The sequence below is a fragment of the Cyclopterus lumpus genome, chromosome 19 (genome assembly GCF_009769545.1).
Source record: "Cyclopterus lumpus isolate fCycLum1 chromosome 19, fCycLum1.pri, whole genome shotgun sequence".
In the NCBI taxonomy this organism is placed as follows: domain Eukaryota; kingdom Metazoa; phylum Chordata; class Actinopteri; order Perciformes; family Cyclopteridae; genus Cyclopterus; species Cyclopterus lumpus.
In genome coordinates this window covers 6,748,949-6,893,127 of record NC_046984.1, presented here as the reverse complement: position 1 = coordinate 6,893,127, position 144,179 = coordinate 6,748,949, and the positions used below count along the sequence as shown (strand labels likewise).

Here is a 144,179-nt window from a genome sequence, read left to right as displayed (position 1 = left end):
CAAATAGTCTCTGCATTGAGTCAAATCCAGATATGTGTCTTTCTTCAGGATAGAAGTTCATAGCTGACTCATGACCACTTTCATATTATATTTTTCCCCATTAGCAATGAGCAGTTTTCTAATAAGATTTAAACTTCACTCACAGTGGGTATTCACATCTTCAGTTATTAACCTGAGCTGTCAGATATATTTCCCAAGTCAATTTTTTCGCTTTTTGAGTTAAGTGAAGAAGTTATACAAAGACTATACAACGTACGCCAGCTGGAATAATTCAGCTAACCAGTTTTATTTGAAGAAAAAATCCACCCAGCGATACTCTTGCTGTTATGATCAATCCATTCCAGGAGTTATTCTGTGATGAAGTGCTGTAATACACTTTACGGTGCGCCAATTTCCCCACAGCCTTTCTTATCTGCTTCTACTGAAGTTAGAGATTTCACCACCTTTCCCAGAATCACTTTCAACAGCAAATCTGAACTTGTTGTATTGAAGCGGCCGAAGCAGCAGCGGCGGGTGATAAGAGCAAAGGAGCATATTTTTCAGTCAAGAAAACGTAGGTTGCACTTGCTATTCAAAATGCAGACCGGGCTGTGGCTAGCACTGCTTCCTGTTGCTGCCCAACTTTAGTCTTCCAACAAGTTGCCGCATTCACCTGGTGTCCAAATCAATCCTCATTAAGAGTGCCAAATGAAAAAGTCAAGGAGGCTCTGCTCCTGCCGATTGAGGACACTGTTGATGAAGAAGTTGGCAGCTCTGTTTCTTGGATCGAGGATTTTTTAACCGTAGGATGGTTAAGTGTCTGCAAGAAGAGAAAGGCATCTGACAAGTATGAGGCCTTAATACCAAAAGCTGCCTTGTACCATCGAAACTCTAAATGAATCACTCACCTTTAGCAAGCACTTTGGTTTACGACCAAATACCTGCAGAACCTCAGCTGTGTTTTGTGTTTAGTGCTTATTAGCAAACGTTAGCACTAACACGCTAAGCTCAGATGGCCAGTATGGTAAACATAACACCTACGTTGTCACTGTGGGCGTGTCCGCATGCTACCGTGTCTGCGTGCCTCGTCACCTACCTTGGCCTAATCCACGGGAGTAGGAAGAACCGTACAACAAATCCTGGCCAGAAATGCTAAACTACATCACCTAAACCTGGTGGATGTTTTTCTTTTCAGCGTGACTGCCGGGGTTCTTACTTCGCCTGCAGCTCCTGTAGTCGCTTCATCTTTAAGAAGGCCTTTAATTGCCACCCCCCCCCCCCACATCATGGACATGGCCATCAGAAAACAGAGCCGTCCCCCACCAGCGCTCCCCTCCACTCCGAGCTAATTAATGATGCTCCTTATAGGATGTCCTGGTCAGACCAGGCAAAGAGCTGCTCAGCCTCCGCTGACAACTCTCCCTCCCTCCCTCCCCTACACCCATCCATCCCAGCATCCTCAGCACTCTCCGTCTCCTCTGCGCCCAACCGCGTGATTTAATTTGTTTGGTAATATCAGGATTGGCATGTTCAGCCCAGCTTCACTCCAAAGTGAAATTGGACAAGGGCATTGGAGCCTCACCATGTAAAACCGCCTCACCTTGACAGCTGCTTGAGTGGGCAGCGGATTGCAGTCGAGTGGAGAGGGGAGGGGTGGGGTGGGGGGTGGGGGTACCTGAGAGGAAGGCAGACACCATTTCACTTCTCTCTTTTCCACAGGGGAGTTTTGTGTCAGAGAAGGGAGCCAGCTTGGAAGACGGAAGCTGTTTAAAGCGGAGACAAAGCACCTGGTGCTACCGGGGACCCAACTGCTCCACAACAACATGCTGGAGCGCGTCCAATCTGTCCAATCAGCGCCCAGGGACAATCTGGCGAGATAGCTCGTCGTGGTGCGTGTGATGGATCTCGTTGTAATTTGTCAAATTTATTTTGTCAACTCAGATCTTCAAACTCTACTTTTGATGGTCAAGATCACAGATATGTGCACAGGAGAGCTGCTTATTTTCTATGTCCAGATTTTCCCAGTCCTCCCAAAATCCATCTCGCTATTTATTGGCAAACCTTGTGCTTTGTGGTACTCTCTTTGTAGTGCTCAACAAGTATGTTTTGTAGCCTCATTTCTCGGAATAAAGATTTTAAAGCCAAATTAAAAAAAAATATTGCAGTGGGATTGTTCATCAGTATTACAAAATACATATATAGAATACATATATTATTTCTCTTGCCGAGATAGATGAGAAGATCCATATCACTCTCATGTCTGTGAAGTAGCATATTAAGCTGGAGCCAGGAGGCAAAGAGCTTAAAGACTGGAAGCAATGGGAAACAATGCTCGTCAGTTCTCATCAGGTCGGCTCTCTCTGAGTGTCAGAAATATGCCTTTCATGACACAACACATAGAAATATAAAAAGGAAAGTGGGGAAATCTACTTTTGGATAGCCACTGTTTCAGACCCACTAGAAAAGGTAAACAAGTCATTTTAGCGCTGCGGCTAGCTAGCTAGTCGTTTTATGATTTTCTGAGTATAGTTTTTCTGAGTAAAAGTGGCATTTCAGATGTATCACTTGCACGTTCATGCCGAAAACGTTGATATGAGGAGAGCTGAACTTGTAGACTGAACACATTTCACATGAACAGCTCACTGCATTTACCTACTGAGCGAGGGCACGCCTGAGCAACTAAACCTACACAACTGAATTCATGGCAAAGGGGAATTGTACCGCATTACGTCACCCTGACAGCATTATCATTTTGCATTGGTGCCAGACTTTGATGCCGTAAGTTCTATTAAACTCTTTATTGTTAACGGCGCATGCCACTATAGTGATCTATAGTGCGTTCCACTATAAACCATCATATCTGTGTTGTTTCTCCTTTAACTGAAACATTTTTCCACGCAATTAAAGAACAAACACATTCTGTAATGTTGACTGATTTTCTTTTTGATCTAAATGTGGGTGTTTGTTTTCCTTGTTATTGGTCTTCACAACAGATCGATGCAAAACGGGGCATGTCCTACCTATCATCGCTGACCAGGCTGTAATTATAACCAAATCAATACAATAATGGCTCTGATTACAACTGGTTGGACTCAGTGATATGACCTGTCAGAGTTAGGTAAATATAGAAGTTGACCCATTGCTAGAATAACTGCCATTTGCGTCATTGATTTACGTCATAGTCATCTGGCCTGTATTATGAGCTTGCATACGCATAAGTCAGGACAGCGATTAAGCTAGAGAGGCTGTACAATTTGTTATTAATCACCAATCCCTCAATACCAGTATACTCACGTTAACAGTTTTATCTTCAAATTAATGCAGGACGTTTCAACAGCGATATGGATGACTAACGTTAGGAATTCTAATTTAGTTTCCTAACAAACAAAAGCAACAGGTACAGGTATAAAGGTCCAGATTTATAGAGGCATAACATTAGGACTTTTGGCAACTGGCGCTACCTCCTGACAATAACAGTGAGAGCTGGCTAACGTTAGCCTTCTTGAATATTATTAAATGACATTAACAATTTGACGGTTGGTTAGTTATTGATAACAAACATGCTCTATTTCAATCAAATGTATGGCGAATACTACCCGCTTGGCACCAATGTGAGTTTAATGATGAAATGACCCTTTGTTCTTTTATATGTTCCTTGGGATTGACTAACATTGCATCTGTAAAGCTGTCCACATTACTAATTGTTGTATAATGCCCTTTTTATAGTGTATTCGATATGATAGGTAATATTTGCATATTTATTCTTATTATGTGCTTACCTGCACCAATCACAGCCTGGCATTACGAATCAAGATTTAGAGAGTAACTGCATTCTCAAACATGCTTTTAAAGCTGTAAACTAAGCGATACGAGTCTACTGTGATGCAAAACATCAATGCTGGTGTTAATATTGACATTTCTTTTCAAATATATTGAAACATTTATTTCACGAGTCGAAAATGGCTCAACACGCCATCTACTGTTTTAAACCTGAACCTTGCAGTCCATTGCTATGTCCTGAAATGCAGCTAAAAATAGGATGTTTATGCCCACTGAGCAACTTCTCATACATCCTGCACACCATCCTCCTCAGCCCCTTGCCAGCATTTTTTTAAAAGCATGTTTCAAAAGGATGCAGCGGGTGGAGTTATGCCCAGACGGAGGTTTGAAGTCACATTTCCTCACCACACACTCCCACATCAATTATTTTCTTAGTACTACGTTAGCTAGTGGAAAGACCCCTTGGTCACTACCTGATGATGTGTGGCATAATCATGCTTTTTCCCCTATTTTTTTTATTAATGTGGATTCTTGAGAACATTTACCCCTGTCCAATTATTTAGTATTTTATCTAACCGTGTGGCAGTACCTCCCAGGAAGTAGTCTTGCGTCAATTCAGGACATTTTCAGGACAGGGGGGAGCATTTCTCCTTTCTTGATAACATTAAAAGTAAAGATGGGCTTTGCTGTCGGCTTCCTGACTCGCTGAGCTGAGAGGGCGAGCGGTGGAGAGAGAACATGCTGTACTGTGAATGCAGAAGAAAAGAAAAAAAGCTTTTGAGAAATATTTTTCTCAATATGTGTACCCTGCAAAAATCTTTCTCAATATGGTGCAGTGACTATAGCACTGTCACCTCCCAGCGAGAGGGGCCCAGGTTTGATCCCAAGACATGCAGCTCAGGTTAATTGGAGACTCGTAGGTGTGAATGTGAGGGTGAATGGTTGTCTGTCTCTATCTGTGTGTCCTGCGATAAACTGGCGACCTGTCCAACGTGTCAGCTGGGATCGGCCTCCGCAACCCTAAATAGAATAAGTGGTTTGGATAATGGAATGAAACGGTCAAGCGGGTGACCGGCCACCAGCTCATCCAGGCCCCGCTTCAATCTTTTGTGCTAAACTCAACTCGCTGAACATAGTAGATTGTTTGAGGTCATATCAAAACAGTTGCAGCGCATTTACATCGGAGTTCGGTGGCACTGATGTTATTTTATTTCAGCAGTCAGAATTGACAGTGTCTAAATGAACCAAATGAAAACAGTAGATTACAAAACACCAAGTAATTAAATTAACTTCACAGTTTATTTAATAATGAATTCATGTTCCATCTATTTCGGTGTTTGAGTGGCAGTTACATTTCTTATTTCACTGCGACCGCACGACTGAATTATAGTGAGCGATACCCACCACCGTTGACTATTATCCATGTACAGCAACTCTCCTGGAAAAAAGATTCAAGAGAAGAGTGCGGAGGCCGAGAGCAGAAGCTGTGTATGTGTCTGGAGTGACAGCTCAACAACCCGGCAGACAGACAAGACAACCAGTGAACCTTATTACATGTATATATGGAAAGTCCGGGGTCCGTGTCTCTGCTTCTCCACTGTAACTCAAACAGTAAAAGAGCGAGGACCAGAAATATGCTGAGGCAGCGAGGGGGAGATGGTAATTTGATTAGTTTTCTCAAAACTTTCATGCAAGGCAGAAGAAGATGGCCGTCATTTGTGACTGTGTCACTCTGTCAAGGCCTGCGTTGATCCTGATAAGTCGTGGCGGCTTGACGGACAGTGATGAAGAGCAGGAAAAATGCGAGTCCCTGAGTGTTTAGCTGACTCTGCTGCTTCAGAGCTTCGGATCAGCCGGAGAAAGAATCCAAGCTAATAGGATTCAATAAAGTCTCGTTGCAATTGATCATTCTGTAGTTTAAGAAAGTTGAGGCTCACACACACACACACACACACACACACACATCACGTCAAACAAAGTGAGATGGCCTAGATAGGTAGATGGGGAGACAGGCTGGGTGTTAGAGGGAGCAGAAAGGAGAAGGGATCTGAGGCCAGATTCATTTCCACCTCCAGTGGAGGGAGACCACCTATTTAGCCCGTCTGCGAGAGGCCAGGCCACAGGGGCGATAACAGATCACAGCCCATCAGCCGCCGGAGCTCAAATCTAACTGATGGCGTTGAGAAGAGAGCTCACGACTGCATTTCGCGAACTTACGACTTCAATTTCCATATCAATAAGCTTGTCTGCGTTAGCGCATTTCAAGTGCTAGTTTCCATTAATCCACGGCAATACAAAAAAACAGTCATGAATTTAACGGTGTGGGTTGTGTGATGTCCAAAGATATGTTTTTCACTCATATTGCCAGCATATAACTTTGTGTCACCGAACGCAGCAAGTTGCTCCTACGGACTGATCTTCCTCTCCCGTGTAGTGAGTGAACGAAGGGAGGAGGAGCCCCACTCTCCTCGTCTTCCCACCTCATTACCCACACCTGCATAGGACCGCGGGGGATCCTAATTTAAGTCACTCGTTAGCACCGTACTAATGCGTTCTGACAGCAACAAGAGAGGGGGACGGAGGGAAGGTGAAAGAGAAAGATCGGAGGAGCATGAGGGCGAGGGAGGGAGAAGGTGGAGAGAACAAGGCTCAGAGACAGAGAGCCAAGGGGAGGTGAAGCGTCTGTGTGTTACAAGACCTATTCTTATTTCTTGCTTTGATTTCCATAAAACGAGCATCATCCTAAATCATCCGGGCCCTCCGCTGTTGTCCCCGTATGCATAAACCATTAGATTCCCTCGCTAATGCACATAAACTAATGAACACAATATCGTTCTGCACTACTGTACGCCGCAGCACAACAGGAAATCAAATAAACGCCTGTTTACCAAATAAGTTCTTCTGTGTCAGGTCTGCCGCCGGTTGATTGTGTGTTTTGCAGCAGATGCGGCTGCTCGGTAGATACAAACAGCACAACACATCAGCATGCTGGGTAATGGATCGGAAGGAATTATCGAGGGAGTCGGGAGATTTGACTTCTGAGAGTGAAGCGTGGTGATTTTACACCTCCAATTGGTTTTGGAACAAGGTCGGAAAGATTTTTGAGCGAAAGCCAATCCCTTTGTGAAGTAGAAGGATATATCCTCCATTACATGACGATTTCAAGAAACAATGTTGGAGCACAAATCTCATTTTGCTGCCCCCCAGTGAAACGTTTTACAAGATTTCCATATTAGGCCAGTTATATTTAGTAATTGAAAGTCAATGGGTGTCTCTTCCACTAGACTGATGATTCATATCAGGGGGAAAATGGGGTTTGTAGGTCTTAAACAAATGGGGCAGAGATCAATTTAGCAACAAAAGAACATAAAACAGTCTTAAAGCGGGCTGAGAAGCTTGAATTTTATGTTTTTTTAATTTTCATAGCGGCAATACAGGAAGTCCCCTACTTACGATATTCTATAACATGGCCACGATGTAAAGTGGTAAGCGCTATCGACTGCTAGTAGCTGCCCCGTACAGTCTCGCCATCTTTGACTGTCACGTTTATTTTTGATTTTCTTTGCAAAAGCCCGACGGTTGAGGGTTGATTGCTCACCGTGACACGAGCTCCGGTCCGGCTGCTCTTTGTGGATGCAGTCGGTGGCAGACTTCAGTATTTTGTTGGATGGAGAGTTTAAAGACTTGACGTGTTTTCATCTTGTCACAAACACAGTTGCATTCTCTTCCTGCTGGAGTTAGGACTTCATGGTTAATGACTAGGGCTGCACCGAAGAGTTCGAAGCTTCATTCACAACGTTGAAGCCCAAATTATTATTATTAATTACTTAGAGAAATATTGTGTTTAATAGTCCATCTGTGTGTTGGCTGGAGTGGTAGTGGGACTAGCAGCTTCAAAATAACTTATAACAACACAGCTGCTCCCCTTACTAATAACTATAAACCAAACAACTCAATATACACTGACAGACGTATTAGTTGTTCCCTAAATCCCTTTCACTCCACTGTTGAGAAGGGGCAGGCCTTTAACAATACACTGGGTAACAGCCCTCTGACCAGTAAACAATTAGTATTGTTTCATTCATCAGACTACTCTATGGCATCGACTGCAGTGGACGAGGACGGGCGGCTGCAAGACAAACAGCAGAAAACATTTCTGCTTGTTGGCCAAATGAGGGTTTTATTGAATTTGATCCCTAGAAAGAGGATAAAGAGGGAGACTGAATGTAAAGCTAAATATCTTTCTGTTGTGGCGGACAGGTGAGGACTGTTATCGTGGCCAACAGTCACCGTTGATATCTTGTTATATCGCCCCAAGCCTCGTAGAGACCAAACGAATGTCTGAAAAGGTCCGAGGCTGAACCCGCTGCCAGGATGTAGCAGGCGTCTTAGGTCAACGGCGTTTCCAGGATGCCCATTATTTCTACACATAACCTTCAAAAAGTCTGACGTTTGTGTCTGAAGGCTCAGTGTCAGTTTGAGGGACAGCCGTGAATCCCTCTAAAACTGGAGACAACAAACAGAATAAGACAGAAGGATCAGCAGGTGCATCTTGATGAATATGAGAAAATGTTCCACACCCACTTTTTAGTCCTGACCTGGTGTATAATTCTGCTTCGGCATCCGCGCTGAGAGGCAGAGAAAGAGACACGATAGAGAAGCGCTGGGAAAGAGGAGAGCTGATGACGATACGCTTCACGCTGGCATTTGTAGATCAAAAGAGACCTTCTGACTTTAAAGGCACTGGAAGATGAGTGTGAGAAGAAAGATAGGGAATAATAAGAAAGTGACAGAATTAATGGACCTGCAGAAGAAATTACGCTTGTTATTGTTGATAGTAAAATCTAAAAGGTAACAAAAAGTTCTTTGTTCAAAATTAGTCTCTTTTATAATACCTCTTATACGGGAGGATTATTAAGGTATGAGCATCAGGAGCTTCAGGGGATATGTTCGTTCTAGACTTGGCGGACGAACGTGGACACCAAAATCAAATTTCTTAATATATTCAACAGGAGACTATGTGCAACCGAAAATTAAATGAGCTCGCAGTTTAAAACCAATGGGGTCAGCCTTGTGTTCCCAGGGTCCATTGTTTTTGTTATCAACTATCATTGTAAGAAATTGATACGGGTTATCTTTACAGTTCAATTAGCAAACTGCAGGGAGAAGGACTTTTAAAATGCATTTTTAATAGTAAAATATGTTCAGCTACTTTGGAGATATGAATGTCTAAAGAAAAAAACAAGAAAAACCTTTTGCCGGCAAATTTGAGGCCATGCATTTCAAGAAGCTGTCGGGGAGTGATTTCAATTATTTACTGAGAGAAATATACGTTGCTGGGAACATGAAACCCTTGAAAGGTCTTGTTAATGTGACATGGGGATTTTAAACTGACCATGGGAACATATATACTGTGGGTGAATTTGGTGGCTATGTTTTTATGGTTAAGTTGGTCAACAGAAAAGTCTAACGGTTATATATATATATATATATATATATATATATATATATATATATATATATATATATATATATATATATATATATATATGTGTATACACTGTCAGCACAAAATGAAAATAAAGCTGCCATTGCCATTGCTTTTATACTAACAATTGATGACATGGTTTTGTTTAATGTAAAAGGGATTGCTATTGGTGAGGACCTTACAGAGAATTATTACCCGACTCAGCAGTTCACCTCAGCTCTACGAAGCATTTGAACATCTTTGTTCTCATTGTTTTGGGAGACGAGAGAAGAGCATTTTGCAGGTAAAGCGGAAGATATTTCAGGAGTTAGTGGAGACAAAAACAGAAATACAAAAATAAATATATATATATATCAAATTTGAGGGTATTTTGTCTAAAATGAACATCAGAAGCATCCATAAAAACGTGTTATAAGTGGGTAATCTTAGAATGTTAACTTTTCCTCAAAACACCCACATTACTAGAAATATTACCAAGGACATGACCTCAATGGCCGCTCCATCCCTGATTAATTCTCCTTTTCTTGAAACCTGTATGGGGACATTTTGAACCGTCATTTGAGACATGAAAAGGAACATTTCAAGCGGACTCAGAGGAGGAATACAGTTACATTTATATTGGCAACTTGAAATGAGATTGCTGACCCAATGAACCAAGTACAAACCTCCCTGGTGCAGCGAAACACAGACTCATTTTAGAGTCGGACGTCCAGGATTTGACCCTCATCTCTCCCTGAATGCATATCCAGCAGGTGCAACCGGCAGCTGGTTTCATGTGATAATCGCTGCTTTCAAATCATCCGTGATTATTATTACACCAAAAGAAGCAGCAGCGGCAGATCACATATTTTACCTTTATGTGATATTTTCTGTACAGTTTAAAATTTGAATACACAAACTTTTGAATGATTATGTTCTGACTGGTATATATATGTTTAATGCAGATGTTTTTGTCTTAATTAAATTAGCAGATGAGATCAATATGAATATGCAATTAATATTTCCTCTTGGCCTAACTGTATATTTGCATGCTGGAATTGCAGCCCCACCGTTCAGAAATGTAACAACCGAACGCTGAATAATCCTTGATTGAAAATAATATTGGGAAGCCTGGAGCACAAAGATATGAGTTTTAATTTGGTTTGCTGATGCATTTTGAGGGATAAACAAATAGATAGCAGCGTGATTTTAGACAGGCACAGATGGATTTCCTGGTTATTTTTTCACGGTTGGCTGTTTGCGTAGCATGTAGTACCACACTGGTAATGAGATTTTTAAGGTGAAGTAATATTCAAATACTGCACTGGTAGCTAAAGAAAGCCAATGTGAAGAGAATATTCAGAAATACATGTATTAGTTACAGTTCTGATGGTTAAAGTTAAGCAACCTGCAGAATATTAATAGGTGTTTGTCAATTGACTTTTAGGTATAACGGTGATCGTCCATTTATGTAAACAAAGCACAGAGAAGCTTGAATTACAACACAGAGGGAGACTACAATTCAATGGCTTTAGTACAACAGACTACAATTCAATGGCTTTAGTACAACAGACTACAATTCAATGGCTTTAGTACAACAGACTACAATTCAATGGCTTCAGTACAACAGACTACAATTCAATGGCTTCAGTACAACAGACTACAATTCAATGGCTTTAGTACAACAGACTACAATTCAATGGCTTTAGTACAACAGACTACAATTCAATGGCTTTAGTACAACAGACTACAATTCAATGGCTTCAGTACAACAGACTACAATTCAATGGCTTTAGTACAACAGACTACAATTCAATGGCTTTAGTACAACAGACTACAATTCAATGGCTTCAGTACAACAGACTACAATTCAATGGCTTCAGTACAACAGACTACAATTCAATGGCTTTAGTACAACAGACTACAATTCAATGGCTTTAGTACAACAGACTACAATTCAATGGCTTTAGTACAACAGACTACAATTCAATGGCTTCAGTACAACAGACTACAATTCAATGGCTTCAGTACAACAGACTACAATTCAATGGCTTTAGTACAACAGACTACAATTCAATGGCTTCAGTACAACAGACTACAATTCAATGGCACCCCAAACTACAGCCTCCACAATCACTTGAGCAGTCTATAAAACATTAAAACGTTACTTGATTACTGTAAGGTTTAAAAGTATTTTAAGTTAGGTGTTCCATACTGTCCTTTAAGTGTTGAGTTTATTGCAATTTTTGTTCTTGCTTGAAACTAGTGCTCACTTCATTGTGCACCAGTTGGGGTCCAGCAATTCAAAACAATAAAACCATAACCCTTTTTTATATCTCTGTCCCATCAAACAAAACAACTGAAATGTCTTCAGAATACATTCTTGTGTATGTCTCGCCCTAAGATCCAGAGTGTTGGCCTTCCTGAGCTTCAGCATATCCGTACTCAGGTGGACAAACACACACCTTTACAAATGAATGAATGATGACGTGGGCAACAACAAGTGCAGATGACGTGCGATCACACACCCGAGCAATCTCAACCCTGACTGGGAACCCCGCTGAGGCAATTGTCGGTAACATTATATTTACATCTAGGCGAGTTTATACATGTATGTGTCAATGCATTCAGAAGAAGCTAACTCAAATATTTATTCTCCTTAGTTTGCAGTCGAAGTGAGAAAATTGACTGGCAGGCGTCGCACGATTACAAGCGTGAAGTACCTGGCGAAGGTAGGATGTCTCTTTTGGAAAACAGGCTTTTATGACTTGAACGTCAGAACGCACAAACAAGTTCTCACTGTTTTGTTTTATTCTGATCCTCCACAAGGCGTCTCATAAATGATCTGGGGAAGATGCCGAGGCTGATAGTAGTGAACCGGGCCAATTTCATGGATTGCCCCACCAAGATGCTGCCGGTGGATGCGGCTGAAAGGATAACTCGGAGCCAAATTCTGCAGCATCCGTACTTGGCAATGAGTCACCTTGGCATAGTAGACACGACCCTCAGTAAGCGTGTGCTTGGATGCTGTGCGGAATATCTCCGCGCTGATGTAGTTGAAGTTGTTTGACTCAGCGATTGGTTGTTTTTCACTGTGAAATCGTTGATGAGGAAGAGGTCCCAAATAACAGGAAGAGGGTCAATTAAGAGGGGACCTCAGCACATAATATCAATAATAATAATAGTACACAATAATAATATAATACATAATAATAATACACAATAATACTAGTATACATATATACGTATGTGTTTTTAAACAGATTTATATTCTGTATGTTAACTTCTGATGACATAACTTTAAAATAAAAGTGTGTAATACACTAGTTTTTAATTAATTCTTGAATTTTTCGCATAATGTCATTAATCGCTGTTAATCACAGAAAAATCATGCGATTAATCGATACATTTTTTTCATCTTTGCCCAGCACTAATAATAATACTATTATACATAATAATAATAATAATAATAATAATAATACACAATAATAGAATACATAATAGTAATGAGGAAGAGGTTGTCCCAAATAAGAGGGTCGATGAAGAGGAGACCTCTGCACATTATAATAATAATATTATACATAATAATAATAATAATAATATTATGATTATGATTAGTATATGGATTATAATCCACCAGCCTGATGTCTCCGCCCTTGGATCCTTACCGGAACGCGGTACGTCGCTCCTGGACCGGGGGAAGGTGTTGGAGAGGCGGCGACCTGAATCACCTGGTCCACTTCCAAATCTACCCAACAATAGTTGAATATGAAGTTTTTTTCCCTCAGTTTTTCTCTGCCACTTTGATTAACTTGATTCATTAATTTGTTATTCTTGTTTTTTTACAATAAAAAAGTAAATATCATGTGTTGCTTTCTGGTCAGAACTTCCCGTAATAATCTACGTGTACATGCTCCAAACACAACTCAAAAAATAACTAAAAGATTGAGAAAATATCATAATCATAAATCGTAATAAATGAACTCTCACGGCACTTTCTGGACCTAGCGATCCAGCGAACTTGTGTATCACTTCACCGTCCATAACACAACTGGCGACTTTTTATCACGCTCTCATGGCGCGATACCAGAAGGAGGGGAGTGTGTGACGTAACAGTGAAGGTGATGCTTTGGTCTGATCAGTAAACACCTTGTTTATAAAAGAAACAGAATTGAGTGGAAAGAGGTTTAATTTTTTTTAAATGTAATATTTTTATTTTTTACACCCCAATACAGTAGATGGCGGACCAGGAGTGTCTCTTGTTTAATAGAGCCCTCATTATGTTGTTGAGCCTAAATTCTGGTTAATGCGTTTTGTAGACCTTAACACAATTATGTTGAACTTATTTATTCTGATTTGTCACTTTGTTTTGATTTTCTTCACCATCATAACACTTGTAGATATTATTGGGTGAATAAAATCCGTATTTTTTCCACCTTTACCTGCCCTCCCAGTTCTATGCGTACCCTGGTCATACACATTGAGTAGTCCTCATTTTAGAGGAGTTTTCATTTGTAGTGTTGACAGTTTGAATATATGAACAATATTTTTCATGTCTAGTGTTGACAGTTTGAATATATGAACAATATGCAGGCTAAGCCAGTAGATTCCAAACCTTTTCACGTCAAGGACCCTGAAACTGACACAAATACGGTTTTGTTGCAGGGCTGATAGAATTTTTGCTTTTCGATGTTTTAGTACAGTAACTGTATGAACCCTGTGACTAACGTGCTGTCATTATGTTACTTATGGATGAAACTATAGTGAAAATAGATGATTCTCCCCACTCAAGGACCTCTGGCTGTCCCTGGATCCGCTTTGAGAACCACAGGGATGAGCAGCCAAACTGATCTTACATTTGTTTTACCGTACTTATTTGACCATATACCTCTAGGTTACAATACCAAAACAATCATGTTTCTTTATTTCCACGTCTTCATTAGCTGGTGAGGGGGATCATATTTTTTTATATTCAGTCTTTTGGCACCGTATCACGTAAATAAGTATCCATAAGGTGCATATTTCAGACACCCTTCACCCTTTGTCAGCCCGAGATAGTATTTGCTTCATAACTTTGGACTTCAAAAACAACGCTGTGCAGTAGAGTTAATGTCATTTTGATATTATGCTGAGCTTCTGAATCTACATTTGTCCTGTGTTCAGGCACATCCATAGTCAATGACATGAGCCATATTCCGCTTTGTCCTTGTCCAGCGTACCAGAGTGTGTTTCCAGCTTGTTGACCTCTGCCACTGCTTAGAAAGCGCTTTCCAGCTATTACACTAATTTGTTTCGGGGCTCCTGCAGTCCTGCCAGAGGAGCAGTGAAAGGCTTTCAGAGTACAGTGTACCTTCACAGTAGGGTTGTAATTAGCACAGATTGAAGCGCTGTGCCTTCGCTACCCCTCTGCACCGTGACAGATGCCTTGAATGATAAACACTGCGTGCCACCATGTTAGGATGCATTTGCAGTAACATTTTTAATTCTGAATCAACATGAGATATGACGTGTGCTGACATTTGGTTTAATGGAAGCATAGTACAGTGTGAGTGGGATGATGGAACCTTTTCATTTAACCTCCAAATGTGTGTGTTGTTTTTTTTATTCAATTCAACTGAGGTGCAATTTAAAAGGTTTCACTCCTTGACCTTCAGCTCCTGTAATAGTGTCAGTATCTCAATAAGAGGGATTTTAACACATGCTGGGAGATTAAATGGGTTTCATTGTGTGTGTGTGTGTGTGTGTGTGTGTGTGTGTGTGTGTGTGTGTGTGTGTGTGTTCAAGAACTTTCCGGTAAGGTGGGTCAATGTCAGTGTATCACTGGGAATAGCCGCGCTATCTACCTGCCGTTTCTGTTCCACTTGACACAAGGGACGGTTGTCAAATGAATCAAAGTTTAAGGGCCTCCGCCACAACAAATAACCCCATTACCTTTGCGGGAGGATTGAGAGAGGACTCCCATGGAGTTGTCCCTCTTAATAATTAAAAACACTGATGCCGTTGTCACTTTTCATGAATCAAATTTACCAGTGTGGAGGATCCGTGTGCACGCGTCAGTTTGCGCTTTCATGTTTGTGTGCGTGCGTGCGCACCCGAGGGCTGTGAATCACACTGGAAATGACTTACAACGTGACCTCAGCGGTTGGATGAATTATTTTTGATAAGCTGCTGACAACTGATGGCAGCAGGTATAACCTCACCTGGTTTCTTGTGCTGAGTGTACGAAACTAAACTCGATGTTACACTCGATAGATTTGCATCTGTAAAATAAATGTCAGTGGCTAAAAGATAATTTGTTTTTACCATTTTTTATGCTAATGTTGCACAGTACCAAAGAAGTGAGAGAACACTAATAGAATTAGAAAAAAACACGATATTTATAGAAAGTAATTGGCTGGCCACTCCACAAGCAATTCAGTTAATGAATGGCTGCTGTGTGTGTGTGTGTGTGTGTGTGTGTGTGTGTGTGTGTCATGTGTGAGTCACTAAAAGAGCCATACACTACCTTCCTTAGGGCAGTAAGCGTTATCATGAAGGACAGAGAGGTGACGTACTGTTACACTGACACGTGTGTCTTTGAGGCTCCATGTGTGTGTGAGTGACTTTGTGTGGCAACCGGCGCATCTGTGTCCACACTCGTCTACACACTCATGCATGTGTGAGTGTGCATGTGTGCAATCGCATCCGGCCTCTCGCAGCGGGAGCCCACGGGACCTCGGTGATAAAGTGTTGACAACCTGCAGTAATTACTGATGTGTGCTGCGATAGCTTCAGCCACCATGTCCGAGGAGGAGAGATAAAGCAGGAGATGTTTTTTTGTTGTTGTTTCTTTAAATCTCCCAGTTTGTCATATCTTGTAAAGAGCTTGTGCCGTTTGATCGTCGCAGAAATTTGCTTCGACAAATTAATACCGGCCTCTGTTTGTTCCGGAGAGCAGTTCTGGTTTGAGGAAAGAAATCGAACCCTTTCCGTGGCCGTGACATTTTTTTACTTTGCTTTCCAATTTTCTCTTCTTCTGTGAGTCACAGTCCTTTGACAGAGTTATAATGGTGCTGAGATGAAAATAGATGAAAATAATGAATTCACTGTATACGTTCTCAAACGAGGCTCTGCAGCTACAGTGTGCCTGATGACATTTAGATAGTATTTGTGTTTCTCTGTGGGTGACCTGTGTCGAAGAGCAAATCTTCTCTTTTCATCTCGCTGAATCTCTAATTGCAGTGCAGTGAATCATGTTATTTCCTGCTATTGATATCTTCCCACCGACTCAAGCTCATTCAATTGCAGAAAGAGAAGGAAATTGGTAAAGTGTGTGACGGATGGTTAGGATGTGACGCCTTTCTTGTAGCATCTGTTTGTATCATCATCCTGCATGTTATCACGTTATTCATTTATTTATTTTAAACATGGCTATTTCGTCACAGTCATCGTGGTAGCAAGCTAGCACACAGGAAAATTATCCCCTCACAGGAAAAAAAAAAAAAACACTTTGGAGAATGAGGCACTTCTAATGTAGTCCAGACACGAATGGGTTAATTGTGAAGTGCACTCACACTTCTCTAATGTGACGGGAGGCCGGGCTGCTGTGTGTCTTGCTGTGTGCCAGGACAAGGTGATCTCCGAAGGCACCTCCAGCCATTTTGGACCCCAGGGCCTGCTTGTATTTTCTTTTAGAACTTCATTTTGATGTGTTAAAATCAACCCCCAGAGATGCAACCACACGCCATGCACCATTTCAACTAGATGAATGGTAGTCAAGTTGAAGGTTTTAAATGGCAGTAAGCTACCTCTCCTAAATATTCATTCTCCCTTTAGCTCTGTTTTGGTCTCCACCTTTGCAGCTCTGAAGGGAAACATCGATCTCTTTGCCTGATGAATGCGTCACTGTTTACCTCGCTCACTGAGCTCTGTAGGATATGAATGGGCCTCAAGTGACTTGTTGATCACGTTGCTCACAGTGTGAACATATGGCAACATGTTCCACAACTGAGAGAAGCATGTTGTGTCAACATAATCATATTTGCAAAGGTCACTTTGTTTCTACATTTGTTTTGTTGCACAGATATCACAGCGATGCAGTGACTGACAGGGATAAGAGGAAGTACGTTATTTACGTTGCAATCACTATCAATACAAATCGTCTACTGCTCCATTCAAAACATCTTTAATAGTTCAAGCTGTGCGTCAGTTCTGCCACCAAATCAATGGCTCAATTTAACAATTGACACCCAGTCGTGTAATTAATTAACAAATCACACTAAAGGCATCAAAGCAGACTTCTGTTTGGATTTTAAAGTGATCATTACATTTAATCAATTTAGAACAGCCTAGAAAGCATCGTCAGTGTCGTCTGTCGTGGGCTACATGGTTGTTATTGTTACTCCTCGGTTCTGGCGCACAACTGGAGGTGTCATTAGTCCCGCCCCTGGTACTGGGTGGCTAATAGTGGGTGTCCGTCCCCCCCCACCCCCCCCCCGTTGCGCTTATTGGTCGATTACTTTTTATAAACGGGAAACCACTGTTGCATGTCAGCTTGCAAGAGGAATCTATCAACTCGAACTCGGTGGAGTGGGCGGATGCAAAGGTCTGGACCCAGGCAAAAAACAGTGTTGCATAAACAGCTAGAAATATAAACAACTTCAACAGATTCTGGATTCCCGGGGTCATTTCGGAAGGGAGGCGTGAGATGAACTCACTGCCCATTAGCCCCGGAGACCCCAAATTAAACAAAAATGAAGCAATGCGTGATTGCTTTTACCAAGCGAAACAACGCCCACAGTTTTTTGACTGCATGCCAACTCCATTGTGGTTCCAGTTGGTAGCGTAACCTCCTTCACCTCGCAGAGACTCCTTTCCTAAGGCAATGGAAAGGTTAATGTTGTCTCTGGCCTCCACTTGACATTGCACATTTCCCCCGCACTTCATCCACTTCCTGCTCGGCTACTTCACGGCCGAGCTGTTTACAAAACCGACACTGCTGATGCAGGATATCTGTGGACTGAGACTTCTTAAAACGTCCTCTCAGGTGAACATCAGCTCCGAGAGCGCCGAGTCGATAAATAAATCCTTGTGGAGGAGGTGCCTCAGATTTTGTGGGGGAAAAACAAACTCCTCAAGAAAGGCAGAATGTCTTTGCTGTGTGAGATGTGTGTTTTAATGGCATCGTCCGTTTGGACAGAGCTGCTCTTTTCCCTTGCCATGTGCAACTGGCTCTGCACGAACACGTAAGGGCTGTTTGAATGTGGTGAGTCTCAAGGTTTTCTATTCCTCAGTGAACATCGGCATTAGCCAAACAAACTTTTTTTACATTTTTTTACATTTATTTAACCTTTATTTAGACAGGATCTTCATCATGTGTCCTCCTGTTGTTGTTTGGCTGTTTGTGAAGGTGTCACATGGGGCTCCGGGAAGTTGTGATGGGTATTTTCTCCTAATTTGTTTGACATTTCAGAGACTGTATGACTGATGGATTAATCGGAAAGCAATCAGATTAATAGAAAATTAAAAATGATAGTTAGTTGCAGCCCTTTATCACCTCTGTACCTTCTTATCAGAATGATTAAGTACCGTAAGGTAAAATAACAGAGTGTTATAATTGCCTCATATATGTCCTAATCAGTGTGAACAAATTAACATACGCCCAGAGATAGAAAGGTTTTCTAAATCAGTGTTTTCATTCAGCAATTTTTCTGATTTCCCTCACATGCTATAATTAGTTTATTTTGTTCATTTTGCTTGATTGCATTGGGGTATTGACTTTTAATCTTTGTCTATTGTTTACCAAACATGAATTTATAACTATGATAAACTCAGGGGAAGAGCGGAACTCTAATCTTTCAACCAATGAGTGTGCTGGACGGATTATTGGTGATATCAGGCACGAGTACACATGTTCTGTTGCACTAAATGTGTTCACATGTGGACTCTGCTGCCACCGTTGGAGGCACTTATACTTCCTGTACGACTTTATACTCGGGTGTGCAGACGGAGAGCAGGGATTTGAATGCTGACAGTGTGTCCTCTTTCTTTCTGATGCTACAACTGCTACAGCTGTGAACTGAGCCGTGATACAGCCCCTAATTAGATGCAATGGTTTAATTAGATCAACAAGCCACAGGCAGTCGGTCACTCCGACCGACTCCTAATGAACCAAAAAGCATTTGTAGTGAAAAGAAACCCCGTGCTGTGTGTGAACTGTCACTTGGTTGTGTGAATGGGTGGAAAAAAGGGAAGTCTTTTTTTTTCTTTTTTCTGTCTAGCAGCATGTTGCCAAAAGCTGATAATTGAGACACTGCCGATGAAAACACAAAAGAAGTGTCCGATTTGTGATCAGCAATTGTCCTGCAGATTATTCAGACCGGTGGAAGAATGCAGACACCTACATGACTCAATACAGTCAGCGCATGTGTCGCAGAGCGTCCTTCGCTTTGAAGGGGGTCTATTAGAATAAATCCCATTATCAATATGCTGAGGCAGTTTTTACCTCACAGAGAAAGAAAAAGTGAGCGTGAGGAAAGAACAATGAATGACAAAGAAGTGACGGGTGGACGAGGAGAGCGAGCGAGATGTAAAATGGTGTCTGACAGAGATGAGAAACAAAAGAAGGAGGGGCAGAAGGGTGAGGAGATATGATAATAGATTCACTACAGAGCCAAACCAATTTCCATTCTTAACCTCATCCAGACCAGCTGATGATTAAGAACACAGACGGGGTCACCTTGCTCCTGCTCTCCTTTCTCCATCCCAAATTAGAGACACTTATGGATTCATGACACGCATACAGTGGATGGAGTCTCTCTAAATTAAATGCAGATATATAATTCTGGATGGTCAGAGTTAATACGTGTGACTGACCAAGATAGCATATGAGTGTATATGAGAGTGCTCGAGCTTGATCTATTTCTGTGCTGCATGTGGAAGTAGGTTAGAGGTTAGACGTGCAGAGTTATACTCGGAAGACTTAAGTTTGGTTCAAGAGGTGTTGAGCTTCACCTGCAGGTGACCCTAGAGCTCAGGGTTATTATATTATTATAAGTGGCACTCTATAAATATTCAGTATTCAATTCCAAAAAGTAAGAGACAGATTGTTTCAAAGAATAGTTTGACATTGTGGGAAATACACTTGTTCATTGTCTTGCTGAGATAGATGAGAAGATCGATACCGTTGTCTTATGTCTGTGATGGTGATCGCTACCATCAGCAGCTGCTTGGCTTAGCTTAGCACAAACAAAGTGACCTGTAACATGATCTGTTCAAATGACACCTACCGACACTTCTGAAGCTCCCAGAATAACACGTTTCATTTCATTTGTCATTAATCTGTATAAATACAATAATTTGTGCTTTGGCATTGGGGTTCATGGGCTGTGTAATTTCCTGGAAGTCACTTGGCCAAGCCAAGGAATAGTCTGGCACATAATCCCTCAACATCATCTTTACACTATTTTGGTAGGTTTTTGTACATTACACAAACAACATATAGCTTGGTTAACTTTAGAGGGGCTGGTACGCTGATTGTATTACCTTTGGAGAGAGCCAGGCGGTTGCTCTTTCCCCCTGTGTTCAGTCTTAGTTCTTAGCAAATATATCATATATAAATATATATAAAACTATATTATAGGTACACTCTGAATCTGAATTGATCCTTTCTGCCTGTCTTGTTGGCGTATGGGTCCAATCCTGCAGTTCCTGAGTTGTGACATGAAGTTTGAAATTCTGAAGGTGGTGCTGTTTTCTTTGTCTTTTTTTCTCTGGCTATGCAAAGGTTCCACTTCTTCCTGTGATCGCTCCACTTGTGCTGCTTTGAAAACGCCATGTGCACCACCCAATGTTGAACTCCTTGAGCAGCTATACTTCTTGCATCACTCCAGGGCCTTGTTACAACAGTGTAGAAGCAGGATTTAGTTATTTTAAAGACACTAACATTCAAAGTTAATCTTATAGTAAAATCTCACCCAGCTCTGATCTGAGAGAGGTCTGCGTTGCAACCAACAGATTCCTCCCTTCTTTCATTTGTCCCCCCGCTGACATCCTTTTCTTCTGTGAGCTCATTTATCCCATTGGAGTGTAGCCTGATGTAATTGACTCCAAAGTAGAGCTGAAATTGTTCACAGTAGCACCATCATTTCCAGCATTATAGCATGAAAATGGCACAGAAAGTCTTCTTCGTTTTGTCTTCTTTCTTTTTGAGTCATTGCGTTAATTAACATTGCAGTGGGCTTGACATCATAATATGAGCTCATTCCGACTCAGAGGAATATTTTATACACAGTTGTATAACCATATTAACTATAGCCTTCTGTAAAATAATCATATAATAGGAATCTGCTATTCAGCTTTTATGACAGTAATAATAACTCATTTTTACCACACAATATTATTTTTAGCCATTAGGGAACGTTATATTATGTGTTATCTCTAATATTTTAATTAGCTGAGAACATTCAAACATTCCCTATAATGATGGAAAACATGTATAGGAAAGTGCATAGGAAAAAATAATTACCAACATAATCAGTGAGGCCTACTAGCAGCTAATTACTGTTCTCACTGACCTTGTTCACACGTACTCACACAGAGGTAAACCCTCGGACCGTACGCTGATGCATCATTTTTAAATATATCTAAATTCCACAAGACTTTTTTTTGCTGCAGTAAAAAGAAGCCGTGATCTAATGAGTTTGGATCACAAAAAAACACTATGAGTTAACATAAACTATGAGGATCGGAGAGAAACAGAGACTGAAGTGCCAGTAATCTCTTGGATTATGTTCCCGATTACAGCGTTGATGACTGTATCCATGTATCCCGGAGTCCCGTGCACACACACCACCTCTAGATCTTATTTTCCTTCACCTGAAGGGCACACATGACATGATTTCCATTAGAAAACAGCACGTTACATCCTTCCTCCAGCATCCAATCTTCTCGCGGGTGGCTGTGCAAGCTAACAGGTTAATAGGTTCAGTGGTAACCCTGTGGTAAATTGGTTGCTCTGCAGTGGTTAAGGGAGTAATCAAAGTGCCTGATTGCAGCCCACTCACCTGTCCTGATCCCCGGGGTCGCACCATCAAAGTGGCCGGTCACACCGCTTCTGCTGCTGCCGGCCAGGCAAGCAGATGGCTAATTGAACGGGTCGTGCCTTTCAGAAGGGAGATATATAAAAAAAAAAGAAGCAGAGTGAGGGAAGGACAACGAAAAGAAGGAAGGAAGAACACACGGTCAGAAGCGAAAATGTGTAAAAAGGTAAATATTTAGGAAATTCTGAATAGTTTTGCATTTTGGTAAGACATGATTAATCTTGTTTCTTCAATCTGTTCAAAACTAAATACAAAAATGACAATTATTCCCTCGCCATAGCTGTTTAGGGTAGCTTAGCTTAGCATAAAGACTTGAAACAGGGGGCTCTGCCTGTTGCTGTATTACAGGGGTGCTTTGCGTGAATATCGTCTCCTAAAGTTTCGAGAAGTTAAACAGAGGACACTTTTTAAAATGATGTACAGAAGAAAAGAGGCAGGCTGTCAGGCTATTCAGTCAACATGACCTATATCAACCTTTTGCAACACACCAGCAAAACACTGTTTGAATAACCACTGCTTTCCTTTCGCCCAACATGACCCCTGGACCGTGGGCCTGAATATTTATGGGGACGACATGCAGGGGAAGAAGCTCTGCTGCACATTATCCCAGTGAGAAATATATGTGCTATTCCCTCTTGCTGCAACAAATGCTTTACAATGTATTTTTGACCTAATACAAAAAACAATAATAATAATAATGCACCACATACAATTTATTCCCCCGCCGAGAGAACCATTTTAGTGCTACCTGTGGCCAGTTTCCCTCGCTCTGATTATTACAGTGGCACTGAGCTTCTCACCTTGATTGTTCATTCATATCGACAGTAAACTTGAAGTAGTAAATAACTTTGGTTCGAGGGATAGAGAGTTTGAAATAAATGATTTGTTGTGACTCACATGGTATATGCGGTGGGCCGTTCTGTCAGGTGCAAACTGTACTTCGCTTCGCACGGTTTCATTTTCAGCATTTGACGAGTGACGGCCGGGTTGTGTTCGTGATTTTTTTTCGAAAAAATAAAACCGCTGTCAATAATTCAGACTCTGTTGCTTGATGTGATTGTGTGTGAATCACTGACACAGGCAGACCGCTATTGACACAAGTAGGTGGGAAGAGAGACAGGTAGTCAAACGCTCTGGCACTCAGACAGACGGACAGGTAGTCTCACAGTTCAGCCTTCAGCTCCTAATTCAAATGGCCAGGTTTTCAGAAACAGGCAGATATTTTGGTAATACAATATGGATGCAGTCAGACAGGCAGTTCAGACAGGTGGTCAGTCAGATCAGCAGATATGCAGACAGACAGACGGACATACTGGCAGTTAGACCAGTAGGTAGGCTGCTGTGAATCCACTCCACTTTCAGTCGGTGCCGTTACTGCCCTACAAACACAGACAGCATGGCAGATTAGCCTCTCTCCACTGACCCGGAGCTCTGGACGAGCCAACGGAGCCACTGAGAATGAACGGGTCATTTAGCGTAGGTCCCTCTTTCCTGGAATGGAAACAACTGTGAACATTGGAGGATTGGTTTGTCTTGGTCGGGGGCGCAGGATCTGCTGATGAAATTGCAGCGACTGTCCAGTGAAGTTGAGCTTTTTATAGAATCTACATGAAGAGCTATGAGGTATATTTTGTACTTGCACGTGATTGCAATGTGAAGCGAGGGGCCGACTGTTTGGTGAAATTGACTGGAATGGTGGCGTTTCAGCCTCATTAGCCGACCGCTGCTCATTAATTCTGTTCGAATCAGTGTTGTGATGCCGAGTTGCTGGTGTGGTCATTATCCACGACCTTCTCCGAAACAACATTAGCGATCGGGCCGTCTTTAAATAGATCGCCTTTGTTACTTTCGTGCAGGAGGTGTGGAGGGAAATTGTGACATAACAGTAAGAGCAAAACATCAGTTTGTTGTATATCATTTATTAAAAATCCAACATGACCCCTGGTTGCAATGCATTGTGGTTGACTAAGACTACAGTGGATGGATAAACGGATATCTCTGTATTTTCTGTAATTAATTTGTATCTGCTGCTTCATGTAAAACCTGACTTCGATAGCAGAAGTGTTCTTATGCACAGGAAATATGTATGCATATATAATATACTGTATGTAAGTAAAATAGGTAGGCCTATTGCTATGTTAAACAGGTCGGACCATATACTTGATCAGAGTGGTATTTCACAAATTGCAAATCCCCAGCATTGGTTTAGTTCACATAATCCAGCATGAGAACTGCTGATGCTGAGACATATTTCTACATGTTTGTGTATAAATGTCATACCTACAATTATGTTTATTATTCTTTGACCCCTGTTAATTTTGGCAGTTATGTTACAGCTTGTGCTGCTGCAGTGAGAAGAACGTTGGAAGGGTTTTATATTCAAATGTAATGGATTTACAATCATTTTTAAAGTGAATGAAGTCAAACAAAATGTAATTTCAGTCTGATAGAACTTTGACAGGGATATGTTGAGTTATATGAAGAAAAGTACAACACTTCCCTTTTAAATTGTAAGTACACATTTTATTTGTATTTTTTATTTTGTGTTCAGTTCAATGTTTGATTCATTCAAGAATGTTGGAAATATTTTCCTTTCAAAAGCAATTTGTTCTATTTCAGCAATATGTTGAGAGCAGCAGAAAGGCCGACCTGAGTCCACATTAATATCTATTTATTTCACAATATTCAACAACGGTACCCCATATCTCATATCGGGCAGCCCTCATGTGACGTGTCTTTGTGAAAAGGTATATTATCAGACTAGGTTGGGACAATAGTCTGACTGCAGTATGCAACACAAGTTGTCTTACGTATTCTACTTTGGATCACTTTGAATCTGCATAGTTAGCACCGAGACTTTTAAATATATTCAAAACTCTACAAACTCTTGTCAGCTCCTTTTAAATTCTCCTCACGTACCTTCCTCTGCCAGCTTTTTTTTAAAAAAGGTATTTTGCCGGCTCACAGCCGCTAAATGACAGAAAGAGATTTATTCCAACTCCTGCTCAGGTCAAAAGCTTTGTTTTGCTTCCGGATGCAGTTTAATAATGCCCATAACGAGGACTGACAGAGAATTAATATGAATTAAAATAGACCAAAGAGTGGCTGCAAACTTGTCTTCATTAATAGGTAAGTGACAATATCATTTTTGTTGGGTACTCCTGCCAACAGGATAACCAACAATAAGCTCTGTATTGGCTGACGTCCTATGAGTTATTTCATTGTTTTTTAGCACAATTAGCTTTTGATTAAGCTTCATAAGAGGGTGTAGCCGATGGCAGGAAAGAGGAAGGGGGAAATAAAACTGCTCTAACAGGGTATTAGTCTCTAGGCTCTGTTGTCTTATTGTAGGGTCTGGGTTCTCGGGTGTGTATTAGGTTATATTAATTTGGAGAGTGGTATCTCTTGGGGGGGGGGCTCTCTTTAATGTGAACCATTTTTCATGTAGGCACTGCACTCCGTATCGATTAGTTCTCATAAATTGTGGAAGAGTATCGGGGTGATGGAGAGGCCTAAGAGCTGCCCTAAATAGGTTAATGCGAGAGCCAGAATGGAGCAGAGCAGCAATAAGAGCCTCGCCTCAGAGTGGCTCATTTGAAGGCACCGCGGAGACCATGAATAATCCCCTTATGAAATTAACTAAACGTGCAAGGAGCTCTTTATCCATGTCTGCCTTTGTCTCATACAAATACAGATATGTGCTCACTGCTGCCGAAAGGGTTTTCCCCTCTCAGAATATAATATTGCTGATTGGATGTTTTAGCATCAGTGTGAAAGGGAAAGAAATGCACAGAGTTGTAGTCTTTCAATTCCATGTTGGAAATGTGGCTTTAATCTAGGCTGCGTCCTAAATCACTCCCTTTTTTCACTCGCTATATTGTGCAGAAAATTAAGATTTTTGAATTTTTTGTTGTTGTTGCAATGAGGACACTAACATGGTAAGTAGGGACTGATTTCAAGGTATATTTGATATCTCACACTGAAATTCTGCAGCGTTACCATAGCAATAAGCAGATACCATGTCCCCTTTTTTTGCTTAGAGTGTGATTTTGAAACTGGAGAGCACTTACTTCCTCTCTCGAAGCTGCTCAGAGACATTACATGTCGTCACATAGAGCCCACTGAGCTCAAATTACTAAAACATACCCAACAATTTTCACAATATTATCATCCGGAGTCTGTACAGAGATGGCCTCTCCTCTTTGTGTTGGAGGAGCACATCTTTTTTGCCTACGTTTCTCGATCAATAAAAATCATGTGAGACTTATTTAACCTATTCTTTCACTGTATAGACTCCCTGTCTATTGTGGAGCAGAGAGGTGAAATATTTTAACGATCGCTTTCATCATTGAGGTGGTTTGGCATTTACCTATAGCCTACCAGTATTGGCACACAGGAAACGCCTCTAATATCTACTGCACACCTCTCTTCTACATCCTAACATGATACGGAGTAACTGACGCTGTTGAATTGAGCAGTCATTCACAGCAGTCAGATTTCAGCAGCAGTCTGGAATTGAGCTGTGAATGAAGCCGCAGATGCATGCATGTATGTTCTGTATGCTAACACACACAGTCAGTTGTGTGGACTTGATATCTCTCTTTCTGCAAAGCTGAATATATTCAAACAGTCATGTGTTCTGATCCCACAGATATTGACGTCTTTAGATCAAAACCATCGCACTGCCACCGCGATGTTAGTGTGGAGAGGACAGAAAGACAAACGGATGTGTTACTGTGTTTACAGTATATTAGAATTTAGGCCACACGTGTGTCTGTGCAGAATGTCTTACGTGTGTGTGTGTGTGTGTGTGTGTGTGTGTGTGTGTGTGTGTGTGTGTGAGTGTGTCCCATCTCATCCCGTGCATGGAAATAAGGTATGAGTTGTAACGGGCGAAGCAGGGAGCCACAGTCATCAGTCTTTGTTCAACGCTGATGTCCTGTTATATATCAGAGGCAAAGATGAATGCAGTTAATAGACTGTGACACAGCCATTAACTACAGCTGTAATAGAAGTGTAATGGAATCAAACAGCCATTTTCCCCCCTCAGCATAGGCAGGTGCAGGTAAATGTTTAAAGACCAGTTGCTGTTGAGACACCTGTCTCTTCCTCTCTCACTCTCGTTGTGTTTCTTTTATCTCATCTGGTCCTTTGTGAAGACCAACATTCACGTTCTTTTTCCTCCTCCTATCCCATGCATCAGCCCCACCCGCCCCGCCCCTTTTCAGTCCTCCGCAGCCGTCCTTGAAACCTCCATCAGCATCCTCACCAACATCACGATAAAAGTCCAGTTGTCCATTTTCCACCGCCAGACAGATCCTGTGATGTCTGCTTTTATCCCCTGTGTCTTGGGGATACAATGTGACATTGATCCACACACACACTCCCCCTCCATAACCCCATTTGTAACTCCTTGTATATTCCTGTATGAAATTACCGCATTGATCGGCAAAATTGTCATTTATGGTCGAGCTCTAGAGTTTCAGGAGATAATGGAAGGCTTGTTATCCACCAACGAGGACAGAAAATCGTTGGAAAACGGAGAGCAGAATGGAGAGTCATATCTGCACAATGATGATATCCAAGTATGAACAGTGCTCGGAGGATTCATTTAAAGCTTATATTTCATTTTAATTTCCCCCAAATCCTGTGAAAATAGTTTATTTAATTTTTTTTAGAAAAAGGGTGACTTGTAAAAGATTGTTCATTATTGTCATCTTATGCGTCACAACATACACTTTCCTTTTCTTTCCAGAGGAATATTGTTTGCATCCAGAGGGCGGTGAGAGGGTTCAGTTGCTGCTGTTTTTACAATTGTAATGCTCCTCGTCTCCTTTCTCCTCCTGCACACAACTGACTAGACCACCAATCACCATAGCAGACATGGAGGTAAAGAGAGATAGTTTGTGTTTGTGTGTGTGTGTGTATATACAGTATATATATATATATATATATATATATATATATATATATATATATAGTGTATCTTGAAGAAAACATTGTTTTTGCTCACATGTCTCCACGTTTAACGTGAGAATATCGTTGATAAATTGGAAATTGCATGAACATCAACAGTGTTTTAATTAGTACAGTGTTAGCGAAGATGCATTTGTTTGGGAAGTGCTGAGATAAACTTGGATTTTATTAAAAGAGTTGTGTGAGCGTTGTTTTTACACTTTCACATCGTCCCCATTTGCTTTAATTCATCAATAATGACCTTTGATCCTCTATTCAGCGTGGACGCATGCCAGAAAAACTAAGTTTTCCTCAAGACTGTTTCCAGAAAACATGAGGTGTGTAAGTGATAAACAAATGTTGTGGGTGAAGTATTCCTCTAGCGTGTATAGACATGCATTGTGTGTCTCCCTAAGGTCTAACGAATGTGTTAGATGCACTTAACTCCTCATAAAACATTTTGCAATGCCACATTTTTTTATAATTATAGACTACCCTCTGTTATGCTGCTAGTGGTAATAACTCCTCATTTGCCCATATAGGCATTTGTAAGGGAGACAATATGTGACAACATATCTTTAGGTGATACCGTATTAAAGTAGATGGAGCATCACAGATTTAGTCCATGTGATCCTTCTGTGGTGAAGAGCATCTAATCACATACACACATTTTTGACACACTCACCTTTTTAGACATTCTTCAGTTGTTCATTGTTGGCATGTGTCATTGGTCCTGTACTGGAAAATGAACTGACATACAGCACCTCACTGGGAAATGAGATATGTGACCTGTTGCTTAATTTCCTGCGTCTAAGCCCTTTACTTTCTTATCTGTATGTTTGTATTCCAACCATTATTCTGATCCATGTGCACTTCTAAAAAGAAAAAAACTCACTGAGATTGTTGTCATTTTTTTGACGTGTTCCCTATTTTCACACCTTTTTTCATCACACCAGTCGATTCTGACCAAATCATTGGCATGTGCCTGCTTATAGCCGGGCATGTCGGTGTGCACATATCTCCAGTACGGCACAAAATCAATCAGAAACCGCGTAAATACATCGACGTTAGCTCTGTAATGAGATATTCCTTTGACCATTGACCACTGCCCCGGCTCTTGTCAGCTCACGGATAAACTGATCAATATCGAAAAAATGAAACACTGTTGATATGCCACGTCGGCTGTCCCCCTTGGAGACGTGCTTTATGTAAAAATAACCACCGCTTTATATTCCGTATGTATCTCCTTACAATTTGAGAAGAAATGTGCTGAAAAGATCATATACTTACGGAATAGTGGAAAGTGTGACTTTTGCTGCGCCTTCGCTCTTGAAGGACAGTGTCGGATGTCAGGCTTGTGAAGCAGTTGATGAGATTTTTGTCAGAAACAACTTGCATTATGGGAGAATATTATCAGAGAACGTTCCAAAGTTATGCTTTAAAAGCAGCGCTTCAAAACAAAAGACAAAACCACTCCACAACCACAAAACTCTTGGAAAAGATTGTAATGCATGCTAACGGGGACATATTTCAGAAATGATTAAAGGTTAGTGAGCTACATTCTGTCCAGATGACAACAATCACGGAGGGATATGATTTTTTTTTTGTTCTTCTGCTCGGTGTTTGTCAGAGCTGTGTAGCTGCTGCGTCCTGATTAATCGGAACCACCTGTTTTCGCCCCGTCTGGGACCGGACAAACTGAGCGGTGCATCATTAGCTGGTCTGATTAGACCTGGATGGTTGCAGACGGCCTCCACGGGGCTTTGCACCTGCTCCTCCTGCCAGGTAAGAGTGCATCCTGACTTTCTCCTTCCTTTAGCTGGTCAGCTGACTGGTCCGTCCATCTTTAATTCCCTCTTGTAAACTTCAAATCATTTCACCTCTTTCTCTGAACGTGTGTATCTTCATGGGATGAAGGCAAAATACGCAACGTTTAGATTCAAACAAGACCAAAAAACTGAAGGCCGAGCGGCTCCACTGGAAGCTGACAGGTAAATCAAACTCAACATGTCCTTCCACCTACTGTCCCCCCCCCCAATCAGGTGTTACGAGTCATTGCTCTCCGAAGCACAATCCACCACTCTGGCTGCTTGTGTGGCCGCCTGCTCGGGATTTAGTGGACTTGTAAATGATGTCATCCGTGGCGCTCGCACATGCACACTCAAGGCCTCTGTCGTCTCTTGTGATGAAAAAGCCCTGTTAGTCAGACAGGTGGACAATTGCGGCGGCGAAAATGGCGGTTTGCTCACATTCTGCAAACAGTCACACACGGAAAAAACACACGGAAAAAAACACACGTGCGCTTTGACTCGGCCTCGTGCACACAGGTGGATCACGATGAAGATGTTTTTGTGTCAATTGTAGGCGGACAAACACAGGGTGAGAAATTGCAAGGACTCAGAAATGCCCTTCAGTGGAAAAGGCCACTTTATAATCGTAATTGTTTCAATCCCATTACAACAAGTCCATATTGAATGTATTACGCTGTAAGTATATACATCGGGTAAGTCACTTGAGCCTGCATAAACCGAGGCTACAGGGTACTTTTTTGATCAGAAAACAACTGAGTATGCAGTCTGAAGTGGTAGGAAATGTTGGCAACATGGCAGCAGAGGAAAGTGCCAATATCACAAAAACTACTAAGAATAAGCAACCAATACAGTTAAAAAAAAAAGGAAAAAGAGGAACCGTTACCTGCTTTTGTACCCAATGCAAACATGCATTAAATCATATTGTAAACAAATGCCTCCTTAAAACCTGTTGGCTTTGGTGCAAGAGAGGAGACATAATATAGAATGAAAAGCAAGCATGCGTGCACACACACACACACACACACACACACACACACACACATACACACACAGAAAGTAGCAGTGAGGCACGCAGGCTAACCTGTCTGTGTACTCTGTGAATGAGATGTAAATGTGCTTCTCACCTTGCCACCGCAAGATCCCGCTGTGATCAAAGTGTTTTTCAGGGCCACGACTGCTCTGCTCACAGTGAAAACCTGCTCTGAAGAATATCACTGCAGGTGGAGACACAGGCTTTTTAATTACATTGTTTATGTGTGTGCGTGTGTGTTTGTGTGTGTGTGTGTGTGTGTGTGTGTGTGCGTGTGTGTGTGTGTGTGTGTGTGTGTGTGTGTGTCTGTGTTGTACGCTGGCAGACACATGCCTGCATATGAATGTGTTTGTGCACGCAGCTTTTGTGCTCATAATTCGTGAGTTTTACATTCGAGCATTTCTTGCGCAGTGCACGCGGGCTTGATCCTGTGAGCGTGTGCACACGTTAGCCGGCTAAAGTGTGACTGTAGCCCAAAGGTATCTCAAAGAGCCAGGTGGATCTCCTAGAAGAATCTTTTTGTAGCAGCAGCAGCCACAGCGCTCAGAGGCTCAGCCACCTGCTGTTTACACGACATTCCTGCAGACCATAAAGCATGTCATGTCGGTCTTTGTGTCAGCATATTTAACGACGTTTCAACCTCCTCAATATGAGGGCTTCTGGCCCCCGTTGACACATTGTGTAGTTCACCTTTGCGAGATCACTTGAGTGTGAAAGATTGTGTGAAGTATATCTGGGCGGCGATGGATATTAGCAACTTCATAAATGTTTTATGACACAGACACAACAAAAGTAAATGAAGACCACGGCTCAGAGGCAGCCCAGAGATGGAGAGAGAGGGGGGTGGGGGGTGGGGGGGTGGGGGGGGCGCCACAAAAGTCTACGGTGTCTTGAAGATAGTCAAACAATTTTCAAGACCAGCAACTTTCAAGTCTATAAAAATTGATCTGTTTGTCATGAGAGGAGACCCATTTGGGATTTCTCAAGCGTGAAGTCTTTGTGAAATGGGTGTATCAATCAGAAAAACAGAGAGACAGAGATTGAAAGATGATAGAGGGAAAGAAAGCGATGAGAGAGGATGGAAGAGCCAGGCGGAGAGAAAAAAGACTATCGCTTTAATTTAGTCATTGTTTCAGCTTTCCTAAATCCTTTCAATAAGAAAGGCAGTCTTCCAGCCGGCTCTCGCCTCCCAACCCCCCCCCCCCCCCCCCCCCCCCCCCCCCCCCCCCCTCCACCCTCTCTCTCTCTTTCTCTCTCTCTCTCTTTCTCTCTAGAGGAGCAGAATATGGCTTCACTGTACGAGCTGATATGAAAAGCAATCGGCTCCTGTTACATGTTCAAGTGTATGATATCTTGTATCGTCTACAACGCGGTGCTGCTGTTGGATAAATGCTTTATATATTCGACATGATTGGCCTGCAGCATCTGTTTGAATAAAACACATTGAATCTTCAGCGTAGTGCAGCTCAATAAGCATCTTCTCCTGCTTGCAGAGCTGCCAGAAAACATTATTCATTATTATTATTAGTGTCCACCAACATTTGGGCTCCATTTGTTTGTGTGTACAGAAGTCACAGAAGCATATATAAGTATTCTGGGTTGATGATAAGAAACCCAACAAATTGTCCTCGGTTTTTAAATGATCTTTGAGTTCACGCAGAATTAATTCAATTCAATTCAATTCAGTTTATTTTGTATAGCCCAAAATCACAAATTAGCCTCAGCGGGCTTTACAATCTGTACACATACGACATCCCTGTCCCAGGACCTCACATCCGATCAGGAAAAACTCAAATTAAATAACAGCTTTGGTTTCTGAAAGTTCATAGAAAAAAAACAGCATCCTCCAAACTCTTTAAATGCAGCACATTGCTCTCATTTGAGCCACACGAACACATGTGTGAGCACGTTGCGAAAACGCCGACACAGATATGTGCACATATTTGTTTTCTACCTAATTGCAGAGATTACAAAGTCGTTTCTGTTGTGGAAATTAAAAAACGATTATGCCTACTGTTATTATGATGGCCCACTGGCAGTTGCAGCCGGCAGCAAAGTTTATAGAAAATTTGAAGATACGAGGCAAACTAAAAAGTTGCACTGCACCGACTGCTTTTGTTTCAGCTTGTTTGTAACAAATTCGCAATCAGCCAAGCTAGCGGAGCTTATCAATACTTTTAGGTGCATATAAATCAAACTTCTGGCTGGTCTGTGTGTACATGTAGAATGAATAAAAGGCCTTTTTATTATGTCTTCCAACTCTTAAGTTCCAATAAATATAGTGTTTGCCTCTTTTTTGTATAGTGTTTTATGCATCCATTACTAACTGTCAAGTCAAGTTCATTTGTTTTGCAAACAATCACAGGTTCATCTAAGATGTTCTGCATCATGTTTCCTGTTCCTCTTAAGAAAGGATGGGATGACTCTGGTTTGGCATGAAGATAATTACCAATCAGTCGGAAGAGCTGAACTGGGAGCAATGTCAACACACCAGAAGAAGTTGCTGTGAACCTGCTCTATTATGTCTAAAAAGAACAATCATCACTCTGAATGTCTGTCACGCTCCCTGAAGGTCGTGAATGTGTTTTCAGGACCAGTCGTATGACGGCCGAGTCCTGCGGCATGTCCAACATTCAGTCTGTAACAACACATCCTTCATCGAAGCAGACAATGTGCTGCAGTGGAGACGTAATGGCGTGCCGTAACCACACTCTCCAGTCATTATGGTCCCAGAGAGCATGTTGATGTTCACAAGACCTGAGAAATCTTTATCGAAAATGGGTTCAACAATTATGAGCAACTGGGAAACTTGACCTTGAAAGGTATTCTAATCATATTTAGGACTTGGAACTGTTGTTATAAGACATCATGACCACCATATACCACTATTACAATTATTGTTGACAACATAACTAATTTCCTGGAGCAGAAGTGATCGATCTATTCAGTCAAATTGAACTGAATTAAAATATATGCAATCTGCAAAGCAATATACAACTTGGTTTTATTGTAATATACCGTGCTAATGGGTCATAATGTGTGGAGTTTTGTTAAAATTGTACCATGGAAAACATAGTGAATGCTATTGTATTAAAGTATTGTAAAAAAAAAAAAAAGAGAGAGAAGAAAGCTTTGCTTATAGGAGAGAAAGGGAAATAAATGTGGATACATCTTTGTTAAAAAATATATAATATTCATAATTCATTCTAATTAAATGACACCCGATGAGACCCAATGTGTCACGTTTTTTACGGGCAGTGGCAGAGACTCGGCAGCAGAGGAAAATACAGGAGTCGAGGTGAGCTGAAAAAACTTTCTTTACTTGCAAAAGTCACACGAGGACGAGAAACTCAGGCTGGAAGGCGAGGAAACACACGGGAAGTACAAAAACGATCCGGCACCGAACAAGGAGTAGACAGACTAAATACACAGGGGAACTTATTTGCAATCATAAGGAGCAGGGGCTTTGTTCAGGAAAAACAAACAGAATGTAAAGAATAATGACTTATTGTAAAAAAAAAAAATACAGTAGAGTAAAGTTTTCTGGACGGGTTATGAAAAAAAAAGGAGGAAAATAATTATTCTGTTGATATTGGAAACGTTTTACCCAGATCTGAGAGACAATCATGATTTGAGGGTCTGCTTTTGACCAGAAACCACTTGGCTTCCATGTCATTTAAACCTCAACCTACATGCACAAACATTTAAACATGGGATGGCCTCACCTCTACTGCAATGAGCTCGGTGCCATTGTGCTCCGGCCTCCCCGGAGGCGGAGCCAGACACATGCTTCTATACAAGAAGTATACTCCGTTAACATAACTGGTCTATTTGTGGGTACAGAGATAGACACTCAGTTGCAGGGTCAGTTGCAGGCCTGAAAAAGTGCACAGCTCAACCAGAAAAAGATCTCAGGGTGCAGAGTATGACCGGCTGCCGTGTCACTCTGAAATGTAGCCATTAAGTCGGATTTTAGAAGTAAGAGCGGCAGCTAAAAGCCCTAAAAGCTGTGAGTGCTTGTGGTCAGCGGCGCTCCTCCACCATAACATGAGCTGAAATGAAGCATGATCTCGCTCCCCCTCAGCCACCACCATCATCACACACACCATCAGCACCTGCAGCTCTGCTCCTCTTCCTCCATTTGTCATCAGCCTGGGAGAACACAGACAGAGAGAGAAAGAGAGAGAGAGAGAGAGAGAGGGAGAGGGAGAGAGAGTACCTGAAAATGAGTGTGGCGGTAGAGATATAATTGCTTTCTTGTCTTTTTCGGTTCCCTCCCAAAAGAAGAGAAGGCATAGCTGTGAGTGACTGGGGTTATCTACTCCACACTATCTGCTGAAGAAGCACATTAATGAATAGTGCATTAAAAGTTTGAGTCAATGCTGCACAAAAAAACACACACACTATCCTGAAACTACTGTAATTTAAAAACCACAATAGCCACTATGCAATCTTGAAAATGAAAAATAAAGGCCTTCGGGCATTGTGCATAGAATTTCGTTTTTATTCAAAGAAAGCAACGAAAAAGTAACATTCACCTATCTGTGGTTACGGCCTAATTGATTAATTTCACGGCTCCTCATTTATTTCAAGTACAGACTTTCCTTCTGAGGAACACAAGCAAATGTACATCCAGGTAGACGCAGAGATTTCTATGAGGAAACGAGGCAAATAATTTAAACAGGGCTGCAGTGATGATCCCGGTAAAATCAATAAAAAAATTGAAGACATGATACTAAATAAATATGCCGCGCTGTACAGTCCAATATGTTCTGCAACTTTAACCAAAACTGGTTGATTAGCTCTCTGAACTAAAAAAAAAACAATTACTGTAGCGTGAATGCTTGTTTAATTAGCCTTGTATGATCCATTACGTGGCTAATTGCCGTCCTATCAGGCCGAATAAAACACGCTATCACACTCAGGAGTCTGCATCATTGCGCCAGATGATATCATTTCCATGTGAATCATCTGGATAACGAAATGAGGAGTGACTGACTGGGGGACTGAGTGTAAGATGGAATAAAGAGGGAGTTCGGAGCTCAAATTCACACTTTTGAGCCGGTTTGACCAAGTAGCCATAGCAACGACCAGCAAGAAATGATCATAAGCTCCCCATGGAGCGTACGGGTCTCATCTGAAGAAAGATCTGCACTGCACAACTGAACAGTTCGGTTCATTTACCTTCGTGTGGACACAATCCAAAGTAACCTGCCGTCGAATCAGTTTACTTAACCAAAAAACAGCGTCCCCTCCTTAAGCCCTGCAGTCATTAACGGCCATGTTTGCTCCCCTTACAGCCCCGCCACAGCATATTCTCCTCATGAAATTGAAGCAAAGAAGGACCACGAGTAGATTTTCATATGGGCCGGCCCATGTGAAGGAGAAGAGACTGTCATTATGCTGTTCAGTGGAGCAGCAATATCTCTAGCTGCTCGGGGACATTGGGTGCCTGAGCGTGTAGCCGACCTGCCCTCCTGCCTGTCTGCCTGCCCGCCCGCCTCTAACTGACTGTCTGCACGTCCAACCTGTCTGTCTGCATGGTTGCATGTGTGTGCCTCTCCGCTTGTCAGATTAACTGTGTGTCTCTTGGTTGTTCTCTTGTGTGTAGTTGTGGGTTTACCTGTGTGTGTGTGTGCACGTGTGTGTTGGACCAGAGGCTCAAGCTGTACATCGGGGATCGGGCTCTCGGCTCCGAGGCAGCACGGCAGATAATAGGAGCTTCTCTGGTAGATTACTAGGCCTTGTTCTGTCCCCATCAGCCTCTCAGTGTCTCCTCTCCTCTCAGCTCCTGTTTTAAACCCAGCTGGTAAGGTTGTCACAGCAATTAAACTGACTCCCTCTCTGTCCCAGCGCCTGTCACCTTCTTTATTTTTCTCCCTTCCCCCCCCCCCTCATCTTCTCCTCCTCCTCCTCGTTTTCAAGTACTGTTTATAGAATGGCAAACGTTTCAGGAAGAGAGAAACTGGACATCAGCCACTCATCCTGGTACTTCTCCCCATTCCTTCCTTATCGTCCTCTCTCCCCTATCACACTATCCTTCTCCTTTATGTAAGACCCTGACAGATATCTGCATGGAGAGAGCTGCAGCTCACACTGACACAAATTATATCCAGACCAGTGATACATTTTGTGGCTCTGGAGGCTTGAAAAATGATCACTCCTTTTGAGGGTAATGTTTGTTTATCTGCTGCCTCTGCTTTGGGGAAGTAAGAGTACACTAACTCTACACACTAACAAGTGAAACTAGCAAAATAAGCATGTAATAAAAACGGAGCGTACGCTTCCTGCTAAGAACCAAAGAACAGACACACAAATGTACCAACCAGCTGGTGAACATATGGAGCCTTTACCAGCTCAAGAGCCAGATACTTTCCTCGAGAGTTGGTAGAGACCAAAACAGAGCTAAAAGGAGAGTGAATATCACACTGACATTCGTTTGGTGGCCAGAAACACAACCTCCAATCAAAATTGCTCTGTGTCTGCTGAATGCATACATAGCTAAGTGGTTGATAACAAGTTTGACATATGAACTTAAAAGGTATTATGGCTGGTTTCTATATACTGCCCCCATGTAGCGAAATATTTTGTCATGAAATTTTTTTTTGTCAAGGAACATCCCCAAGTAGACACAGATTGACACTCAAACGTCATGCAGTGTAACAGTCAAATGTAATAGCTGCGTGTCAGTCAATTAATAATTTACTCACTAAGGATACATTTACATACAATAGGCTAACTAATGTACATGCATATATATATATATATATGTATATGACAAATGAGCAAACAAAAGAACAATGTCAGGGCAAATTCATTGATGAAATGGTGGATCAACAAATCAGACCTGGCAATTTATTGTACTGTATATTAGAAACACTCAGTGAAATGAAGATGAACTAATTCAACATATTTTCTAGAGGCCTTTAAAAAGGTAATTGTTTATTCACCTTGGTTGAGCTATACATCTAAAATAAATGAATAAACAGAGTTAATGAAGTTACTTGTAATACAAATAATACAACAGGCTTGTATTAAAACAGACTTTAGTTCATAGTGAGTTTATTCTTCTTCCTCTCTCCCCAGTGCTAATCCAGGCTCAGTGGTCCTCTTCTTGACAGCCAATGAAATCAAGCTTGGCACCCACAGCCCAACATTATTAGCAGACGCACAAGAAACTCTGCCTTTGCCTGCTGGGTCTGTCTCTCCCTCCATCTTACTCTCACTCGGCTCACTCGGGCCACAATTCCTTCTGACAGGTTTCTAGCCTCAGTGTGTGTGTGTGTGTGTGTGTGTTTGTGGAGGAGGGTCTGGGCATCATGTGTGCCTTGATACTCACACTATAGAGCAGCACTTTTGCTAATTGCAGCTATTAGGCCTCCAGAGACCGTCTCAGAGTGTAGCACGGTGAAAGAGGAGAGCGCAGTGAGATTAATGAGACATTGTATAACTTGTGTTGGAACAATGAGAGAGTGACGTTAAATATGCAGTCGAGGGGCACTTGGAGCAGATATGTTCCTCATGACCCTCGTCCGAAGTATTACTCAAAGTTTTTTGAATGCCAATGATTAATGGTATTGTTTAGCTGATTCGGTCTTTGTCCTGGAGATGGCTCAGAGGCTGCAGTAACTGTCTCCTAAAAATGTTGGTACAGCTTAGGAATATACAGCATATATATATATATATATATATATATATATATATATATATATATATATATATATATATATATATATATATGAAGCTCAAGCGGAAGTTCAGTAAGGAAGACACTCTTTACACTCTTAATCTTGCAGCATTACTCCATCAGCTGATTGGGGGCGTGTACGATGAATGAACCAATCGGAGGAGGAGCAGTTCTGTAATAGCCAATCACAGCGTTGTTGGCAAACTTTTAAAACGTGTTCTCCTCTCTGCTGCTGTCAGTTGTCATTTCAACTCAAACCGATGCGACCCTCCTCCCCCCCAGGCTCCTCCAGTCAGCGTCAGTCCTGCTCATCTTTCATCATCGGGTTACAGAAACTTTCTTCTTCTCCACCACCACCAGTGTATGTATGCAATGGCAATAAATTATTGTTAAACTCGAAAAAAAATATTTTGATATATATATATAAATGCTTCTTAGCTATTGAGTATATTTTTCACACAAGAGCTGTATAAATGTCTGATCCCACAGGTGGGTGTGGAGTCCTTCAATTAATGTTGAGATATTGTCACTGTTCGGTGAAAAGAAAATGTTCCCTTTCTGGCAGTAAAAATAGTAACTTTTTTTTTGTTTTACTTTGAGTTGAAGACATTTGGAGCTTATTTAGTGGGGTTGAACCTAAGATTTCTCCCATCACGATATTTCAATTTAAGTGAAAACCTGATGAACAAGCAGCAACAATATGTAAGTACACAAGTATAAGTAAGTACATTATATTAGTGGACTGATGGCACTGACAATAATGAATGGGTGATCTTCTGTATATATTTCTCAACACGCTTTACGGGAAAATGAATGGTATTCCAGTGACAAGGCGATCATGTTGCTCGCTGTGAGAACACGTGGTAAAAGATGTGCAGGTGCAGTGTGTCATTGTGGCTGTAGACAAGTATAGGTCTAACAAGCAGGGGCAGTGGCAGCTCTGGGTAGCAGGATGTACAGTTGAGCCCTCGGGTGCTGTCTTTGGTTTAATTGAATTGGACACAGTGGCAGTTTGATAACCAAGTGACATATTTTCATCCAACATCCAAACTCAGTTTCTAAATACAGAAGGAGCAAACCAAAAACCTGCGAAGGGCTGAGATAATGTCAATTATACTGCAGCTATATTGCAGAAAAACAACATATTTTTGTTTCCAACAATTTAACAGCTTAGAATAAATACACAACTTACAAAAGAATACCGTGGATATACAGATGTTTGTTTTTTGTTGTTGCCAAAAACAGAATTCTTCTCACAGTTCATAAAATATTCGTGTCCGTCTCTCACAGTACCTCATGCATTCATGTAGCACAGTGCTTGCCATTGGTGAGACGGGAGGACATTAGAGATAATTTTCTAAACAAGGCGCGTTTCCTTTCATATGGGAATTGCTATTGCCATCACAACCTGTTAAGTGAAGGATGTCACCACATATATGCAACACCAAGTGCACATGAAATTAAATGCATTCTGCTCGAGGAGTTGCGACTGAAATATTTCAATTGACAGTAAGCGGATGCTCTTGCAAATTGTTAGATGTATAGAATGTATATAGACATGCTGAAACAGGATTTCTGGATATGTGGGAAATTGTCTGGCATATGACTCTCCGGGGACCAATTTGAAATCAGCATTCATATTAACACTGTAGAGCAGATGCTCTCAGTGATGATGATAGCCACATGCTAAAGCCATCCATTCTTCTCTCTATTGTCAGTCATAATGAAGTCATACTCTTCACTGTAACCGTGGAGATGGAGAAACATCAACGATCTGTTCTTTGTTCCTTCTCAACTCTAGATGAATATATTAATTCCTTCCCTCTCAATCTCCTCATTTTCTTTTCTTGGCAGTTGCTCTCTGTTCTGCTTCTCTTTCAGGCTTAAATCTCTTTGCTGTTGCTCTCAGCTTGCTGATGTTGCCAGTTTCTTTTTTTTTTCCCCCTCTGAAACTCATCTCCATTTGGGATTTCTTGAACAAATCCCTCTTTCCCATCAAATACCTTCTTCTTCTGTCTTTCTTTTCAAGGCTGAATCAATACCTGGACACAGGCAGAAGGGGTGAGCAACCAACTACTGGCAGCAGCAGACAAAACTATTTGTACGTCTTGATTCAACTAAGAGGTCATCTGACCGGGGAGTTTGATTTTTCATCCTGTGGACAAACAAACCAATTCGTTTAACGGCTGGCGGCTTGACAGGCTGCTGTTGATCAAAAGGCCTCATTTACATTTAAATCTGCCACTGCCCAGATAAGACAACAACTGCCACTTTTAGATGTACGCCATTCGTCAGATGTGCTGGGTTGGCTAATAATGACGGTGATATTTCATGTATGTTATCACAATCTCCATGCGGCTATCTGTCAAATAACATACGCCACAGGTTTAATGTGTCTACCTCCCATTTGAATGGAACCATTGGTTACCGCAGGTCTCTTGCAATCTGCAAGACGATTTCATTGCAAATTCATAAGATACATTGAGCAATCACTGTTTCAGTTAAGGTGGAAATTGACATTTGAATTAATTCAGTGATATACGTCAGCTCTCTGGACTCCTTTCTGTCTGAGGATCAATAATCCACTTCCTCAGAGTAAAACCGTAGGATGGATTTTTGCAGAGATATATATCTTTTTAAAATGATTTTACTGGAATATATACATTCATGTGCATCCCTCCAGCAGCTGGGGAAGCATGTTGACACTCAGATCAAACGAGCGCTCGAGTCTCTTCCCCTTTCACTCACCAGATCACACCCTCGTAGTTGTGAGGACGGAAAGGAGGTCATAGGAGTCAGAAATGGCAACGAGAGACAAGGCACGACGTGGAGCAGATGAGAGAGGAAGATGTGACGCAGGGAAGGAAAAAAACTAAAAAACATTGTTGGTAATAGCCCTGTGAGTAATATAGATATAATTTCCCCTCCATGTCAACAAATGGATTATGAATGGCTCTTTTCTTGAGGCCAGGATCGGCTGTGTGTGTGTGTGTGTGTGTGTGTGTGTGTGTGTGTGTGTGTGTGTGTGTGTGTGCTCCCAGAACGAGTCTGTGACACAATAGGAGCAGGAGAAGGGCTGCAGATGAAGGGGGGAACGTGATGGCAGCTCAACTGGTTCGACCGCCCCTGCACACAATAATGAACAGGAAGCACTTGAGGAAATGAGCAGAGGGTAATGAAATCTGGCAAATCTGTTATGGTGTAGGATCATTTAACTCTACTTAAAAGGACCAACAAGTGAGACTTTTATTGCCCCATGGAACAAAATGACCTGATGGTGGTCGATAAAGGTTGTCGATCAATACCAGTGACTCAATGATTGCTCAACCACAAAGGCTAAAAAGTATTTTTCTCTGTCCAAAAAGCAAAGCAGAGCAGTGTTGTGCCCGTGTGGTGCATGGTGATACATCACCCCGTGAGTAAACATTTCTCTTGTATTCCGTCTTTAAGGCGAGAGAATACGCTTGTATGGTCTTGTGCACTGGTCTGCACGTGCCTTCTTTCAGATTAATGGGAAGAAAACCCCTCCAATACACATGGAGGTCATATTTTAATACACTTTCTCTATTTGCGTCTTTAGATTTCTCCTAAATTCCCCAGAAGTTAGCATTAGACAATGCCTCATTTGCATAATTACACATAACATTTCACAAAACGTAAAATAAAAATAAATGTATTGTCTTAATATAAGTGGGGACGTTTCATGGTGATACATATTAGTTAAGATGCATAATGGTAGCATTTTATTCCTAAAACAGTATTTTCTGAGCAAGTGATGAAAAGAGATTTCATCTGTAAAAATCTTTGGACTCTAAAATGTCAACAAAATGAAAACAAATATCAGTTGGTTGAAATCTGCATACTGCTCCTTTCAGGAAAATAAGACAGGAAAAGACATAGCTTTTTTTATATTGAGTTTATTTTATGTTTTCATAGTGTCGTATGCGACACTCCGTTATGAAATTTGAATTAATATTTGGGTATTTGTTAGTGTATCCAACTTGGTTTAAAGAAAATTAAAAATATGTGCTTGTATGATTCCTCCGATAAAAGAAATGTGCATTCCCCTGTAGCTGCATTGATATGATCAAAGACATTTCATGAAAACAATTTAATTGGTTTACTTTGAATGGGATGCATTTTAGGTTAAAAATCTAGTTTCGACCAAACTCCAGTGAACACATTACACCTGGAATTGGTCTTGATTGGCTCCCCATCACCACACAATCACCCAAATCAGTCCAATCAGGCCAGTGTGCAGCAGTTAAGCAGGAAAGCCTGCATTTAGTGGGGTTTTCTCATTTGAATTATAGGAGCTTCTCTAGCTGGCATTCAGCGTTAAGTAATGTGAAGTCTTAACCATCAAATTCATTCAATATCAGTAAAGTGTGTCTGCGTGTTTGGTGGTGCATGTTCACAAGCACACATTGCCTGCAGTATCTTTCTAAACCAGCATCTGGAGATCATCCTGCTATTTCCAGGGGACAGATTCTGCAAGATTCTAAGAAATCAACATACATTTCAGCATGTGAGTGTTTTATGGATCTCTGCAGTGAGAGACTGTGGATTAATAACCGCGCAGCTAAGTGGCGATATGTGTTCTCGGTCTCCGTAGATGTGGCGGTGTTGGTGGGGTGTGGTGTGTGCTGAATTATGTTAGAAACTATAGGAATACTAATGACTCCACAGCAAAGGTGATCAGTTGCATTACTCATGTAGTACATTTGTTACTCATCCAGCCTTCAAACTACTTTAAGATATTGGAAATATACGAGAAAGTTGTGTTTAAAAGATCCGCCATTATTTTCTCTTAAGTCTACAATAACACTCTTGGTTTCCAAAAACAATTGAAATTCTGAGCTTTCTAATGCACCTGAACGCACCTCCCATCGAAACACACAGCCTCTGCTTTCAACGGGGTCACCCTGACATATATCTATATTTTTATCAAAATATATTCACTAAGTATTGTATTGTATTGGCCCCAAACAGCCGATTTAGTGGCATTGCTACATACCATCCATTCCATTATCCGAACCGCTTATCCTATTCAGGGTCGTGGGGCATTGGGTGACATTGGGTGCCCCACGACCCTGAATAGGATAAGCAGTTTGGATAATGGAATGGATGGTATGTGAAAAGCAATTAACCTGAGCTGCATGTCTTTGGACTGTGGGAGGAAGCCGGAGAACCCGGAGGGAACCCAGGCTGCAACGGGGGAGAACATGCATACGCCACACAGAAGGATGGCCCAGACCGGGAACCGAACCCAGGCCCCTGTGAGGCGTCAGTGCTAGCCACTACACCACCGTGCAGAGAGTCACAGAGACTGGCTCGGGGAAAAGTCAGGCTGCACAACTGCTCCAAGCGACTTCTAGCTCTTAGTACTTATCGACACAGCCAACAGATGGCGACAGACTGGAACAAGTGTGTTATCATGGTAATCGCCTGATATCCGTCTTGTAGCATGGAGCTCTTCAGTTGTATGAATATAGATCAATATTCATTGTGGTTTTCGAAGATTTGTGTTATTACATTACATTACATGTCATTTAGCTTACACTTTTATCCAAAGCGACTTACAATAAGTGCATTAAACCATGAGTCCAAACTCAGAACAACAAGAATCAAGCAAGTACAATTTCTTCAATAAAGTTAAACTACAAAGTGCCATCCGTAAGTGCCATTTAAGTGCTACTAAAGTGCTAAACTACAAAGTGCTAGCGGTAAGGGACATTTAAGTGCTACTAGAGTGCTACTACGGCTCTACCCTCCCTATTCAAGGTATAGTCGAAAAAGATGTGTTTTTAGTTTGCGACGGAAGGTGTAGAGACTTTCTGCTGTCCTGATGTCAATGGGGAGCTCGTTCCACCAATGAGGAGCCAGCACAGCAAACAGTCGTGATTTTGTTGAGTGTTTAGCTCGAAGTGAAGGAGCTACAAGCCGATTGGCAGAAGCCGAGCGAAGTGAACGAGCTGGGGTGTGAGGTTAGACCATGTCCTGGGTGTGAGGTTAGACCATGTCCTGGATGTGAGGTTAGACCATGTCCTGGGTGTGAGGTTAGACCATGTCCTGGATGTGAGGTTAGACCATGTCCTGGGTGTGAGGTTAGACCATGTCCTGGATGTGAGGTTAGACCATGTCCTGGGTGTGAGGTTAGACCATGTCCTGGGTGTGAGGTTAGACCATGTCCTGGGTGTGAGGTTAGACCATGTCCTGGGTGTGAGGTTAGACCATGTCCTGGGTGTGAGGTTAGACCATGTCCTGGGTGTGAGGTTAGACCATGTCCTGGGTGTGAGGTTAGACCATGTCCTGGGTGTGAGGTTAGACCATGTCCGGAGTAGTGTGGGTGTTATGTATAACATGGCTATATGGAAATAAGTAAAGCTGCCAGTAAACAGTAAACATGGCCGTAGTATATCTTCATAGTGTATTTTTGTCATCTTCTTAATTATATTGATGATATTGTGTTTTACATTTTGATTATATACTACGGTAGGATTACATTTATAAATATTACATTTAGTTTTGTCTTTATCGCATCTCTATTTATTCTGGAATGGTATAAGAAAGGGTTTTACGTTCAATGGATTCATGTATTGCATACGAGCTATTCCTGATTAATTTTGAGTGAATCTGCTATTTCCAGGACCTAAGTCTCACTTGTATAAATGTATGTATTTCAGGGGTGAACATAGTTTGGAGGCCACTGTTTGTTTGTTGAACTTAGAAGTGATTGGATGCATCAACTAAATCGTCTCCCGTCTGTCCCATTTTCCCAATCAATCCTACTTTGGATACTGCAGCAGCCCTCCAGATATTTCCTCTTGCTGGGGATCAATAGTGTGATTGAATGATTGAAGACTACTAATCCAATTTACTTTTTCCCTCCCATTTGGCCGCGATCTATTCAGAGGCCCTGAATTGTTTCCCCCTGTTTTCTTTAATTTAAAGTAGGCTAAATGACGGATAGAGACAGAGGGTATTAGTGTCTTTGGGCTTGATTGTGATCACTGGCCACCGAGTACATCTACGCTTGGTTTGAATTTGTCATTGTACACAGACTCTGCTTTTCAGTGCTATCCATTGAGGTGAGTGCTGTTACAAATCAGCTGGCTTTCCCGCATATTCACCTTGACACTTCCATTGCTCTGAGATACGCTGTAGGCAGTTACTCTGAATTCAAGGATCTTTGAAAGTCTGGGACGTAGAACACAACAGAGCCCTGGCTGTATAATGTTCAACAAACAGGCATGAGCCCCGCCGAGAACCATTTCAAACCTTTTTAGATAGTCGCGACAGCCGTCCATATCTGCCTTGATGGAGAGCAAGGAGCGCTACAGTCATTGATATTTAGATGGATGCACAATCCAAAAACCGGTTTCATTTGCAGCCTTCTGAGACCAGAATACCCAGAATCTGTCCATCATACGCAGACGTGAAGACCTTGGTGGCTCACAATAACCCACCGTTGTTAATACCCTGTATTCATCTTTGCCTTTTAGTGTTCCGGTTGCGTCTTGTCTTGCGAAGGACCCGTCAGCGCAAGAAAATGAGATGCGGCGGGATGCCTGAGAGAAAGCCTTTACCGGTTTAAGATCAGCCACAGGTATTAAGCTGCTCCCAGGGCCAAACAAAGCTCCGGCAAAAAGCCCAAGCAGGCAGGTGGGAGCTTGGACAACAGGGAATCATCAGATAAAGGGAAATCATTGAGATACACTGACGCATTGTAATCTGGGGAAAACAGAAAACGGAGGCTTTATGTTTGTTTGGTGTCAAAATTACCATCGAAATGTGTTGCTATTTGATGTCAGAATAAAGGATCAAGAAACGCGGATGCTGAATATTCCTGTTTTGTGCTTTTGTCGCCCCTTCATGTTCTCCCAAGCGCTGACTTAACCAGCATCAGGTCTATCTCAGGTTTATGTTCATGTTGAATTGAATTGGATTAAGTAAAACACACATTTTCATGTTGCCTTTGTCATGGGAAAAGCCTTGTGTTTTAAATTAAATGGAAGGATAACATGGTTCTTTATAGGTTTAGAGAATTCAACACCCTCCAGCATATGAAATTCAAAGTGACAATAAATAGAAATGTATATGTGAAATTTAAACCCAACAGGCGACATGCCATGTGTGTGGTGTGTTATATGTTGATCTGTTAAGGGTAACAGTTCAATATACAGAAGCACAAGGGGCTTTAGTCGCTGCAGTCTTGAGGGAAATAAGGCAGGAATGGTTGTGTGTAAAGCTCAATCAACGTGTCCTTTAAAAAGCAAAAGAAAACCGACGGCAGAGGACTTGCGTGCGCTGTCCATTTAATAGTGTTTGCAGTAATAGAGTCTGATGTATATGGTTTATGAGGCAATAATACTTCGGGGTTTGTGGGTTTTTTTTTCTCCACCTAATCATATCCTCAACTGCCTATATTGCAGCAGCTGTCATGAAGCAAAATCATGTAAGCTGCTGTATACAATCACAAAAACAATAAAACTATGGATGCACAAAGCACAGACATAAAGGCATGCATGTTTCATGGCTCATATCGCCCAGCGTCAGGGAGTACATTGGAACACGGCCCATACCCTGGATGGTTTCAATTCTTGCCGTCCCTAATGCATTTGCATGGTGAGAGTAGTTTTGTAAAAGACAGAAAGAAATCCTGTTTGCTCCCCAAGGTGGAGAAATGGATGAGGGTCAGACTGTATTGCAATTTTGACCGATATTCGATAAGGAAAAGTGAGAGAAAAACAGCCGGCCTCCTCTCACTCACTCCACCATTCAATAAAGCTCCCATTGCGCGGAGGAAAAACAGCAGACTCACCTTTTCTTTTTCACCCTGAGGGGAAAATACCTCACATTGAGGCTATCACTGAAAGGTCAAGCCTCTCCGAATCTCATGGAAACTCCATTCAGGATACACACTTCCCGTGGCATACTGGGCTCCATCTAGCTATCATCTCTGTTACAATAACATTTCTGCAACCCGGCCGGGTGATATGGCCCCAGAGGAGTAGAGAATGTCAGAACAACGCTTTGACCTTTTGATCGCCGTGAATATAGATGGGCATCTAACACTCCGTTGATGTCAGAATAGCAACCTGTGTCTTTCGCATTAACAGTGCCCTTTTTCCTCTGTCACTGCTATGAGTATTTCTTTAACACACCCAACTTTAACATTTAAGCATATTTATATTTACATAGCACCTTTAAAAAAAATGGGATGACAAAGTGCAACCAGAAGTGACACCAAAGTGTGGCGTTTACAGTGCAACTGAACGCTGAATATGATATTTTTAGGTGACCAAAATGTTATGAACTGAAAACACACTGTGAAAGGGTCGACGTTCTAAGAGAAAAACGCAAACAACTCCCCAGACTGGACAACGCTGTGGTAGCAACCTGTCAATCACAACATAGCCATGCCCTAAAACACTCTGCTTTATTGCCTGTTTTAATCTAAAAGGACCCATAATCTACTTAATGAACATGCTGCTGTATTGAATAAGACTGAACTAGCGATTGACTCGTGTTTACAATGTTTACTGAGGTATTAAATCACGTGAGCAGTAGGGTCATTTTCTCAAAGGCTTCTTTACAATTTGACTTATTTTTGCTACCAGAGGAGTCGCCCCCTGAAGGCCATTAGAAAGAATGCATGTTTACAGCTTCCACGTTGGCTTCACCTTTCAGAACTGGAGGTTTCCGCTTGGGATTCAATCAGAGGATTAACATTGTCATTTTGAGCCGATGTATGTTGTGAACTAAAACAAAGCTGCTGGCCTGGCTGTAGAGTCCTAGTTGAGAGGTCGGGGATAAACGATCGGTAGAAATGTGACCTACTTGGTCAAGATGACAAAAGATGACACTGACAAGAACGGAGTTCAGGGTTTCGCCTGAAAATAAGTAGTTTGTATGATGTGTTGTCAGCCACAGAGAGGGATTAGACGTATTTTAGTTTAAACATGGGGATAACAGCGCACATATGCAGTCTCCTAGAAGATATTCATAGTGTTCAAGGTACATTTCCTTTTAGTCAGATAGTAGAGTTTCCTGTAACATGGCCCTCTAGCACAACATGTTTTTCTTGATACAACTGCATTCCAGCAAATACTGAAATAAAAAGTTTGCAGTAAATTAATGGTATATTGTTGATCAATTCATCATTGATCATATAGCGTCCGTTTGGCTGCACTGGCGTATAAAACAGATGATAAAAGGAGCTACAATATGAAATTGTGTCAAGTGTTTTTGTACGGCTTTATGACCCAGGAGCACAATAACTCGCTGAAGAAATATCCTACAAAATACACTTTATCCATCGAAATCCCTCTTGAGGCTTTGTGAAGGATTTGTGGCTCCACGCTAGACTCGTACCTCCGGCAGAAAAAACAAAGACAAGTGCCTTTTTCACTGGCAATCCTCCTACACACACACACACACACACACACACACACACACACACACACACACACACACCAGGGCAGCATTGCCAAGTAGAGCCCGCTACCTCTTACAAACCTCATGTTTATGCACACAGTTTGTGATGGGACTTTGTTGACGAGATAGTGTGAGTGAGAAGAAGAAATGAGAACATAATGAGTCGGAGAGGGGTCCCATGACAGGTCTACATTGGGAGTGTTTTGAAAGGAGAAGAAGAAAAAGATGAAGAGGCTGAGACAAACCAAGTCAGCAGTTGTGTGTGGAGACGCGTGCGTGCGTGTGTGTGTGTGTGTGTGCGTGTGTATGTGCGTGTGTGTGTGTGTGTGTGGGGTGGGATAGAGAGAGTTCCTAGGTGAGAACCGCTGGTATAGGCAAGTTAGTTAGAGTGGGCCTGCATGTGTGTGTGCATTGTCCACTATGAGTTAAGATCCAAGATGGAATAGGTTCATATATCATCCTCCTAATGGTGTTGGCCCCGAGTCAAATCTTTGAGATATCTCCCTTTCTCTCTCATTATGACTTAACGACTTCAGGATCCGTCTCCATTTAGCTCTGTTTTAGCTGGGCTGTCATAACTGTTGAGATTTACTGCAGAGCGACGCCTCCACTCCCGCTGCATTTAGCAACCCAAACATGTCTCGGCCGAGCAGGCGGCTGGATTGATATTGAGATTTCAGTGTTTTCAAGCCATCAGGATGTTAATATACTTTTCAGGTCCCAACACGAGGCTTTGCTCTCGTAGCACACCCTCTCTATTTGTGAAGGCGGTCTGCATAAAGTGTTCTAATATAAATGTTGATTTTTGTGAGATGGTATCTGGAAAAGAGGTCCATGTAAAAGCGCAGAGGAAGCAACACTTTGTTTGGCAAAAGAAGCATGTCACAAGATAAGAATGCGTTTTTTTTTTTTTAAACTCTATTCGTGGTTACAGTGATTAATTCAAATATTTGCATGACATTTAATATGTGGGCATGTGGAAAAATTCTGTTCAGAATGAAAGTTACAGATATAAGAGTGAGAGTAAAGCAGGTTAACAGGGATGGAGAGAAGTACCTTATCCTAAAAGTGAAATGCAGTAGTACTGATCATTTGGTACAACTTTTAATGATTATTATTTTTAATTAAATTTAGTAGAATTTTGTGCAAAACTCTGCATAGGTAAAAGTGAAACTTTCCACATTTCAAACATACTCATGTTAAACAATATTAGAAACGAGGGGTTCAACGCACAGAAAATACTTTGATTAAAGTTTAAAGTGTTCAGCTAAGTTCCACTTCCTCAGTTATATTAATTACTGAAAGTAATGCTGCAACTACTGGTAATATTGATTAATCCGTCTGGTTTGTTGTGAATGCTTTAGTTCATATTATTATGAGTTCATACTGCTAGATTCCCTTTGTTTTGGGTCCACATATTGAAGAGTGAAGCTGGATTGAGAATATTCTATCTGAACGTAATAAAACCGTTTCTCTGTCTCTGTTTTCACCCCAAAATCAACTTGAAAATGGACAACCTTTTAATTACATTTTTGTTGTAATGTAGTTAAATCCTGACAAAAATGTTTAGCTCGTAATTGGGCCTCTTTTACCATCATGTCCTATATGGGATAACACTTTATTAATTACAAACAATTCATGGTGTCGATGTATAAATCAATCGGGGCATTGTGAAGGATGGGAAAATGTTACCCTTTGACAAGTTGAAACATCGGTTTGATTAAAGAGTTTAAAAAAAGAAACTCTTATTTATAACTAAGGTCATCTTAAGGTTTTTTATTTGAAAGAACATCTTCACAGGCTTCATAATCTGTGACTATATATAAATTGTTGTCTCTTGCCTCGTCAGATAACTTATCTGGCTTTTAACATCAGTGGGAGAGACACTTGAGTGTGTCCCTGACCAAAGGACAGTGGGAATATGTTCTGAAAAACTCCACAGCTTTATCTGAGTGTGTAGCATACAAAGCTCTACATATAAAGGTTGTGCATATGGCTTATATCACACAAGTTCAATACAAAAAAAAACATGCACCTGTTGTGGTATTGTCCTCCAGTGAGTATATTTTGGGATAAGGTCCTTGTAAGATTATCTTCTGTTCTGGAAGTCAAAATACACTTATTGAAGAAGAAGATCGAGACCGCTCACACATCTGTCCATCAAACATGGATCTACATCCCCGAGACGGTTTGAACTAAGCTTAGCTTAGTTCAAACATAGGAATTAGCTGATCTTAAAGCCTAAAGATTGAATTCCGATAAGTTAATCTGTGCCTGAGGGGGAAATTTGAGTCGAGTTTGCAAACACAAATACATACACACAAAATGAATTCACATAGAAAAACAATCTGACATGTATCTGCTTTCTTTTAGAGTCAGATGAAGAGAGCAATGCCACCGTCATGTCAATATAGAAAATATGAAGCTGCAGCCAGGAGACGGTCAGTTGAACTTAGCCTAACTGGAAACTGGGGAAACAGCTCGCCTGCTTCTGTCCAAAGGTCATTTTATTATTTTTTCTAACGCCTCACAGCTGTTGTTTTTCAAGTTGTGGTTTTTCTGGTGTCTTTTTGACTCAAGGAAGTCACGTCATATTTCTTGTCTGTCATATTTACCGCACTGACATTAGAGTGGCATACATCTTCTCATCTGACTGCAGCAAGAAAGCCAATAAGCATAACACAAAATGTTTATTGGGTGAATGTGAAGTATTCCTTTAAAATGCACCAGTCTCTTCACAATGCTTAAGATTAAAGGCCAGCCTCCTGGTCAGGGAGCTTAGGCAATCAGAGTAAAAGTTAACTCAACAGATTGACCAGAGATGACTGTTATTTGTTGTTGAGGACCAAGAAGGGTGCTGAGGGTCGCTGCTATATCGGGACCAGCTAGCGACATGCTGGGGAGGCTTGGCGGTCGACGGAGCCGCACTCTAAAATAAACACACTTGTACCAAAATCATCCAAACAGGGACACTCATCCATCCAAGCCAGCCTTCATTAAAGTGGTCCACCCAAGCTCTAATTATAGGATTACTGGGCAGCCAGCAGGACAAACACAGCAAGGGCCTCTCGTTGGATGCAGCTGCCCCAAAACACGTTCATCCCTGTACCTAGTGACCCCAGGTATCCACCCAACACACACACACACACACACACACACACACACACACACACACACATATACACTCATGCGAAAAACCCCAAACACTCATTTGCACAGTGCTTGTCTTCTTCTCCCTCTTTCCGCAGGACGCTGCACACACTCAGTTTGAACACGTACAAGCCAAAGAAAGCCATATACCTGGATAAGTATAGTGCTGATCGTGCACCTCCCTCACAGACTTAAAAATAACCCCAAGGTGGAGCAGCAAAGAGAGTCACTCCCACGGTCTGATAGTGGAGGGAGGCAGACAAGGTCAGGAGAATTCTTCTCAATAACACCTTATTATAGCCATAGACAGTCTGGGCTTTTAAGATGTTTTAAGCGATGACCCAGGGGAGCCTGTATCACCACTTAAGAGTCCGTATTCAAGCGGAAACACGCATCCTTGTTTAAGTTTCGGTCCATTGTTTATTTCCTCTGTGGTTAGATCGGGAAATCAGTTTGATGTTTGCTGGTATGACCAACATTAAAGAAATTATTGTATTTGCTTATGTCCAGGTTTGGAATGCTTCAGACTCATTAGAACTGGTCCCTCTATTTCCATGTGTCTGGGTTTCATCCACGCTAGCAGCATGGCTCTATAGGAACGGTGGCTTGTTGGTCCTTTGGTCCAGACAGCAATATGCCACCAACTATCAGATGAATTGAGATTACATTTTGCTCAGACGTTCATTGTTTTCAGAGTATGAATCCCACTGACTTTGGGGACATTTCCTCTGGTGTCACTAGCAGGACAACATTTGGACTCGGCCTTTGAAATATGTCAACGCCTACTTGATGGATTGGCACAACATTCATGATTCCTAGAGGCTGAATCCTGCTGACTTTGGGGATTCCCTTTCGTTTTTTTTTGGAGTGAAATGTGTCGACAACAACTGAATGGATTTCTATTCATGTGCCCCCTCAGGATGAAGTTCTATAACTTTGGTCATCATCAGTGTGCCCAATATTTTGTGTTGATGAATTCTATGAGGCTGATGTGTTCATGGCTATTCTGTTGTCACGTATTTATCGTTCATGATGGATCACAGGTGTTCTCCCTGCAAGAAAAGATATTTGGGCGAAACATTGATTTTCTTTTTACAATTTGTACATTGTACTGGCATACAATATGGGTTTCATGTAGCTTCAACTCACTGACTGTGATTATACTAATGAGAACAAAACAGCCCACTTTAATTGAACTGTTTTTCCATAATGAATAATGAAGGAGTCCATTGTACACTTTGTAAATACACTGTTAGTGCTACTGATGTGTAAAGAGCTGCAGAGATGTGTTTTCTAAGCCCTCGGGTATCATCTTGAAGAACAATGAATCATATTTCTTCGAAATTAGATGCCAATTATTTTTTATCAACAACTTCAGTCCTGCTGCAAATAAAGAACAAAGTAAGGATCGCAGAGAGAACACGTCTCTCTCTCTCACACGTCCCTAATATGCAATCAAGCAGAATGTCAACCTTGCTTTGTGCTGACACCCACAAGTGATAATTGTGTAAACAAAAGGCGCATCATTCATTCAAACATCGCAAGGAATCAGATGAAAAGGGATAACAAAAGAATACAAAACAATATCAAGAAGAGCCACGCAGAGAAAATAAAAGCATAACCGCTTCGGGTGAGAGCAATTCAGAAGAAATGCCTTTCAGACATGTCACCGGGTCGTCTGTGGTTGTGGGTGTTTTTACCCCGAGTTATTATCATGACGGTTTAAATGTGTATGTGTTTGCCTTCACACATCTGGCTTGTGAACCGAGAAGGAGGTTCAGGAGGGTCTGAAAGTGGAGGAGGAGCAACGAGAGCGACGCGAGGCTTATTGGGGCCAACAGAGGGCATTGTTATCTGTAATATCCATTCAAATGCGCCGCATCAGATGCAGTGAGTGCAACTCTTCTCTGGGATGGAAGTGAGTCTTGTTCCCCACTCAGCCCTGTTCACGCCAAGGGCAAATTCAGACAAATTAATTTACTCAGACAATACATGTGGATCGGTGGCGATACAGAGGGATGTTTGAGAGAGCGGAGGGTCGTGAAGCACAGAGGCCGATGCCTCAGTGAGCCGCCCGACCTGCCCTCACTTGCTTTTCTTGTACAAGACTAAACAGCTGTCTGCACCTTACTACCAATGTTGTGTCCATGTTTTTTTCAAAGATTATTTTTTGGCCATTTTTGCCTGTGTTAGATAGACAGGACAGACAGTAAAGGGGGGCAGAGACTGGGGACGACATTCAGCAAAGGGCCACGGATCGGATTTGAACCTAGGCTGCTTTAAATAAAAGTGAGACGTAATCCAACAAGGATGCATTTCTTTTAAATAAATGTGGCTCTTACTTCCTGATTCTTCCAAATGAATGAACTCACAACCTTGGGATGCAGCCACACGTCTTTGTATTAGTACAACAGGAAGACTAAAGATTACAACAACAAAATAGCAACAAGAAGAAGAAGACTTTTTTTTTAATTCTGCCATTCATTTATTTACACAAAATAGAGGTACTGTATGTATTGATAGAGAATAGCGGCAAACAAAACTAAAACGTACATTTTTCATTTCCCCTTAAATCTCCTCTTGCTTGAATCTATTTGTTAGACTTTGTACAGTAGCAAAGCTCACCTGTCACCGTGATAGTGCAGATAGGAACACGGATAGCGCTATCTTGCTATCCCCCAGTGCTATCTCACTGAGAGACACTGTGAAGTGTAGAGGACATAAATCTTGTGTATTTACGACCTGTGCTGTAGTCAGCTATCTGTTAGGATGCCCTCCTCCTCTTGTCTGTGCAAGGTCTGGGTGCTTTTAATACTGTTTGTCACATGGGATATCAGAGGATGGCGTTTCTCAATCAGCCTGTTGTGTCACAGATTGCGATCAAAAGGAGCTCTGTCCAAAAAAAAAAGGGCTTGGTCACAGAAAATGTTAATATTGCACATAAAGGGTGGAATCTGACACGGGTAATCTCAGGGTTGGCTCCTTTTGTCTGTGGATTTGTTGTTTTCTGACACTGCTCTTTGTCACAATAGCATGGAATTCTGCCCACTAATAGAGTGAGATTATTCATTTGGAGTTGCAAATTGTCATCTCACAAAAGTCCACTTCTATTACCAGATCTGAAGCGCTAATGTCATTTGACAGCATAGAAAGTGAGAGTTGCAAAAAAAAGCTTGTCAAAAAAAGGGGGGGGGGGGGGGAAAAGTGGCGATGCATCAGCCCGACGGCCGAGAGCAAGCAAATCCCCTCGATGCTGAGAAACTCGGCTACAATTGCACCAAACGGGCCTTGTGAGGAGCCATTGACCCATCGACTGCTGTGATCCATGTCTGACTGACATCAATACACATTCATCTCTGCTTGTTTCACCTCAGGCTAGCAGGCCACAGGCTGGCGTGAGATCTGGACAACAAGCGTCACTTTGTCTTCCGCGCTCGCGCTATCACTGACATCACACACCAAGGGAGGCGATCCGAAGGACCTTTTGCTTTGTTGGGAATTAGTCACTGTTAAGGGGCCCTGAAATGTCAGTGGTCAAGTGAATCTAATGTATGGAAGCCTGCCATGAAACAGGCGTTCCTTTAGCAGAAATGGAACAATGTTATATGTCGAACACAAAAGTCAATGCAGTGGAGCTGAATACATTGTTAGTCACTTGACACCTTTGACACCTGATGCATATTTCTTGTTGTAAACCAATCTCTTCCTGCTCAATGTACCACACACACACGCACACACACACACACACACACACACACACACACACACACATAGACCTCCAGATTAGCAAAGGCCTCTATGCTGCTGTTTTAATGTTGCCTTTATATCAGCTTCATTAACATTCACAAATAATGTTTTGTTCCACTGGGTAAATCCCCCCACAGAGCCTATCTTAAGCCATCTCCACACTTCTCTCTTTTAAATCTATTCTGTGTTCGTACAAGAGCTCTCTCTCTCTCTCTCTCTCTCTCTCTCTCTCTCTCTCTCGGCTCTTTTTAATTATAAACTATAATCTAGGGAGGTAATCACAGACAGCATGATCACTTACTCATGCATATATGTCATACTATGAAATGCAAGCAGTTTATTACCCTGTCTCTCTACTGCCTATTTGCAGCCAACAGGAAGCATGGACGCAGTCATAATGCCGTGCCAATTAGCTGTAAGCAACATTAGTACTATGACTAGATATTGGAGAAAGCTACTGTTTGGCTTTCATGGCAGGTTGGTGTGTGTGCTTCATGTGGTTTATAGGTTAGAGGTCAGAGCAGTAAAAAAAAACTGTGGAGTCAGTTTATTTCTCTCGTCCTTTTCTTTTTTTGTTGCCTTATAGAAGGCTGAAAGGTGCTTTGTGGTTTTCATCTCATGCAGCCTTTAAACTTCAATGAAGATGTGATTGGTGCTGAGTGGCAGCGGTGCAGGATGGAACTGGATCCTCAGACTGATGAGCGCTCTAATAGGCCTGTCTCATGTATCATCGATGGATTGACTGCCGTCTCGGAGGAGACATTTCAGAGGGATTCCAGGAGATGAATTTCAGGGGGAGAAAAAAAATAATAAATGCTTTGCTGCTGCGACGCGTAGCCCGGGCTAAATATTGGCCAGTGGAAAGACGCCCTCTTCTTGTGCAGCCCGGATGTGCAGGGAGGGTTTATTCCAAGAGGAATACAGACAAGCAGTTGCTTCACATGGTCGCAGCGTCTCTCTCTCTCTCTCTCGCTCTCTCTCTCTCTCTCTCTCCCCTCAGCCAATCTGCGCACGGTGACGCTGCGCAAAGGCTGGATCTAGTCTTAGCTTCATCATCATATTTAACACACCCACCCAGACTCGCACATGCTACAAGAAGTGCGTTCCCCTCCTGCCCCGCTTTTACTCTTAGAGGTGGCCTGGCCCTGCGGGAGTACCTCCGTCTCCGGTTCCCGGTGCAGTCGATCCTGTTGGCTCGCCTAAGGGTGATTAGTCGGGACTCGAATGTGACAGAAATCACGCGTCCGCGGGATCGCCGTGGTGGATGAGAGCACACACTACTTTTTTTGTTTTTCTTCCCAGGGACTTTCCCGAAAAAGCTTTTTAAGATGTGAAGAGCTTGCACTTCGCGTCCTGCATTTCTTCCCCAGCTGATCCACGGCTGCTCTTCCACCGCACAGGGTCGCGGGTTGGATGGTGAGACCGACGCGCGCCCCGGAACCTCTTGGACACTTCACGTTTCACGGATCATTCCCATCGCAGCCGCTTTTGGATCCTATATGCTCACTTGTTCCTTCTGAAATATGCGCTGGTCGGCAGGAGAGCGGCAGCGCGAAGACGATGTGGCTTTTGCGCAAACCCTCCCTCGGTCTGAGCTGACTCAACGTGTTTTACCTGGACGCTTGCGGATGGTTTTGCGCGTTTGAACTCTCCTGGACCCCCCCTCGCGCATGAAGCAGGACTCCGATGTTGAAAATACAAAGGCTGAACACTGAATACTTTACTCAAGACGTCCAGTGAAGATGGGTCCTACGTGTTTAATGTATATGTCATTAGATTGGCGTCTAGTCTAATAAACATCATCAGCGATGTAGTCAGCCTGTTCATCTGCGTGCTGATCATTTGCAGTAAATACTCACATCTGCTCAAAAGGGGGACCATGAAGATGATCCTCCTGCGCAAATTCCGGGTGTTGATCCTCATGGTGTTCCTCATCGCGTGCTCCATGCACATCATGATAGACTTGTTACCGAAGCTGGAGAGGCACGGCAACAGCGGCTGCTCGTGCTCCCACACGCCGAGCGAGGAGCCTCAGAGCTGGGGAAAGCAGGGCTGGCCTAACAAGCACACGCTGAGAATCCTCCAGGACTTCAGCAACGAGCCCAACTCCAACGTGTCCTCCCACTCCCTGGAAAGGGTCCCGGTGACAGCCGACAAGACGCAGGCTCTCCGGAGGCTCGAGCATCTCGGCCAACGCGGGGACCGGAAGAGACAGTTCATGCAGGACGCCGCGGTGACCAAACACCTGCCGCTCAAGGGTTCAAGGTTGTCGGCTCTCTATGACCACCCCTTGTATAAAAGGTCCCTGCCACCTCTGACAGACGAGGACACGCTGTTCAACGTCAACACGGACATCAGATTTGACCCCAAAGCCGCAGAGGATCAGGCGTGGTAAAGCGTTCCGTTCATAAAGTCCCATTCGAGTGCAGCATCAGCTTCAACTACACATGTTGTGATGTGATCACACGTAAAAGAAGGCTTTGAGTTTTAAGTTCCGCGCAATCGCGTTATTGTCACTCTGCTGTTGCACAACACCTGTCACTGTTTACACCAAACACATGTGCCCAGTCCTCTTTCTCCTTGACACCTTTCCTCTCCTCACCCAGGAATAACGACGGCAACGCGGAGGAGTTCAGTCCAACCGGGGAGCTGACGGCCGACTCCTACCCCAACTGGCTCCGCTTTCACATTGGGATTAATCGATACGAGCTGTACTCCAGACACAACCCGGTCATCGACGCCCTCCTGAAGGACCTGGTCACCCAGAAGATCACCAGCGTCGGTGAGTCATAAGACACAGAGATGGGGGAGGGGGGCTTCACTGCACAGATGGGGGACCAGAACACCAAGCTGATATAGCAGAACAAAATACATCTTAATAGCATTGTAACATGCCTTTATTGGGGTTTGTCCCATGATGCTGGAAAGGATGTTGCACCATCAGATAGATCCTCCCTTGGTATGTTTACACATGAAAAAGCAAACTATCAGATGCACCTTTGATTAGTGTGATCAGGTGAAACCAAGAACGCATGGTTACCGTCATTAAAACAAAGAGTAGTTAACGTAATGTCAAATGTTGTCGTCACTGAGCAGACATAAGCTCGACAAGTCTTCAAACAGTGCTGGGGTTTTTCAAAAGAAACAACCATTTGAATAGGAAAAGTGTTGCGTAATGGCATCTCAGGAACAGGGCATAATGCATGTAGAGGAAAAAGAAGGGAGGTGGGTTTTCTTCAGGGGAAATGGCCCAAATGCTAAAAAAAATTTTTTTAAAACAACCAAATTATCACAAGCTGCACAGATCAAGTTTTACCCGCCCACTTGGGTGGGAAACAGAGGAGGAGACTTCTAACCAGAAGCCAGAAGGGAATGTGTGCCTCTAATGTACCCGGGGGTCTTAAGAGTGAGAGGAGGTCCTGCTCAGTAATGAACAACCATGCTCCTCGTTGCCCCTGGCACCGACAACATGAGCACACACTCATAAGTCTGCAGAAAGATGGAAGTCTGGCTGTCGTGTGACAGGAGCTGAACAATGATCGGCCTGCTCCCTCCTCCTTTACGAAGCTGAAGGAATAATTAAACGCCGCCGTCACCTCTCATGCATCCCCACAGAACACCTGGTCTCGATGCTAATCATATATATATATATATCTGCAAATTAAATGCTGCGGCTTTTGGTTTGATTGACAAGTGCACGGTGGCTATATCCTTTTGCAGAACACCTTGCAAAGCCTGCGCTGCAAGTGGATACCGAACAGAGGCGATAATTCACGCCGAGGCAGTTGTATGGACTCGATTTCTCCTTTTTTTGGCTCTGTCCAGCTCCAACATTCCAAGAGTGCTTGTCGACTCAAGGTCGCCCATCTTGCGCTCGCTGTGAAAAGTGATTGCAGATTTCAGGTTCATCTGCCAAAATCAAAGCCGTGACTGGCCTTTAGTGAACGATTAAATACTTAACTGGGAGAAGGACTAGCTGTTTAAACTAGCATCCCCGTCTGGTCACTTTTCTAAGCATTTCTTCCTTTCTTTCCGGTCTTTCTACTCAAGATGTCCTCTTGATTTTCTTTATCTTGCTTTCTGAAACTCGGGCTGGGTGGATAGAGGAAGCAGCTTTCAGCGTCTGTGGCCAGCTAAATACATGGTGGCTCAGTAATTACAGAGCCTTAACACAGGCCTGGGGCAGAATGCTAACAGAAGCCAATAGAAGTTGCATATCATCTCAACTCACGGATAGTGTGTTATACACTGTAACCCATTTTCAGCAACAAATGCATTGACATAAGCAAGGGATATGATAAATATTACTTTAGATGAGACCAAAAAAAGACTGAGGTTAACATTTAGCCTCTTTACAAACACGGTTTGTTTACTGTGAGCGGAGGTGGAAATGAAACAGTACAAATGTCATGGTCCCTGGATGCAGTTCCTCTCAATTACAATTGGATCTGCCTTTTTTAAATGCCTCTAAACATCCACAGGAACGCTCTTCACACAGAAGCAGGTGCAGGTCAGATGGCTATTGATTCTTTCTCTTTCAACATTTTTCTTGTAAGATTCCCGTATATGTAAAAATAAATGAGAGCATTGATTGAGGAGGTTGTTCTTTGGCAAAAGACCACCAAAACACTGCCCTCGATCGATCCGCTCAAAAGCCAGAGCAGGCACAATGGCTGCTTTGCTCTGCTCTTTGTTATTTATTTATTTAGCACATTTTGCTGTATTTCTGCCATGAATAGTGCTCGCCCCAGCCCGGTCCCAGGAGTACCTTTAGAATGCATTATCGTGTACAAAAAGGGAGGAAACATGAAGGATAGAAGGATGAATAGGAACACAAAGAGACGGAGAGAGATAGAGATGGACCCTCCGGAGAATACACAGAGAGAGTAAACAGCCGAGGAACAGAGAGCATCGGCGAGCACTCCCTGTCCTTCACCCCCTCGCTCTCCCTCCCCATCAAACAAACATTGTGACATCAGCACTCTTTTTAGAGAGCTCACAAAGACTCAAAGACACAAACACATGGCTCACGTACACATCAGTGTGCTTTGCCAACATGGCGGATGACGTGGCAGGCTTCAGATGTACAATGGCATGTCTCCTTAGTGAAAATTAAATTAATGTCAGTAAATATTACATTACGGTGAACAGGATATAGTCCTATTTTGTCATGTGTATATGGATTGATGATTTGTTTCTTATCTCTGAAGGTTTATGTATTTCCTTCTATTGGTCAATATAATTCTGGTTGCTTTTTATGCAGAATGTCTGTGCTTGTTACTTCAATTAGAGAAAGTTATGGAGCCTTGTGACTTAACTTGCTCTTTTCACATTTCACTACCATACCAATACCATGCGTATTTTTGAGGGACAGTTGTCAGTAAACAGTAGACATGTTGAACATGGACTGATTTTTAACAAATAGACTGAGCCACAATAGCAATTCACCATTTATTAGACAGAATTGTCCAAGTTGTACTGGTCTCAGCTTGTCAAATGTGAGGATTGTTCAGGTTCACTACACTGTAAAACTTTTCACTGTAAAATTACAGTAATTTACAGGCGAAACTGCTGCCAGTAAATTACTGTAATTTTACAGTATCTCTACTGTATCAAGAGAATACAGCAGCTTGCTGTATTCTCTTGATACTGTAATTTACTGTAATAATTCAAAATTACAGTAAATTACTGGCAGCAGTTTCGCCTGTAAATTAATGTAATTTTACAGTATCTCTACTGTATCAAAAGAATACAGCAGCTTGCTGTATTCTCTTGATACTGTAATTTACTGTAATAATTCAAAATTACTGGCAGCAGTTTCGCCTGTAAATTACTGTAATTTTACAGTATCTCTACTGTATCAAAAGAATACAGCAGCTTGCTGTATTCTCTTGATACTGTAATTTACTGTAATAACTTAAAGTTACAGTAAATTACTGGCATCAGTTTTGCCTGTAAATTACTGTAAAATGTACAGTAATATGGAAATACAGTTACTTGTAATCAAAATGTAAAGTAATTTGCTAAATGAATTCGTAAAATAACAGGACTTTTAGTGTTAGCTCTTTACCCCAAAACAGTAACTGTAGCGGAAGCATCTGTCAAATTAACAAGCATGAAAAAGAACAATTTGCAATAAATAAGACAATAGGACATATTCATAATATTCTTGTTTATTAGAATAGCCTTGACAAAAAATAGCATCCAAATAACTGATTCAAATATTCTAGCCCTTACAAATCAAAATGGTATGGATAAGTTGCATGTGTGAGTGTGTTTTTCCTAGTGAGTGCATGGTTATCGGAAAAAATGTGTACTTGATGAACTGAGTAAATACTAATGTTTCAAAAGAAAAGAGCCTCCCCATTACGCTAGGGGGTTTTACTTAACAGAACAATACTGACTGTTGAACAATACTGTGTGCTAGCCCAAAACACAAAATAGCGATTACAAATATAAATGTGGGTGTGGGTGTGTGCGTCTGTGTGTGTGTTTGTGTGTGTGTGTATGTGTACTCATCTGAACTCCATGGACAGGGTAGTGATAAACTCATACAAAGTCCCACTCGAAGTCCATGTGTGCACCTTCAAGAGGCACCCTCTTGAGGGTGCACACATGGACACGCATGCAGATTCAGGGATGTCGCTTTCTTTTGGACCATTCGCCCGCTCTTCTTGCTGGTCACCTTTCCCTGACGTGCCTTTGTCCCTCTCTCTGGGTTGATCCCAACACAGCTTTTGGCGAGCATGACAAGGTAAAACAAAAATAAATAGTCAAACCACTTCTAAACTATTGTTAATGGCCACCACACATTGTTAGCATAATCATTCTTTTTCCTACTTTATGTTTATAATACATATTAGAGTAGATATATGGGAACATTTTGCTATATTTAGTTTTATATGCGTCACATCTTTGGACTGTGCAAATTCAGTTTTTTTTTCTTGTACATAAGTACACGTCTTTATTACAGTAAAATGCAAAATATTATTACAAAGCACCTCTGATTAAATATGAGATTGTGTTATGTTTATCACTATGAAACAGATCTGAAGCATTTAGATTGAAAAGCATTAGAATGCAAATAATTCCAATGGCATCTATGAGTACAAATGCTAGTAAGCGTAAGCTTAACCGGTTTTACGATAATGAGGGGGTCTTTTGCTATTTTTTCTACCCTGCAAGGGGTATCTAGCCCCAATAAATCTGATAACCGCTGAAGTTGAATGTGTATTTCTGTTTATTTTAGAACCACATACACGTGAAGATAAATCTCTTTTTGGAATTAACTTCATGTGCTCTGTTCTCTGATTGAAGTCCATGTCCTTTAAGGAACTATCAAGCTTGCATCCTGAATATACTATATCTATCACACAAAGATAAATGCATGGAGGGCTGTAAGGCCCGAACACCTGAAACGAATGACTTGATATGGGATTCAAACTTACCTCTGTATGAATTGTGCAGGCAGCCAGATCCTGATATTGGAGGTTGAAGTTGTAGTAGCATGCAAAGACAACAGCAAGCCCCAAAACAAACGATGCTCCTTCGCACACCACGTGGCCCTCGATGCTAACCATCCAACGCTGGTCAGGAATCATTGGACCTTAAACAAAATGCAAAGTGTTAAGATAAGATGTAAAAGATCATCAACTGTACAACCTTTATGTGTTCTTGACAAGTGTGATGAAAACGTGGATATCACAGTTAACACATTACCACCGTTTTTGAATGGACATACGACTGGTCTTCCCTCTTTAATGTGGGTCTTCAAGTGAGAAAATAAACGTGACAAACTGTCACACTTGACAGTACAGAAATCGAAGTGGCATGACAATAAAACGTCCAACGTTAATGTCCTTATGCCAGAACATCCTTCACTTAATCTTGACTCCCTCTGACCTGGGTGATCTCTATATACATGACATTTTAAAAACAACACTTTGCCAAATGAACGGTTACAACCATGAAAAGCACATTTAAATTTGATGTGGGGGGTGTTTTGGTGAACTTTCATATGCCTTACAAAGGCATATTTAGTAACACATGCTTGGCCACAAAATTGACAACTGAACATAATGGAAAAATAAGCTAGACTGCTGCCTTTCTTCCCTTGTTAACATGTAAATACTGAATACTATTAGTAACATGTTACTAATAGTATTCAGTATTTAAATGTTAACTAAGCTAAGAACAGCTAACTGCTTAGCTAGCTAATGTGCATGCCAACCACATGGAGAAACATGTGCTAACTTAACTAACGTTAGCTAATCACATGTTAACAAAGGTGTTCGAAAACGTAGCCTAAGTTGAAAGTGAACTTACCGTGAGGTAGTTGGTTAGTAGTTGTCCTTTTTTTGTCTGGACTGAAGATTCAGTTGACTTTCCCAAACTGGCGGGGGTAAGACTTAAAAAAAATACCGGGGCTGAAGACGTCGGTTCTCCGAGACTTGCACCACTCATTACAAGCAAAAAATGGCGGTGGTGAAAATAAATACAAATATAGCGATATCCTAATAAAGTTGGTGTCTCCTTCACTTGCACGGGAGAAGGAACGGGGTTACTACTGCTGCGACGAGTGAGAACCGATGAACTCACTGTGTCTCCTCCACTTGCACGGGAGAAGGAACGGGGTTACTGCTGCCGCGACCGGAGCGGACCGATCATGATCGCGCACAACGGTGAAAAATAAATAAATACGCAACTTTTCTTAAAGTGGTAAAACTAAAGTGACTTGGATGTTAACACACGGAAGACGTTATAATTAAAATAGAAACTCACAAGATTGACAGAGGAATTGCAAAACTCTGCTTTGGCTACTCATTTATGAGAACTTCAAAATAGTTACTCTCCCAAGATTCTCAGCGGTACGCAGTAAACTACTGTAAAAAGAAGCACTTGACCGTTAGGATCATGGAAGCAAGCGTTATAACTCCCAGAATGCATTGCTTATACAGCATTATACAGCACAATACAGTATGTTACTGTTAGAATTTCACTGTAAATTTACATCAAAGTCTTACAGTGTATGTTTTATATTATTTTAATTTAATCTTCTAATCTTCTTTTAATATGTTGTACAGCTGCTTGGAAAGAACAGTTAATATAAAACCATTGTTATGTTGGAATTATGTGCCAGTCAATTTCCATTATTTTCTAATACTGTATAATCAGTCTTTGTCAGTGCAGAGCAGGTCTGGAGGGGAAAAAGCTAACAGCAACAGTAGTCAATGCAGAATGGCTAAGTTGTGTAATTGAAAGGGCGATAGTTGAACACTGGTTAAAAAAAAAGCAAAGAATGCGGTGACTTATAGCTTACCTGAAACCTAAAGTTTGGCACGTTTATATTGTGTAAGGCAACAAGGCTAACTAGCTAATACCACTAGTTTGTCTAGCTTGTCAAATTGGCCATCATATATGTATTGAAAACTAAATTACAGTGGGTACATTTTAGTCTGTAAACCCACTATGACAGCTCATTTCTTTGGTCTATAACTAATACTTTACGTTACGACAATTATCCATCGTGGCATTTATGTATTGTTAATGTCAGTGTTGTCTGTTTCACCTCAACAGCAATGAAGTCTGGAGGCACTCAGCTCAAGCTCATCATGACCTTCCAGAACTACGGCCAGGCTCTCTTCAAACCCATGAAGTAAGTGTACGATGTGTAAAGTTCTTGCGAGCTCCACTGTTCCTCTGGTTAAACTGCCCTCTCATCTTTTCTTCTTTGCCTCTGTGTCAGGTCCCCCCTCTCTTTAAGAAAAAGCAATCTCTTTCGTATCACGCTAAAGCTTGAGTGCATTTCAGCATAAAACACCACCGATGCAGCCTTCTACCTCCAGTGACTTCCTTTTCGCATCCCACCACCTTCTCATTCTCCTCGCGGCGTCACTCTCATTTCCTCATTCTCGTCTCTTGGCTGCATCAAATTGCTTTCATCTCAGCACAGCCTTGATATTCGACTGAAGGCCGACATCATTCTGCATGTGTCCGAGCCAAATGTCGACTGGGCATTTTCACCTGGGCATTTCCGGTGACACGGCACATCCTTTAGTGGCCACGATGGAGGTCCTCAGCTCTCAGAAAAATGCTGGCTGTGTCTCAAACCCCATATTGGTAACTCGAATGACCAAAAATGCAGCTGAAAGATATAGAAAATACCATTGTGTGTATTGCCAGGGAGTCCACTGTGTTAGATAATGTAGCAACAGATTTTAAGGGAGTGTTTCAGGTTGTTATCATTATTTTTGGCTTAGCACCCACAGGCTGCAGCCTCTCAGGTATCACCTTTGCTAACCCAGGGGCGACATATCTGTTATTATTTCTTTGTAGCTCTCTGCAATGGTGCCAGAGATAATTGCTGTGAGCTTTGTGATCCAACACCTATGCTCCTTCCCTCATCTCCTTCTGAATCCTATTCTAGTAGTGATATGAGAACCTCCAAGCAGCTTATCATTAATGTCTCACACAAGGAAGGTGAAGAGGAGCGAATGCTTCACTTTCTTCTACTTCTAAACCCAAGCTTACTTCGGCACACCCTGTAATACATCGTGGCTGGACTTAACTTGTAGAGCAGATAAGTCTACCCAGTGGTAAAAACTGCCCCACTGGTAGATACTTTGTAATAATTTGATTAATTCACATCTCCTTTATCCACGCTGTCATATTTAGACGATAACACATCCCAAGAGAAGTGGTCTTTGCTCCTAATCCCTCCTCGATGGGTGGATTTAAATGTCACCCGTCCTTTGTTATGGTGATTATAATAATTAATTGCGGGTTAATGGTTTTCTACACCAGAATGTTGTCTGGCCCCTGAATGTCAGCATGAAGAGTGGGGGTTAAGCCTGTGGATGATAGGTAGCGAGGTGTTTCCGTGGGAGGAAAAGCTATTCAGAGACTGTTGTAATTACGGCTTCAATTGTACCGCACAAAGTCAGGACAGACGCAACCGGCCTGAAAGCCTCCTGAAGGGTCGGGAAGAGGAAGAGAGGAGAATGAGGTTAGAGGAGGGAAGGGATGTGAGAGGAGCAGTGTGGGGTGAGAAGAGAAGAGGGGTGAGGGGTCAAGGGCTAGAGAAGATAGGAGGGTGAGGAGGAGAGACCGCCGAGGAGACGTGGGCTGAGAGTGTTGTCAATACGAGCGCATAGTCAAAATACACAGATTATTGCTGTGCACTGCCCTGAATTTCAACCCAGACAGAAATGTGAAAGGACATTTTCAGAGAAAAGCACGGGGTGATGGGGTCGGATGTAAATCTGCTGCTTGACAGTTGTGGTTGTCAAAGCCGCCGTGATGTTTGATAATCCTGAAAAAGGCAAGTGTGTGCGTGTGTGTGTGTTGGTGGGGGGTAGGTTAATTCCTTTCAGCTTGAATGCACTTGACTTTCACAAAATAGGGCAAACCATACTGGTATGTGTGTGTGCGTGTGTGCGTGCGTGTGTGTGTGTGTGTGTGTGTGTGTGTGTGTGTGTGCTCATTTGGACTGCAATCAAGGTCTTGACAGATTTGCAGTGTCATTCCTGCAACATATATACACACACAAACACACACACACACACAAACACACACACACACACACACACACTCACACACACACATCCACTTAACACCCAACATCATCTCCTAGTTCCCAAATCTGCTGGTGTGTTTCCACATGGCGCATCAAAGAGACCGAGGCTGAGAGATCAAAGACATCTCCGGCTGTGCTCTTCTGCTCGGCTCCTCTCGACTCTAATGGAAATGTGTGCCAGGCAATCAGGCAGCGGAGGCAGGCAGGCATTCACACACGCGGTGTCTGGGTAACGATCGACCCTCAAACCATCCATATCTATGGAAACCCTCTCTCTCTCTCTCTCTGTCTATCGTCCCCTGTGTCTCTTTCTCATTCGTCTCCCCCCCCCCCCCCCCCTGTCCCCCGTCACCCGTCACTTAAACTCTGTTTTTTTTCTTTTTCTCTCTCGCTCATTCTTTAATGAACGGCACAGAAGAAGAAATCCATTAACAGGGTTGCCGAATCGATCATCTTTGCTTCTTTCCTCAAAGAGAGAGAGAATGATCAGAGACTCTGGTCGGTGCCTCGGGTTTTTGGTGCTGGCAGGGCTCCTCTGTGCGTATAGGTCAAGTGAAAGCACCCCTGAATAAGCTCCCACTGTATTGAGACACCACACAATTGCTTACAGTACCTGAACACTATGATGTAACGTAGATGAATCAGCCCACTGAACTGCTGTCTGCGGTCGTGTTTTCCAGACATGGAATAAACCCACTCTTAACTGGTCTAATCTAACTCAAAGCGAGTTTTGCAATGTTTGTTAAGACCACAGGTCCTGTGAGAACAGAGAGGCTTTGAGGGAAGGCACTAAAAACCCCAGCTGATGCCCAGCCCTGTGTTGCTTAAGTTGTCCTCTCTGTCACAACAACGGCCTTGTAACCTGACTGAAACTGAGTTTGATGACTCAGCTCATTTATCATTTTCGTCATACTCTGTTATGCCTTTGGCCAGGACTGAAATAACCCTGAATTTGTGGGATTTCCATAATTCCTGCTTATGTTCCTGTAAACAAACACTCAACGCTGTCAGGTTGGGAATATCTACTCTGTGACTGCATGTCCATTTTTGACATAAGCCCTCAAAATATTCAGCATATAGGCCGTTGGCAGACAAGATACAGTGACTTCACCTGAAATGGCAAAAATGCACATTGATGCTTTGCTAGAACAATAATAAAATAGTAGCAATTGTGCCAAGAGTTTAGTCTTATGGTGCAGCTCCTGAATGCTGTAGTTGTTTTGGTTCAGCTAGTGTTTTTCAAGTTGAATATGCAAGAATATTGCTGTTAAATTAAGTGGTTTGCTGGAACAAATATACTCAATATAAAAATGCTAACAAAGAAAGAAACATTATTAAAACAGCATTTAGGTTATAATGAAACTGGTAGAAATGTGCCCTCAATTCTGTTTTATTAACACTAAAAATGATAATAACTAACTAGAAATCACACCTTAATTTAACACGTTGAATGTGTTGTACCCTGTTGAGTGAACCAATCTGCTCTTTTAGAATGAGCATGTATGACCATGTCATCTGCATACATACAGAACATTCCCATTTAGACTGTTGCATAGCACTAAATATAAAGAGCCTACAATATAACCCTGAGGGACACCGATAGAAACACTGGGGATGTTTTTCCTTCAACTCTTGGACAGTGTGTTTGACTCTTGTGTGCCGGGTAGTGTTCCCAGCTTTTCCTGCCAGGCTGTGTATGCCTCCAACGACCTCCACCAATCACAGGGTTAGGTAAACTGTTATGTTGCTTGACAGGTGAAACTCCCCAAAAAAAAGAAAAGAAGTGCAACATGGACTCACTGCTGCTCGTGAGGCTGAACGCTGCTGTGGGTGGACCATAATAACTTTTATTCTCTTGGCTTTTTGATTCACTGTACTGTCCTGCTCAATCGTAACTCACAATCTCTAACTTAATGCAACGTTGCCAAAAGGGTCAGCATTTACGACCATTTTTGCCAGCAGCTTTGAGAAAATAACTAGAGCTTAAGACAGGACTTGCAGCCTGTGGCGGCACTCAGTGGAGAAAAAAAATATACCTCTTTGAAAGGGTACAGCCCCTTCGGGAAGACAGTGGAAAACATGTTGTACCTTCAAAAGCTTACCTTCAAGTTCAAACAATACTAGTACACCAAATGTGCCTTTTGCTGTCTACGTACTTTTTAGTGCAATGGAAATGTATGCATGTAATACCTCAAGGACCACGGGAACCTTTGTTACAAGTATGCCTACATACTCAAATAGGTGCCGTACGTGTGTTTGAGTCTCAGCCATGTGCTATACCTTCATCCTGAATGTCTTGATTGATTTTCTTTGTCTCTTTTTGTCTGTCCGTCATTAAAGCTTTGCGCTGGTGTGAACTGGGGAAACATGATTGTAATATTTACAACGGGAAAAAAAAATGTTAGAGCGCACAAAGCTTATTAGATGATGAGCGCAGATGATCAACGGAGGAAGGCGGGCAGAAGAACTGATGATTGAAATAATGATGGCCTTCCGTTCTTTCTCGCTTCCACTTAATTGTATCGCTTGTCAATCAGCCGACTGTCTGGCTCACACACACAAATCAATCCGAGTATTCCTCGAAGAGATATCTGCTCTTTCCGCAGCTCCTCCCCGCTGAGCGATCTATATCTGTGCTGAGTCGGTTCCATGAGTAATTTTTGATAGACACGTCGGGGAGACAAGAGAGGGGAGCAACATAATGTCACCTTGTTTGTGTCAATAACGTATTGACAGGCCCCACAAATGACAGCCTGGAGGAAATGTCTGCGTTAAATATGGAAAATAAACCGGGGAAATGGCTCCGTAGAAGAGTTGATGTTGTATCAACAAGCTGCATCAGGCGTGGGAGGTGAACGAATAAGATTGAGGGAGCTTTTTCTGAAAATAGGGAGGGCATGTCTCAAGAAAAAAAACCTTTAGTATCCTTCCTTAAAGCTGCACAGATTTGTTCTCAAACAAGGAAAAGACTGATGAAAGACCGGACAATGTAGCTATTGTTCCCGTGTGATGCCGAACAAAAGGATGTCAAACCAACTGACTCCTCTGTGGACAGTTTTTTTTTTTTTGCCCCTCACTTTTTTTGTATCCATTTTGTCAGTTTGGTTGTTTGTTTGTCAGCGTGTGTGCATGTGCGCTTGTTTGCTGTGTGATACTGTATTCACAAGGTCTACTGTGCCTGTGCTTTGACTTTGAGTCGGGAAATAAAGGGATGAACCGCCTCAGGACAAGTCATTCGGAGCACAGATGATGAGCTCTGTTTGGAAAATAGACGAAACTCACAGTCTCGCAGTACCAACGCCAGGGGGGGTGGTAGAAAGTACCACGTTAACCCCCAAACTGCTGGCCCACATATCTGCAAATGGTGCACCTCACCACTGGATTGAAGCGTGACGTGAAGCATTAAACACAAGAATAATTGGATATATACAGCACATAAGCACATACAGTAGAGTGATTAAACCCTCTACGCTTGTGGCATTCAATAGTTGGCACCTCCATGTAAACCACTGTGAATGTGTTTGCATGCATTACATGCTTTTAACTCAAGTTATAGGATGTATCTCATTGATGTTTTTATACACTCTCAAATTACAATCACAATTTGTACGCACAAATACACATAATACTGTTCCCAGCTCAGAATGTGAGTTTACCTAAATGCAATTAGGCGTGCACATTCTCGACATCGTACACAGTGCACTCGGGGATAATGAATAATAGCAGAATGTTATAATCGCCTGTAAACACACTGGCTGACCTCAGGATCTAAAATTACAACCACTGTGTGAAGTGTTATTCTGCAGCACTTAGGGCTTTGCACTGCTTAATGATTTGACTGTTTTCAATATGTTATAATTGTTTCACCGTGGTATTATTTGTGCTGCGGCGGAATTATTGAAGGAACAGAGAAATAATGTGTTCAAGCGCTCTCTCACACACACACACACACACACATGCACACGCACACACACGCTAGTTATCTGACCTCCTACTGTCTTCACTGCAGAGACTGTAACACACTGCAGGCCATCAGGTTCATGTAGAGCACAGGAACACTGCGTTTTCCCCTGTGTGTGTGTGCGTGTGTGTTTTTAGCTTGAGATGGAGAAAAAAATTATGAAACAAAAATGGTAAAAATCCACCCCCGTGCTATAGAGCCTTAGATATGTGGATCTAATTATCTTCACTGACACTGGATATCAGACTGGATATTCATCCCTGGTGAGTTGGGAAAGAGCAGAATCGCTGCAGAGAGCAGAGCATCATCGCTAGAAGGTGCTAAAATTACTATAAGCATGTCGGAAGAGTTATACAAGTAGATTAGAATTTGTGAGACGAGTTGGTTACGTTTTGGTAGAAAGTAGCACGACTGAAATCATCATTATTGGAACATTGATGGGAACGGTATTACTCAGTGGCCCGGTTCCCATAAATCATTGCTTTTTATTGTTGTGAACCTTCTCGATAGAGATGGAAAAGTGTTTTTTGGGGTGAAATTAATGTGTTACAGTGCATATTGGTCAAATAGTGGCCTACATGGAAAGACTCACTAATTGCTCCTCAAACTGTAATGAACAATTTTTAAAAATATTATTTACTGGACAAAAATAACTCACTTTTCTATGTTGATTTAATTGTAATGTTCTGATGTAAATGTGTTTGAGGACCTATTTACCAAGCAGCTGTGAAATACTTTAAAAGTAAAGAATAAACTGGCCCACTGATAATATCCTCTTATTAATATGGGGCTGAAGTTACCAATTCAACAGACTATAAGCAGTGCAGACCTATTGCCGATCGTACTATAGCATGCAAATAAAACATTGCAATAACAGATGCTTATCCAAATAATAATCTCCGGTCTCGTGGGGGTGGGGGAAAAAAAAGATAGTAATCTGTTAATGTGTTGTTGGCGTTCTGCCATCTACAGTAATCAGCCAAGAGGATTTATGTGTCATGTAGATATTATGAAGTAATATAGCAGACAGTGCCAGTTTTAATCAGTGTAGCTGATTAGCACGATCGGTACTTTTGACAGGTGCACTTGAGATCTCACTGACTGTTTGTGTGTGTGTCCCTTTTTTTTACGGCCACTTCTGATGGTTTTGGACGTACAAACGCTCTCCGTAATTATACTGTAGTGCGTGCTCATGTGCGAGCCTGTGCACACGAGCGCCGCTTGGCACTGATACTGTTGTGGCCTTCCAGGAGCAGAAATGTCGTGACGATATTATCAGTCAACTGGCCCCTTCAGGTAAATGTTATCGGCTCTAAAGCCGCGCTGAAGGAACGATAACGCAGTCAATGCAGCCAGCAGAAATGACAAGACGGCATCCAATCTGCATATCAAAGCCTCGGCTAAATTCCTCTGCCATCTGTGTGTGTGTGTGTGTTTGTGTGTGTGTGTGTGTTTGTGTGTGTGTGTGTGTGTGTGTGTGTGTGTGTGTGTGTGTGTGTGTGCATGAGCTCGCTTGTGTGTGCCAGACACGCACACACACAGGCATGCTTTGGGAAATGCTGCGCTGCCAACTCTCCGCAGTCTCCGAGGCAAGTTGTTCCTGGCCCCTGACACTCGCGGTTCATCCTTAATAAACTCACCAATTGTTTCTGGGAAACAATAATACATTTAAAACAAAAGAAAACGCAGGCCTTTATAACATCTGTCATCTTGTCTCTTTGCTTTGAAGGGGCTGTCACTCAAAGCGACTCTCTGTCTGGACACGGCACACCTCAACAGCTGACGTGACATTTATTCATCTTGCCTCTGATCCGCCGTTCTTATTGAGGACCAGCTGTGGAGGCTCAGAGGTTTCAAGCCTTTTATGTCTTTGCAGAGTCTATATGCAAAGAGTTGACCATATGTCATATATCTATATGTATATACGTACATATTCTTTGTATTGAATACTTGAGTTATGTGAAAACATCGTCTTTTTTTTTTTTTAAAGCCCATGTTACAAACTGAATATTCATGCAGTGAACATGAACCTTATTATGGTTCTATAGCTTAAAATTTGTCTGATCATTTTTTTTAACCGTTGTACATTTTAGGATTTGATTCATTTAGTCTCAGGCTGCATGATAACAAGCAAACCAGGTCCTGCCAACAAAAGTCATAACTGGCTCGTTCATTGGACAGAGTTTTGGAAACCTGTCATCTCACAAGGCTCGAGGTTTTTGGCAGCTGGGTGAATCTAAATAAATCTAACTTGAGTCCTTTTAACTTAGCCAAGAACCATGAACTCATTTACTTTCTGTGCGAAAGAACATTTGAAGGAATAAATGAGTGTGTAGATCAGTCATGACTGCAGTTTGTTTTGCTCGGCTGCCGACTATCGAAAGTCAAATTCCGTCTTCGTGTAGCATTCAAGTCTTTTTTCCTGTGTAGTTGGCTTTGATACATTTCCGCGTCGAAGAGACGGCACCACGCTCGAGTTGGAAGGAGCATTTTCACCTTGGTTTCGGTTATTTGATGCTGAATGTTCCAGCCAAATATTAACTTGTAAACACTCCCAGTTTGATGAAAATGCTCCAATTGTGAACTTGTAAAAGTCGCTTTTCTAATTAATTACGGAGTGAGAATTCACTTTGATTCAGCAGTTTAATGAGTCCTGGATGGGGGTAAACTAGGGATGTCGCAATACCAGACATTTAACAGTGGAATTTCACGATTTAGATTCCTCAATTCAATGCCACAGTAAAAAACAAAAGCAACACAATAAATCCCACGTACTTAAAAATACACTCCTTTATTACCAAATAAATGCGTGCTTGTTTTTTGTGTGTTTAATATTAATCCCTGATGGGATTAATCGCCCCCGGGACGACGGGACCCCTCATACCTATACTGTAGAGAAAAGGCTGTTGTCACGTTTTCAGATTTTGCTTGGTACAAAAGTAAGTGCCACCCCGAGGCCATACATACCTTCATAAAAAGTGAACTGGTGCTTTCACTTTTTTTTTATTTGAGAGCTGCGATGGCCTGAAGAAACAGCTGTGCTCTGCGGTTCATCGAAAACACACAGTGTCTGTTATCCTGCCACAGGGCGAGACAGCTCTAGTTTTAAAGAAGTATCCAGCGTTTTATAGTGTGCCGGAGCTTCAGTCTGGTGTGCAAAGCTTCTCTTGTGATCTTCCTCCTTGCTTTCTGTCTTTACCTCCACTAGCTATTAAAGCTGCTCGTCTCGCCGGCAAAAAGTGATCCCTTTTTTTAAGCTGTAGTTAGTGTCAGGGAAAACCCCCTAAGGCCGGGGGGATCATTAGACTGTAATGAAGCAGGAGGTAAAATACCATGTTCACCCGTCGCTCTCCAACATTCCTGATTGTCAGGTTCAATTACAGCACCACGAGGTCTTTGGGACGTCCCGTTCTTTACTGCGTTTGTCTCATTTCTTCAACTAACCCTCCACCTCTCCCTTTCAGCAAATGGACACTGGGTCTAATTAGACTTTCCTCCCCCAGCCCCTCCCCATGTAATATGAGGGCATGTTGTGATACGTCATTAGAAAACAGCAGAGCGACGACTAAGGTTACGGTGGGAAAGAGGTTGCGTGAACCACAGCTGTCAGCGCTCTGGCTATGGTATGGATGTGGATTAAACAACATCTGTTCCACACTTGTGCATACTGTATGAGCCTGATTAAAGTAACAAGCTCGGCTCTTACAATTCAATATCTGCATATCCCCCCCAAGCTTCACCACTGACGTCCTCTTCAGAGGAAATGAAGGAGCTTGGGTAGTCAAAACAAGTGATGCAACCAAGCTGAGATGGGAAGATTAAAAAGCCACCAGTGGCGACCAAGTCCCAACATGAATTGCCGCCGCACTTGAAACAGGAAGGAAAAGGTTGCACGTACTCTACCACCTCTGGTTGTCTTTAAGATGAGCAGTATTTAAAAGCAATGGCAGCGTGTCATTACTTTCACTTGCTGGGGCGTGCGTCTTAAGTGGCACAGTAATATACTCAGACTGAGTACATTTTTTATAGGCACACTTTCATTTTAACTGTGTATAACAATTTAGTTTCATTACAGTTTATTGGAAGGAGATGCAAATGTACTCATTTATGAAAGAAACACAGAAAATAATAGATTATATAATGATGCAAATAGGAACCATTATAAAACGTGACAGAAATAACCCGAAAATGCAGCAATATGACATTAATTTCTCATCGTTTAGCAAATAAACTGACTAGCGAAGAACATAGAATCTGCGTATTTTTCTTCCATTGTGAATGCCTGAAATTGAGGTTATTACAAAGATATGTTAATGTCTGCAGACTGAAAGTGGTTTTAATGTGTGTTTTTTAGCCAATGAGGTGGTCAATGCAACATATATATTGTTTGTGAACACAATATTGGCATATACGCCATAGGTTTGCAAACAATCCTAGAGCTTGATCGTTTTCTCATCACTTACACTAAAATATTGGCATATCAATGATAAAAAAACTAAATTTGAATAAGAATATCAGTTTCGGCCAAAAGAAGTACAAAAAAGACGGTGAGGTTATTTGAATATTGGGAGTGTTTTGCCATCTCCCCAGTTTGAACAGATTATTAATGTCAGTGGGGTGTGGATAAAGAAAGGATAAAGAAAAGACCATATGTTCTGGCTCACCAAAGGATTATGATTTGTTGTTGTTGTCAAAAAAAATAAATAAAAAGAGAGGGAGAGAGGAAAAGTGACTTCAGCATTGTTCCGCACAGCGAGGAGAAAGCAGCTTGGCAAAATGGCACGGATTAGTGTGCTGCGAGAGCTTTCCTACCAACTGTGATGCTATGCTGTGTGTTCAGTCAACTCCGTGCCGCGTTGGGGTGGGGGGGGGGGGAGTGGGCAACGATGGTGTTTGTCCAGCGCTTACTCAAATATGAGCTTTGGAGTCTCAGTTCTTGTACACGCACGAGCTAGCTTCAGAGGGGGCGTGGCTATCTCATAATTCAAAGTAATGATCCGGGGAAAATCATAGCCCAGCGTCTGGAACAGGGAAGGGCTTTCACCTTTAATTCCACATGTCCTCCCCTAGATGAACAACTCAAGCAGGCAGCATGCACTACATCCAAAACACTCCTAAATACACTGTAAGAGCACAACTCATAATGTATTAGTGAGTCTGAAGAGGGGCTTTCACATCTGTCATGTCGCGTAAAGGAAACATTAGAAGCAGTTTGTTTGAGTAATATTCACTTTTTATTCTGCAGTGCAGTAATGGTAGCGTGCAGATAAGAAATATTAGATATGCACATTTACATTGGTCTCCTCTTTTTTTCTTCTTTTTTTTCTCATGTATTTTTTATTCCCTGAATTAATTGTGCATGGAGTTGTCGTGGCGTGCACGTCATTAATAAGTGCCGCTAGCTGCGACTAAGGAACCAGTGGGCTTCAGCAATCTTCTCCCTCTTTACCCGCAGTTTCTTTGCTAAAGTGGAGGATTCGCAAAATTGCGGGTGCCACTGATCTGTTTCACTGGGCTTTTTGTTTGGAGACGTGAGGAAAGAAAATGACTCACAATTTCTCAAGTCACGTCGTCTCATCCGCATTCTTTTTCTTGCTTTTTGCCGTTTTATTTCCTCATTCACCTCTCTGCTTTCTTTCTAACCCTCCCAAGGCCACTTCCTGTTTTTCTTTTTTTCTCTTTCTCTCCCCCGTCATTCCTTTTCACCATCACTCCTTCTTCCTCCAGCCACACCTCACTGTTTCTGGTCAGGGGAGAATAGAAAGCGAGAGGAGAGCGCTGCTCGACGCCTCGGTCCTCTCATTTGATATGATATGAGTTATTCAGCTGGGAGAAACAGGCTCATTTTACGCTGCCCTTTTAGTCCTCTCCTGTGAGTTTCTTTCCTCTACTTACTCTCGCAGCCCTCCGTGGAAAGTCTGAATCTGTTGTTTATCGTTCCCCCTCTCCCAAACCTCGCTTTCCCCTGCTCATAAAGCCTCCCAGACAGTCCTTTGTAAATGCTTAACAAGGTCAGTTTTGTATTGTACTTTCCAGCGGCGTCCATCCGCTCGGCTTCCTCTCGTGTTTGTGAGGTGGTGCAATAAAAGTGGGGTTAGTTCCTCTGAGGTTGGAGGAGTAAGAGGAGTTTACTGGTCTTATGAAACAGTAGAAGTGACTCATGGCGTTGGTGGTATCTGATCAAGTTTTGTTGCTTGTCCGTTTTGTCGTTAAACCTCCCGGATACCTTCCTCATTCCATATGATTTGTTCTCTCTCTCCCTCCCCTTGTAGTTTATTTCTATCTCTATCCATCTCCATCGTGCTCGGTTTTTCCCCTGAATATTTTTGCAGCCGCTTCTCCTTCATCCCTCTGCGCCCTTGCCATACTAGTCCCATGGCTCCAGGGTTTCCCTATGTGTATTTAGAGTGTATTTATAGGCACTGAGCTCTGTTTTCTATCTGCTTATCAACAGCCACCATGTACCCCACCCACTAATTTACCAGACACAGCCCCTCGGATTTCAGGACACCACAGGCCTGGTTGCAGTCACTCTCAGCTCACCAGACCTTGATGCCGGTCCTCCCCCTTTCTCATTCGCTCCTTTTTACTTTTAAGTGTTCCCAAATCCCTTGACGTGTGTCCTGCTGAGACATGTTTTTTTCTTCCACCACCCATCTCTGATTATTTCTCCCTTTCACCATCTCTCTCTCGCTCTCTCTCTCTCCGTGAACCCCACCTCCGGGGAAAGCGTTCGTAGCTCTGAGACTGGCTGCCCCTCAGCGGTTCTCTCAGAAACGACAGGAGAATACTTGGACGCCCCCGCTCCTCCGTTCTTGTCATGTGTGTATTACTTTAGCTGGGAGGCGTGAACTGTGATCCGCAGAGATCTGTGTGTCATAAATCAGACGTGCTTGTCGCCTCCCGGTGCATGTTGCCAAATCACATCAGTGCACATTTTTACACAATCTGTGTTTCTGCTTTTGCAATAACATGTGGGTAAGTGGCGAGACACACAGAAGGACACAAGTTGGATCCTGTTCCAGTGTGCATGCCACAGCCTTCTCAGCAAGGTGGCAAACTGTATAATTAGGCTAATTGTCTCAGCAATAAATTTCAATCCAGACATGAAAGAATTTTGAAGGGAGGGGGGGGTTACATTACTAATTACTCACGTGTTCAGAGGGCCGGGAAAAGACATATGTTTCATGCCACAGCCTGGCGCAGTGGTGGATGTCGGGTAATTTGAAGCCACTGTTGATTAAAAAGTAACGCGCACAAGTTCAGGCGAAGTTAAATGAAATTGTGCACAGCAGCCACGCGATAAAAAGAAAAGCAAAAGCACCTCAGTAGTTTCACTCGGAGACGGAGAGAGGGCGAAGGAGATAGAGACGACGTGGGAGGCAGACAGGATGAAGCGCTGCCTGGGAGAATGAGCCACTTCAAACTGGATTTAATGGGACGTTGCTAACGGATGTATGAATGGTTTATCTTCTCATGTCCACTTCAGCTCATCTCTGTCGTCCTTGTCAGTTCTGAATGAGGCGAGGTGCTACAAGTTAATATGGGGGGGGGGGGTCCTTTTATTCCCTCCAAATGACATTTATATATATATAGTCATACCTATAATCAGGTTAGTTAATTTAATCACCAGTTATTCAGTTAGTTTGGAAAAATAAACAAGTACATAATGTTTAAATGCAGCTGGTGTTGACCATCTGTATATTAATTCATCTGCCCACGTCTCCACGGTGAACAGAGAATCAAAAAACCGGGTGAAACCTTGATGAATTGAAGTAAATGGGGTCCATGTTTATCAACAGGCCATTGAATTACAGCGGAAAGACTGGAAATGAGCGGAAACAGCTCGCCCAGCTCTGTCCAAAGGCGCTAAGTCATCAGCAAACCAAACTAAACAAGTGGTTCTGGTTTTACTTGACGTTTCGTGGAGTAACCGTCACAGTTCAAGTTCATGATAGGAATGTGTGATGAGAAGCCATATAGTATCCACTATCCTGTATCTGAAGCTGGGCTTTCGCATGAATAAACAGCCACGGTCTAAATGAGCCGCTGCTACTGAGTTCACGGGGATTAAAAGAAATCCCCTTTTGTCTCTAAATTACCACTCTTAACAAAACACTACTCTTACCATCCAACATCTTTGTGTGAGTTTTTGTTTGTTCTGTCTTTCAAGTCCCAAGCCACAGGAAATGAGGAAAATCCATTAGCTGGGAGGTTTTAGCCGTCTTGCCACTCCAACGCTGTTCTTCAGTGGAGTAGAAGCGTGTAGTCCTGCCCTGTGGGCCTGTATGGCAAGGACAGAGGAAATGGCCGGGCATTAATGGAAGCTTTGATTACTCTCCGTCACTAATGTAGCCAACATGAAAGACAAGAAGAGGAGAGGGATGACTTCAGGCCCAATCAGAGGCAATCTGATGGCATCTACATGCAGCCGGGCCATTTGCAGCACGAAGAATGGCCCTGGGGCGCACACGGGCAACATCCAATCCCCACATACCTCCAAGCACACACCTCTCATCCTTCCAGCTGAACAGCGGCTGGTTACTAGGGAGGTTCCAGGACCTTCGCTCTCATCTCTGTCCTTCCTCCACCCTGGGAAGTCAGAAGGGTTGCCGTTTCCGTTGTTAAAGCAGAATGAAGCTGCAACCTGTTTATAATACAACCTGCTCTCAGACATTGTGTTCAGACTGGCTGTGTTTGATTCTGTGTGTGCAGTTTGTGTATTCTCACTTTTGAAAAAGTGGGTTCATGTGCGTAATGTAAACAAGACAAGACACATGGTATCTATGGAGACCGTGGTGCCTTGTGGAAAATAGAATATTTGTTTCGTAAAGGCGTAAAGTTGGTGCTTTTTGTTTGGAGCCTTATCAAATGTGAGCTTTTCTTTGACAGAGGAGTTAGGGGCCATAGAAAGATGATCTAAATTGTCCAGGTGAAGCAAACTAGAGCCACAATTGATATTTCCAAGATATTCAATGTGAGATTTTCGTGGTCTTACTTTGTGGCAAATTAAATATATTTTATTTGCATTTTGGACGGGTAGGATGAACAAAACAACACATTTCATGACATCACCTTTAGCTCTGGGATATTGTGTTGGGCATTTTTTCACAATTTACCCTGTTTTATAGACTATTTAGCAAATAATTGAGAGAACAATCATAAGTCGCAGCCACGTATACCATCAATGAATAAAAAGAAAAGGTGTCTTTTGGATTAGAGTTCTTTCTGTGTTTCAGTCTGCAATGTCATTTATCAACTCTGTATTTTGGCTCTGCCTGCTGAGGTTAATCTCAGCCAATGAGATTATCTCATATTTCCAATTTGCAATATCCATGTCCCCAGGGCACTGGTGTGTCACATAAAACCTGAGCATGTGCTCAAAGTGCAGACATGTTGTTATCCGCCCAGTTTCACAATGGGAGCCCGTGCCCAGTGGAGCCGTTTGTGTCAACCAGAGTAACATAAACTCAGCATGGCAGCCTGTACTGTCCCTGCCTGCACATAACAACACGGAGGCGAATGGATAATTTGTGCCTACGTCATTTAAAGGCATTTACAGGCTGTATTTATGTGATATAATGTCTGTTTCTTAAAAGTGCTTGGATTCCATTTTTATTATATGATCAGAATTTTGCCAATGTCTCTGCCCGCGTCAATAATTTGGGCAAATAAGACAATTTACAGCATCTCGATAAGATGGGACATCGTGTTCTTGGAGAAGATGGGCATATTTTTCACACAAATATAAAAAATCATGCAATTTCAAAATATTCTATTCTATATATATATATATATTTATATATATATATATGCAATTTCAAAATATTGTATTATATATGTATATATTTAATATATGGATTTTCAAAATAAAAATATATATAATACAATATTTTGAAATTGTATATATATATATATACAGTATAATATATATATATATATATATATATATATATATATATATAATACAATATTTTGAAATTGCATGATTTTTTATATTTGCGTGAAACTATGCCCATCTTCTCCTTTGCAGATTATGGCTGCAACGGAGAAGATGAACACGATGTCCCATCTTATCGAGATGCTGTAAATTGCCTTATTTGCCCAAATTATTAACGTGGGCAGAGACATTTTCTCACCCCTCAGGAATGGTGAATAAAAAATCCGGAGAAACATACAGAGCTGAATGGCAGCAAGCGAGCAGTTTGTCAAAGAGGAATCTAAACTCAGCGGAGATGGCAAAATTCAGATCATATAATAAAAATGGAATCCAAGCACTTTTTAAGAAACAGACATTATATCACATAAATACAGCCTGTAAATGCTTTTAAAGTGACCATAGGCACAAATTAACATTATTATAATGACATGAGACGGGACCTTGGTGCAGTGTCAATGATTAAACCACATTGTGTCACGCTGCTGAGCTGATTGACCCCGGTGTGAGGTTCTGTGCTGCGTACAGGCGTCGATCAGACATGTGCAGCTGTTTGCAGACAGTCAGACTGCTCTGGCCTCGGCGGCCTCTCTCCTGGGGAAACGCACACACACACACACACACACACACACAACAGCATGAAGATGTGAGTGTGGAAGACAGCTGGTAGCATATATGTGTCTGTGTCTATGTGTCTGTGTGTGTGTGTGTGTGCGTGTGTGTGTGTACAATTTGAAATGTTCCACCAGCTCACTGGAAACAGCATTTCCTGCAGTTTGCATTCCTCCCTCTCTCCTTGTTTTGCATGCTCCCCAGTCACAGATGTGGATGTGACTCACCTGGGCGCTCTTACTCTCTGCCTGGGAGTTCATTTAGCGTCAGCTGTGGCCTTATTGCCTGAAGTCTGCACAATGTCTACAAAACAGAAACATCGCTGCCATTTGCTCCTCCTTTCATCCCCCCCCCCCCCCCCCCCCCCCGTCCCCCCCCACCCCGTCCCCCCCCGTCCCCCCATCTCATAATTCTATTAGCGCGTCCTATTCAGGAATGGCCTGATAAGTCGGGCGGCCTGATGGAGAGGTTCTTCTGGGGTTGGATGGAGCCCGTATGATGTTTCAGAGAGCAGGGGCTTTGTTCTCGGTGGTGTAGCCTCTAGCCGCAGTCTTTCAGCTCTGGGAGACGCTTGACGGGCTTAGGAAGGAAAGGCCCCGTGTCTTTGCTGGGTATTTCGGACGCCACAAATAGCACGACATAACAGCTTGTGTCACTAAAATGCAAACACATAGATGAGCCAAACTATTGATATATATATATTGCCAAGACGATGGCGCATCTACATCTCGCACACTCTGTGACACAGTTAATCACGCTGACTCAGCTCTGCTGCTTCGGGGAATATGTGCACGTGCTTGGACGTGCTGTGATGTGCTCGTGTGACATTAAGACGTATGACAAACGGAGGGTCATAATCTGGCATGAACGGTTTTGTGGCACGGAGATATTTCTAACTCGGTTAGAGTAAGAAAAGGCGTCTCACCGACATGTGCGTCGTGAAGGCGTGACAGTGCGCAGTCTGGGCCTCCACCCTTCGCTGCTGTGATGCAACGCGATGAGGAACTGTGAAGCAACTGCTTGCGAGTCTTCAGTGGCGGTCGCAAGGCCGGCCGGTTAGGAGACAGAAACATGCATTTGAGGGTCGAGGGAAAGAAAAAATTGGATTCAGGTTCAGTGGAAGGTGAAAACTCACACGACACATTATACAAAAGCACAGCTTCATTAAAACACAATTGCACAATGGCAGAACTTGTATTCGATGGAGCACGTTCTGCCCATCCTCTTTCCTGCCTGCTCACAGTGCCGTTTGTGTTACTACCTCCTCTCCTTCCTGCATTGTGTCCGTCAGGATGGAAGCTCGGTAATACCTCCTAATAAATCCATTGCACGCTGCGAGAGCAAAGGGGCGGATGAGGAGATTAAGGGAAAGGGAAAGAGAAGCTGCGACGAGGAGGAGGGCGGGCATGAATAATGAAAAGCGCCAGGACTCACGGCGTCCCATCAGGCCCAGTGACACGCCGGCATCCTCCTGTGCTGTTTTGGTTACCGGCAGATGAGGGCTGCGTATGCAGAGGGAGTGGGAGATGCAAGCGAGGAAGGATGACCTGAGAAGTGAGCGGCTGGATGTGTGCTACGTGCTTTGAGTGCTAAGGGACGCGAGCTGAGGAGGGCAGAGCAGCTGATAATTAGCAGTAATTGTTGTTCATAGAGGGGAGAAAAGGGTAATTGGGTTGGGTTTCATCTCAGGTACCTCTCTGTTTACGTTGGAGAGATCCTCCTGTTCTCTGCTGTGTTTGCTTTGAGTTATTTAGGTTGTGTTTGATGTGATCCCTGCACCACAGAAGAAGTTAGCGTCTTTCATCGTCGCCTATAATCTTGTGGTTATTTTCAGAATTCAAGGGGATGTTATTAAATGTTTTGTTTTGTCTGAACAACAGTCCAAACATAAATATGTTCAGTTTACTATAATATAAGTCAAACAATTGCAACACATTCTCACATTTAAGAAGCTAGAACTATCAGAATGATTCATTTTCTATCGATCGACGGACTAATAGTCAAATGTTTTATTATCGGTCATGTAGCTTTCATTCATGATAAAGTTGCTTCTCCGGTACATTAGATAGGTGGAAATGAAACATGTAGACATGCAAACATACTGTGCTCTTATCTCTCTTAGATCTTATCTCTCAATTGTATTTGACAGATTACACCCCCGCTGTTTTTACGGCATGTGTCCTCATCCCGCCCAAAGATTCTTCAATGCGGCGCCCATTGTCTGTTTTTAACCACCTTCACAGAGATGCGTCATCCTCCAGGTTTTGTCACAAATGGACAAATAATGTCGGAGCTTTTAAAGTCTCTGTGAGGCAGAACTTAGAGCTTCTTTAGCCTCAGAAAAATATTGATTTGATCACTCACTCAGATTTGATTTGATCGATCAAAGGGCATTACTGAACAATTACGAAGCTCCTAAGAGCTGCAGTGCGATATGGGATATGAAGTCTGGTTGGCCTCCACCTACACCTTCCATACTTGCGTTATTAGATCGGGATAAATACATTTGATCTGACCTCAGTCACATTCTTTTGTGATAAGAAATAAGTTTTAAAAAACACATCTAGCTATATATATATATATATATATATATATATATATATATATATATATATATATATATATATATGCCACTGAGTTCAAAATGAGCCCTCCACAATATGTAAATGTTTTACTCTATTTTTACAAGAAAAGGGGATTTTGATATATATTTGGCATACTGTATAACAAGTCATTCAAATTTCACTTGGAGTTTAAAGTATACAAACCGCTTCTTTTTTAATTGCAATGGTGTGGTGATACATCTAAGATATTATATTTTCCAGACAATTGGAGGGAGCGAGATTGTTGATCATGAAAACGTGCAATGTGCAAAGTACAACTTGATAATACCCAAACTGCCTTGAACTGACATTTTTACACAACAACCAGCAAACCAAGGATAAGCATTAAACTCTTTAATACAGATTGAAAAAAAGATAATACATTAAAAGATTGGAATAATTTGGTATGGACTACGTATTAAAACAATGGGGGCAGAGGGTTCGCAGGCGAGAGGCATTTGTTGATGTGGTTTTGACAAAGAGTTTCTGCAGCAGTGAGTGACAGCGTGTGGTCGGAGGCGGGCAGAGCTGAAGGGTGGGGTCAAGGATGACTCAAGTTGGAGTCGTGTCGAGGAGGGCTGGAGGAGAAGAAATGTGAGAAATCAATACATTTATCAACGACGAAGGAGTGAGAGAGGTTATTCCAGGAGTGAGGAGTGTGTTGATATCGGAGAATAGTGTTCTTGGATTATCAGACAGAGTAGAGGGTGTTATTAGGATGCTGGTGTTCTTCACATCGTCATATTCGTGAACAGTATGCAGCTGTACAGAACAGTTGTTTATTCGTTTGCATTTTCATAACAGGCTAAACGGACACAATGGAAGTAGCCTTAGAAAACACGTCGGACCGAAAGACCTGCGGTCCTGACCCACATGCACTGAACTCACAGATCTGTAAAAGGAGGCTTCCTTCTGCACTGTTGACTGCAGCCCCCCCCCCCCCCCCCCCCCCCCCCTCCCCCCTGCAGGGGTAGAGAGAGAAATGCAGAACACAAGCGAGAGAAAGAAAAGCCATGGCAGGGCTGCCCGGCATGTAGTTACATTGTTAGATTGCCTTTGTTGCTGAGAGGAAAGCTCACGCAGACGAAGGAGAAGATTGCTGAGTCGTGTTGAAAGTGAGGAAAGTGAGGTTCCAAACTTAAGAGACTGATTCCTCTCCTTTCTGGACTACGCCTCTTAATGACAATCTTTATATTTTGACAGAAAATATGGACCATCGATGAGTGTCACAGAGAAAAAAGGCAACAGGGCATTCGGTCGTCCCGACATGTGGTTTGCAGTTACTCCCGTCAGGAATATGTTGACGTCCTCTATTTCTGACCTTTAACCCCCGAGGCGTCCACCTGCATCTCATTACAGCAGACAATAGCAATCGCTTTCTAGGCGCACCTACCGAGCCGAACGGTTCCAGGGATGAGCTGCTCAATTCCAATTACACTGCGGTGATTGCAACGTGGTCACAAAGCCTGCTCGACGGTGCGCGGCCGCACACGCTCGACCGGAGGGCGAGAGTGGCCGGCTATTGTCCGACGCGAGGAGAATTCAGGGAGGGTCCATCAATCTTGTCAAAAATCAACATGCTTGTTAGTCTGTGTTTGTGTGCCTCACGTTCTGACTGCATGTCCGTGTTAGAAATGAGATTCACCTTATGCTCCGAGCGAGGTTTTACTGGACTGTGGGTCGATAGATCAATGTTGAGTGGAAGGCACACACTCAGCAAAGCCAGAATAGCCCTGGAAAGGCCACCGCAATCAGTCTTAGTCCAGCCGGTCGCCTCATCATCCAGTGGATAGGCTTGTTCTGAATGGAGGCTATTTAAAAACAAACTGACACTTGAAGCACTTCCAATGAAGTCAAATGTGCCACAATTAGAGATTGGGATAATTGAATGTGATGAGGCATTCACTGTGTCTCTTCAACCATGATTGCGTGTTTGTGCTGTTTGATGCACTTTTATTATTTACCAGGAAGAAGTATGAACGTTATGGCAGCAGGTCCGTTTCAATGAATCTAACAACGCTCAGAGGCCGAGGGCAGCAGACGTAATCTCAGTGCTTCAGTTGAAACCCGAATAAGCACAGCCAAAACCACAGATTGCTAGCTGGCAAGCCTGAATGGCAAATAAATAACCTTGATAAAAAAAAAAATTGCTTGCATTCATCGAGAGAGTGGGGCTTCACAATAACATTGAAGCAGCTTTCTCTCCGTTGAGGTTAAACTCAAACAAAAAAAGCTTGTTTAACCAAAGGTGTGCATTATAGAAAGGTCTTTCTTACTGTTCTTCCTTTTCAACTGCAATATGTATCTATTATTCATTATTACTGCAGCTGTAACTGTGGCACGATTTCATTTAGAAACATGTTGTTGGTGGTTATTGTTTAAAATTGCAGAAATAAAGCAGTGAATCACATTGAGATAAGGTTGATTACAGTCTCCTCTACGAGGGCTTTAGCCCTGCCAGCAGCAATACTGGTCTATCTGTGGTCGGTCCACCACTAAACTAACATGGTAATACCTCCTTAACATCCGCATGTTAGCATTATCATTCTGAACATGTCAGGTTGCTGAAATTAGCCTTCAGTTCAGCCCATAGACTGTCATTTCAGTTATTACACCTCAGTAACCATTAAAAAAGTCTCAATCGCTAATTTGAAGTGGTCACCAAGCTTAAACTTATGGCTTTAAAACAGTATCCCACTTCTTTTATACAGTTGATGGTGGAGTCCAGAGCTTTAGCTGGGATAAATATACTTTATACTGACACCTTATTTCAATCAATCAGAATACTGACTGTTTCGTCAAATACCTGCACTGTGGAGGTTTTGATCTACAAAGATGAAACCACATGAGAAATCTCTGATTTACTCAAACTGTGCACAACCATATCTCATATTCTCCCCTCGACCACAATTTAAGTCCTGGAAGGTGTACCCCGTGTATCACAATGACATATTTTAAAGGCACAATTCAGCTCGCTATACTGCAGGTACAATCACAGTCATAGAACTTTAGAGCATAATGTGATTATTTGGTCATGTGCAGCTCTGATGGTGGCGGCGCTTCATTGATGCCGTTCGTTTGGAAGCTGAATGAATGGCGCAGATTAAGGATCATCTTTTATGCCATACGGGGAAATTCATCATCTCCCCTTCCCACTCCCCGAGACTCACGCATGTGTAATCCACCTCTGCTTTAGAAATGGAGATTAGAAGACGGCTCGGTTGTCCTCGTATATATATATGGCTTATATGGGAATCCAAGGATGCATGTTTACATTTCGGTTAAGAGATTCCCTTTAAATCTTCGGGACGTTTTTATTGTGCCTTCATGTTTAATTTCTTCGATCGTCCATGAATTTTTTGCCATTCACACTTAACTCTGAGGCCTCCATTCATCCATCCGTCCATCCCTGTCTTTTTCTGAAAAACCCTCCCACTCCACCTTTTAAAGGTGAAGTGAATGGCATTCAGTGTTTTTTGCAATGCTTACTGTGATTATGTTTCCAGTCCAACACAATGCAATTAACATCCTGGTTTTTCTGCTGGCCTGGATACATTTGAAATGGAATAAGGAAAAAGTGATTGGATATTTCCATCCCTGAAAAGACAACTCCTGGAAGTGCTTCGCTGTGCTCAGTTTGCCCAGTCGAACCACGGAAAACATACTCCCAAAAAAAAAATAATGAAAGCATCAGGCCTCGGAGGCGTCTATTTTTTCCCGAGCGGTGACCCAGATGGAGAGAGAAGCTGACAGCGAGAGGCAGAAGGGCTGATGTGTTGTTGTTTTTTCATGAAGAAAGACTTCCAGAGATTGTAAGGAAGATAGAGGTGCAGAGATGAGCGGTGGCACCGTATTAGGACAGCGTGCTGTTGCGACGAGACATCCGCTGTATATCTGTCTCAGATTATGTTCAGATGATGGCTTCATCTTTACGGCCTGTTTATCTGCCCCGGATATTTACAGGACGACATGACACAGCTCGGGCAGCAGGAGAGGAGGAGAGGGCTGGGTGGAGCATTGTAGCTCTCGGGATATAACAGTGAGTGAGTCTGTACATGCGGGCCTCTCTATAAAGGATTAATGCAAAGAGAATGACTTATAGATTTAAACTAATGGCCCACATATTTCACCAGTCGGTCCCTTGTCTCCTCCGTTCATCTAAAAAGCCGGTCCACAACAATGTCGTTGAACATGGTTTCTCCGGCGTCTCCCTCCTCCTCCGTCACAGCCAACACTCTTCAGGGTGCCCTGCCACGCGCGAAACCTCTAATAGCTGTGTTTTGCTCAGTGATTTTCATTTAAGGCTATTCTTTACTGAAGCTCATGCCTCCTTGAAGTGCCTCCAGATTGAAAAAGGAAAGAAGAAGAAAAAAACGTATTGTTGTGAAGGCGTTGGCTAATGCAGGATGCCTTCATTAACGTGGTGCTTCCCCCGAGGACTCTGAGGCTAAACTAGAAACAGGATGCAGTTTCTTTTTAAATGATCTCCTTTGCATAATTCATTATATTGACATTATCTTCACTCGCACACATTGTGATGTATGGGAATCACGGCTAACGTCGATGAACTGGTGCATTTAACCATGAATACATAGCTATTTTTAATAATGGAGAATTTCTAGGAAAGAAGGCAGGTTGTGATGGGTGTTTTTACAATATGTGTTTGTGTGTGTTATCCTAGTTTTCAGTACGCTAGCGCTCTGTACTTTCATCCTCTTGCTGGTGTGTGTGTGTGTGTGTGTGTGTGTGTGTACCCTGTATTATGCCTATTTGTGGCTCTCGTCCTGTGTCTATCCTAATCTGTCTCTCTCAAATTGTGTGTGCACACCATACCTATTTGTCTGTGTGTGTGTCAATGTGTCAAAGAGAGAGAGATAGAGAGAGGGAGGGGGGGCTTTGCTGGAAGGAAACAGCTGTCTCTCTGTATGTCAGGCCTGGATCTGAAGGGGTAAGGGACGAAAGGGGAGGAGGAGGAGTAGAAGGAAAAGGATGAAGAGCACTGCAGTGCCCGGGGAGCTATGACAGCCATCACACTTAGAGACTGCGACACACATAACCCGAACCACACACAAAAAACCTGACACACACACACACACACACACCTGGATCACAGGGTGTGAAGGTTGTTTAGAGATCCCTTGGGTGTTTGTGGTGTGCTAGTTATAGTTATTTCATGATGACTGCACACACTATGGTTTGAAGGTATAGCATCTGTAAATGTGTAGATTGAAATCAGCTGTTGTCTTTATATTTCAAGTATTGAGGGTTGTTTTTCTTACAAATTGTAGTGCCTTTGAAATAACCATCGTTTTTCTTCCATCCTTATTTTGTACTTGTTGAAGTTACACCGTGGCTTTTCGGGTGGCCCTATTTTTTGTGGGTGAGTGTCTAACCACTTGCCAATTCAACTTGACCACACGCTCCCTATTTCACTGATTGCAATTGTCTTGGCCAATTCTGATTTCTATTTTTTATTCTGTTTTACATGCTGACAGAAAGGCTCCAGACTCATTTTCTTCACCAGAAATATCTCAAAAGATTATATATAATGTCAGTTTTAACCTTTGTCAACACAACAAAAGGGTTAATGCACCAAAATATTAACAAATATACAGAAGAAAATATAAATGTATACAGAAAGATTGCAATATTTTAGATCTTTTGCAGAGAAGCCGAGCTCCAAGTAGCTTTCCCATATTTAGAACTACTCCCCATCTCTCATCTTTCTTTCACGTTCACTTCCTCTTCATTCCTTCCTCCTCATTTCTTTATTCCTTTGTGTCTTTCCTTCCCCCATCCTTTCCCCTTTTCCTTGCTTATTTCCGTCTTCGTCTGTCCGTCCGTTCCCAGTCAAACACCAAATGTCATCTCCGTGTCCCACCTACAGATCACTTACTCCATACAAATCAACCTGTCACAGTGTGCAATTCGTGTGGCAAAAACCTGGTTGCAGACATGCGATTACAACGCCGGGTAACGGCAGCGTCACCAGTCAACGGTAACGCGTATCGTCAGAGGCAAACGTGCAGGTACGTCTGCCTCATATGCTGGTGAAAGGCCTTTTTTTGCCTCAATTTATCAAATGTCATTGCCCAAAAGGTCATCCTTCACGTGCGTCATGCTTGAGACAAAACAAGTGCCGCCTCCTTCCATCTCCCTGCAGTGTTTTTTTCCTTCTTCTTTTTGTTGACCCATAGATGGGGATTCTCTATCTTACCCTCTCATGCATTAAAAGCTTACCTGCCTCCTCGCAGCTCAACCACCCCCTCTTGAGGTTTCAAAAAACCCTTTCAAGCTGCTTCTGTGTGGTGTGTGTGTGTGTGTGTGTGGTGTGTGTGTGTGTGTGTGTGTGTGTTGTGTGTGTGTGGCGCGTGTGTGCAGTACATTATGATCCTATATTTGTGTAGATTATGGAATGTGTGTGTGTGTGTGTGAGCGTGCGCTCACTTTGCCGTGCCCGTGGGTTTGACGGATGATGTGTGACAAGTGTGTGGAGTCAGCCCTTTGGTGGAAACCCGCTGGGGCTGGAAGATGCCCTTGTCCTTTTATATTTCAGAGCGTATCTTTTTGCTCCTCCACTGTGGCCTACGACCATAGCTAGAGGCTTAAGGTGATCGGTTGCCAGTTTGACTTTGAAACCAGATAAAACTCCTTTTTAATGCCATGCCCAAATGTTTCTGTGTCACATGGATACGTTGGGTATCATAAGCACTTTGGATGAGATGTTCACGCTTATGTAAAGTCAAAGTAGACAACATTCTGATAGTCAATCATAATTCAGCTCAGATGAAACAGAAATCCTGGAGAAAGATACTGAGAAAGAAAATAAAGCCCAGTGTTTATTCAGTTGTGTGGAAGGAATTCACAGTGAAATGCCTTCATGCGTAATGCTGAGACTGTCACAACTTGTGGATCCTTCATAATGCATGACCCCACTGCAACACTGATGGAAACATGGATTTGGGAGGCGAGCATCCAGAAGTGCTCAACCAGAGACGCACTTTGTACATGATTTAAGTTGAATATGACATTTAAAGCCTAACAAGGTAAACAAGTTAGTCACTGCAATTACTGTAAGCAGGAGTTAAAGGAGCACTGAACACAGAATCATTGTAGTAACAACATGTTGGTACCCACAAAAAGCAGCGTATCAGCGAACTGAGCAGACTCGTGCAAAGTATACCATCTTGGTCGATTTATCTTTTTAACCTAAGGGATAATACATCTACTGTTAAGCTTCTCTGTGTAGGAGTATGACTATTGGTTATAACTCACCACTGTAGGCATCTGGACAGAGTGAATCTGAATGTTTTTTTGTATTTATTTGCAGCTTGAGGCCAAACACCTGATTCGAGGGTTAATAGCGGGGGTAAAAGGGAAGTGCCCTCTTTCCCTACTACTCTCTCTCTCTCTTTCTTCGCCGGTGTTGGCAGCTATGTCGCCGCTGTGCACTGTAGCACAGGTAGATTCTCCAGATGCTGCGCTCTCATTCACCTTTTATATTCTTACACTGCAGTGCAAGTGCTGATAGACCTCTGCTGTCCCACTGACTGCCGGGCCCCTCGGAGCGGGGAGCGGAGCCAAGAAACTGTCTGCCCACCCAGTGTAAACTATGTGTTTACAGCAAGGCCAGGGTCAGACTGGGCATGCTCGGCTCAGTCCGTCTCACCTGCTGCCGATGATAAAAGATCTGATGTCGGTGTCGACAGCTGGCTATAGTGGCGCCACCAAACCCCCACTTGAAGAATACACTATTCCTTCTGTCCTTACATAACAGCATTTGGCAGTTCTACTATGCCGAGGTGGAAAAGAAATGTATGCTTCTTCTGGCAGCCTGGTGCAAGATATCTACTTATCATTCAGCATAACTCAGATGTGGTTTTGTAAATATTTCAAAGGTTAAGCTCAACCAGGCAGTCCAAAGTGAATGAGACGAGAAGCTCTTGAGTAACCAACATCTCTGCCCGCCTCTCTGTTTTCTCTGAGCTCGGTGCATACTGTGTATTCAAACATTTATAGACTTTATTAATGTGGTCATGCATTTATGTATGTTTCCCCTACCTTGTGTTGGCAGCACAGCTTCGTTGAAACAACATGCCCCTGATGGGGGTTTGCTTGATCAGCACACACTCAGATTGGGCTGAACACAGGTGCTGCTGTTGGAGGATTCAGACATAACGTTATGCATATTTGTTCAGTTCAAAAAGCACCAAGAAATTATCTTTGTTGTGCATCCTCTTCTCTGTGCCTGGCTATCCTCCCTATTTAACTCCAGTGCCTTCGGTGCACTTTATCTCTTCTCCGCTTCTTCCTCTTTCTTTCTTTCTTTCTTTGTTCCTGGTCAGTGGGGGGCATCATGCCATGCTCTAAATAACTTTATCGACATTTGAATTGGATGTGGATCACGGTAATTATCCAGCCTTCCTGCTTCCTGGCTGACATTCAGCGAGAGGAGAACATCGGTGCAAGCCGACCACAGGCAGAGCAATGCGTCTCAAATACAAACACATGCTTGTGTTCACATTGTCTTCCCTCATACAGGCGTTCACTGATTTACAGGAGAACAGTGACACATAACGTGTAACGCCTCATCGGGTTGTGTTTTGGTGGCGTATTGCAGCTTAATACAGCAGCTTATTGTGGTGCCCTCCCCTATAGAGACAGCAATGTAGTAGGACCATGTGAAGTATGCTTGTGGATTTCTTTAAGGCTGACTGACCGTGAATCATTGCACTAGAATGTTTGCTCATGCTTATCCACGAAGAAATCTCCATGGCGATGCTCCTGTATGGTCAGCTCGGTCATGAAATACTAAAGCTAGTCAGTGTATTTTACAAAATGCTGTTAATTCCCATATAGTTGCCGTCGACCACCAAAAGAACAGATCAGAGCTTGTTACACATGGAGGTTTTAGCCTCAGTTTTAATCTCAACATATTTTAGTCTCCAAAAAGCATCACTGTGTTATTGGTCCAAGACTAATTTTCTTACATCTGGTGGGAAATAACTTCCGGACCTGACTCTGCACAAACTGTCCCCGTCGATGACGCAGCTGGGACTGAATGACACTGTTGAGCTTGACTGGTGTAAATAGACACTTCGCTCAGCTTTCAAAGTCAGTATCATTATTCCTTGATGTGGAGCGAGAGCTTTGTCCCTGAAGCAAGGCTATCCAGGAAAAGAGAGTGATACAATCAAGAGGCCATTGACGTGTGGAAGTGAGGAATGAGCGGCAGAGAGGAGTGAGGAAAGTGGCTGAAATATAGACGAGGGGAAATGGGTTTTAATTGTGACGCTGATCATAGACAGTGAAAATTGGCAGCTAAACACACAACATGTATTATAACACTGGATGATTTTTGGTTTCGCTTTGCACGCGGCTGCCTGTCAAACGCTCACAGAGTGATCGAGGATGGAGAAAGATGAGAGAAATACAGATAAAGAGAGGAGGAAAATGTTTTTTTGTTTCGTGGATGAGTGTGTTTCTGGGCTCTATGTTGGGTTAGTTAATGACTGGTGCATATGTGAGCCACGCAGCTGTGGAGTTACAATCAGCCAGCCAGCTGAGGAAGGGAGCGACGGATGGAACGGAGAGAGGGAGAGAGAGAGAGAGAGAGAGAGAGAGAGAGACACGGACAGAAAGACAGATATAAAGTATTAAGAGAAAGTAGAGAAAAACAATTCTGCGTGAGGGAAAGAGGAGAAGCAGAGGAGGTGAGATAGAGGATTTTGAGCAAAATAAACCCGAGAGAGGCGTCCGGAGGGATAGAGAGAGAGAGGGAGAGAAAGGGAAAAGATAGTTTTCCATTCTTCTCATCTCCCTCAACTAGCTGAAGCAGAATTGGCAGAGGCTGCCGTCCAAATCATTACACTCAGCTGCCTTCCTGGAAAGTATTTACTGTTGTCAATAAAAAAAAAAAAAAGAGAGAAGGCACTGTGTATGAAAGGAAAAATAACTGAAATACGCAGCTTCTCTGAAAAAAGATAGCAAATTGTTGATGGACTGGACTGCTGTCCTTGTATTTTTAAAATACATTAACATATTTATACATTCCGCACCTTCTCGGGACTCTTTCCACCTCCTATTTCCTTTAACTTTGCATTTTTCACCCCAGTCTGTCCTGCCCCATCCTGGCCATCCTCCATCAGCTCTGGGATTTAAGCCTTTAAGAGCCTCTTTCCCCTCCAGTAAGAGCTTTAAGGCAGAATGTGTGCGGAAAGGCAGTTTTTTTGGGGAAGGATCAGAGCTGGGCAGAAATAGGTTACAGATCGAGAACAGGAGTGGGCGCTTCAGGAGGAAGACTCTGACCTTCGATTGTCTCCTCTTGTAGTTGCCCCACAAAACACCCACCGTAACTGCGACGAGGGCTTTTCTTGTGAGGCAAGGACACGTATTTATTGCGTCTTGGTTATTGCTCACAAACACTGTTGGGCAGTGTTAGGTACACAGGTGTAAAGCCAACGTGTTTTTATCACTGACCGGGCCCCTTTGTAGTGAGACATGAAGATGTGTTGCTGACATGATTGATTCGTATCCAATGCACCAATATCAGTGAGCAGTACACCCAGCAAAAGACTGTAATATGGAATTCCTGTTGGTATGTTGTCTTTGTGCTGCAATGTTGTGTGACATAAATATATGATGTTAGACAAGGTTACGATGGAACGATTTGTGATGAACTGACTCATTATTTGAGTAGCACCTCGTGACCGTTATAGCTGACCTGTATGCTTTTTGTCCATTGTGCCTCTGCAGGCAAACCCGGGAGCAGGAGACCCCACCAGACTTCTTCTATTTCTCTGACTTTGAAAGACACAACGCTGAGATAGCCGCCTTTCATCTGGACAAGTAAGTTTCCATTATGTCTCAGAGGTGTGTGGTACATGTTACTCGGGACATCATGGTTGTCATGACGTAGGTCTCTGCTGGACTCACATTGGGCTGTTTTTTTTTTTTTAGAAAAAAGATCAAAATCAAAGCAGTAGAACCAGAGATATCTATCATCTCTTTAATGCCATGCATTCTTCTTCCTTGTCAAAGCCGGGTGGCTACATTACCCTCAGGTTTAGCAGCGGATGTCCGGTCCGGAAAAACTATCCCCGATGCTACAAAACTTTTTCAACTAAATAAGGAAAAAAAATCCAATGTTCTTGAATCTGCTCTAACTCCTTCAAGCCCAAGTGCTTCTTTCCATCCTCGAGGGCCAACGTCCTGCAGGTTTGTGTTTCCTCCCTGATTGCTAATTTGATTCTCCTCGTGTCAGCTCATTAACCACCCAGGAGGGACAAAAACCTGCAGAACGCCAAGCCATAACTGGGCACCTTTTGTTCCACAGTGAAGCTTTAAGATATGTGTTTGCAAAGTCTTTCCCCCAATATGGCGACACAGGTCTGTGTGTGGTGAACGCACCCAGGACTGCCGGCATTTCCCTTTGTGCATGAACACCTCACGAGTACTTTGTCCATTTGCTTTCCCTTTCCACCGCTTCTTGTCCCCCAGAAAAAAACCTTCTCTTTCTCAAACCCGTGGAGCGGTGTGAGCCGGGGCCCGCACAGTGGAGGCTGCGAGCTCCGAGAGGCCATGAGTCACAGCGAATGAATGCCGCCCTCCCACAGCGAGCATCTGACTGAATAATGACTGCAGCCTCCTTGCCTAGCTAACCACCACGCTTCTCTGACTTCACTGCCTTTACAAAGGCTAACACTTTATGGCTGGCCTGCCCGTCTGCCTGCCCCCAGAGACTTTAATGAAAAGAGAAAAGCTCACGAGGGTCCTCCGATCAGCCAGCGAAAGCGCCGCGAATAAAGTCAAACCGACGTCACTGTGGCTGTGTGTTATTACAAGCTTGTGTTGTGGTGTGAATGCTGGTGATACAAGATGATTCTGAGGTCAGTCACATACATGTCCATTCACACACACACACACATACACACACACACACACACACACACACACACACTAGGGCCACAGCGGGTAGTCTGCTTTTCCTTCAGGCACAATGACACAGTTCAGCAGCAATTGCATTAGCAGCAGCTTTCTCCACCAGTCTCCTACACATCTGGTCCTCCTCTACACACACACACACACACAAACACACATGCATGAAAATACGCTCACACACAGCATATGTGTGGGTTAAGGGGGAGAGGAGAAAAACCAAAGGCATGAAAGGCCCTGTGCCCATTCTAAATATAAGCCAGGCAGGGTTTGCCAAAAGCAGCGCTTTATTTTTTTCCTTATTTTGTCTGTTCTAAATTAGAGCCTGGCTACAGAACTGCTGCCGCTGCTGCTGCTGGTGCAGAGGCTTAGGCTACACTGCCTCCCAGGGGGCCGGCAGACACACACAGGCTCTTTAAAAGCAGTATTCGCACACACACACATACACACACACACACACACACAGCCACATAGGCTACACTGCTGTAAGCATCATTAATTTATGTGATTGGATTTAAATGGGAAGTGCACTTGGTGTTGCTGCATTAGGAAAGAGAGCGAGCAGATATAAAGACATACAATGACCAACGTGACCTTCAAATATTAAACTCTATAGCTCCAATACCCACTGGCGTCTCGTACAATGATGATTGACACTGTTCATGCACAGCTCTGAGCGTGGGGGTCTGTCCCGCCCTGAATATAACACAAGTTCAAAATGTCACCGTGGGAACGAGGTTATCAAAGGGACAAGGATGGAAGAAAAAAAGAGTGATGGAGTGCACTGAAGCCAGCCCTATGGCAGCAGGCCCGGGCCCAGCAGGCCACACTGTGCTTTGCGACGCTTCATCCTGTGTCAGGGGAAAGAGACGTGACTGTGTGTGCCCGTCTCACTCAGCCCGCCACCACTCTACTTGATGGCATCATTTATATGACGAGCTCTCGGTTAACGGCTCTCTTTTTCCGGCAGCTTCTCCCATGTCTCTCTATCTCTCTCCTTTTATTCCCCCCCGGGCCCCGTTTTTAATCTTACTCTCTCTTTCTGTGTCTCTCTCCCCTCAGGCCTTGGCCATTAGGTGTAGTCAGGGTTATCAATTTTTAAAGAGCCCGTGCTGATGTTGCAGCTGGCTGGTATTGACGACATGTGGCACGCACACGAGCAGACGCTCACGCAATCTCTCAGTAAAACCGTCATCTGGAAATATATTAGACCGGAAAGTTTTGTGCGAGTTGAGAAATGTGTTTGATGTAAAAAATGATATCCACATAGAAAACACAAACGTCTTCCATCAGGTGGCGTAACTGTCAGGTCAGGACTTGTGTCACAGTGCCCCCTGCTGGTAGTAGCAGGGAATTACATGAGTATAATTTGCCCACATTACCATGTTTGCTTGCCACAGTGACTTAATGGATAAGACGCTGGCCTCTTAAGCCAGGGATTGTGGAGTCAAGCCCTGTCTGAGGTGATCTGTGGCTTTTCTGCATATATTTGCACAGAGCTTGTACTTGTTGCTACACTACAGTTCTTCAGTAACACTTCAAATGTCATGATTACAGGCAAGTTCTGGAGTTATAAGAAGCATCTTTGTTTCTATCGCAAATGGACACTTGGGATATAGATATCTGTGTTATTTGTGGCTCAGAGGAGCAGTGCGGTTTTAACAACTTCTGCTGTATTCTGATATTCTGAATGTAACCCCTCAGTATGTGTCTCTGTCCCGTAGGATCCTGGACTTTCGTCGTGTCCCTCCCGTGGCCGGCAGACTTCTCAACATGACGAAAGAGATACGAGATGTCACACAAGATAAAAAGCTCTGGAGGACCTTCTTTATTTCACCAGGTGAAAACGGAAGAAATGGCAGAGTTATTGTTTTTTTCGAGACACATTTTCGAAACACAGCAAGATAAGAATAAATGAAAATTTGCACACATTTAAGTTGAGCCGTACTCTGTTAAATTCTAGTTATGGGCACCCCAAAATGATGTGGTGATCTCAGAAGAAGACAAATTAAATAAATGCCATCTGTGCCATCTTCAACTATATTTATTCATAATGCAAAAAGTTAAAGCTCAGCGAAAAATGAACAGTTTCCTTCTTCATAATGCAGAGCACAGCTAATTATGTGCCCTGAATTACTGTGATATTAATTTGCATGGGATTAGCATTATCAGGGGACTCTGGCTTGTGCCAGAGCACGACAGTGAATTAGCGATGCAACTTTTACATTACATATTATACACGTGGAAAACTTTCACGGGATTAAAAATTACTGACAATCTCAGCAATTAACACAAGTTGCTGAATGTCTTGGGAAAAGTGGCCTTTAAATTGTGTGTGTGCACTTCAAGAGGATTAAAAGTGGGTGTAGTCACATTTGAAGTATTGAACACTGAGCGGGCTAATAGAACATACCGAACTGTCCATTTGTAATCTCTATAAACAATAGTTTGACAAAGCAGCCGTAACAATGTGTGCTCTTTTTTTCTCCAAATTTCAGCCAACAACGTGTGTTTCTACGGAGAGTGCTCGTACTACTGCTCCACCGAGCACGCTCTGTGCGGTAAACCGGACCAGATAGAAGGATCCCTGGCGGCCTTCCTCCCGGACCTGGCCCTCGCCAAGCGCAAGACCTGGAGGAACCCGTGGAGACGCTCCTACCACAAGCGCAAGAAGGCAGAGTAAGAGATGGATCCTGCTCTCAGAGAGTGCTGCGTTCACTGAACCAAGCAGACGCTGAGGGGTTCACTGTAGGCCCAGCTCTCCGAGGATAGTCATTACACTTTCTGTCAGATGCCAGGGGCCGTGACTCGTGAGAGCTGAGCAAGAGGTCTGCGGTGTGTAAGAAGATATCATGTAAATCAAGTTAGCGCTGACGGACATACTAATGGAATAAAACAAAGTGTACAGATCCTGCTACAGAAGAAACAATCTTGTTATGATTGGGGGAGGGGGGAAAGATCCAAGTTTACCAAAATCATTTAAAAAATAGATTAGAACAAACATGTTGAAAGGCTAAACGAATTGGATTTTGGTGATTTGTTTGCAAAGTAGATGCATACGAGCTTATGAATTAGAAACGTGAACTAGATGTTTCTGTGATGTACTAAATTCTTCAGATGGGAGGTGGACCCGGACTACTGCGAGGAAGTCAAACAGACTCCGCCGTATGACAGCGGGACCCGACTGCTGGACATAATGGACATGACCGTCTTTGACTTCCTCATGGGTGAGTTTCAAAGTCCTGTGGAGGTCAAAGCAGAGGTCAATAATGGGGGAAAACAGTGTTGTGTGCAAGTGAACAGTATATAACGCACAGTATGTGGTGCTCTCTCTCCGTTTCACCGCCGGCTGCTTGTATTCCAACGCAGGGAACATGGATCGCCACCATTATGAGACATTCGAAAAGTTCGGCAATGAGACGGTCATCATCCACCTGGACAACGGCAGAGGGTGAGCCACTGCGCTGTAATTCCACAGGTCGAAATGCAAATATTGTCAAACCGATTTCCATGTGCTGCATTCATTATTCCACTAATCTCTATTAACGGATTTCGGCATTTTGGCATCGGAAGCGTTCGGATTTCCGTTTGTCGTCCGCGTCCTATTTGACCAATCGTGTTTGAGCAAGCTTTGGTTGAATGCAGATAAACCGCCCGCGTAGAGGGCAAAAGAACGCATCGAGCGAGGCGCAATCGTGTCAACTGGCTACCTGAGAAACAATCTGGCCGTACACGTCGCCTCTCGAAAGTCTTATTATAGATATAACCCCTGGCCCCAAGAGGCCCATCATCTCGCTTTAATGCTTTGCCGAGTATAATTCATAAATGGTTAATAAGTGTGGGATAGGATTTATACGATGTATAAATTATGTCCATGGGGTTGTCTTTAAATAAATCATAATAAGAAATCCTCTTGTTTTTCAGGATAGCTTATTAGCAAATGTATGCACTCCTGCATTTTTATGAAACACGCAGGAAACCGCACAGAATAATGCACATATATAAATAAATAACTACAAATAAATGAATAATATGTGTAGCGTAAACCGTTTCGGAGTTAAAGCCGAGCCAAAAGGAGGACATAAGAAATAATAAGATCATGGATAACAGAAGCGGTCACACTAATCAAATGGTTCAACCTTCATCTTTTCCCCTTAGCTTTGGAAAGCACTCCCACGATGAGGTATCCATTCTGGTGCCGCTGACCCAGTGCTGCAGGTAAGAACTGTTATTTCAATGAAGCTTGATCAGAAGGGCCTTATGACTTTATTGATCAACGTGCAAAATAAAAGCAGGATTTGCACATGTGATGAGTCGGCTAGTCACATTATTAGTATTGTCAAGCATATGGGTATGAATGTGTATGATACCAACGCCCCCTCCGGCCGCTCTCTTACTGCAGGGTAAGGAAGTCGACCCACTTGCGTCTGCAGCTGCTGGCTAAGGAAGAATACAAGCTGTCCATGCTCATGGCAGAATCCCTGGTGAGGGAGCGCCTTAGTCCCATCCTCATCCAGCCACACCTGGATGCCATGGACCGACGACTACGCCTGGTCAGTGCTACACACTCATTTTGTACAGTTATTTTACTTTATTATTCGAACCTCTATAACGTGATGGCTCTAGGTCGCAGATTCCTTCTGTGTGGACTTTGCATGTTCTTCCCGGGGCAGTGTGGGTTTTCTCCGGGTTCTCCGGCTTCCTCCCACAGTCCAAAGACATGCAGCTTAGGTTGAAAAGGTCAAAAGACCATTAAACACGTTGACCTTATTTGACCTCTAACAGTGAGTAAAATCAGCTTTCTCCTCTCGTCAACAATTAAACCGTTTCTCTTGTCTTGTGGTATTTTTTATTGTCACAATAGGCGCTGAATGTGCTGTCAGAATGCATCGAAAAGGAGGGCTACAGTTACGTTGTCGAGGACGACCTCCACGGGTACCAAGGGACAGACCACGCCCACAATGGCCCGCGACGGAGGTAGCTGTCCGGGGGCGCTGGCAGCTATGTAGGACTGACTCCCCGGAGATAGGAGAGTGAGTCTTTCTCTTTAAACTGAACTGGCATCCTGTAACACAGGTGAGCTCCATCTGTACTGAGTTCCTCAGATGGCTCGATTATTTTTTTCTTTTTTGCCGAACTTTCAGGGAAGCCTGTCTGCCTGAGGTTAATATGAGCTGTCTGGACGTGGAAGCCTGCTGGATGGGACCGGACCTCGACAAACAAGTGCAATGACTTAAACTGTACAGATGCTCCAAGGTGACGTCGAAGAGTTCTGGACGGATCTGGGGCCGGCTCACAAACTGAACTGAACCACCCCCCACATCACCTAGAATCCTTAAATGACCCAACCCTGACTCGAGCGTTGTGACAACCCCACCGCAGCACTACCAAACCATGAAAGTCTGGCAAGAGACACTTTCTCTCTCTGTCTTGTTCAGGACCCTTTTTTGAATTCAGTGAATTCTGAGAGACTTGTAAAGAACCTCCCCCCACCCCCCCACCACCACCACCACCCCCCCACCCCACCTCTCTCTCTCTTCACAAGCTGAATTATGTGTTCTTCTACGTATTGTTGGTATTGCAAGTGTTTGGGTTGAACACTCACGGTGGAGGAGGATGTAGAGGTGGACTCCCTGGTGTCTTAATTATCAAAATTAGGTTTTATTACATAGTCTCTTTCTTTATTTGATTGCTGCTGAGTTGATTCAGCGTTTTATCATTTGTATTCAAGATATTTGATTGGAGTGCAGGTTTACTCCTGATTTGTCTTTTAATTTTTCCCATAAATGTTTCTTGTACTTGAGAGAGTATTTATTGAAGTTCATATTTATTATTTGAAATGAATACTAATCGTAGAGTTTTCATCACAGTGGTGCACTTCCTCATTTGTCCAAAAGGGGGCAAACTGAGCATGTGCAAAAGTAGCTGCCAGGTCCGTGCCTCTCGGTAAAGTTAACCCTCCATATTTCACCCCATTTCCAAGTATCAAGTTCACTTTAAACTTGGTTATCAAAGAATTGGTTCTTATCAAGCGCGTTTACAACATTTAATCCAGCAACTGTCTCTTTTTTTTTTTCTTTCTTTCAGCGCAACAGATATGAGGTTAGTTATATGTTACCAAAAGCCAAATGTCACACTAATAGTTTTAAATTATTGTTTCTTTGTAATATATTGGATGTCCAGATGTTGCTGTTGTGGAGAGATTATTTTTCAGGATGTATATTTCATTCATTACCAACAGCAGATAGCTTTTAACTGTTGGCGTCAATGATTCAGTCGCTGGCTGAAAGTTAATATATACAGTAGGAAAATCTAGTGCCTGTGCAATGATAGAAATACTTGAATGTCTGGTTTCATAGCAGAATGATTTGAACTCCTCCCAGGTACGAGCTCGAGGTAAGATTCTGAGGTCTACATATATGTTTGTGCTGACTCCATCTGTTTCACAAGGGTTTTATTCTACATTCCCATAGTTCTGTGTCAGGTTAGTTCAGTGTGTCTGGACATATGGGTGAGTCCATAGTGAACCTTAGATGATGTTCAAGTGAAAAGGATTCTTTTTTTAAATTTGTATTCAACTCATTGTTTCTGTGGATTCTTTTCTCCATTTCTTTGCATCATGGTAAAAGTGCAATAAAACTAAATAAGCAGAATAACATAGTGCTTTGTTCCTTATCACCAGTAGTATGATGTGAGATTGTATATGTTTTAATATACATATTTAATGTTATATATTACATCATCACGGGAGATTATCATCCTTATAGTTCAACAACAGAGTCTTACAACCTGAGAAGCATAAGCGATAATAATGGTTAGCGCTTTAGAACAATATTGCTAGGGTGCAGCTTTAGGTGGAACCTGCACATAGACATCCTTTGAAAGGAGCAAGATAAATAAAACAATTCTGTACATTTAAACAATTATCTCCACTGTTTTCACGAGCTGAGTAATAGTTTACATGATTATTGAATAACTTTGACATGTTAAATTAGATCTGTTTCCCTTTAAAGAAGCACTAAGTACTTTCACCTTAAGGATTACAACGTATCGCTTCTTCAGTCAACAGTTAAACTACCACTCCAGTCACACACAAGACTAAAGTATGATATGTAGAAAATTATCCAAAATTATTTCTTGACCTCAAGCGTGACCTCATGTCAAATTGTGTGTGTGTGTTAAGCTAAACCCTAACCCTCAGAAAATATGTGTATTGCTTCAACATTCTTTGTTCTCAACCAGTGTTGGTTTGCAGTCTTTTTTTACGGAGTCATTTGATGTCGAGCAGCAGCAAATGTTCTGAAAGTTAAACCTTCAGATATCTCAAAAGTGTGCCATGCTGGAAACCTGCTGAGCCCTTGAGGGTTGACGTTTCCATATCACACTTCTATAAATTGCAAACTGACCATTGAATTGGCACCAAACTTGTCGCAATGCTCCCCCCCCCCCACCCTCAGCAGATTTTGATTTAAAGGAATCTTCAAGGAATTTGACAAAGAATACAATGACGGACTCATGGAGATCCGAGTCCTTATCCATGACCCATTGTTATTGAACAGTAGATGGTGGCAGTGAAGATGGCTGCACAGCACGTGCAAAGGAAAATGGCCCTCAGCCCGAGCTCCGTGTGCAAGCATGTTTACTGTTCCCAGTGCTCTGTTGTGTTGTGATAACCTTTCCTCACAGAACAGCCCGCGGAAAAGCTACTTGGCTGGTTTACATAAATGCATGTACACACACGCACACACATACGCACGCACACGCACGCACACACACAGGCATACAGGCATACAGTGCTATGCATGGAGGAAGTCTGAGACAACCATCAGAGGGACACAGAGTGACCAGAGGAGAACTAAGGGCTGTAATCAGCGCAGCAGGCCGCAGACAGGACGCCAGAGGAAGCCTCGTCATGGGAGTGAGTCATGTGGCGCTTATCTGATCTCAGTTCAGACCAACCTGATATGGTGACCTCCTCTTCTCCTCTACACTGCTTCTCTCTGTTGCTCTATTTACAGTTTAGTAAAAAAAAAGAAAAATAAGCTGTTTTTCTTGTCTGGAGTGAACAGTTAAATGGTCATTTAAGCACTAAAGTAGTGACATGTTCAATGAAGTCAATTATGTTGCTTTGTGGTTAGGTTTATAAAGCAGAACATTTAATATATTAACAGCTGTGGTGTTGAAAGTAATCCGATCATTTCATTTAAGAAAGAAACAGAAGCTCCAGTGCTCTACAAAAGTCTTATCAGTGTTAACTGTACTGGAAAGTTTGACAAATAGAATTACACAATGCAAAGAAAATGGCCAGTGAGTGTTTTATTTGATATATTAATATATTATTTATTAATTTATTGCTAGACTCAATTCATTTGACCTGTACGTGAAAAACACAATTTCCCGAGAGAAAAGAAAAGATCCAGACGGACACAAACACAACGGATATAAATCCAGATTCTGTTTCATGCTTCAAGATGCCGCTTTTCATGAAGCCATCTAAAACAATTTGGGCCTGCACCTAAAATTGAGCACTGCGTTGACCTTTTAACTGCTTCATTAGTCAGAATAATGGAGAATACAGCGCTTATAGGCTCCTCCTGCACCAGCGGGGCCACACACACAGGCCTGCTGGGCCTTGGGCTGTTTTCCCGGCCTCAGTCGCTCACGGGAGACCTCCAATTGCATCGTTTAGATCCCTTGAAAATACACATCCCCCTTTTTTATAGACACGGAAACAATTTATGGCCATTATAGAGCATTATAGATAACATCTACAAAACTTCCCGTTGTTGACTAAACGTCTGCCAGAGTGGAGACACGCACACACATACACACACACGCACGCACGCGCACACACACACACACACCAAGAGTTTAACGAAGAGAAAAAGAAAACAAAGATGCAAAGGATCTTGTTTGTTGGTTTGTGGATTGCTGTTTTAAGTACAGTTAGGGAGATTAGGCTATAAAAGAGGTAAAATAAAACATGAAGGCAGCCTACTGGCCCAGTGGACCACCCAGAATCCTGCCGGAGCGGGAGAGGGGGGGGGGGGGGGGGGGGGGGGGGGGGGGGGGGGGGGGGGGGGGGGAGCCGCCTTGTACAGCACATCGACCACCAGGCTGCTACTGTGAGACTGGACTGGCTTAGTCGAGTCGAAGTTAAAGGGCACTCTACTAAGTGTCTTTTTTACAAGGTTTACAGGTAAGTACTACTGCATATGTGAACATCTGATAATTACCTCAAGTGATGTCACTTGAGTCAGAGTTTGACTCAAGTCAAAGCCCACAGGTGTGAGAATGAATAAAGAAATCTGGAGGTGAGGAGTTATAAAGAAGTGAGCTCAGCCGACCTTTATACAGCAGCGTGCTCCTCATCTCAGCTTGAGGCTGGAGGCTCGAGGCCACATTAGCAGCTCCCAGTTTAACAATCTCCAACAGAACTGGCTTCAGTCGAGTTGCATTGTGGGTATTGTAGGCGGCAGGTTTTTTGACAGAAAGAGGAATACGTGGAATAAGAAAAGATGACGTCTGTGTCACTTTTTTTATGGAATTTGTCTGATTGAACCCTGGGTCTGGAAACTGACCAAAGATAGGTTATATTTATTGTTCAGCAAGCGCAAACATACCCCACAGCACAGGGGTTGCATGATGTTGAAAATACAAATATGAAGGGGATCAAAGTACCCTGCTCGACCTGCCAAGCCTAACAGCTATAGCATGAAGCCGCGGGTCATTTTGGTGCACTGAAGCCCACGAGCTCTGCATTTAAGCATTTCCTGTTTGATGCACTTTACATTTTTACTCTTCAGATAAAAAACATCCTCTGACTTCTACTAAACGTGTCCAACAGCTTTAAGCATGCTCGCAACTTTACATAATCAAGTTTTAATTTGAAAAACAATATTGGTTATTTATTGGTTATTGGTCATCTATTTGAATGATTGCCCACTTTTTGTGGGCTATATTCTACTTATTTCATTCATGATTGCCTACTTTTTTGTGTGCTATATTCTACTGCTTTCATTCATGCAACGATTCAAATACAAATATGAAAGGGATCAAAGTACCCTGTCAGCCTGCCAAGCATGAAGCCACGGGTCATTTTGGTGCACTGAAGCCCACGGGCTATTGTTCTTATTTCATGTAAGTTTAAGTCTTAAGTGTATTAAGGTTTTAAAGACTGTCTTGTATTTAACTGCGCACACAAAATATAAGTTCATTTGAACGGGGGCCATCTTCAGTTTTTCGCCCTGACTTGGAAATCGGAAAAAATGTGTGCAGTGCTTGTGTTAAATATTAGAAATCTGTGAATCTAAAACCTGAAAAGACCGGTACAAAGAGGTCAAGGACCTCAGAGGGGTGGCCCTGAGTCCGTTCCTGGAAAGCAGCTAGGACGCTGCAGAGAGAGGGGGGCTGGAGGCAGCCGTCATCAGCGGAGCTCAGAGTGTCAGCTGGCTGAGCAGAGCATGGTGGCACAGCAGAGCAGCAGGACGAGGTGTTGCTGCTGGGCTTCGACCAGAAGAGTCAGATGACACAAACAGTTTTGGATCCCACATCCGAGTCCTCCAAGTGTAGCAATGTTCGATAACTCTAACTACCCCTTCAACTGTTTTAATTACGATGGAGACGGATATCCCTCCTCCAGCACAGACGAAGAGAAGAAAATGTGTCGACCCGCATACAGGTATGGAGCATTTCCTTTTTACTTCATGTAATGTTGAACAAGTTGTTTTACATCCCCTTTGTCTGCCAGTATGCCAAACACATGTAGTAGGTTTTGAATGTTATGTAAAGACATTATTGTTCTTTCTTTTTCCTTTTTAGAATAGTTTTTCATATTATCTGAGCATGTGATGTCTTTGATATATTGGGCAATACAAAAAGTTGTTTTAGTGCAACCTAATTCAGTTTATCTGTAAACACAACGTAGGCTTGTATCCTGTGTAATACAAAAATACATAACACAAATCACAAATATATCTTAGGCATTCTTAGATATACAGTTTTTCATCATTTGCACTTTAGATTTTTCTTCTACATTTCTTTTCTTCTTCATTTATTTAGTTTCATGATTTCTCGCATAATATAAATGTAAAGATATTTTTTATACAGCAGTTTAGTTTCTTGTGGCTACTGCATCTGTTTAAACTTGAATTAATTTAATTAAAGCAACAATTCAATACCTTCCATTCCATCCCCATACTTTACCATAATATTCTCTTTGGTGTCATAAACAGGTCAAACCTTGTAATATTAGTTTATGAGAATTTATGAGAATTGCTCATATATGTAGTGCTGGACTGATGATCAGAGACAATGATGTTAGTGTCGCACAACCCCCAACAAAACCCAAATAAGTCCATTCAGATTTCTGTTATAGGATTCGAGATATTAAGCTGTACATATCTTCTTCTTTTTTTTTAACGTAATATATGCATCATATACTGTAACTCACAACATATATTTTAATTTGCTAGAATAACAGTGCAAACTGGTCATTTCGAGATTTAGTTTCCTTCATCGAATTGTCAGCAGCAGTTTGTGGCAAAAGGGAATAAGCGTTACCAATTTGAACAAGATCCAGCAAAGCGAGAATACACTCAAGGAAACAATTAATATCATTTGTAATTCTCCCAATTTTCACGCACAAACGTCAACAAAACGCAACGATCGAGAGCCTTTATCACGTGTCTATCTTCTCTCGCCTTAACAGTGTGTGTGTGTGTGTGTGTGTGTGTGTGTGTGTCAGCTACATAGCTCTGATAGCCATGGCCATCCAGCAGAGTCCCGAGCAGCGGGTCACTCTGTCGGGCATCTACGAGTTCATCATGAAGAGGTTTCCTTACTACCGCTCCAACCAGAGAGCCTGGCAGAACTCCATCAGGCACAACCTGTCTCTCAACAGCTGCTTCATCAAGGTGCATTGTGTGTGTCTGTCACACAAGATATTCACATGTTGCCTGTGAAAGGGAGCTTTACATGTATTATTGTTTTAAAAGATTGAATATGTCCCTTTTTATATTAGAGGAAGAGGAAATATGTCTAGTTTATTGCCTTTTCTTTTCTTTTCCCTCGCAGGAATATCATAATTACTTCTCTTTGTGATATTGTTGGTGCGATATTTGGTATCTTTGTTAAGTATTCGTTGTGTTTCCACGCAGGTTCCTCGTACAGAGGGCAATGAGAAAGGAAAGGGAAACTACTGGACCTTCGCCAGTGGCTGTGAGTCGATGCTCGACCTGTTTGAAAACGGCAACTTTCGGCGGCGCCGGCGCAGGAGGAACATGAAGATCGGCTTTCGGGATTCAAAAGAAACCCCTTTCCACCCGTTGGAAAGCCACAGCAATCAGCACGTCCCCGCAGCTCGGCGCCCCGAACCCGACTCCACTGTCTGCCCTTTGAACCCTGAGAGGCCGAGGCCAGGCCCCCCGCCAAACCACCTCATCCCAAACCCCACCCAGCATGGGAAACCAGAGTCAGAGATCAAATTTAGCATTGACTACATCCTATCCACTCCGGATCCGCCCCTGTCCGGGTATAGATCCTCCCACGGCCCCGTTCACATAGGGCCAACAGGGCCTCCCATACATGTCCTGGAGTCCCAACACCTGAACCTGCACTTCTGGACTCTGTAAGAGAGGAAAGAGAGATGGACTTCTTCTTTCTTTATCGTCTGTGTCCAAAAGTGGGAAGTACTGTGAGGACTCCACAGAAGCGATTTGACTAACTTGAAAATGTAAATGAGGTGCAAAGTATAGAGGTACAGTATTGTGGGATGGATTCTAGGTGGAGAAAAGTTCACTTAAAGAAAGCACCATGCTGACGAAGAATTCATCAAAAATATAAAATGTGATCAGTACCGTTTTCATATTGTTATTATACTGTACGTACGGTGTCTAGTGCTGACATAGACTAGGTTTACAGTATTATGTATATATGTATGTACACAGGAGTCATGAGCGCAAATAAGAAAAAATGCTTTAAAAATCACATTAGTCAAAAAACAAACTCCACTGGATTATCTTCTGATCAAAAATGTGAAATTATTTTCTTCATTAAAGAAGAGTTTATGCATAATCTTATGGTTGGCCAGACAATGCTGCCTGTCAAACTTAAATATAATGTGTGTAGTTTCTCAGATTGAATACTCATTAATGGAACATTTAGTCTTTTTTGTGTGTGAATGTCACAACAAATGAGTTCAGCAGTACAAACCTTGTGTTTTCAAACATCCCCTCCAGACAAGTCTAAGACATACTGTAGGTATACAAATACTCTTGTCGTCTAATAAAGATAAAACTAAAGAAATATTTATTCCCTTGTTAAAAATGTTATTAAATTAAAAAACTACATAAATTCCTTCTCCCTCATTGAAAAATCCAGAATCCATCCTTCACTGAAAGGTAAATTCTCCAGAGTATACGTACGTGTGTTTGTTACATATTGCATATTACTACTCTTTCCTCCTCCAGCAGATGAATACAATGTGGAAGAAAGACCTTTTGACATGTCACAGTAGGAAAAGATGTAATTAACAAGATTAATGATTAAGCGGCTTCAGATTCTGTCCGTGCTGACTCACTGTTGGCATATCCTAAATACATGAAACATACAAATTATACAAATTATTGTTATTAATATATACGCCAGTCAAGCTATGACTTTACAATTAGATAAAACAAAGATAGCCGTTTGGTCCCAACCCCATGCTACAAAAATCATGTTGAAAAAGTGCCAACATTTAGGATATTAAAAGCGTTTGATGATTGATTGGACTGTTGTAGTCAACTGTCCCACAATGCAATACACAAAGGAACATCTAGTTGTGGTGATACCATACGAGGAACCCCTCAGGGAACAGAAACATGTTGCCGTCTTTACATTAAGTTTAATAGACAGTGTCAATCTAAGATTACAGTTTGACTGCCATTGCACGTACATATATTGCACCATTTTCAATTTTTTTCCTTCCGTTTTTTTTACTAAAACCACATATTATAAGAATAGTTAATACTTAATACATTAGCATGGAACGCTCAATGTTTCATTTTAGATATCACCACAACTCACTTATTTGTTATCCTTTGTGAGAGAATGGCCTCAACAGCACAATCAAAAACTTGTATTTGCACTTTGATTATATTCCATTTTGACACTTTTCCATTGCAAACACACTACATACAAAAACATGCACGGAATTGATAAGTCGTGTGGATTTGGGCCAAGCTGACACTGCAACGGCATACTGGGATTTTTTACTTTTTAATATCAGTAACGCCTGTGCTTGTGCCAGTAGGACGATGTAAAAACTAAAAGTGGTCCTATTATGACTGAGCGCTTGTTTCAGACCCTCCTTTTGCAAACAGTTTCGTAATATTTCTCATTGACCTTTTGAGGTCTTGATTGATTGACACTTAAATTCTAATCCCCCCCCCCCCCGCCCCCGCCCCGCCCCACCCTTGTTAATATCACACATTGTATTCACACACACTTAAAAGAGGCCTAACGAAACGGAGGTCTGGCAAACCTTGCCTGTATAAGAGAGATCAATCATAGTGTGTCCCTGTGCCGTTGAAGGGACATTTTTCAATTTAACCTTTATATTATGTCTTGACTACATCAGAGGAGGGTTTCAACGCACTTAACATGAGTGGCATTTAATATAGCATAACACTTGCAAGGTGAGGCCGAGATGTGACCCTATTTAAATACAGAGGCCCCTGCCTGAGCCTTAACAGCAACACCTCCCCCGACAAACACACACAAACCTCCCGACGCAATTATAATTAAACACACCTTATGCCTCCTTTGCAAATGCCCCTCATCGATCTGTGGCTTTTTAACATTCATATGTGAACTGCCCCCCAGCAAACGTCTGCGGCTGCACAAATGTTTATGGATCAGCAAGTTTCCATTAACAAAGTTGTTGATGTTGCCATGATGCCGCGGATATATATTTGGGTAAATTAACTTAGCATAAAGTGCTCCGAGGCTACGGGGCTCTTTTGAAGCAGCTAAAGAGAAAGCAAGGTACCAGTCAGGCCCGAAAAGTCAATGCACATATTATGTTGTCGGGGAATATATATGAAACTGTAGCTACTGGCACATTGTCCCAATGAATGGCCTCTATTAAATAACTATTCTAAATTCATCCGTTTGGTTTTCATTCCTAGTTAATGCTTCTCACATTCTGTTCATAATTATGTGCAATTCTATTTCTCATTTAGGCGTGTGGGAATTTATTTAGTTTTCGAGACTTCATTACGGTGCCAGGTAAAACGAGCAGCTCAGGGCGAGAAACAGCAGAATGGCAGGTAAAAGAAATTGGGAAAACCGTTGATCTGCAACGTTAATATAAAGTAAATCATAAACACAATTAGGTCATTTAATCTTGAGTGCTTGTTTAGCGATCAGATTGCACCGAAGCTGTGGTGGGGATGAAGATAAATATTAGTGTTTACTTTAGCGTTTTCTCCCTCTGTGGCTGAAGGAGTATGAATGATCGACACTGGAAAGACAGTATGAGCTACCAGCTAATGAAGAACTGGGAAACAGCTCGAGGCCTTTAAAATACACACATCTGCTGGTACACACATCCAGTATGCAGGGATGTGTGTGTGTGCGTGTGTGTGTGTGTGTGTGTGTGTGTGTGTGTGTGTGTGTGTGTGTGTGTGCGTGTGTGCGTGCGTGCATGTGCGTGTGTGTGTGTGTGTGTGTGTGTGTGTGGCAGTTGGTGGACGTGTTTACATTTTGCCTGTCAGATGGATGTCCCTGCTAGGAACACCAGAAGTGCTGTTTCCAGAAAGAAAATGGAAAATAGTCAATTTGATAAAAGAAAGGGCTTGACATTCAAATGAAAATATAACTCAGAAATTTGTCAGTTCTCATTTAATAAACACTCCACATGTGGTAAAGTTTCAGGAAAGGTCCTTGCGCTAGAGGGTCATGATTAGATCCTTGGACCCACTGTTGGGCGCTATGGAAGCCCATAGAGGACTTTAATAATATTAGAGTAAACTTGAAAATGAAATGCAATTCCAAAATAGCACACCATTTTTCCTCGTATGTATGTGTTTTTTGAGAAAAACATGAATTACAATAATCCAATTTTACCCTTGCATGAGCGCTAAACAGTGCTCTACGACCATATGTACAATTAAAAAGGAAAAGCTGTTTAATTTTCGAAGGGCAATATTAAAATATAATTCAAACTTGAAAATGTAAATACAATGTTGTACAAAAAAATGCAACCTTATTTTCCATTAATATCATTGAAATGCACATTTTTAAAATGCAATTTTCAAACTACTTGAAAATTGCAAATGAAAATGCAATCTGATGTCAGTTATTTCTGTGGTAAACACAAAAGCAGTTGCATCCCTTACCAACCAAACTTTCGACTTTCCTAAACAACATAAGCCGTGAGCCCGAGGAGTCCCATTTCAGGGCTGAGTCCCTTCAACTCAACAAGTTCCACCAAGTAGCTAAGCCAACAGGCAGTAAAAACAATAACTTTGGGTTGTTTACTATGTAAACAGCTCATTAATTATGCTATACTACCTATGCTATACTATATTATATATATATAATATTATATACTATACTATAAGACCACAGCAGGCACACATATTCATTGGAGAAAGGTTGGGGCATTGGCACTGCCTCCTCCTTTAGTCCATAACAGCTAGTAGTCACTAACATGCCTATTATATTTTCATGATGGTTATGGGTTAGGGGAGATCCAAGTGACCCCCATACCCCCAGACCTCCGTACCCAGCAAGCGGAAAAAGAAGCGCCACTTGCTTCCCGTCCCGTCCCTGGGATGTTCAGTGTTGTTGTTGACTTTCAGCAGACCGGTCAGTATTATAATCAATGTTCCAACTAACTTCCTGTCAGTATCATAATTACAATCAGAAATAACGTAATGGTGTTAATACATATTGTGCACCCACCAATGTATTTTCTTTTCATTAGCATTTTGTATTAGCCTCAGTTTGCTTCAGTGATATCCTATATATCCTATTTAAGTAGCAGTTGTATTAACTGTATGTACTCAACAACTGACTGTCATTTCTCCACCGTCCAAAGCTCCACTGGCTCCCCATACGGCACAGCATCCAGTTCCAGATTCTCCTGCTCACCTCACCTTCACAACCCTGAACCCCCTCATACCTTCAGACCTCCTGCACCGACACGCTCCCACCCGCCACCTCATATCGGAAGAAGCCCACCTCCTTACCCCCCCTCCCTCTGGAACTCTCTCCCCCATCACCTCAGACGGTCTCCATCACTCTTTCAAAACAGCACTTAAAACCCATTTATTTAAATCTGCATTTAGCCTGTGATACTATTTGTTATATTGTTGTTGCTTCTATTTATTTGTCTTTACCGTGTAAAGTGCCTTGAGTACCTTTTAAGGCGCTATACAAATAAAATGTGTTATTATTAATATTATTTCAAATATACAACAATATCCCAAGAATATTCATTGTGAGATTTCAAATTGAACTGGATCAATTATAAATGATTGTCTAATAATAAATAAATGATCTTCTCTCATTTCAATTCAAATTAGGACAGGATAAAGAAATATAATACATAAAGCTTTTTTTTTTAAGTACGCATCTTAGAATAAAGTACTTAGTTTAATAAAATGAACTGAATTGTTCTGCATCTTTAAATTCAGTTTGTTCAGGTGTGAAGTGATGTCATCCTTAAACAGCCACGGTATTATATTCTTCTCATCTTCTAAAAATAGACATTTGTGTGCAGGACCTTTATCTGAGGTTATTAAAACCACTTATTTCAGCTCTACTGCTGGACAGTGAATTACTGCATAAGGATTCTGATCATATTGGGCTCTTCATTTTGAATGCGAGTGGGTACGTTTGCTCAACAGATGTGTGCTTTTTGACACTTTTAAAAATCCCCCTGGCCTGAAACATTTGAAACATACTGGTTTTGAACTTGACTGACATATAAGAGTCTCTCCATTCCTGTGTTTTTATGATGTATGGCATTATACTAAGACATTTTCATGATATACTATGACATACTTGCTACTCGCCATCAGGGGGCGACTCCTCTGGAAGTCAGATTGTATGGAAGTCTCAGAGAAGGTTACTCTACTTCTCTGATTTATTATCTCAGTAAACATTGTGAACTTGTAGTTTATGGTCACTAGCTATAGTTTAAAGTCTTCTTTAATACAGCATGATATCCACTTGGTAAATTAATGGCGATGGACAAGATCCAAAATGCCGAAGTCGAGGATTCAAAACGGCCGTCCACCAACCAACAGGTGACGTCACAACGGCTACGCCCACTTCTTGTACACAGTCTTCATAAACATAATAAAATAGGCAGCCACAAAACATGAGTCTGCCTGCAACCTCCTATTTGATGAAACACAAAACAGTATAGGCACGAATAAATTATCCTTTATTTTACATTAATGTTGTCATTACGTGTTTGTGGCTTTCACATTCGAAATATAACTTTTAAAAATAACAGATATGACAGTTTTAGCCTATGAATTGCCTCAAGAAAAGAGACACATAGGACACACCACTTGTTTTCCACTAAACGTGATTACAAGGTGTCATTGAAAGGTTAATTATGCCTTATAGCGCCCCCAATTCTTTTAACTTGTTGAAATACCTTAAAAAGGGGCCATGCAGTCCATTAAATCATTGAATTACAAAAACCGATGCATTAATATGTCCATCACTTTAATGTTAGAGGTGGTAAAGCAGTTAAATACTTTATATACTGTTGGGTGTCTTACATGATAGTGATCATTTTATAATCCAATAATATTTAGTAGTATTAATCTGAAGCTGCAAAGTAACTAGTGAGTACAATTAAATAATGTAGTGGAGTAAAAAGTACAACATTTCCCATATACAGTAGGCAGGGATAAGTAACAACATAACATAAATAAAACATGCCACTGAATTGCTTTACAGTAGATGACATTATAATGTCATATGATGTACTGTATGTAGATTACAGGCACAACTACTGTTAACAAATCTGAACAATTAAAATCAAAGTGAGAAGTTTCTGGGGAACTATATGAACAGTTTGTGATCGTCTACATTTCTTTAAAATATAAAAATGATAAGGGAGACCTGGTGGCCTCTGGGTTAAGGCACCAACTGACATGCATCTTTGTTGGATGTCATTCCCCATCTCTCCACTTCAAACCATCTAATAAAATCCATAACATGCCCTCCAAAATGATATTGACACAATCTTCATACCCTATAAATAAAAATAGCATTTACACATGTTGATTACTTCTTAAGTGACAAATATCAGTTGTACAATAATAATGATGATGATGCTGCTTCTTCTTCTTGGTGCTCATGGTCGAGTTGTCATGTGATCAAGTTCTGTGTTGCAAAGCAGATCCATTGCACTGTGTCAGCATAAAATGCAATGCAACTACAATGCACCACAGCTCTGGCCAGCATTCATTTCCACACTCACGGGGAGCACTCGGTTGATGGTCGATGCCGTGATCCCTGCTCTATTCTGCAAGTCGTGTTTTGCTGCTTCATGGAAGACAAAGCGGTATATTGTCAGTTTTATTGATGAGTCAAGTGGAAGGATCCTCGTGTGTGTGTGTGTGTGTGTGTGTGTGTGTGTGTGTGTGTGTGTGTGTGTGTGTGTGTGTGTGTGTGTGTGTGTGTGTGTGTGGTCAAGCTGTGGTCCAACCACCAGGGGGTGCTGTCCAGCCGCCTGTGGAGACGGCAAGCTGAAGCTCTGTATTTCTACTCTTCGGTCCAACAGCTCCACACACTCGGGCTTCTGCAACAGATGCAATGTCACAAGTGAATGTGCCGCTTACCGAGACGTGCGCGACGTGTCAAAGCAGCGTTGCGGTTGGATTTGTGTCCGTATTGTCTCACTAAATAACACACTTTATTTTACAACAGCCGCGGTAGCACGTTTTTACACACGACACTATTTTACACCGACAAGCAGCGCGCGGTGCTTCAAGCTAAAACCGGTAAAAACAGGATTCAGTCTCCAAATTACCACCGGGATTTATATTCAGAGCTAAAAAATGCATCCTAATAAAACACGAACACATTTTGAAAAAAAAAAAGAAAGAAACATTCAAAATGTAAGAATTTATTTTGAGTGATTAGCTTGAAAACATAAAAATATCCATTTACCTCTGTTGAAGAGCAATCCACGAGATGAGCCTCACGTCAGCACGTCGGTGTATTCCAGGCTCCGGTCCCACAGACACAGCCCTCTTTCTCCTTTGGACCGGGAACACGCTCCAGTGGCCGAGGCTGGCTGTGTGGGGCCATGTTGTGGGATGAGGCGATGCCTGGCGACCAATGGGGAAGCCCCTGGTGTGGGGCCCAGGGGCCTCCAGGGAGGGTTTACTGCAGGTCAGCCGCAGCCATTAGCATCTGAAGCAGGAGCCAGGAGGGATGGCACGTCGAGGTAGAGGACTGGAGTGGTGGCAGCAAATTTAAAAAAAAGACAAAACAGCTAAACAGGTGCTGGACACACTGCTAATGTTTTATTAAGAGTTCATGCACAAGTCAAAACAACACAAAAGAGAAATGGGAGATGAGGCAACTCAGGAAAGAAGCAGTCACACAGCACAGCCTCCCTTATCAGCATCTCTATTCATATCAACCAGTGACATATACAAAGACACACATTGTTCCTCTGCAGGACAGAGATGACTGGCACAGTCTGGGGCTCGCTGAGATTCAGTTACACATCACAGGGTCACGCTGATATAAGCCAGGTCGATCCTGGGCGGTATATAACAGGATGGTAACAACATGTATTCTTTAAAACACACATTTGTAGGCTTCTTTTTTTCCCCCCTTTTTCAATCGACTGAGATAAAAAATAAATTGTGTTACAGAAAACACACACACGCAAACACACACACAAACACGTTTTCCTTTCTGTTTTGCCATATGATAATACTTCAGAGTGAAACTATTCAAATATGTATCCTTCATGAGTTAAATGGGAGAACTGGTGTGGTTCTCTTGCAGCTATGAATCAGTGATGGGCTTAATTATATGTCCATATTTTTACTGTATGAACAAATTCAACCAAGAAGAATATCCATATAACATTGAAACATACATTAGGCAGCAGCAATGTATAAAAAAAGTAAAATCTGAACTCCATTAACAAAAAAAAACACTAAAACACACACCATTATGACAATTCCTCCTTCTGTCCCTTAACATTTCTCATTTTTCTTTTTGCACAATAAAATTATTTAAAATACTGATCTGAAGAAGAAAAAAATAGTTCTGAATAAATTATTTCTACACTTCAGCTCAAATATTTCCAAACGGTTCTCATTAAATTACATCTGGTTAAGTGTTAAGCTGGTTTACAGTACAGGTTGAAAGGTAATGCGGCTGTCAAAGTGCACGCTTGTTTTAAGCTTGTCGTGATTGTGTAACATGTTGCATGAATGTCTCATTTGTAGCACTCTCGTCTGCAGCCAGCTCATTGCTGAAAACAAATGTCATTTGGAAAAGGTCAGGCCTTTTAAGATGTCAGCATAAAGAAATGAAGGCGGGGAAGAAAAAAAACATACAGATATAATGCGCAAACAGCTTATGTAGTGTGATATTTCATTCTCATTACATCCCTGGATATTAAGCTGTGAATTCAGAGTCAAAGACGGGATGTGATTATGTACCGACAACCCAATTATCAAAGAAATTTCCTTCCACATCCAGAAGAAAGCACAATTTTGGTCCGAAATCATACAGAACACAATGGAGTTAAAACCTACAGCGAATGAGTAAAAACTCACCAGCGACAGCATGTGCGTCTCTTCAGCTACCAGTAGGACCCACTCTGACTGGGAGTCTGTTCAAAAATAACAAGACCACTCCCTGTGAACGCACCCCATGGAAATTCATGACACGAGGCCTCTACACAAACGGATAATTACACGGCATCTTTCAGGAGATGGAAAAATTAAAGTCAGCAGCTTTAGGTGAATAAAATCTCCGCAACGTGATCTCACCTGTGGTTAAGTTTGTCAAAGAGACATACACAACATGTGATTTAGAGGAGGTTATGAGGACGCGTTTGTCGGCGTTGTGCGCAATTATGCCAATACCAAAAAAACTATCTTCCGTTCTTCTTCATTTTAAATGAGTTTTTGTAGATTATCAGATGTATACGATTCCCTTTTACTTGTGAAACAGCTGACCTCAGTGAGGTACATCCCTATTGTCAAAGCAGCTGGAAGATAAAGCCTTTTCCAAAAAACAAAACAAAAAAACTACATTAAATCAACATCTCTTTCTCTTAAATATACACACACACACACACACAACTAATAAACTTGACATTTGTCATTTACAGATTTACAATTCAACTCGCACTGCCTTGCAATGCAGTACTGCTGCCTGTGACGGGCATTTACGCGATAACAACCATAGCATTTCTGTCGGGGGGTTTCGCTAATATTAAAAACTTAAATGATCAATAATGGTGATGTTAATGCATGCTGAGGGCTTTGGGTAAGAAATTGATTTCCTACTAATGAGCAGAACTCTTTTATAAAACTCTCTTCTTGAGGATTAGCTGCAACATGAAGCTCTGCGGTCCACAACGGGAGGAGGGAGATTCTTCACACTTAAAGAAGGAGGAAAAAGCCGGCTGCCTCTTAGTCTCTGACACCAGTCATCATGTGCAGTGAGATCCATCGTCTGGTGGCACGATCAAAATAGGCCATTCGTTTGGTTTTTCCTTCTCTATTGAGAACTGAACGGAGAGCATGAATAATTCCCTTTTCATAAAGGAGAGCTTTTACAAATCTGTAGTGTGAATGAAAAAGTGTTAAGTCCTAACGGCGGTGGATGTATTTTAGTGTCAGGTCAGTCTGTCCTCAGGTGATGCTGCTCGGCTGGTCGGGTCTTAGGCTGGGGGGGAATCAGAAGGCCAAAGGTCTACATGGCGAACAAAGCGTCCTCCGGCCTGTCTGGCTTCTTGCGGTTGGGGGTTCCCTGCGCTGCACCCGGCTCGCCACTGGGGGGCGACGGTAAGTTAGGCACCATCTCTGCAGCTTTGGCTCTCTCCTCAAGGAACTTGTCGAACTCTGTGTTGAAGAAAAAATAAAAATAAAGGAGGTATTTGAGAGACGATGTGGATCGAATGCAGCTGGAAACATAGCAGGATGGAAAATTAGAGAAAAAAAATGAATATATGAGCTACCTTCACTTGTCACACCTTCTTCAACTTCATCCCCTTTCTGGTGAGAAAGAAAAAAAAAGAGAACAATGTCACACCTGGGAGTTGACTGTGCTAAACCCAATCCATTGCAAACCACAGCAAACCAAGTTCAGTTTAGATCCCGTGCACTTGTCCAAAATCACCACACACCGTATATACATTCTCTTTTTTTATTTACACCCAGTTTTATCATATAACAGGAAGCCACTTACCCGACATTACCACTCACCCAAAACTGCAAAGAATGTTTGACGTAATAATAATAATAATAATAATAATAATAATAATACATTTTCTATCGATGCCCATTGATAGAAAATAGTATGAAGACCAAAACAAATCCACCAGTTGTTTCCCAACCAAAACAGCTAGATATTACCACTCATAAAACACCATCTCATTAGTGTGTAAAATGAGCATGGACTCTTGTAATGCTTTGCTGGTCATTCTTGGCCACAAACACAAAATTGCGCATCCCTTTCTTAACATTGAAAAGGTTGGATCGACTTCTGCGACACATTTTGGTTAAGATATGGTTATGGTAACAGACACTATTTCATCTACAGCTACAACTAAACATATCATGCAGGAGAAGAAGCTTTATCCCTAATTGTTGAGTTGAAACCAGATGGACAGTCAGAATGTTGCGTCAGACTAAAACCTGCTTATAGATACTTTATAGTACATCCCTTAGTGGTAGGAAAGCATGATCTCTGACAGTACAGAGCAACACATGTCTGCATTTAAAACGTCATGCTCATTTGACACAATTTAGTCAGGTATGTCCACACAACACAGCATTAGTAACCCAAAGTGAACTAGGATGTGTGTGATTGGCCAAAAGGTGAGGAAATGTAATGTTAAAGAAATGGGTTACTTTCTGGCTTTGAAGATAGGATTTGAGATCGGAGAATAAAACAGAGTGAAAAAGGAACGAGAAGGGGAGAGAGAACTGCAGGCAGAAATAAAAAAATCATGACGGGCTCACCACATCGGTACACAGCCACTCCTCTATGTCATCCATGACAGAGGACTGGCCTCCGACGCCCTGCGGGGCAGCGGCAAGATCGCAACAGGTGGCCGGATGGCAGCAATGCCACAAAAGACAAAAAAATAAAAAATCCCAACCCAAAAACAACAGAAAATATGACTTAAATGAACTTCAGCGTCAACTCAAATGCAACTTAGGAATGTATTTTGTGAAAAAAAAAAAAAGACCGACGGATGTTTGTGGCGTGGGGCACATCACACAGAGTGACGATCATGACTGAGTCACACTGACATGCAGGAGAAACCACATCACAAAAGCTGATTAAGATGGGACTGCAGTGTAAAGACGCCAGAGATTAATGTAGCGGGCAACAGCACATCTTAGAGTGCAGCGGGTGGCATCGGCCAACAACCACCAAGTGTATCTTTTAATTTGACCATTTTACACAGTTAATAACCCTCAGAGCACATCAAACAAACCAGATTAGCAACGCTTGACAGCCATTCATTCCCTCTCCTGCTTGTAGTAGTGCCAAGTGTGAAAGTAAGGTTAAGAGGCACACACACACACACACACACCAACCGACAAGACTAAATCTTTGTCTTGTGTTAGTAATGCATGAAAAACAACAGCAGAGAACCGGTAGCAGCGAGGATTCCTGAAAAATCAAATGCACCGGAAACATGTTGAGAGCCACACCGAGCAAAAAAACAAACAAAACAGCTGAGCAAAGATATCACTGTGAGAACTACAGGCTTGGTTAGAATCACAAATAGACAAAAACATACTGTCCCAAGAGAAGGTTTTGAACTCGTTTTCTTATTTTGTTAACTAACTGAGCGATTATAGCGACCAGCAGCACCGGTTAAAGCATGAGGGGAAATGTCTGGCGCACACACAAACACGCACTCAAATGTTTTGTGGAGTGGTTATGAAAACACAAAATGAGCATTAAAAGCTCCACACTGGACATGGAAGCCTGTGTCACCGAGACTCACCGCTCCTGCAGTCGGCTGTTGGACATCCAGAGTGGGAGGAAGGCCGTCGGAGGCGTTTCCGTCTTCTGCTGTCGCGCTGAGACAGGAGGTAGAAAATGGGCTTTTAGAATCCTGTTGGTCCTCGATTTTTCGTAAATATGAATAGAGCCGAAAGAATTAGTCGATAAATTGATGGACAGTAAATTAATCTACAGCAATGTTGATAATCAATTAATCTTAATTAAGTATCGTGGGATCTGAAAAGCCGTGTACAACACCACAAACGGTGCACGAAAACGAATGCGCGGTAGAATTCACGATCCATTCAATGCGTCCTTACGTCTTGTGTGTTTCAGGCAGAGCTCCGGTCCTGGTCTGAGCAAACACGTCAAAGTCATCCTGGCCAACGGGAGGCTGAAAGCTCGACAGAGAGCTCAAGGTACTGCTCACGCTGTCAGCGCCCACGTCTGGAGGGAAAGAACACACTCGATTGTCGAAAACACAATTCTACTGCTGAAAGTAAATGGAATAGTCACTATTCCACTATCTGATAGTTTCTATTCACAAAAACAAACAAAACACAGCTGGGGTCTAAATTACGTGTCCAAAGTGGGAAATTACTTTTATTCACTTTCTTGCCAAGATTTAGACAGGAAGATCAATAGCACTCTGATATCTGTGCATTAACTATGGCACGAGAGCCACAAGTTAGCTTAGCATTAAAACGTTCATATGGTCAGAAAAAACAACCGGCTCTTAGCAGCTACGTACGACATACGATACGCAATTAAATTTAAAGTAGAGAGTGTTGCAATCGGCTGCATCAGAAGAAGAAGAACACCATTTGTGTTATCTCAGAGTGAGCATGGTTAATGGCGGAGGCGCACCAAGGCCGGCCAGGCGGGAGGCCAAGGTGGCCGGGGAGGAGGGCCTTCCCGCGTGGGCTGTGACGGTGGGAGGCAAGCTGGTTGGGGCAGGCAAGGCAGCGCTCTGCATGTTGCTGACCACCGCCGGGGAGCCCGGGCCGAGGTCGATGAGGTTGTCCTCTGTAGCCTCACTCAAGACCTGGTGGAGAAGACGCGATGAGAAACACTGAAGCTCTTGCTTTCGGGTAAATTAAGGATTTAGGATTTCTGGCTCATGAGCAACAAAGCAAATCCTTTTGTGGAAGTCTAAAGGAAAAGGTGGGGTTATATAGCATAGATAGTTCCTTGGCTGTGTCTAGAAACATTGTGGTTCAAATAAAAATAAAAAAAGAAAGATGAGGGCATGGTTCAAGTAGTCTTGGAAAACATGTGGGTTAGCTTCAGGAGAGCATGAAAATGTCAGTAACTGAGGATAGCAGGAAATTAAATAACCTTTTGAAAAAACTGTTTCTTAAGGGGGTCCAGGAATACTGCTCCTCGTTAGAGACACATTTACCTTTTTATTACTTAGTGTTATCAATAGAAATAAAAGTGCAGTTATCCATAAGGAAAAAACAATCCCCTTAAGAAGGTAGGAATAAAACAGGGCGAGAGGGAATATTGAATATTTTGGCTCTGGAGGAGTTAATATACTAAGACCTTTTTGCAAATCCCAAACCCTGACTGTTTGAGAGAATGCAAACACAACATGACAAGGATGCTAGGAACACGTTCCCGTAGTGCCATCTTAACACTCGTATCACTGTCAGTCTGCCTCCAGGTTTCTGGGCTACATAGTCAAAACATGCCATATGGGGGTGACAGGTAGCGGTGGAGGCAGGGCCCATATTATTTAGCAATGTTTCAAGAGGCGCTGTGGGGAGAGGCTGGTCATTTAGGGGGTTTGACAATATTTTCATACTTGCCTGTCTCAGCTAGCCACAGAAACAGAAGAACAGAAAAGAACAGAAAGGAAGAGACAGTGAATACCAGTAACATGCCTGTGCAGGGACACACTGTAATGGCATGATCTCTGCAGAAGATATAGCATGCCTGATTAACTGGTAACCCAATGACGGGGTAATTATGTTCCAACAAAGTATCCTCGGACCATGCTTTTCATCAGAGTCGGTTCATGTTGATTTTGTTGTATAACTAAGAAAATATGAATCGGTACATGCATAGATGAAATGGAAACCAAAAAAGGAAACTTCTACTGGAAGCAGTCGCAGGCATATGATGTACAGTACATGAAGTTGAGGGAACATTGCGAGGCAGGAATATATTTCCGTACCGATGTGTTAAAGCATGACAAATGTAAGAAGATCAGAAAAGAATTGTAAAGAACAGGCAAATAAAAGTCATATAAAACAATGACTATGGGATGCTGAACCTGCCTTTTAACAATGCAGTCAGGTCTCTTGGTTGATTAATCCTAAAGCACTTTTTTGGCATAAACCACTGCTCCAAACTGACTGGACTCTTGACTGTATTTCATTCTGGCATGGACAACACTAGTGGATCTCTAAATACACTCATCCAAGGGCGTAGGTTTGCATATGGTCCATAGTGACTAGTCACGACCAAAGTTTTTGGAAAGACACAATTGTCCCCACCAATATTTGGTTAATTTGAAAAAAATAATTGTGCACAATATATTTGCAAATACATTTGTATTATTATATATATATATATATATATATATATATATATATATATATATATATATATATATATAATGTTCGTCGCCCAGAAGAGTGAAAAATACATTTCCACGTTTTCTAAAGCGTCCTCGAGCCTGCGAGACAAGATGCTGTCATGTAATTGGCTGAAGAGTCAGAAACACTCCGTGAATCGTAACTTGCAGAAAGAGAGCTGGCAGTAGTCACGTTAAGCTATTAAATACGCCAGGAGTTAATAAAGCCTCATATGAGTATTTCGTATTTTCTCAGCATTGATATTGTTGACCCTGTTGTGCTTTCTGGATAGGAAAATACCACCAAAAAGGTACCAATCCCAGTACAATCCCAATTCCAGTACCAAAAGGCAATGAGTGTGCTTTGCACGGACTACTGTGTTGTCACGGTCAATGTTTCCCCCTGCTGGACTGGACTTAAATGCAACAGGCCTGCACTGGTTGTAGACAGAATATTCAAAAATGAAGAACAAAAATCTGAATAAAATCATATTTGCTTTGCATTTTGTAATGAAAGTAAATGCATGCACGTCTTTATTATGGATTTCCATTTAATTAGGCATGTACATCTGGTGAATCACTGATAGGTAACTGACAGATAAACGGCACTTGACATGCAAGTCCACAGTACTGACACAGAAAGGTGCCGACGCCAGAGGGTGAGAAAACACGAGCAACAGATAAACATCACGACGTGGAAGAACTAGCTCGGAAGACGAGTAATCCAGGATATTTACGAGTGATCCGAACATTAGTTACTGACTGCCGACTCACCCCATTGTTGACACTCTGAGCCGATGATCTCCCAGACCTAAACCTCTCATACCTAAGGCCAACATGAAAGAAAAACAACATCAAAACTCTGAGTTTACCCCACCAGATCTGTGCAAACATACAATGATGTTGGTGAAAAGATGTTTTGATATGCATACTTTTTTTATCCTCCAAAAGTATAAACAGGCTTCCCCCCCCCCTATGTGTTCTAACCTTTCGTAGCGTAGGAAAATGTTATTGAGGTCATCGTTGACATGCAGCAGCTCCTCAGTCACGGTCTCATTGGAAACACAGGAGATGAGCTCCATTATCCTCTGCTGCATGGCTCTACAAGTCCTGTTCAGCTCCTAAACACACGCACAGGATGTATACAGACACACAGAATTCATAGTGGTCTCTGGTTACTGTTCTTAATGCTTTGTAGATGTATCTTCAACTAAAAATACTAGTTGTATTTTACGCACGCACACACGCGCACACACACACACACACAGTCCTTGCCTGTAGCAACTCATAGTCTGAAGCATCCTCCTGTCCTGGGACCATCTCAGTCAACATCTCCGACATCACTTTAGAGTTTCCACGAACAACGTCAAGCTCACTGCGCAGCCGGCAAATCTGTGTGTCACAGAGTTGAATTCATCTCATCAGTTAGTATATTATTAAGAATGACATTTGACATTTGAAGACAACAGCATTGCTTCAGAAAGTGAATGCCGACCAGGGGGTTTTGATTAATAATGTGCTAAGGAGGACAATAAAAAGATAAATGATATGATGCAGAGCTTTAATAAATTAACATAAGCTGCCAATCAACCGGAGTCCATTGGAACAAACTGATACACCGAACACCATGTGTTGTAATTGAAAGTGCATTAAAACTACACGGCAAAGGAATTTGAAATAAATAGCAAAATAGTTACATATAAACAGTTTTAAAGTAATGAATAAACAATTGATAAGTTAGCTGCAAGTAATGATTAAACAACTGTTGAAACATCCAGTTTCCGCCACTCCAAATGGGAGTAGTATGAATACAAGCTTAACCAAGGCCACCTCAACACTGACAGAAAAGGTTGGGATTGGGAACCATTGGCTTCGGGCGTGGCCACACCTAGCATGTTTGCTGCAGCACATTCAATCGCTGCAGCGTTATATCATTTGGTTTGGTCTTTTTAGGACAGATGCAGACATGTCTATTTTGAATCTTCATGGCACCAAAGTTAGAAAAAAACGTCTGTCCTCTGTAGGTTGCCACAGGGCGAGTACAAATGTAAACTGACTGCTCAGGTTCAGTGCGTTTATGGGAGTAGCACTGTACCTGCTCAGATGTAGGATTGATGGATCCAGAGGCAGGAACGCTGGGCACCTGAGGGGTGGTGTAGGCAGGTGGGACAGCCAGTGGTGGGGGCTGAGGAGGGGTGCTGAACTTATGTAGGGTGGAGTCGCCCTCTGGAGCAGCAGCCAACTGGAAGCAAAAGAGAAAGACAGACAAATTACCTGGGAAGATAGTCGCATTACACTTGGTCCTCGCACAGAAACTTTTTACACATTTAAGCAGTTCAGAGTTAGGGCCGTCAACAAATATTAGAAATTCGCAAACATATCAATAATAAAATAGTTTTTTTTTTTTAAACTCCAGGTTTTCTAAATCTAAAAATGTATGTTCGATTCTTAGAAAAATAAATAAAAAGCAGGACTACCGCACCCGTCTGCCTTGCATGCACTAAGACGTCACTTTCAACAAATGAAAATGAAAAGAAACGTTCGGACGAGCTGAAGGAGGAATAATTCAACAACAAGCGTAATAATGGCAGAAACCAGCAAGTGGGTACCACAGATATAGATGAGGGGGCATCATAAAGATAACTCCTCATTCCAGTCTCACAATTGAGCCGTTGTTCGTCCATTGTGGTGCAAGTGGTGGGAATAAATAGAAACGGGGCACCCGCCAAATTCAGCCCTAATTAGTATGACGCCGCCTACCCGCTGAGGTGTGTGTATAGGTGACAGGGTCTCCAGTTCTGACATGGGGAACTCGATGCCTTTCCTCTTGAGCTCCTCATAGATTTGGACCACACCCGTAAGGTCCGGACTGCTCCTGAACGCATCGGCCCACGCCTGGAGAAGGCAGGGTAGGAAAAGAAAGAAAAGAGCTTAACAGAACGAGAGGGAGACTGAATAGACACAGCAAACAAAGCAAGGGATGTGAGAACGGTAAAGAGGCCTGCTCTCTGATCATTTCTTTTAGTCTGCCTTGAATACATTCAGCCAGAACACCACAAAGCTCTTGGCTCCCACCAGTAGGCTAATCACCAGTAGGAAGGCTATTGCTAAACTGAGTCATCATCCATTACAACTGCTCCAACATGACACACTTTTGTTTTCAAACACATACAAAAGGACTTTGAGGGTGTTCTATATCTGAAAGTGTGATACTCAGCCACTGGATTACGAATCCAATACTCTGACTGAGGCTGGTAAGAGTTTCGCTCGTGAAATGTATCAACCTAGAATTACTTTAGTGTTGTTAAGACTATTAACTGTGCATCCAATGCTCACTTTCACAAAAGGTACACACAGTAACTACTGAGAGACAGGTGGTTATGGAGCTGCTCAACACAACCGCAGTCTGCTGCCCAGCCGGGTATTACACATCTTGCTAAACAAAACGTCAACAATACTCCTGCTGTTGTGTAAAGGGAGTGCTGTTAGATACATTTCCCCACGGTGTTTTCCCAGCAGGCCCTCCTAATGACTAGACAAACAATAAACAATGTGCCCCCCCATCCAGGATTCATGATGTCACATGGTTTCATTGGCAGAAATAAGAGCAGCCCACGTGAGTTTAGCAGTGTTACCCGAGCTGTGACAGGTAACTAGAGCTGCTCCTGGCTGAAGCCCCGGAGACACTGTACTTTACCTGGGGCTCTGCCTGGGGATGACAGTACACCTTATGGAATGTGACACACCCACACATACGAGGCCCAACACATACGCTGCTAACCACACTTCACCTCTCACTAACTGACTCAAATCCAAAACACCAGCTTTCTGTCACATTGATGTATAGCCCTAAAATCAAATTTAAAGACTCAATAACTTTAATGCAAATAACCCATAAGGCTTATGACATAGACTCTGCTAACGTTTCACTATTACCGTACCTGAATCAGGGCAAGTATTTTGTCTTGAACGATTGTAGGCGGGTTGTTTTTAGGGGAGATGATTTTAACGAGCACGCCGTCAACAAAGTCCCTGCTAGTGACCAAAGCATGAAAACGATGGCCGCAGTTCTTCACACCCGTCTCCAGGACCTGATGAATGCAGAGAAGAAATCGCTGTCACTATTTTCTGTTAATCAAATCCTGTTGTTGGCAGCTTAAGTTTGGCAACCCGGAAATAGATGGACAGGTTTTTAAACGATCTGTGAATGCAGATTGTAGCTAATGATACATTAAGTGACAGAAACTAAAAGAAAAACTTAATTTCACATGTGACTTAGACGTCTGATTGTGACAATAGGAGAACTAGACTACATGCATAACTCCCTTTACATACTTGACAGCACGTAAATAGCTGAAACGTAGCTGCCCACTTTTAACTCACCGTTAAAGTCAACATCACTTCCTTATAGTTTCTGTTGCCATTCAGCCTCTTCTTCACCGCTCTAATCGCATCCTTTGGCCTGCACACACACATTAAACACACAAGGATAGCACAGTTATGCATGCCCACAGCTTTTAAATGGTTTGATAAAGTAATTCCAAGCAGAACAAACACATGTATTAAGTTGACTTAGTGACGGCGGTCTTTAAGGGTCATTCTGAATGATGGCCACAAACTGCAAAAAGCGGAACACCAGGTAAAGGTACATGTCAATGATTCTTTAACTTTTCACACATTAACAAAAGTGGCTGTTTTATTCTGAGGGAGTAATTATTAACTCAGCAATTCTTTGTCCGCTAATAAAAGATCAAATCAGCCGTGTGTGTCCATGTCCGTGTCCGTGTGCGTGTGTGTGTTCCCCAGAGAAGAAAAATGGTGAGTCAGAGCTATTTTTATACACCGCTGATATACAGCACACTGCATTGGTTTAGACCCACCAAAGACAGTTTACGACCCGCTAATCAAACAAGACCTGGACGTCACACACCAGCTTAAACATACAGTGCAAGGTTAATGGAGGAATGAGCCAAGCAATGAGGCCTTGCCTCGATCCACCTTACACAGCCAGTCAGGCATCTTCTCTCAGTATGACATGGATAAAGAAAAGATGGACTCCGACAATATATCCTGCTCCTGCAATGCACAATGTGAACAGCACAGGAGCACAGAAGACCCAATTGAGCCAGTGCACATGAGAGGGTTAATCAATAACAGACATGGACACTCGTGGACTCACCCATCCTCCGTTTCATTGATGATGTCACATATTTCCATGTTAAGAGTCCAGTCTTCATTTTGCAGAGAGCCATCGGTGGCTCTCTCTGGAAAGACACAAGTATTGAGTTTGAGAGAAGAACCGAATAAAGACGTCGGAGTAAAAGACAGCAGACCGACCATAAGACGCTGTCTGTCGGCTAGCTAACCGTTAACGTCCGCTCCTATCAGTCAGCGTAGCAGTCGCCCTTTAAGACTGCAGAACATGTACAGGTTTGTTTTTTTAGCACTAACCTAAACATGGAAACTGACAGAAAACAGACCTTTGGTTCGTTGAACAAAGTGACAAGAGATGTTACCGAAACTACCACTTAGCTAGGCGGCTACCAGACCCGCTGTAGAGCACTCATTCGGGGACGTTAGCACGATAAACGTATAACGAGCACGTAAATGACTACCGCACAACATTTGATGCATTTCCGGCACACACGCGCCTATTCTTCAAGCGGTGTCGCGTCCTAAACATCTGGTTACATACCAATGCAATGCCCCACTGGGGTACTGTAAGGATTTCCCAAAAGGAACTCCATCTTGCTCGACAACAAACAAGTCAGTCCATGGGTTGATGACGATCGAACATGAGGGAAACGTCTTAGACGTTCCGCCCACACCGCAACGTAATTGGTCGAGAAATCCTAACCTTTGGTGTGATTGGACAGCTACAACATCCGTCGTGAGAGTTGGGCAATTGTAAATAAAAAGGATCCAAAGGTTGCATCAATAAAACTTGAACGGCGATTTTATGACTGTAGCACTCATCCTGGTTGCTTTTACAGACACACAACAGAGACATATTGTTATTAATTTTGACAGACATCCGTAAGAATATTTTGGCCTTGTTTGGGTTTTAATTCACTCTAATCTTTACTGACATTTTGCTTACAGAAGGTGAAAAGGGCAGAGACATGTATTTAATTTAAAACCTTTAAACATGAAAATGACAACTGGGTGCGGATGTAGTTTACTTTTCCACTAAAATTCAACTTGTTGCAGAAACAGAACTGTTAAGTGGAGATGATACAGGTGAATAGGTCTTCTGTGTGCAGCACAATCTTAAAATGTTAAATTACATACAACCTGGATGATGACAATCTTAATTACAGAAAACTATTTGAATGCAGTATGTTTCGTCTATTGCACTTACTGCAACCTCTTTATTACCAAACACCTCACACAGCACAATTAGTATGGATGTCAGGACAGCATATGTGCTTTTCAGTATTCAAACATGGCACAGAGCAAAAGCGGACAACAACATTAGTCACTATTCTCTTGAAACCATGCACAGTGTCCAAAATGTTACGGATGACTGGAAACTCTGTGAGAGGTGGCACACTTGGCAGCTGCCACATATTAACACTGCAAAAAGACAGCCAATGTTTTTCCCTGGATTGAAATGACTATAAACAGATCACAAACCAAGCAGCTGTCGCTGCTAAACAGAACAAACTGGATGTGGTGTTTGTCTGAATGGATATAGAAGTGTGGATGCACTGAGTTGCTTGGATGTGTGCTCACTGAGAGTTTTATGTTTAATCTTATCCCTCTCAGTTCTGCATAAGTTTGCGTTTGACAGTCGAACTCTCCGATGTGAGGTGAACAAAAAGAGCTCCAGCTGCGGTACGCGCCCTCAGCTCATACATGTCATAGTCATGGGCCCACTCCACGTTTCCCCAGTGCTCAATCTGTACAGGAGCAAAAACCATGTGAGAGAATAGTAAGTAATTGTCTGCAGAGAGAGCAGCAGGAGCTTAATTGTCACACTGAATGCAATACATGCAGAGGTGCAATATAAAAACATAAAATAAATCATAGCAACGTCAGCTTCTACACAGCATTGTACATTGTGTGCTACCAGTTTAGGTTCCATGGGGAATATGATGAAAACAGAGGAAGGTGCTGTTGTTTCAATTAATCGTTTGAGTTTCTTGCAATTACACTTCCAACATGTTTCATTTCCTCATCTTCCTTTAAGCCAATGGAAACTTTGACTGAAGAATAAAAGATTCTCTTTGCAAAAGAAGTACAGGGGTTACTTGAAAACTTAATAATGAGTAACACCACACTACCAAGCATCTTGACCAAGGTCTCATTTGTTTATGGTTGATATAGGAAAGAAATATGCTCATCGATAATAAAGTTGATGCAAAAAACATTTTCCTCCTACCTGGTATTCCTCCTCCAGTCTGGAAAGCAGCACTGCCTGTTCCACAGTCAGATGTCTGTCAATCATCCCCATGGACAGCACAACAGACTTCAACTGGGTGATCACATACTCAAGCCCTGCACAGGAAAAAACATATTACTGTGAAGCTATTTCCCCCTACTACAATTAAAGCTTATTACAATACTGTGCAAAAAAAAATGCAAAAATGATTAATAACAAAACTATTACACCCATTTACAATTACCACACAAAAACATTTCTAGACACACAATCTTGTCATTAAAGTATGTATGATCATATTTCACACTACAGTTAAATCATCTAAAATCATGGCTCATTTCAGAAGTGCACATAATTGTTAAAGTGCTTATCTCGGATCAGTTGGGAGATGTTTCACCTGTCAGGGACCAGAAGTTGTAAGAATGTAGGTGCTGCTGGAAAGTGTCTTTGGTGGCCTCTGGGATCTCAGGACCCAAAATACTGGACGAGGAGCCAATAGTGACATTATATCTGCAATCAAGTTGTGGGACATAAAGACAATGAGGAAAGAGTTTATTATGATAGCTACATTTACAAGGGCTATATCACCAGATCAATTTAATGTGCCTTGACTGTCCAACGCTAATGCTGCCGTTACCTGTTTTCCATCCAGTGCAGCACAGGATCCCACTCATTCTTCTGTAGCTCAACCAAACCCTGGGGCTCATCTACTCTGTAACTACACGAAACAAACACCATCAACACGTAAAACCACAACTGCAAGGAAAGTCACTTTTACCAATGTACAAAATATCTCTGCAAATAACCAACATGCTTGTCTAAATGCAGGATGGCATCTTTTCTGCAGCAATCAGGTCCAGGATAAAATTATATGATGCGTGTCGTTTCATCCTATTCCTGTCATTGTGTTGATTTTGTCTGACAGAAAAACATGTCCTTTCAACTGAAAGGGTGTCACTTAATTGATCAAATAGACATTTAATATCTGTGTTGTCACTGTGTTGATGTTGTTAGAAATTAGCTCTGGCTATTTATGAGTGAACAGAAAACTGAATAAGGTTAAGGTTATAAGTAAATAAGTAGTTTACCAGACAGTGTCAGTCTCCAGGAACTTCAGGGCAGCACTGATCATTTGTTCCTTGTTACGTTGGGTGGGATTGTCCAGAGCTGTGTTGCATAGTGTACTCTGGAGGAAGAGTACCAACATTTTTCTTTCAGTCAGTTACATTTTAGTTACATATCCTTTACCAGTGGACTCTATCGTCTTCTCTCTCCTCTGTCCTCCTACACGTGACCCGGAAATCAATTTCAGCATGCCCTCTTAAGGGATGTCTCAATTCCTAAAATGCATCCTGAGGAGAGAGGAGCTCCAAAGGTATTGTGTATGAAATTGGAAAAAAGAAATATCAATCAACCCTAAATTGGCCCAAGGATAATAAACTTTACCAGGTGCATCGTGTAGAACTTGAGTGTGTCTCTTTGAGCATCCCACTCGGTTGCCACAGCGATGGCCAGGGCTTCATTTGGCACTGTGAACAGCTTCCCTCCCGGTGTCTTCAGTTTTCTTTGGTCTAGGTTTATCTCATATAAACCACCTAAATGAAACATGGGAAATATTAATCAAGCAGGTGAATGATAGATATGGAGAATAGGGTTACTTCATATTTAAAAAAAGCATGAAACAAAAAGGTCCCAGTGAAGAGCACCATTTTTCCCCAATTCAATCCCAGAACTGCCACCCTCGACCTATTTCTGTTGACACTTACCTTCACCTTGGGATAGACTGACATCTTGATAAAATCGTTTTCTTTCTGGAAACAGCAGACCACGTCACATCAGTCAACGCGCGCACAACAAGGTTAAGTTAGAGTGTATTGCTGCAGCAGAAAGACATAGTTGATGCATATTGATTATGTATCTTACCTGCTGTGGCCGAGGAGTAATTCGGTGCGAAGCGAAATTGCTGACTTCTCGGGCACATTTGACCGGGAGAGAGGACATTTCCAAAATGTCTTTGAAGTCTAACAAGGCTCCTCAACATAGCGGCAGTCATGTGAAGATGTTACAGTGATGTTTTTAAGAAAGGCTAGCTGACAGGCTAGGCTACCTGTTTCGTTTCTGACAGCAGTGCGTTAATTCTTTAAACACCACATTTGTATCCGAGTCGATGTTTTTCGTACTTGCGTCGGTTCTTGTTTACGCTGTGACGTCACCGTCTACCTGTCTAAATGTGCTATGCCTCTATTCACCGGTGCACATTTCTGCCTCAGCTTTCAAACAGCAGCTCCGGGTAACCTAAAGCATGCGTGTGACCTTCTGTGTTTGAAAGATAGCGTCGCAAATAGTTTCTATAGCAGGGAAGTGTAGTTTTAACACGCGCCTGTACGCCCCATTACAGTACAGGAACAAACTACAGACGGATATTGCCAGAAAGCCCTCCGCCATTCGCACCAATGAGCGTTACAGATGTAGGCAAGGTGAACTCTCTTGGCCAATGAGAAGGGCGGATTCTGCTGCTCGAAGTCCACATACTTTTCTGGAAGCTTGGCGCTTGGTAAACTAAACTGTGGAGGAATCGGGGGGGTTTTGAATGTTGGTGGAGGTCTCAGTCCTCTCTCTCGTCTTTGTAGACACCGACAGAGACCATCGCTCAGACGGCAATTGACCACGGTCGGTGCCCAGCCAGCCAAGCGGGAGCCATGCCTGTCCCCGCTGGATACGTCAGCGACTCCCCAGCCGCGGCCTTCACATCCTCGGCCTCGCTTATTCCACCGCCACCGATAAACACCCAGCAGCCCGGTGTTGTCACCTCACTGCTGTACAGCGGCTCCAAGTTCAGGGGCCACCAGAAGAGCAAAGGGAACTCGTACGACGTTGAGGTCGTTTTACAGGTAGGGCTGTGAAACGCAAAATGTACTATTTAGGCCAGCTGTCAGGGGGATTTGATGATCTGTCAAACGGGCGGTGGGATGATTGACAGCTGGAAAACCAATGAGCCCTGGCCTTTGGTTGAGTAACTCGCCTAGCTAGCTGTGGATGTAGCAGTGCCATCGACTCTTTACTACCAACACCTTTCCACCATGAAGGGACATTTTATGTAATGGTATTATCAAAAACACTAATTGATAGAGGTCTGATAAGTGTGGCCTCTGCATTTGTTGGAAGAGTTTTTTAAACCTGCACGTTTATGCCTGTGTTGTGTGAGAGGATATTAAGTGTAATGTCATAAAATAATTTTATACGATCTGATTGCCACTTACTGTCATTTGAATGTGGAAGAACCTACTAATGTGAAGTAAATGTCCACATTCTCAGTTGTTTTCTTGTGTGCTCTTTCTAAGCATGTTACCATGGAGGATTCCTACTTGTGTGGCTACCTGAAGATAAAAGGACTGACTGAGGTGAGAGGAATATTTCACCTTATTAACCCACAAACATACAAAATAGGACCTGTGTCAGGCCACTACTCATTGTGTTTGCAATCTTTTCACAAGATGGGTATAGTCTAGTTCTTTTTTCTTGTTTATATTATAGATACTGTCAGGTCAGGGTACTACAGATTCAACTGTCATTCTTTTCAAATCTCTATATATATCTATATCTATATATGGATGGATGGATGGATAGATATATCCCACAATATGATGAACATAATAAACAGTGATTATCAGCATTCACTTTCTACCCTATAATTTGTTTTGGGAGGAAACCTTGTACTAACAGACTTTAGAATTGAATCGGCGTGACATACTTTCACTTACAAAGATAAGAAAAGACGAAACGACACGTTATCACATTGGCAGTGACAGAGCAAACAATAACATCAGTGTTGCTGCTGCGTTCATTGTCACAGGAATACCCAACTCTGACCACGTTCTTCGCTGGGGAGATCATCAGCAGGAAGCGGCCGTTTCTCACACGTAAATGGGACGCAGATGAGGATGTGGATCGTAAGCACTGGGTAAGGGGAACGCTTCATTCATGAATCGACACAAGTGCTCGACAGCAGGCTGGTTTACCGTGACGTTATCCTTTTTACTTTTTCTGTCAAGGGCAAGTTCCATGCTTTCTACCAGTATGCAAAGACATTCAACTCGGATGATTTTGACTATGAGGATCTGAAGAAATCTGACTATATTTTCATGAGGTGGAAGGTAAGTTACTGCTTAAATTGAGCATGACCATATGTTTTAGTAAGTCACCTCTGAACTGCAGCTGCTGCTATTCCTCACCCTGTCCGTCCCTGCAGGAGCAGTTCCTGGTCCCCGACCACACAATAAAAGACATCAGCGGAGCATCCTTTGCCGGATTCTACTACATATGCTTCCAGAAATCCACAGCAACGATCGAGGGCTACTACTATCACAGGAGCTCTGAATGGTAACGCAACACAACACTCGTCACTGTGAGGTCAAGCAGAGTCATTTTACGAATGAGCAGACTTGTTGCTGAAAGGTTGCCGGATCAAATCCCAGACCATGTCATTCCTGCTATAACATTGTCATTTAGCACTATTGTGAGGACTGAAAACAGTATTAACTGCAATGTGAAAGTTGTTATAGGCTTAGGGGTGAACTCTGCCAACCATACATGAAGAAAAAAACTGAATATGAGCATCAGTCCAGACTGCAGTTTGCCCTCAATTCATTTTGTTCCTCAGGTATAAGACTATTGGCTTTCAGATGTCAACATCCATCTTTTTATTCCAGTAAAACCTTTCAATTCGGGGTAGTTTTTGACAAACTGGGCGGTAGGCAAATCGGAAGATTTAAGTAAAGTCAACTTATTTATACATCACATTTTAAAGTAAGTGCCTGATATTGTTCTCATCTGGGCTGCATGAACAAAGGAAGGAGTAAACACTTCAGACTTTTAATGAATTTCAAACAAGGCAATTGCTGAATAGCTATTGCAAGAAAGAATGCTGACCATATAAAGTATACAAAATTGGAATTGATGTGATTAAAAATCTGAAGGACTGTGCCTTTTTTAAACATAATAAACCACCACAAACTATGTGGAATTGTTGAGGTATGCCTTGTCACAAAGCTGGAAACAAGCTTATGCAGTGTACCTCTAACATATGCTGTGTTGTTATACTGCAGGTACCAGTCGCTAAACCTCACCCACGTTCCCGAGCACAGTGCAGCCATCTATGAGTTCCGGTGACCCCGGCCGGCATCGTGGATCTTTTCTTGATGGACACAGACTTAAGGCGAAGCAGAGGTCTGCAGATGCTACCGAGAATGAAAAGGAGAACGAATAGGGACGAGAATTTTGGACTCTGGAGAAGTGCAAACTCATACATGTTCCCAATAAGTGGAATAACATCAGATTGACCAGTGGATGGGATATCGCACAGATGAATGTATGGATGAGATGAGAAGAAAAGAAGTAAGAGCAGATGTGCTCCCTGGCTGGAGCTTGTAAAGTTACAACCAGCAGCAGAGACGGGGTGTGCCTCATACTGTGTACCCCTTTTCTTTATTCCTTTTAACGTCTGGTTTTAAACATGCTTGGCGCAGCATCTACAGACACTTTATGAACTGAGTTGGGAATTCTCCTTGGTGTTTTTCAACCAGCAGCATCGTCAGCTTTCACTCGGCCGATGCCGAGCGAGCAGAAACACATTTGACTACCGTTGGACAAGGATTCCTCTGAGGAGTCTGCTCTCACAGACACGATCTGGAAAGAAGTGACTCAAGTCTGTGAGGAAGAAAAGCCCGAGAGTAGTTTGGGTTCATGATTGATTGGAGCTTCAATCAGCCCATAAGCTACAATGGCAGTATTTGTTTTAGCTAAGCTGGGTCTTTGTTTGCCTACCAAGAGGATATTTTGTTATCTTACTCTAAATGATGGACGCAGAGTGGCACTTTTAAAGGCTGCAATGTGAGGGACAAGCAAAACAAGCTTCCCCCCCGCCCATGTTCATACAACTCCTTGGGAGATTATTATCAACATGTGATTGCTGTGAATCTTGTTCTATTGCGTTACATTTGCACAAAGATGGACTATATGTAACTGAAGCTTGCAGTCAAGATTTACGCTCGCGTGCTCTAGTCCACAAGGTGGCAGGACAAGCTTTTTAAACTTGTTTTTAAGGGTTTGATTGCATAGGGAAGTTCAGAGCCAAAACAATCACGTACAAGTATTAAAGAAAAAAGTATTTTTACTTTGCACTCTGCATTAAACAAAGAGCTTTTTACTCCCTCATTTGTCATTTTAAATGAAGATCCCTTCTATCCCCACATGTCTGTCCCCTCGACTATGCAACACTTTCAACATAGCACTCTTTAAACAAAAAAAACTGCAGTTTTCAGAGACAGAATTTTATTCTATCCTCATAGTATATGTAAAAAAAGAATAAAGGAAAGAATCTATCTTCATGAAAGGAAATATTTTTGTTAAATTGCCTATGTAAACACCCCCTGATCATGTTCCCTCCCCACGTGATGGTGCCATCTTTCTAAAGCTTATCAGAGTTGTATTATAAAAGTGTGTTTTTTGTTGTTGAGAATAAGCCTGGATTTGATTGACGGTGTGACTGTAAAGAATGGATTTTAAAAAGTCATATCAAAATACTTTTCACTGTGTCTTGCCTGTTTGACCAATACACTACATCATGTTTTTAGGTGATATTTTCATAACACACCTCAATGTAATTCATATTTAAACATTCCTAAAGTCTAAAACAAACTGCATTGTATACAGTTAAGTAACAATGTAAAGTATTTGTCAGCAGTGTTAAAAACTCAATAAACTTGAATGCAAAAACAAGTCCTGATGCTGCCATGGTTAAACATTTGAATCGGAACACTATTTTTTACCCACATCACCCTTTGGTGTTTTGAAGCTTTCATACAATCGTTGTTGTTTTAGCATGAAGTCGACACAATAACAATATGACACAATGCTAACGTGCTGCTCATATCAAGCAGGTATAAAGTTAACCGTATTCACCATCCTAGCTTAGCATGTGTGATTGCTAATACATTTGTAAAATTGCTAAATGACACCAAACACAACATACGTCTGAGGCTGATGAGAAAGATAATTAATTAATTTTTCTAGTAATTTGAAAAGATAAATAGTGTTGGACAGATTGAAATCTTGACCTGATGATTGGGCTAGATGAAAATGTAGTGGTTTACTCAGTAGGTGTACAATTCATCCTGAAAGGGGCATGAATGTAGACTGCAGATTCCATGACAATCCATCCAATAGTTGTGACATTTTACTCAAAACTACAAAAGTCGACCACATGGTGGCACCGGAGGATAAAGCAAGCACAGTCATCTTGTGCCAATCCAGCCAGTAGATGTGGAAATATTTGAACAGCATTGGTGAAGGGTTGGACATCTTTGTGCTGCTAGAGGAACAATCAAGGGATCGCCAACGTTGTTTGGTGAGGACTCATTCTTCAGGCACCGTGGCTATAATTGTACTACATATGATGGAATTGCAATCCATATAATAGTTGTAGATATAACCTTGCATCTGCCATAACCAGAGTCCTGCCAACTAACAACCCAGTTTTCTTTCACACCGTTACTTTTGGCACAGAGGAAGCCACTTACTTGCCACTACTGTCACAAAGATTTGTCAACAAAGAGAGAGGAACATCTTGGGATTAGCAAAGTATTTCTGTAATACTGTTGCACACTAACTGCTGAATAGCGAACAGACTATCAATGAATTGTCAATGTATAAATTTACTCAACTACTTATGTACAATTGAAATATTCCCATTTCCTGCAATAGTTGCCATATTTTATGAATGTATTGAACGCGTAACACAGAGTGCCCTGTGGGTGTTTAGCCGTGCTAGCAGCTTGGCGCTAGGAATGACACTGTCCACTTTGGTCCAAACTGAAATATCTCAACAACTATTTCTAGAGAGGTTTGTACAAACATTCATCGTTCCCCGACGATGAATCTTATGACTTTGGTGATCTTCTAACTTTGGTGCTAATGGCACCCTGATCAACATTAGTTCTGAGCGAAGCATTTCAACTACTATTGAAATAACTGCAATTTGGCTCAGGCATTCATGTTCCCCTTTCGGATGAATGGAACATTATCAACGACCTTGTCAAGTCACATTTTCAGTTTGTCCAATACAATAAGACATGCAACAAAAGTCCCCAGGCGGAATCAACCTGGCAACGTTGCAGCCATGTAATGTGCGCTAACCATTCAGCTGCTATGGCAGTTATTTGCCTTGCCTTGCCTTGCCTTGCCTTGCCTTGCCCTCCTAGTACCACTTTCAATTGGGTAAAACCAATTTATTTTGTACTGGTAGTTCCAGAAGAGCAAGTGAATTCCCACGTTAAATGTGTGGTAATTGCACACAAATGAAAGTGTCTCATATATCTCCAGGTTCACTGCGGTATCTATAAAGAGAGACTTAGCCATTATAATTTGGAACTTAGAAATGCAAGGCAGTCCTTCTTTGACATCATGAGCAAAAATAATACACGTGCCTTATTTGCTACCGTTGAATCCTACTTGAAGAACCGGCAAGACTTTGTGTCTGTAGCTAATTACACATCAGAACTGACTAGGATGACATGTGGTGTTCCCCAAGGTTCAATAAAAGTGTGTTATCAGAATTATGCAGACGACACACACATCTACATAACTATATCACCAGGGGACTATAATCACATACAAGGGCTGGCTAAATGCATTGAAAAAAATCAACAACTGGATGTGCCAGTATTGTCTTCAATTAAATAAAGATAAAACAGAAGTCATTGTTTTTGGTCCCAAGGACTGCTCCACATATCTGGAACAAAGTCCATGAAAGCTGCAGGTCTGCTGAGACCCTCAGAGACCCTCAGAGACCCCCCAGCTCCTTTAAATCCCGATTGAAGACTTTTCTGTTTGCTGTTGCCTTTAATTGAACAAGATGCAAGGATATCAATCACTTTCTGCATCTCACTACTGCATTTTATTTCTTTAACTGCACTGCAACTTTTATTCTATTTCTTGCTTTGTGACTATGTTTTATTGAATGTTCTTAAATGTTTTTAAATCTTGTTTTCTTTTGCATTGTTTTGGTTTTATGTGAAACACTTTGAATTGCCTTGTTGTTGAAATGTGCTATACAAATGAACTTGCCTTGCCTTGCCCTCATAGTACCACGTTCAATCGGGGAAACCAACTTGTCTTGTTCTGCAAGTTCCAGAAGAGCAAGTAAACTCGCATGTTAAAGTAAGTATATGTGTGGTAATTGTACACACAATTAAATGTCTCATCATGCAAGCCTGTTTGCATTATTTCTCAGCCCAGCTTGTTAATGCATGATGCGTGTTTAATAACAGCTTATTATCAGCTTCCTTTTCCCATTTTTTTAAACCCCATTTCAAATAAGAGCACCAGAAATATCAAAAGTCTACAAAGTGGAAGATAACCAAAAGTCAAAAGTATCACCTGCAGATATAAACTTGGCTTCAGTCTGTGGGTTGCATACCAACATGAATTGTCAGACAGTGATTAGTTGGGTGTAATCATTTCAGATGGGTATATTTGAATTGTTTGTTTAACTAATTAGAGTGAGATGTCCTACAACAGACTAACAATTGTTTAGTCAAAGATTGCATGGCGATGACTAAGATCGTCTTTTACCAGAGGATAAGAATGTGCCCAAGCTTTCACAAAGTTCCAATAGAAATAATCATAAACATCATGCTGTGAACAACCGCAATATGATTTTATGCAGCACAGTAAGTAGTTTTCCAAACAACGGCCACTGCTCGCTCTTGTTCTCTTCTTGTTACGCTTTGCAAAAATTACAACTGATCTGCTGTGTGTGTTTCTATCTCTATATCTATACAAACAACTGCTGAAAATAACTCTTTAGATTTTAAGAAACATTTTTGATGAACCATAGTAGTCAGCGTTAACCTCTAAGACAAACACATTGTGTTTTCTGTGGCTTCCTCTCTACAAAAACCCTGCCATGCTTTTCCAGTTGCTCTGATATGGTTTAAAGAGAGCGGACAGTAAACAGTAGAGCTGATATCAATTAGATCAAATTGCACTAGATTACATACATGTTGTGCACGTGAAGGCAGTTCCAGGCAATTTATGAACGGCCATTGCTGAAGAAATGCTGACCATATAAAAGTATCATAAATAAGGTTTGATTTTAATACAAATCTTAAAGACACAAGTCTTTAAACCACCACAAACAATGTGGAATGCCTTATTATTATTATTGGCTTATGCATTGTACCTCTAACATTCATTGAGCTGACGCTTTTATCCAAAGTGACTTACAATTATACACAGTAGACACAGCGACTAACCAGTCTCCCATAGCATATGCTGTGTTGTTAACCAGCAGCAGAGACGGGGTGTGCCTCATACTGTGTACCCCTTTCTTTATTCCTTTTAACGTCTGGTTTTAAACATGCTTGGCGCAGCATCTACAGACACTTTATGAACTGAGTTGGGAATTCTCCTTGGTGTTTTTCAACCAGCAGCATCGTCAGCTTTCACTCGGCCGATGCCGAGCGAGCAGAAACACATTTGACTACCGTTGGACAAGGATTCCTCTGAGGAGTCTGCTCTCACAGACACGATCTGGAAAGAAGTGACTCAAGTCTGTGAGGAAGAAAAGCCCGAGAGTAGTTTGGGTTCATGATTGATTGGAGCTTCAATCAGCCCATAAGCTACAATGGCAGTATTTGTTTTAGCTAAGCTGGGTCTTTGTTTGCCTACCAAGAGGATATTTTGTTAGCTTACTCTAAATATCTTAACTATTGGATGAATTTCTAGAGAGGTTTGTACAAACATTCATCGTTCCCTGACGATGAATCTTATGACTTTGGTGATCTTCTAACTTTGGTGCTAGTGGCACCCTGATCAACATTAGTTCTGAGCGAAGCATTTCAACTACTATTGAAATAACTGCAATTTGGCTCAGGCATTCATGTTCCCCTTTCGGATGAATGGAACATTATCAACGACCTTGTCAAGTCACATTTTCAGTTTGTTCAATACAATAAGACATGCAACAAAAGTCCCCAGGCGGAATCAACCTGGCAACGTTGCAGCCATGTAATGTGCGCTAACCATTCAGCTGCTATGGCAGTTATTTGCCTTGCCTTGCCTTGCCTTGCCTTGCCTTGCCTTGCCCTCCTAGTACCACTTTCAATTGGGTAAAACCAATTTATTTTGTACTGGAAGTTCCAGAAGAGCAAGTGAATTCCCACGTTAAATGTGTGGTAATTGCACACAAATGAAAGTGTCTCATATATCTCCAGGTTCACTGCGGTATCTATAAAGAGAGACTTAGCCATTATAATTTGGAACTTAGAAATGCAAGGCAGTCCTTCTTTGACATCATGAGCAAAAATAATACACGTGCCTTATTTGCTACCGTTGAATCCTACTTGAAGAACCGGCAAGACTTTGTGTCTGTAGCTAATTACACATCAGAACTGACTAGGATGACATGTGGTGTTCCCCAAGGTTCAATAAAAGTGTGTTATCAGAATTATGCAGACGACACACACATCTACATAACTATATCACCAGGGGACTATAATCACATACAAGGGCTGGCTAAATGCATTGAAAAAAATCAACAACTGGATGTGCCAGGATTGTCTTCAATTAAATAAAGATAAAACAGAAGACATTGTATTTGGTCCCAAGGTCTGCTCCACATATCTGGAACAAAGTCCATGAAAGCTGCAGGTCTGCTGAGACCCTCAGAGACCCTCAGAGACCCCCCAGCTCCTTTAAATCCAGATTGAAGACTTTTCTGTTTGCTGTTGCCTTTAATTGAACAAGATGCAAGGATATCAATCACTTTCTGCATCTCACTACTGCATTTTATTTCTTTAACTGCACTGCAACTTTTATTCTATTTCTTGCTTTGTGACTATGTTTTATTGAATGTTCTTAAATGTTTTTAAATCTTGTTTTCTTTTGCATTGTTTTGGTTTTATGTGAAACACTTTGAATTGCCTTGTTGTTGAAATGTGCTATACAAATGAACTTGCCTTGCCTTGCCCTCATAGTACCACGTTCAATCGGGGAAACCAACTTGTCTTGTTCTGCAAGTTCCAGAAGAGCAAGTAAACTCGCATGTTAAAGTAAGTACACGTGTGGTAATTGTACACACAATTGAATGTCTCATCATGCAAGCCTGTTTGCATTATTTCTCAGCCCAGCTTGTTAATGCATGATGCGTGTTTAATAACAGCTTATTAT

The 144,179-nt window shown here is 42.2% G+C and overlaps 5 protein-coding genes across 6 annotated transcripts; 3 read left to right on the top strand and 2 right to left on the bottom strand.

Annotated features, from left to right (window-relative positions):
- Window positions 1-57,191: 57,191 nt before the first annotated feature.
- fam20cb (FAM20C golgi associated secretory pathway kinase b) lies at window positions 57,192-103,401 on the top strand. The gene is made up of 12 exons (XM_034559553.1): window positions 57,192-58,516; window positions 58,732-58,907; window positions 65,702-65,780; window positions 95,569-95,661; window positions 98,475-98,590; window positions 99,249-99,429; window positions 99,868-99,977; window positions 100,120-100,201; window positions 100,909-100,968; window positions 101,153-101,303; window positions 101,615-101,783; window positions 101,895-103,401. The coding sequence occupies exons 1-11, from the start codon at window positions 58,005-58,007 to the stop codon at window positions 101,729-101,731; spliced, it is 1,677 nt and encodes a 558-aa protein (XP_034415444.1). The 5' UTR covers window positions 57,192-58,004; the 3' UTR covers window positions 101,732-101,783; window positions 101,895-103,401.
- Window positions 103,402-107,142: 3,741 nt separating this feature from the next.
- foxl3 (forkhead box L3) lies at window positions 107,143-110,101 on the top strand. The gene is made up of 3 exons (XM_034559001.1): window positions 107,143-107,431; window positions 108,497-108,665; window positions 108,909-110,101. Exons 1-3 carry the CDS (start codon window positions 107,325-107,327, stop codon window positions 109,380-109,382), a joined length of 750 nt encoding a protein of 249 aa, XP_034414892.1. The 5' UTR covers window positions 107,143-107,324; the 3' UTR covers window positions 109,383-110,101.
- Window positions 110,102-117,271: 7,170 nt separating this feature from the next.
- tom1l2 (target of myb1 like 2 membrane trafficking protein) lies at window positions 117,272-130,460 on the bottom strand. 2 transcript variants are annotated; one of them, XM_034559502.1, is made up of 15 exons: window positions 130,263-130,460; window positions 129,747-129,831; window positions 128,951-129,029; window positions 128,509-128,658; window positions 127,328-127,462; window positions 126,663-126,809; window positions 125,843-125,959; window positions 125,555-125,688; window positions 125,342-125,393; window positions 122,854-123,031; window positions 122,307-122,433; window positions 121,988-122,063; window positions 120,987-121,046; window positions 119,981-120,017; window positions 117,272-119,864 (listed from the first exon to the last, which is right to left on the bottom strand). In XM_034559502.1, the coding sequence occupies exons 1-15, from the start codon at window positions 130,312-130,314 to the stop codon at window positions 119,716-119,718; spliced, it is 1,578 nt and encodes a 525-aa protein (XP_034415393.1). In that variant the 5' UTR covers window positions 130,315-130,460; the 3' UTR covers window positions 117,272-119,715. The 2 variants fall into 2 exon arrangements, with proteins under 2 accessions (XP_034415393.1, XP_034415394.1); XM_034559503.1 differs by lacking the exon at window positions 120,987-121,046 and having other exon boundaries at window positions 130,263-130,458.
- A 449-nt stretch (window positions 130,461-130,909) lies between these two features.
- atpaf2 (ATP synthase mitochondrial F1 complex assembly factor 2) lies at window positions 130,910-134,346 on the bottom strand. The gene is made up of 8 exons (XM_034559505.1): window positions 133,875-134,346; window positions 133,718-133,762; window positions 133,398-133,546; window positions 133,040-133,137; window positions 132,589-132,669; window positions 132,349-132,461; window positions 131,952-132,067; window positions 130,910-131,469 (listed from the first exon to the last, which is right to left on the bottom strand). Exons 1-8 carry the CDS (start codon window positions 134,002-134,004, stop codon window positions 131,332-131,334), a joined length of 870 nt encoding a protein of 289 aa, XP_034415396.1. The 5' UTR covers window positions 134,005-134,346; the 3' UTR covers window positions 130,910-131,331.
- Window positions 134,343-138,532, top strand: LOC117749235 (glucose-induced degradation protein 4 homolog). Its single transcript, XM_034559506.1, has 7 exons — window positions 134,343-134,505; window positions 134,582-134,842; window positions 135,293-135,352; window positions 135,805-135,912; window positions 136,004-136,105; window positions 136,201-136,331; window positions 137,057-138,532. The coding sequence occupies exons 1-7, from the start codon at window positions 134,446-134,448 to the stop codon at window positions 137,118-137,120; spliced, it is 786 nt and encodes a 261-aa protein (XP_034415397.1). The 5' UTR covers window positions 134,343-134,445; the 3' UTR covers window positions 137,121-138,532.
- Window positions 138,533-144,179: the final 5,647 nt, after the last annotated feature.

Bases quoted from the DNA above. Each gene is read 5' to 3' on its own strand.
- LOC117749235 (XM_034559506.1), top strand. From the start codon at position 134,446: ATGAGAAGGGCGGATTCTGCTGCTCGAAGTCCACATACTTTTCTGGAA. The intron at 134,506-134,581 runs GTAAACTAAACT...TCGTCTTTGTAG, and splicing joins TTCTGGAAGCTTGGCGCTTG to ACACCGACAGAGACCATCGC. The intron at 136,106-136,200 runs GTAAGTTACTGC...CCGTCCCTGCAG, and splicing joins ATATTTTCATGAGGTGGAAG to GAGCAGTTCCTGGTCCCCGA.
- atpaf2 (XM_034559505.1), bottom strand. From the start codon at position 134,004: ATGACTGCCGCTATGTTGAGGAGCCTTGTTAGACTTCAAAGACATTTT. The intron at 133,547-133,717 runs GTAAGTGTCAAC...TGTTTCATTTAG, and splicing joins CAGTCTATCCCAAGGTGAAG to GTGGTTTATATGAGATAAAC. The intron at 132,670-133,039 runs GTAAACTACTTA...TGTTTCGTGTAG, and splicing joins CTGGAGACTGACACTGTCTG to TTACAGAGTAGATGAGCCCC.
- tom1l2 (XM_034559502.1), bottom strand. From the start codon at position 130,314: ATGGAGTTCCTTTTGGGAAATCCTTACAGTACCCCAGTGGGGCATTGC. The intron at 126,810-127,327 runs GTAGGCGGCGTC...TTTTGCTTCCAG, and splicing joins CTATACACACACCTCAGCGG to TTGGCTGCTGCTCCAGAGGG. The intron at 122,434-122,853 runs GTGCGCCTCCGC...CTTTCCCTCCAG, and splicing joins CTCCCGCCTGGCCGGCCTTG to ACGTGGGCGCTGACAGCGTG.
- foxl3 (XM_034559001.1), top strand. From the start codon at position 107,325: ATGTTCGATAACTCTAACTACCCCTTCAACTGTTTTAATTACGATGGA. The intron at 107,432-108,496 runs GTATGGAGCATT...TGTGTGTGTCAG, and splicing joins ATGTGTCGACCCGCATACAG to CTACATAGCTCTGATAGCCA. The intron at 108,666-108,908 runs GTGCATTGTGTG...GTTTCCACGCAG, and splicing joins TCAACAGCTGCTTCATCAAG to GTTCCTCGTACAGAGGGCAA.
- fam20cb (XM_034559553.1), top strand. From the start codon at position 58,005: ATGAAGATGATCCTCCTGCGCAAATTCCGGGTGTTGATCCTCATGGTG. The intron at 98,591-99,248 runs GTGAAAACGGAA...TCCAAATTTCAG, and splicing joins GACCTTCTTTATTTCACCAG to CCAACAACGTGTGTTTCTAC. The intron at 100,969-101,152 runs GTAAGAACTGTT...CTCTTACTGCAG, and splicing joins CCGCTGACCCAGTGCTGCAG to GGTAAGGAAGTCGACCCACT.